The sequence below is a fragment of the Psittacula echo genome, assembly GCF_963264785.1.
Source record: "Psittacula echo genome assembly, chromosome: 6".
In the NCBI taxonomy this organism is placed as follows: domain Eukaryota; kingdom Metazoa; phylum Chordata; class Aves; order Psittaciformes; family Psittacidae; genus Psittacula; species Psittacula echo.
This window is the reverse complement of record NC_137743.1, coordinates 25,155,912-25,300,090: the sequence shown is the minus strand read 5'-3', so window position 1 is coordinate 25,300,090 and position 144,179 is coordinate 25,155,912. Positions and strand designations below refer to the sequence as shown.

General features: G+C 45.8%; 1 protein-coding gene across 1 annotated transcript; it reads right to left on the bottom strand.

Annotated features, from left to right (window-relative positions):
• Positions 1-25,601: 25,601 nt before the first annotated feature.
• MARCHF4 (membrane associated ring-CH-type finger 4) lies at positions 25,602-130,458 on the bottom strand (the record flags this gene model as incomplete). The annotated part of the gene is made up of 4 exons (XM_080622174.1): positions 25,602-26,451; positions 45,828-46,020; positions 54,581-54,736; positions 129,985-130,458. The coding sequence occupies 4 exons, from the start codon at positions 130,456-130,458 to the stop codon at positions 26,090-26,092; spliced, it is 1,185 nt and encodes a 394-aa protein (XP_080478300.1). The 3' UTR covers positions 25,602-26,089.
• Between the last annotated feature and the right edge of the window lie 13,721 nt (positions 130,459-144,179).

Here is a 144,179-nt window from a genome sequence, read left to right as displayed (position 1 = left end):
ATGCTTTTAACAATGATTGCCCAGGCTTGCATTGCTGACTAAGGACATTTAAAAAAAAAAAAAAGTCATAACACAGAGCTACACAATTTCTCTCATACATCAGACTTTTCATAAGCAGTTGTGCTTTCTGAACCTAACAGCTCCATTCTCTTGCATTTGTTCAGTTGGCTAATTGAGGGCAAGTTTGTCACTTCCATCAGCATTGCTGTATAAGCCTTAACAGTTGCATCTGGCCTGTCTATATCAGAAGTGCAGATATGAGGATCCAGGGTGGGGTATCAGGGCTGAGGAGTCCTGTAGCTTTGTGTCATGGTGCTGATGGCCTGCTACCACTGGCATGATTGTCCTTCCTGGCTGCTTGTTCCTGCCTGCTTGTGCAGCCATCCTTGAGAAGCTGCACCTACAGCAAAATAAGACTAACATACAGAAAAAAGTTTATCAGAATGATAATGTAAACAGCCTTCACACCCTGTGCAGTTTTTTTTTTCTGAGTTCAATAGGGTGGGAACTTTCTGGCAAACCTAAGTCAGGTTCTCAGTTTCCTGTCTGTTTCTTTTAGGAAAGGTTGCCCCTATGGTGCTGATGTCTGTACACATGTGAATGCACATGCACACATGGCAGATATTCCCATACGAGCCCACAGCTTCATAGCAGCATGGAACAGAAACACTGATGTCCCCAAAATTAATTTACACCTTTCCCCTGCATGCTGTTGTAATTTGGGGTAAGAAGCAATGAATTCTTTATAAGGTGCCATAGGCTGAGTTTATGATTTATGGTTTTTTTACTGATGCCCTGAGATCATTAACAGGCTGATTTGCTGACCAGCTGACTGTTAACATCCTGCGAGGAAATGCATGTTTTATATTTACTAACAGACCTTGGAGATACAGTCTCATGTCAAGCTCAGCAGACTTCTGGGCACAAAATGTGCTCATGTACTTTGCCTCTTATGCATGGAACAATACAACAAAGTGACCCCTTCAAGGAGGTGATATTTCTCTGTGAGATTTTAAAGGAAAGGCAATGTGTTGGGTGACAGTGGCTTTGCTACTTGGTGTTTGAACAGCTCCAGACTTTAATCATAGAATCATAGAATAGTTAGGGTTGGAAAGGACCTTAAGATCATCTAGTTCCAACCCCCTGCCATGGGCAGGGACACCTCACACTAAACCGTGCCACCCAAGGATTCATCCAACCTGGCCTTGAACACCGCCAGGGATGGAGCATTCGCAACCTCCCTGGGCAACTCATTCCAGTGCCTCACCACCCTCTCAGTAAAGAATTTCTTCCTTATATCCAATCTAAACTTCCCCTGTTTAAGTTTGAACCCGTTACCCCTTGTCCTGTCACTACAGTCCCTGATGAATAGTCCATCCCCAGCATCCCTATAGCCCCCCTTCAGCTATTGGAAGGCTAATTAATGCTTTGATGTGAAAAGATAGGGAAATGCCATCACTCCAAACCAGCAGAGGTGAGTTGGGAATGAGCTGGCCTGGCTCTGTGCACCAAGTCTCTAATGTCTGCTTTTTCCTTTCTTACCATTGCCATGGGTCTGACGTGTATCTGTTACATGTCTAGGCACCTTGTGCAACTGCTTTCACACTGCTTTTGCAAATGAGTTTCAGAATTAACAGATCCACTAACTGTAATTTGGGACAAGAAGCAATTTGTGGTTTACGAACTGCCGTAGGCTGAGGGTATGGAGGCTCACGCTATAGACATCGCCACCTTGCTGGTTAGCAGGAAGAAGACTAAGTGGCTTCTGGGGAGGGGGCTTCACATGGAAGTACTGTAAATTTTCTATCTCTTTCCTGCACAGCACCTTCTCAGTGTGTTTCTCTGCCTCCTTCACATGCCATATGCACTGTGTACAAAGCACTTTTGTACTTGGAGACAAGTTTTTGGGTGTCCATACAGCTTTGCTCACTTTCGCCTTTTTGGCAGTTTCCAGTTCCAGCCATATGACTGCACCCTCCAGCCTGTTTTACTGCTTTGCTTCATTCTCAGCTCTTACCTTCAGCTGAAATCAGCACTGTCTGGTGCACTTCCAGGTTTGGGAGGCAAAACCACTGGTTGCAGGGAATTGCCACCTGATTCTGACTCCCAGGGGCTGGAATGAGACCCCTCAAATTCTTCTGACTTAATGGCTTTTCAGAATTCACATCTCCAGAAGGGTACCAAGGAGGCTTCAAACCACCATTCTTTGGAGACATTCCTACTTCTCCAGTGCTGCATGGTAGACCTCTTGTCAATTGTCTTTAGTTCTGGGATGCTCCATTAAAGTTTTTCATCTTGTTTCTGTTGCAAGTAACTAATCTCTGCTTTCTGGGACCAGTGTCAGCCTGGTGACCTGTAGTTATCACTCTCTGAATTTTCTTATGATCACTAGTTCCTGAAAAACCATTCAGGCTGATAAGGAAAGAACAACTTGCATTATGGTGCTGCTATAAGAGCATGTCTGGTGTTAAGCATATGTAATTCCTGTCTGGAAACTTCTATGAAGGATGAACCGAGGATTCAGGTTTTCCCATATTGCTGGATTTTTAGCAGGTATAGGTGGCATGTTTGTTTTTTTTTTTTCAGTGAGAATCTGCTAGAAAGATTTCAGGACTTTGTGTGTTTATTTATAACTTAGTGGCACAGAGAGTGCTGTAATAGCTTACTTTCATCCTGATGTTTTCAAGCAAGCATTAAGCATTGCTCCTATTTTTCAGCTGAGTGTTTTTTAGTGTAGAGTGGCAGTATCCACACAGATGGGTCAGTATTGGTAGACATACAGAATACACTGGCAGAGCAAGGTAATTTCTGTGGAGAAAAGATGTCCCTTTTGGACTGGGACACGGTGGCAGAGGTTGTGCTTTGTCGGCATGTTTTGTGTGCACGCTCCAGTGTCCCAAGGCTGCATTGCTTTCCTTGCAGAATTAACAAAGACTGTTCTTCACCATAGGCCTGAGGGTAGGTGTCCTTAGGTGGTACCTGCGAAAATGGGTTATATCTGAAAAAAATCTAGTGGACACAGGCTGGTTGTGCTGTTCCATTACCCAGTTATTGTCTGGCCTAGTCAAGGAGCTGATGCATTTTCTACCAATATTGGAGTCTCAAATTAAAATTTTTACCTGTTTCCTCTGAGCTGTTAATCATGAATCTTAGTCTTTACTGCTAAAGGTGTGTTCTTTTGCGGAAGTGTGATATTCACCATGTAACCAGCTGGAAGCTACATCAAGCTATTTAAGTACCAACCTAAAGCTGCATTTGCTGGGACATTCTTGGCCTCCTTTGCAGATAACATCCCCTCTAGGGCACCAGCCACTTAGAAAAGAGCCCCTTTGCTCTGAGTACAGTGTCTGTCTGACCACACTATAAATAAGCAAAGCCTGCATTTTGCATTTCAGGGGGGATATGAAAGGTGGAGGAGTTAAAAAAAAGGACATTATTTTACAGGACAGGAGAGCTAGACTCCATTCTGGGTTCCGCCACAGATACTTTGCACCCTGCATTCAATGTACTCTTCATTTCCTCCATGTATCCAATTGCAGAGTGTCCATCTATCTATGTAGTGGATAGCTCCTGTTGGGCAGAGATGGGTGTCTCCTGGATTCAGCTGGAGTGGTGAAGACTACTGCTGTTGCTGCTTTGTTATGGGACTGCTGCTTTGCTGGAGGCTTGTCCTTCCCACCAGCAGCTCTGTGATAAAAAGGGAGTGGGAGCCGCAGCCTGACTCACTGCTTTGCAAAGCCAGCCAAGCTAGTCAGTCACCTCTGCTGGCTTTGAAGGATGCTTGCATTCCTGTCTCACCAGTCTGAGCATAAGGCAGGAATAAGTGTCTTAAGTGCTTAAATAGTGCCAAGATACTGGCTGATCTGGGGCCTTAAGTAGAAGGCTAACTGGGGTTTGGAATGTGATGCCTGCATCTGAATCATGGTGGAAGTGCTGCTTTTACGTGGTGACAGCTCCTCTTCCAGCTGCAATTTGGAGCTGAACTCTGCTTCCTGATCTAAAATGAGTCATCCAGCTTTGCACTTTTCACCATAAGGTTTGTATGACAAAGAAGTGATTTTTACAGCTCAAATAAGATCAAGCATAGATGATCTTCTAATGAAGTGATCTTTGTGCCTGATTATATTAACATCATAGGGAGACAAATGTACTTGAACTGTGAAGAGCCCCTGCAGCTATAATCAGATGAATAAAGAGGTTCATATTGATCTGTAGATCAGCATGAGGAAGGAAAGAGCATCACCCATGTAAGCTTTCAAGATTGAAAGCTAGTGTAGGCTGCAGAGAAGTCATCTTGGTATCTTGATCCTAAAGCACAAGCACCTACTCTGCAAGAGATACTGATCTGAGCCCATGCCATTAGGGCTTTTGGGGTCACTGTGTTGCCTGGGAGTTTTATCTGAAATTTGTGTAGTGTGACTAAGAGAGCACCTGCACTTGATCAGTCAAGCAGTGAGTGAGGTGGTGGTCTAACTTTATGTAGCACTCTCCTTGTGCACAACTTGGTGTTACAAACAACAACCGGGGATCTGTAAAATTACCATTTCAGCACTGTCATCCTGTGCAGCTCTTACTCTAGCTGTGCCTATTAGAGGAAGGAAGATGCAGTCCTCAGGTAGTCCAGGCTGGCAAAGACAAGTCATGTCCTTGCCACAGACCTTTATGGACTGGTTTGCACACTTGAGCTAGGCAAGTCAAAGCCAGTGGGGAAGTGACATTGGTGACATGGTCTTCCTGTGCCACTGGTGAAGTCAAGCCAACATCAAATGTGGTGACAAAAGCCCCAAGCGGCTTTTCAGGGCCCATTTGGATTGTAAAAGACAAGTAACTGGTTCATCTCTGGAACCCTTTCTCTGAGATCATGGTGTTCAGCAGTGGGCTTTGCTCTAACAGCAAATGCTTTTCAGTGCTGGTTTCTCAGTGAGAAGCAGCAGAAAGGGACAACTGTAAAACCATGTGCCCTCAGGGGTGCAAATGATGCAAAAATGCAGACGTTACCTGCACTGCAGGGTTGGAGAAAGCGTGGGAGGCTGAAGAGGAGTGTGACAAGACATGCTACAAGGCAGATTCTGAATGATTCCAAAAATACCCTTCCTGTTCCTCATAGCAGAATGTGTCTCTGTGGGTTCAAAATGTGCCTGTGTTGAGACTAGCATTGTCCTGTCATCTCCTGTCAAAATGCAGACTTCATAACTCTCCAATCTAATCTTACTGAGTCTAATATATGCCAAACTTTTCTACCAGCTCATCTTGTTGCTGCTGTCTAAGCACTATAGTGGAGATGGCATAGCAAATTCTCATGAAATGCACTTTGAAAAAGTAAGCATGGCTTGCTTGTCTCCCTTGTTAAATATAGGCTATAACTGTGACAGACAGTTGACATAGGCAGAGAAATTTTGATTTTTAGCACACGCATTTGTCTGTAGTAACACCTTTAAGTTTTGATTCACTTTGCAGACAGTGCTTGAACTCTAGACAATCTGTTTTTAATCAGCACCATATTTCTTTCAACAGTCTCACTGCACTTTTGTGAACTGGTATTATCCTTTTTGCCCTGTTCTTGATGTTTGTAATGTGTAGTTAAGTGAAAAGCAGCAACAGCAGCAGACGTGGAGAGCCTGATTCCCTGTGCTGACAGTTTAGATCAAATTATTGAGGAAATTGGTGGATTTTCCCATGTCCTGAAGCCTTCAAATCAGTGCTCTGGATTGCTTTCTACAAAATTCATGATTAGCCATTGTCCTGGGTTCAGCAGCAGCAGTCACTTTTTCTCCTTCTTAGTAGCTGGTGCAGCGCTGTGTTTTTGACTTTCGGCCTGGGAATAATACTGATAAAGCCGATGTTTTCAGTTGCTGGTCAGAATGTTTACCCTGACCAAGGACTTTGTGAGTCTCATGCTCTGCCAGGGAGGAGGAGAAGCCGGGAGGAAGCGGGGACAGGACACCTGACCCAAACTAGCCAAAGAGGTATTCCATACCACAGCACATCATGCCCGGAGATGTAACTGGGAGTTACCCAAAAGGGCATGTTCTCTGCTCAGTCGGGCTTGTTTCTGGCTGGTGGTATCATATTCTCTTCCCTTGTTATTTCCCTTATCATTATTATTATTGGTGGTAGCAGTAGTGATTTGTGTTATACCTTAGTTACTGGACTGTTTTTATCTCAACCTGTGAGAGTTACATTCTTTCAATTCTTCTCCCCATCCCTCAGGGGTTGGGGGGGGGAGTAGAAACTGCATGGCTGACTTGCCGACTGGCTTAAACCATGACAGCCATCATTTCCCTTAGCCAGAGGAGCTAAGGGATATGGGAGAAGTCAGAACAAATGAGCCAACTGTTGCTTCTGAGGTGAGAAATCCATGACTGCAGAAACTTTTGCTTGCACACTAGAGTATGAAAAAAGGAGGAAGTGAGGTGTTAAATGGTTTCTTTTGCCTCAGATCTCTCAAGTAAGATAGAGCAATACTTTCACACCCTTCACTAGCATGGATTGGCTGAGACTAATGCAAAAACTCTTGAACATGGGGGAAAACCAACTTTTTCCCCATGATTTTTCAGGGGAGAAAAAGTGTCTTCTGTTCAAGGTAGGTTCACTGACCCTTTTTTAAGCATCTTATGCAGATTGCTGGGTTAGCAGAAGCCAATATGTGTGTGGCCCTTTTCTCTGAGGAAACATGCAGCAGTTAAAAAGCAAGAGGTACAGAAAGCCCATACTCCTTTCTGCTCAGGACATTTCATGATGTGGTTGTTCCCTGATGACTGCTATAGGCCAGTGTGTAGGGGTTTGCTGTCTCAGGCAGCTGCCTGTGATCCTCGCTCCAAAGGAACAAACATACTCCCTTTCAACTAGGCCTGTGCTCCTGTGATTGCTTTTTAAAATGTCTAAAAGAACATTTCCAGAACTGTCAAAGGAATCTAATTGTTTATGCTTAATTCTGTGGGAGCTTGCAAGAGGGCTCCAGACACAAGTACTTCAGTGCAAAAGGGGTTTTGTGCACTCTTTGCTGTCTGCTGCAGCTTGGCTATCAGAGAAGACAATGCAGGAATGTGTCATCAGAGTTGGTGTTGCTCTCTGCCTGGAGAATCAAAGCATATGAAAGCAGATGGAAGATCTTATGTGTTAGTAGCCATATTTTATGTGTTGGTAGTTCACTGTAGTATTTGTGATGAGGGCTTCTGGGTTCTACTTTTAGTTTTGCTGTGAGTTCTACCCCCTGGAGCACGTGGTTCAGGTCATTTGGCTGAGCAGAGCTTGGAGCAGGGCTTTAACTGCAGTTTCCACTGCTGCTCAGCGTATCAGCTGTGCTGTGTATCAGCAATGACCTGATATACCTTTCTCTTTGTTCAGTTTTTGTGTAAGAGGGATGTTGACTCTAGTCCTCGATTTTTCCTTCTTTTATTGCTCCCTTGTTTGAGAGCAACTTACTGGTCAGTTCTTGAGCTCTTTGATAGATGGAGTCATCTTTGGCACTTGCTTGGACAGCCGTCTTCCCCTTTCTCTGCTTCAGAAGGGATATTTGGCTCAAAGACCACCTGTGAAAGAGCTGTGAAAATTACATTTTAATTGAATACATGTTAAGTACATGAGGTGGAGAGGTGTGAGGGAAGTGTAATAGTTTAGTTGAAGAGAAAGATACTAAAAGATGTACCATATACACAGTGAGAGGAAAATCAGTTCAAGTCAGGGTTGAGCCTGAATCAAAAATATTAGTTCCAATTCCTTCAAACCTAGATGGTGTTTTTGTCTCATGAACTGAGTTTTTATCAGCTGAACTGGTCCAACCAAGATCAATATGCTAGAAGTGATGTGTTGCATTTTGATTTTATTTTTGTTGGTTTCCATACCAGTACAGCTTCATTGACTTCAATAGAGAGATACTTGGTTTGTATATTCTTGTGGATAAAATCAGTCCATCTGCACTTCCAGATGCATACATTAGTCTGTGACAAAAATAAGGCAACTACACTGCAGTAGCTGGTTAGCCAATTCAGCTACAATCAGAGAAGAGTTGCTTTTGTTTTCCCTCTTCCTCGTCTCACAGCTTCTAAAGGTACAAACAAGAGACTCCCCTGACATTGAGAACTCAGAATGTAATTAACAAGTGTCTAATGTGCCAGTCTAATTACTGCTTCTCTTGACTGTCCATGACAATAATGCCATGTAAGTGGACGAATTAGCTGATTTATAATATAGGAGTTAGAAACTGGTATGGTTTTGGTTTTGTTTTTTTTTACTATTACACTTCTACTGCAAGCCTGTTTGTGGAGGAACAGAACAAGTGTAGTAGAGAATTGCTAATTCAATATGACACTTGTTTTTCAGTGTGACAAGTACTTCTGTAGCACTCGGTCTGTACAATGGATAAAAATAACATTTGGGCTTACCTTGAACTGATAGTGGTTAAGAGAGAAATACAAAGCTAAAGTTAGACCCTCAGCCCCGTCTTACCTTCCATTGGCCAAATTCTGCAGGGAGCTTGGCACAGTGGTTCTTCTTGCGGAATGCTGTAAGGTTTTAAAGTTGTTTAAAAAAGTTGTTTCTTCTAACCTGGTGGTTTTTTTTTTTTTTGTAGGCAGCTATTTGAAAGGTGCTTTAACATTAAAAGACAATATGTAAAATGGATTCAAACCTGAAACTGGGACAAAAAATCCCTGCCCTTGGAGAGTGGTTTCTTAGTTTCCTTTCTGAATGTACAGTCTTTTGGGGCTGGGCACCAGGGAAAGGACTTTTGGGAGACTAAGATGAGTTAAATATGTGATACTTGGAAGGGATAGAAAGCAAAAATGCGAGCACCCCCCCCCACTCCATCCTTGTTCCTCTGTTTTTTTCGGACTTGTCTTGAGTTGCAGGTGGAGTCAGAAAATCTGATACAAATCTTAGGTTGGATGATGGATTCACTCTACAGTGGATATGCATGTCTGTACATATCTGTCATGTCAACTGATCTGCAGAGACACGATGAGCTATCTGCTTTCCAAAGATGGCTTAAAATGCACTGGCAGAACATTAGCCTCCTCTCGCCCTCTGGGTTCAGGGGAGTGCAGTGCTCTGAAGAGATACTTGCATGACTCTGACCTAGCTGGCTCTTTTGAGATGCCCAGAGCACATCTGCCTACTTCTGTACTGCATGAGATAGACATACCTTGAGGCAGCTGGAGCTCACCTGAGCAATAACAGCTGCTTGAGTGTTTCAGTTACTCTTCAAAAATTTTAATTCTTGAACATCTGGTCTGTTCTAATTTCCCTTCCATTCTTCTCCTGGGAAATCTAGGTACATATGTGGCATCTGTCTCTCACCCTCCTTTGTTTAGATGGAGACAAAGAGTTATTAATGTTTGCAAATGGCCACTTCGTCTGTTGGAAAGTGCCTTCCTACTGTCCCCCTTTCAGGTCCATTTCTTTGCTTGGTTAGTTTCCTTCTCTTCTGTAACTGGAAAAGGGGTCTGTTATTAACTATACTTGCATGTTAAAAGTTCCTTTCCATAGTGAGCCCTTTTGCAACACTTGAATAACCAGTTTTTGTAATTTGAAACAGGAGCCCTGTAAGTAAACCCTTTTTGTTGTCCTCTGCTTACTTACCCCTCTTTTACCCTTTCATACATGTTTCCTTTTCAGTTACTGAACTAAAGACCTAGCAATAAGCAAAAGCCATGCACCCAGGATATAATTACCCTCTCTCTAACATAACTATAGAGCAATGATTCAGTATTGACTTCAACATGTCTAAACTCTGTTTCCTGCCCCATTCCAGCATGCGAAGTTGCAGCCTGCATCACACTCAGCTGAGGCTGCCTCTGTGAAGAGGATTCTCCTCTTGTCCTCAGGAGCAAGGCAGTGTTTAATGAGAGCAGCTGCCATGCTTCAATGTACTGATGCCTGCAAGTGACTGGCAGGGAGTGGGATTGTTGTATTGTGGTCATATTAACTAATCACTGCTGATAATTCTTACTAATCATTGTCTTGGATCTGTAATATGAAGAAGCTTTAGTTCCTTAATTGAAAGTGTTCGAGGTGAATTGCAAGAGCTGCTTAACAATGCACAAGTAGGATAAAGATGGGGAAAAAAAGGCTTTTTTTTAACTCCATCTCTGAAAAAGCAGCATCTTCTTCTGCAAGGTCTCCAGACTACATGTTTGAGCTGCACTGGCTTTGAAGATTGTCTGATGTCCTCTAGCTCTGTTTGCTGAAAAAGTGGTCTTTTGTGGTGTTCCCTCAGAATCCCGTTGTGCCCCAGCTGGCTTTAGTTTGCAAGACTGATATTCAGGGTAGACAGAGGACAAAAAGTGCAAAACCTAATTCCTCCCCTCTGCTGGCTGTGGCCAGTTTATCCTACAGTACATTGACAAAGTTTTTTGCCCCTAAATGGCTGTGCACTAGGGCTTTCCATGTTTGCCTTCCTTGGAAAGCAGTTCTGGAGTCTAGGATTTCTCACAGTAGAAAATGCTTTGATCAGCTTCATCCTCTGTTGCTTATGCTCTGCCTTTGCTCTTGACCCCCATGGTCTCTGGTTTCTCAGAGTCTTTCCTTGACTTCACCATAGTGGGATTTGATTTGACACCACTTGCTGGGCTTGTTGTTGCTTTTTGTCATTCTTTGAACAATGAGCAGGGAAAGCGTTGGAAGAGTTTGGTTCCCCATTGCATCTCCAAAATCCTGTTTTGTCAGGACTGGTTATAACTGCTCCAAGGAGAACAGACAGTTAAGAGCAAAATTTTAACCCATTCAGTATATCTTGGAGAGTCTGGACAAAGGACAAAAAGGGCCAATGTGTCCTTAACAATCTCCTCAGCAGTGCATGTCCTTTACTGAGACTGCCCCTTCCTATGATCATGAGAGGAAAGAAAGGAGAGAGAGAAGGAAATAAAACAAAAGTTAAAATTGCTAGGCCCCAGTTCCCAGTGTTACCTCAAAAGATTAATTCATCATGTTGGGGATGCTTCAAACTCCATAATCTGCTTCGCTGCCTCTGGGGCTGTTTGAAGTGGTCTTTTTTCCAGTTCAGTCAGTGATGCTGTTAGATTTATTGAGGACCTCAGCAATTAATTGCTCTCAGACCTGAGAAGGGCCTCATTGTTGTCAGTCAGAGTTTTAATTAGTCAAAGCAGCAGATGGGTAGTATCAGCCTCAAATGCTGGTGTAATTAACTCATTCATTATCAAGTTCTCTTGCTCTGTGATGGTTTATAAAGGACATCTTTAATCTAGCTGCCATCATGCTGTCCCCATAGCAGGAGTTAAATGATTTTCATCAATCTTTACCATAATTACCCTGTATCCAGGATACCATTAGGGAAAATGCAATTTTTTTCCAATAAATATGTAGAACCTCCTTGGCTTCAGACAGGTGAGTAGGGTTTGACCTGCAAAGATGAGCAGGGATGGTGAGATTAAAGTTCCCTTTGAAAGTCTCTGGAATTTTTGTGACTTACCCAGCGCCTCCAGAAACATCCTGTTCTGAACTGTCTGGTCTGCTGGCTTTTTGTGCTGTGTCAAGACAGAAATGTGATCAACTGTCACACATTTAGCAGACCAAAACAGCCTTCTTACCTTGGGAAAACAGCAAGAACTCACCTCTTAGCCCCTCAAAACTGGATATGCAAATTGCTGCAGAAGGGTTTTGCTCAAAGCTGACCAAGTCCTTTAAGGGAATAATGCCACTTTGAAGGGAGTTTCTTGGGTGTTTCTGCATATGCCCTTCCAGAGTGGTTTGAGACATGTCCTCCATCTGAATGGATGCCCAGGATACACTTCCAGGCACTGAAGTTGTCTTGGTAAGTTTTTAGCTTCGTTTTTGACATGCTTTTAGCCAGGATGTCTCCATGAGAGTACCCAGCATGGTTCAGGAGTTAACACAGGTCAGGATCAATAGGCAGTTTGGATGTGGCCACCATTTGGCCTTTTCTGCCCTGAGGAGTAAGACTCTGGACTTGGCTGAGTCTGTACCAATTGGCATTAGCACCAGAGAAAGGTCCTGAGCGTACTAGGCACATGTTGCCGTGGATACTTATCATGCATGAAATAAGGAGTTTGAAGTAGAACCAGAAGCAAAAGAGCAAAGGACTTAAATCCCTCGTCTCTGAAATATACCCAATACTCCTCCTAAATCTTGACATGGTTCCTGGGAGGACTGATGACTGCCTCATGACAACAGCTGCTTCAGGAACTTTGGAGTGACCTGTACAAATGTTCATATCCAAATGGCTGCATGTGCTTGCAATCTAATATGGGTGCTGGCAAGCTGCCTTTGCTTCCAAATGATATTTCCAGGATTGCCTGAAATGGATGTGAAAGCAGATTTGGCCTTCAGAGGAAACCTTTTGTCCTGGATGCTCTTCCTAAGAAAGGGAGGGAGGGTAACAGTCTTAACTGTAGCCTCTTTATGTGAAGGTGGGGGCAACCTTCCCATGGCACTTTCCATCCAAGCTTCTCCCCAAAACACTGAGGCCATCCTAACTAATGACATCATTTAATATGGTGTCAAAAAGGCAAAGTAAAGAGTTTACATCTCTGAGTGCTGCTTGAAGACTACTGCTGCCTGTGTGCTTGCTTTCAAAACATTTGGTAGGAACACAAAACCCATTAAAGCTTAGACCAAGCTCCTCAGCCAAACCAATACCGTGGCTTTATTAATCAAAGGGTTTGAGAAAAGAACAGCTTGGCTTTTCTTAATTAAGCTTGTCTTTCCCTGGCAGATTAATTACCCAGAATTCATTGCAAATTTCTGGCTCCATGGATGTTATTGATCCAGTCAGGCTGCTAGTTTGTGCTTGCAGGGATCTGTCTGTGATCCTCTTTCTGTGGGAATTTGGGGAGGGAGGGGAGGAGGGAGCTGACTGCCAGTTATTAATAGAATTTGGAACAGCTTTTTTTCCCCTAGCTGATTAAATCAAAATGCTAGACAGTTGCATAATCTCGTGCATCTGAGCAACAGCAGCAAATACCACCATAGCCCAGAGAAAAGTGTTGAAGAAGTGTGGAGACAGATGCCAAAAGGAACAGTGGACTTTTTCTGGAGACATAAAGTAACAGGATTTGTTTTATACATGCTCAAGGACAGTGTGCTTAGAAATATACTGTGAATGTTTCAAATGCCTTCTGGGCTGTAGTTTTAGTTTAACATAAGTTCAAATGAAGCCCAGCACAAAGAACAGGATTGCTGATCCCCTTTGATAATATTCACATGAAGTATAGGATAATATTGCCATAGTTGCCAGTGTTTGTGAGCTCACACCCAGTGGCCCGGTTGCTGGGGATGGAGTGCTGATGGGAAGCCAGTGACATCTGTCCCTGCTCTGTGGAATAGAAAGTCTTGGCTTTCCAGAAAGGGAGACCGAGACAGGCTGCAGATCAAGTGATAGGAGATGAGCACAACTGTTTGGGTAACTGAGAAAGGCAGTCCAAGGAATATCTCCTGGCTGTGGAGCTTTCCCTATAAAACATCAATTGCTTGTTGTGTTCATGAGTGATTCCCTTTCATAGATCTGTTACTTTGGAAAATAGAATGGGCACCAACAACTTTGGCTTGTTGAGCCCCTGATCTCCTTCAACCTTGCAAATAGTGTTTTAAAGCCTAAACGCACCCCTGTATGCTGCTGCTTGTTTGCTTTGAGTGTCATGCAATGCCTTAGTTAAACATTTTCAGGGGTGATTTCTAATCCAGGGGCTGTTCTTTAGCGTGAGGCTAGGTCTTCTATCAGGCCAGCTTGCTGACTACTGTGGCTGTGTTTGTTCCACTCTGCCTGGATACTCAGTGGATACCCAGTGGATACCCAGCTTCCCACCCCCACCCTTCTGCAGTCGTTAAACAAGAAAACAAACAATTCCCCAAAGCTCTGAAAGATGCTTCTGATACAGGAAGATGCACTGTAAAATGATGAGAGATCTCTGCAGTATCACGAGTCACAAATGCTGACAGTCATAGGACTAGCTGCCTTGCTGTTTAGAGAACTGCTTTTTTGCCAGGCTTCATTCACAGCCTTGCAAAGTTTGCTGTTTAAAAGATGTTGGTTATTAATTTAGAATTCAGAAATTCAGGCCTGCATTTTCAGGAGGTAGCAATAATTTAAGAGCCTAAATTTGCCTAAGAAGTGGGGTTTTTACTTTTAGGAAAAGTATTCTTTAAAAAAGTCCCCTGAATTGAACACCCTGAATTACTCCATCCTTTTTGTAAATGCAGAATAAAAGTTGAGAATGAGAGACAGGTTGCAAGCAACAGATGTAACTAGCTGTAGACCATAAGCAAACAACTGCAGGGTTAAGATATTTGGTGGCTGGACTCTCATCCTAATTGTGGGTGGTGGGATAACCTCACAAAACCCTTTTTCAGTAAGATGAGTGAAGAAACCAATGTTTCAGGGACCACATCTTGTATTCAGCCTGGGCAGCCTAACTTCCTTTGATTCATAAAGTCAGGAGAAAGATGACCAATTTGGTTGCTGGCTACCCAATACATGCAAAAGAGGGGTGGGTGGTTTTTTACCTAACTTTAGAGATGGGCGTCAATTTAAAATTGAGACATTGGAGGCTAGTCAAGCATCTCAAATTATATTAGACAACTGTGTAGGCAGTTTGGTGCTGAATACAATTGGGATGAATAATTCCTAGGAGGTACCTATTTTTCTCTGACAATTACTAAGGCAGCTCAGAGTTTGACAAGTGGCCTTTAGATGTATGAAGTTGGGTGAGCTGTAGGTGCCTACGTTAAATACGTATAAAAGCACACTGAAATATATGGCATTAAGTATTGTTCAACTCATAGAAGTAGTTACTGGAGATTGAGAAACCATATGAGGACAGATGTAGCTTCCAGGGTTACTCCCTGTGCTGCAAACAGAGACAACTCCAGATTTGACATCTTTCACCGTCATGAAACCTTATCTGAATGGAAAGGACAAGTACATGGACTGTACATGAAAGTGGGAATCTAGTGAAATGATTTAGTCTTCCTTTACTCTGCTTATAGCATTGAAAATGATCCATTATGCTCTGACCTGAGACTACTTCGAAGTTTCATAAGGCTTTAGTGGTGCAATAAGGTTCATAGAATTCACAAACTAGACAAGGCTGTGAGCATTTAAAAAGTATGTAAAATAAGTGAGTTTATGGATGTCTGTTATTATTTAGTGCATTAAATAACCAGGGCACTCTTTACCTTAAGTAACCAGTGCTTGTTGCTCCTAGCTAAATTCAAAATGAGAGTGAGGGGAATACTGTAATTACTCTTTCTGAGATGTGCAACTCTGTGACTGTGTCTTGCCCCAGTGCATGGGGCTACTGTTGGCTATTTCTGGAGATGTTAGGCCTTGCTTACTCATAGTGATGAATAACTGATCTTGGTAATGAACTCACATTGTTTCATAACTGCCTGTGAACCTGCTCTTTCCCTCTGCAGATGCAAGGTAACTAACTGCATTTCCACTTCAGTTGTTGCCAGTTTATTGGATGGTATGACCATGTACATCAGGGGTCATCACAGCATAGCTAGGGCACATTCCCAGCAGGCCTTGCACTAACTGTGTGTGCCTATAGCAGTTTGAGTGCCATCTCACACAAGCATATGTTTACACTCGTAAGCATGACTGGACATAGGTGTGCAAATTCATGAAAACTTTGTTGCAGAGATGATGCTTTAAGATTAATGACTATTAATTCCCCTGGAAATGAGGTTTTTTTCTGTGATGAATGGTAAAAATAATTACTTTTGCAAATCCTGCAGTAAGACTGACTCATTTGGCCTCGCAGAGGTGATCCACTCACTGCTCTCCTGTGCTTTGTGCTTCTGGATCATAAGACAAGAAGAAGCAACTACTGAGGAGCTGGGAGCATGAAATGCCTCAGGGACACAGTCCTGATCTTATATGCCCACTAAAGCCCGAGGGAAGATCCTGCTGATTTCATATAGGTTTATGTCAGTCCCTGAGTTGATCTTGTTCAAAATTAATCAACTAGTTGTTTGATAGACCTATATTATATTGGGAATTTTATCACTGTAATTGCTCACAGTTTTTAGCCATCTTCTTCAGGGGTTGGCATCCTCTGGCCATTGAGCAGATGGCTGTTGTATCTATTCTGGAAGTGGCCAGTAACTTCTGGATGGGAAACATTCATTCTCTGTTTGAAATTTGCAAACAAGATTATTATTTCTTTAAGATTCAGATAAATATATTCCCCACACAGATGCACCTACATTCATTGTAGGTTAGGTGTTGAATTTTTTCACCCATTTCTAAACCAAAATATTTTCATGTTGCCAGTGGTTAAAACTTTTTCCTGCCACCACCTTGCCTGAAATGCCTTTATTCTCAAGCCTGTAATTTTTGTGATTCTGTTGTGAATTTTGCAGCTTGAGTTCAGATCCCAGTGTTTTGGCAACACTCCTGTCTGTGTGTGAGGGAATCCAGGCTGCAATATCACTCAAACCTCCTTGTTTTACAGACAACCTTCTATGTCTCTAGAGCAACCCAGCCTTTCAGCATCCCCTGAAAGCCTTTCAGTTCACCTGAAATCCACTGAGCTGGCAAAGACCACAGCATTTTATAGCTGCTACAGTTCAGTAGAGCCCTGGCTGGCTGGTGTAGGAAATTACTTTTGGTCTGAGCAGGTGCAGAGCACATTACAGTTTTTAGCAATGTAGCTGTGTGCACAAAATAAAACAAGCCCTGGGAAGCTGCCTTGAATTAGGAATAATATATTTTGGTAGGAATGAGCTGTGGGTAAGATGATGTGTGCAGTAATTCGTGTTTGCCTATCCTGGGCAATCAGGAGATATAATCTAAGAGGAAGGGTGTTTGTCAGACTGTAGTCTGAAAAGACCCATTTTTGGTCCTGGACTCATAGAAAGACTGATTGGAGAGGACCCTGTGAAGTCCAGTTTGCCTGTGTTTCATGGCCTCTTCCTCTCTTCCATGAGGATTGTCTAGAGCCTGTCTTGCCCTCTTTTCTCCAAACCATCAGGCTGCAGTAATCGATAGTTGCCACCAGCTTCTTCTCACCACGTCTCCTTTCTCTTTGCCAGTCCTATCCCTGCTCCCTATCTTCTTTCCCAGCCATATCCCCTCCCTTGTTTTTTGTCCTCCACTTTTGATTAGCACAGCTGCTTCTTTCCAAGAAGCTCCTTGTCCTGCCCGTTTCCTTTTCTCCATTTGTTCCGTTTTCTGTCTCTGTGTATTTCAATAGACTTGCTGGAATAGACATTCAGTGGGCACACAGAAACAAGTGGCAGCCTCAGAAGATGTCCTGGAGTACAGCTTGCTGTCATGCCCAGCATTCAGGAAGGGAGCTGTGGATCTAGTCTAGCTTATCAACCCCTTCCTACTATGGCATTGGTAATGGCTTCCTTCATCTTCACTTCCTCTGTGCATGCTTGCTCTGAGTGTTCCTTCTGTCTTGAAGTTCACACAGCAATTTGTAGAAGCCCTGGAGTAAGGGCTGACTCCAGTACTGCTTAGGCAGGAGATGTTCACTGTCAAGGGCAGTTCTGTGTTGTCCCTTGGAAGGACCTAGCACATCAGGGTGGGTACTCTGAAAATAGCGGCATTTTCCAGTGCTCGCCTGTACTTACCACAGTTACCTCAAGCTTCTCTTACATACAGGGAAGGCACCACACATGAACGCTGTCGTGATGTTTGGTAAATGATTTTTGCTCTTTAATGCCATAAACAAATTATAAATCAAAGTACTAAAACACTGTGCTACGTGTGCTAAGCCATATGGCATTTTGTTCAAATCCCTCATGTGAAGTCTTGACCTCTGATATGTAGGCAGAAGATGAAAGCTTAATGGATAAAGCCCTGTGTAGATTGTGACCAGAAAGAGAGAGATTTTATTGACCAGGAATGGCAGTAAACAAACAAGGAAGGAGTTAAGTTTCACAGTGTGTGTTACAGGTTAACAGAGGAGATGAAAAGATTAACAAGAGTCATTCATTTGCTTTTTTATTATGTATATTTTCATTAGAAAACAACCTTGAACACTCAGGAATAGTCTTCTAATAAATGTAAGCTCATGAAGAGCACTTGGAAGTTTCCATTCTGGGTCCAGGAGAATGACGGGACAGTAACACAGTTGACGTGGTCATTCCTCTTGGTCAACGCCTCCCTTGTGGCTGATTATTTCTCACATTACAGCCTTCCCTTCCCTGTGCTTCCTGCCGTAAACAAAAACTACCCCCCTCGCAACCCCACAGGTATCTCTATAGAATCTCAAAGAGAGTATTTCTGCATGGACACACCACTGACTCATCCCTCAGTGAATGTAGTGATTTCTTCCAGACGTGACTCAGAACCCCAACAGACCTTGGAGATCCATGCAGAGACACTGCTTCCTCTCCCAGGCAGACCCTGTAGTAGTGAAAGATCAGACCATAATCCTTGGGAGTGATTTCAAAAGGGACTCACATGAGGAGATGCAGATTTAGCCTACTTTGGGATTCTGCCTGCTGGGGATGAAGATCCAGAGAAGTGTTCTTGCCATACCCACTAGCTACCTCCCTTCTTACTCTCAGCCTCTTGAGCAAAAGTCCTGAAGGGGTTGATGCATAGCTATGGGCTGGTTGTGCTTCTGGAATGAGGAAGATTTCCTCCCCAGGCCTGGCCTGTGTCGCCTGCAGAGGGCTTGTTTGTAACAGAGAGCTGATGTGTATGAGCTTAAACATGAGGGACAAGGCCTTTTTGCTTTGCTACCATATAAATCTGACAAAGATTCTGGTTTCCCTGCCATCAAGGCAGACCTCAACCAGTTTTACCACCATCTAAAATACAAATGCTTTGTCCTTACTGTGGTTTTGGCTCAGGTACATCATTCACTCTAGTTACCCTGAGGCTAAGAAAAAACAAGTTACCCATGCCATTGTCCCACAGCTCAATAACAGTGAAGGAGATACCTGAAAGTGTTTGCTGTTCTGGATCAAGAAGCTAAACTCCATGAAAAAGGATTCTGCTGGCCACACCAGTCTAGAAGGATAGGAGGAAGGTTTGTGAGCCTGTTAGTAAGGAGTAGAAGGGCTGTTCACACTCCCATCTCAGACGGACGCTCTACCATGAATAACCCCTTTCCAAAGAAAAGCAAAGACTATGGAGCAGTGAGTGGAAGAGGAGGGAGAATGTAATCTCATGAGAACACAGGTACTGAGATGAGCTGTTCAGAAAACACCAATTTTTGCCTCTCTAGTTGGGAAAGACGATCAGGTGGGTTAGGTAGAGATCTGTTCCTCCTTCTAGGAAAAAGAACTAAACTGAACAGATAATATGCAGTGGAAAAACTCCCAGAGAAGTGCAGCAGGCTGGATTTTAAAGGAAAGCTGTCTTGTAATGAAGAGCAAAGAGCACAGTAACTGTCATCAACTTGAACTGTGAAAGGATGAAAGAGCTGCAACTTGCAGGGGCACACTTGGCTTGTGTGAATTCTATGATTTTTGATAACAAAACATTTATAAGCTGATAGATGCTCGAATTGCCCAGAAGTGACTTGCTAACAACCTGCTAACAATAGGGTAGAGGGGCATCTCTCTGCCTGATGCTGGGTGTCCCATCCAGGGGAAAGCTGTGGTCTCCTGTAGAAGGCTAAGCTCTAGGAAGGCTCCTTGATTGTGAGCGGACTCAATCACTCAGACATTATTTGAACAAGCAGGGAACTGAATGTGATGTCCTAATTCTGTTTGGTAAAGCACATCATGATGCATAACATAACATATAAAGGAGCATCTTTGCTTCGTACTTCCGTACTGTTACTTAATTCTTGAAGTCCTGTGTATCAGAATCCTCTTTTTATCTTTTGGTTTTTTTTTTTTAGATGCTTGAGGAAAAAAAGGGGTTAGTAATAGGAAGTAAACAAGCAAGCAAAAATACTGTCAATGTGGCTTGGAAAAAATTCTCTCTGAGTTCTTGCCCCTGTTCAGAAATCCATCTCTTCTCAAACTTGTGATGGCAGGTGTTTGTGCTTTTGCATCATTGTGCTTGCTGAGTATGGCTCAGATAAGTTTAAGGGGTCTTCAGTCTGTTTCCTGCTGCTGGAGCTGAATGTCTGTTTTCCACATACTTCTGCATTTATTAAATGCTATACAATAATGAACATGAACCAGAGATGAGTCAAAGGTCACATGAAAGCACTTTCCTCTTCTGTCTTCCCTTTTCTTGAAGTCAAATTGTATGTCATACTTTCCACACAGCAACGCCTTAGCTCCTGTGAAGACTTTTTCAATACAGTTAAGTATTCTTTCAGGTTTATTTGTTTTTTGGTTTTTTTTTTTCTTTGTGTTTTCAGGATAACATTTCTAAATATATATGTAAATGTACACATATATTTTAGCTTGCAATGCCAGTTCTGTAGGAGAAAGCATCATTCTTTCGTCAAAGGAGAAATTTACCCACTGACCTGGAGCTAATTTGAATAATGAACTAAGATAGTTTCTGATGTTTGTGTAAACAGCACAGAAGTGTCAGATTCTGTTCTCCTTGTATCCAGCATGATAGATGTGAGATCAAAGACTGCCTTCAGTAACTGCAGCATAGCAGACTTGCATTATTGAGGGAAATATTCATAAAGCCATCAGCTCAGTGCTGTCATATGGAAACCAATTGATGTTTTCATTGTATCTCCTTCAATGTGGAAGAGGTGAAGGTCAATGTAATAAACTCCAACACTTGTTCCTCCTCTCAGAATTCAACTATGTCATTGTCTACCAATGAAATGAATTTGCCTGCATGGATACAGGAAGGATGTAGAAGACTTTAAAATGAGTCTGTGAGGAACCCTGTGTCTGTCTGCTCAAGAAATATTCAGGGCTGGAGTTTAGGGTTGGCAGAGGGGATGAAGCATCTGTTGGCTCAGGGACAAGAAGGAGTAGTCACAAGCGAAGTGAGAGTAGAGGGATGGTTAGGATACTGAGGAAGTAGTCACTAAGACAATAGCACTGTTGACCAAGCACTTCCCTCTTTATGCTTGACTGACATATAACAGTAAGAGGAAGGAATAGGTCTTCTGGTCATGTGTTCTTACAAGGAGATGTGCAGGGGTCCTGGTGGATAAACCACAGGTTGGAAGTGATAATGTTGCAGCCTCCTCCGACACTGAAGAGTAGCAGTACTTTGCTTAGTCAGAATAATATTTCTTCGCTTGAGGAAAACAAAGAGAAGGTGCTTGAAGGACTGACCACCACATGTGAGCAGGGGATCATCTTCAGAACTGGAAAATCTTTAGAATTGTCCTCCATTTACAGGCATTGGCTCTGATGGTTTACTGCTGCCAGATACAAGGGCTTTGAGAAAGTTCAGGGACCTGGCAGACAAAAGCAGTGTTTTTCTGTCTCCCTGAGTAAAAACAGTGGACAGCCAATGCCTCTCTTGACTCAAATCTATCTTGCTGACTTGTTCTTTCCTTGAGTTATCCATCATGGTAAGGTAAGACACGGACCTCTTCTGCACCTTGCTTGGGAAGCCACAACAGGGAACATACCTGACTTACTTGAAAAACAAAAAACAGTCCATAACTTCTGACATTTGAAACTGAAAGCCAAGTGTTAGGTGGGTATATGGGTTTTGCTAGCATTATGGGGGTTTTGGGGCAACCAATTAACAGCAGGCACTGAGATTGGCAAAGTGAATATATCAGAGAGGACTGACAGATGGTTACAGAGTCTGACTCTTGATGCAGACTTAATGGTCCCTGTGTTCTCTGATGACCCTTGGGTTAGTGCATGTGCTTGAGTCACTGCAGGCACAAAGAGGGTCTGAACTTGGCAGTGGGTATACCAAGAGACTGCATGGCAAGAACAGAAAAGCTGTGGAAGCTGGAGGCCAGCACTGATGTTTCAATAGGCAAGAATAGCATTGGCAACTGACACAGAGCAAAACACCTCTGAAGAGCATAACCAGAAAAGCATTACCAGAAAGACCTGTCAAAACTGATGGAAAATCAGGGGACTAGCAGAAATCACAAGAATGAGCAGGACCACACACACGATTTCTGATGATGGCTGAACACAGTCCTCCACACTGACCACCCCCAAACTGTGTTGGAGGACCACAAAGCCCAAGAACTGAGGGGTCTCCACAGTGGTAGGACCTGGAATTTTTTCCACTGGGAGAAACAGCTGCCAAACTCTGCAAGCTTTGTTTGTCAGTGGAAGCTGAGATCTGACTGACTTGTAACAAAATACAGAGAACGTCTCTTCAGGAACTCAGCATACAAGACTAGAGGAAAGATGTGGGGGGGAAGAGATGCCTTCTGCAGCATAGCTCTGCCCCATCTCCTCTGTCTGTTAGAATCCCCCAATACACAACGTATTTTGCATGTCTCGGGAACTTACTATCTTCATTTGCACCTTTTAAAGTCCTGCATAGTAGCACAGAGGGGATAGCACAAGGAGGTTGTAGGAGACAAGAGAACTGTGCTGTGGAAGGAAGAGACCCTCATCAGTATTTCTGCTATCAATACTCTGGAGAGGAAAGAAAAAGTGAATCCAAAACCCCAAACCCCACACTACATTTGCACTTGTTCTCTCAGGCTGGCAGCCTAGAAGTTCATAAACTCAGATGTACCTTGTTCTGGAGTTAACTGTTATAAAAACAGTTTCCAGTGGTTTCCCCGAGTTTGCTTTGCTGGTGACAGCCCTTCAGCTCCATCTGGCACATGTATGGAGCTCCTGGAACAAGTTTTGACCTTTCTTTAGCCCCTCTGCCCATCAAGCCAGCTAATGACATGCTTTGTATTGCACAGAACACATACAATTGACAAGTTCATAGTGTTGTTTAAATATTAAACAGTCTAGACAGGCTTTTGAGTCTTATGCCGCTATGAAAAGGCTCAGACCATACCCATCTCTGAAATTGGGCTGCGGGATCATTTGCACAGTAAGACAGACAATAAGACTTGTATACATTGCCATGCAACAGAATAGACCCCAAACCGCCAGCCCTAAGTGGAAAGTTTATTTCTAAGCACAATATATGGAAAAAACAAACCAACAAACCCCACAGATATAGAAAACGTTGTAGCAAATCCCTGGTCAAGTAGGACTTCTTGTCTGTCACTACCCTGCACCTCACAGCCGCTTAAAATGTCATGCAATGGAGGAGAGGGCACTCGGACGAGACTCTCCGCTTCAGATCAAGGAGGATCTCCAAGCAGGAGAGGGCTGATGGGACTCCCGCTGAGTGATTCGGACTGTAACCAGCAAAAGGGCAGCGCTGCTCACCCCCACCACACACTTCGTGACTACCAGTGGTAGACTTAGCACTTCAACAGGCTTTACCAACGTGGATTCTCACAACACCCCTGTGAGGTAGGTACGTATTGTTATTCCCCCTTTGCGTGGAGGGGGGACTGAGCCAAACAGCCCAAGGCTACAGAGTCAGTGGCAGAGCTGGAGTGAGAGTATGCAGAGTCCTGTGTGCTCAGTGTACTAGATCACACCACTCTTTCATGGCAAGTTGTGCTTCTGACCTCATGAACTTTTAAACCATTAGCCAAATTAAAGGAATTTGACTTCTCCATATTAAATGAGCGGATGGCAGGGAGGGAAACAACATCATGTCTGACAGCTGTCCCTTCATCCGTGTATGCTTCCCCCTTCCAAAACCCACCACAATTACTCATTTCTTGGAAGGAGGACAGCTTCCAGGACAGGCATTGGGGTGAGAGGCTGCTGTGATTGCTTGCTTTGGCCAGGTTTCTCTCTACTGTGGATCAGAAGTGGTTCTTCCAGAGACTGCTCATTGCAACACCTTCATTCCGGGAATAGCTGCTTTTAGAGATGACTGGAATTGCCCCTTCCCTCTTCCTCTGCCCACCAACATCCTTTCCCTGTCCTCTGCCAAAAGCACTCTTTGGTAGATAATAGGATTGATCAGATAAAGGTACAGTGGCCTCAGAAACCATGCTGTTTCACATGGGTGCTCAGTAAGTCAGCTTTCTTGGCTGGTGTTTCACCTTCCACATTCTCTGCCAAAGAAGTACCTGTTCTGTTGCATTCTGATATTCAAAGGGACACTGTCAAGTAATCGAGGTGAAAAATATGACCTGCCTTAAGATGCTAACCTCTCTCTTCAACGTTTCAGAATGGCTAGTATGTTCAAATCTGTTGACACCTTCTCTGGTCCAGAAACACCTGAGCCATGAGAGCCTAGCTGCCAAAAGGAGCTGGTGGCCCATGTTCACCCTGGCTCCAACAGATGCTGTGAGAGATGCTGAGAAGGTGACGGAGGGCAGTTGGACACAGCCATGGTGCAATGCTGCTCAGCACTGCTGCTCAATGGATGCAGACTGGCTGAAGTCCTTATCTTAAATCTGGGGGGAGCTGGGTTCAGGCTTGATCACTATAGGTTCATTATTTTGGGATTGCTGAGCTGTTGCTCCTCAATTAGCTAATCTCCATATTTTTAGGTTTCCTGCTCTTATGCTTCCTTTTTTAGCAGTTGCACAAGCAAAACAGCTCAACCCCGTAGAGCTGGGACATACCCTCCATAGAGCGAGGACAGACAGCAGGAAATCAGTAATGTGGATTTCCTCCTGTTGCAGAAGAAAGGTGAGGAGGAGGACAGGTGAAAGGAACGGGGTGAGCAGAGAGAACGATACATGCCCAAATGGAAAAGGACAAAAACAGTAGGGAAAGAAATTTTATTTTCAAGCTTGTAAGAGAATATTACAAACAATGGAGAGTAAAAAAAGCCCAAACCCTAAAAACTATTTAAAAAGTACTTGACAGTGTCCCTTTAATATCCACAAATGATTCGGCCATTGTGCATTGAAAGAGAATGTTCCTGAAGAGCAACCAGTACCTTCAAGGATATATCCCAGAGAAGGAGGCTATTTGAAGTGTTACATATTTGATCAGCAACTGTGCTCCTTCTTCAGACTAACTCTCTTGAATGACTGAATGGAATAGAGTCTATAATCAGCTAACAGACCGGATGTGAAAGGCTCAGCCTACAAGACTGAGTGAGACTGTTTCAAATCGAGCAGCAGGGATACAGACACCAAAACAAAAAAAGGATGTATATGTCTAATCATGACTGTCAGAATCAGCAAGGAAGCAGAAGCCCACCAAGGTGGGTCGGCTTCTTGTGATTGGAGTAAAATGGAAGGAAATTAACCTGGAATGTTTGCATGGAAAATGATGTGTGTGAGTGGCAAGATTTGGACGCTGGATTTGGGGTTATGAAGGCATAAATCACACCAGTACTTGTGCTTGAAACACCTGTGGAGCATTTGTATAAAATTTGCCAAAAATGCCTACATGTCGAATAAAGATCATGGAGCACCCTCCCCTCTCCCAGTTCCACCCTCACAAACCCCTTGTCAGGAACCTTAGGAAAAAAATCAGGATTTTTGGTGAAATTTGGGTATGCCTGGGTTTTGTTAGATTTTCTTAGCGGGATGATTAAATCTCTCTTTCTGCAAATCAGTACTGAAAATTCCCCAGCCATTTCACTTTAGATATCCTGTGGTAAATTGAACAAGGCTCCAGAGTGACCCACGAAACAAAACAACTCATAGCCCTGGTTAATCACAGTCTGGAAAACAAAAATACTCCAAAATATTTCATTCCCTTCCTTGTTTTTATAAATCTCACACTCTGTGTGTGTGTGTGCGCGTGCGTGTGTGTAAGGGGGGTGCGTACAGAGCGTTACCTGTTCCAGGTAACCAGATTTGTAAGACATGCTAAACCGTCTGTTCCTCTGCTTCCCCAGAACTCTGCCTACTCAGTTTGTAGTCTGTATTGCACTTGTTTTGTTGTTTGCTTTTTTTTTGTGATTTGTGTTGTTGAATTTTTTTTTCTTTTTTTTTTTTCTTTTTTTTTTTTTTTTTTCTTTTTTAAACAGGCTGGAAAACATTAACCTCTTTAGCATGAGTGTGCAGCTCTCCCTCCACCTGCTTTTTTCCTCAGCTGGCCAGGTGCCGCCTCTTATATCTTGTGCAGTTTCCAACAAAGAAAAGGAGAGGAGAAGAAAAAACAAACAAACAAACAAAAAAGGAATAAAAAAAAAAAAAACCAGAAGAAAAGGAAAGAGAAAGAAAAAGGCACACCATGCTCCTCTGCTTTATGAGTTCTCTGTCTCCTCCGCTTTGTGTTAAGGCCTCCTGAATTCCTCGGCTCAGACCGTCGTGACTCTCATGACGAGCTCTCTGTTACTACTAGACTGACTCCTCTGTTCGTGAGGCCTCAGGTGGCTGAGTATATGCAGGATGGTATAAGCACAGTGGTGGTCAGAGAGAGTGCCTGTGGCATGGCCGGCAGCCCGTGCCCCGCTGTCGGCTGGAGCGGAGTTAGTGGCTGTACCACCAGTGGAGGACGAGTGGGTGGTTTGGGAGGAGGGGCGCTGATTTGTCCTGGTCCCTGTTTTTTGTTCCTCCATGTCCTTTGTTTTGTCATAGTTCAGCACTTTCCACTGCTGATTGACCGCCTGCCACCGCTTAAAAATCCGGTAAACCGAGGGCCCTTCATGTATTATTAGACCTGGAGGGAAGGGGGAAAGAAATAAACATAAAACAGAAACAAAACTTTAGAAAGAACCATAAACCTACCCCAGCATCCTGCCCCCAGCTAGCTGGTTAGCTCAGCTCTTCTCCAGCCAGTGTTTATTCAATGATAAATCACGTATTTTAATTACCGACTGGCACAGCACCGATGCTCCTGCTCTGCTGGATCCTTTTTCCCCTGAATTAAAAGGATTACAGCTTTATCCCAGCAATCAATAAACAGATCGTAAATGCAGCAGAGTGAGTTATGCCCTTATAGCAAAACAGTATCTGTTTACCAATAAATGCCTGAGGTTTATCTATCACTGGACTAGTTTCGCATGCTGCATAGGCATGATTCACCCAGCTAACAGCGTGTGTTTGGAGGGGGTGTACCTGGCTTTGATGTGCTGGTGACGTCTGCTGCACCAGTGTCATGTGTGTGCACAGCCCGAGTCTCTCCCCATACACACAGCAGCAGAGCAGACATGCACATGGAGGCCAGAGGCCGCAATAGAGCAAAGCAAAAGGTCTGTCAATACCTGTAAATGGTTTGTCATCCTAGGCAAAGTTTTGTGTACAATGAAGTATCTGCAGAACAGGTCCCTCATTGTACATCACTGCTCCCTTCCAAGGGGGCAGAAAACATACTTGAAAGAAAGGGCAGATGAGCGTACACTGTGAGTGCTCCGAGTATGCATGTAATGTGTATGACCTGCTACCCATCCTCATATACCAGAGCTGATGCCCAGGGGATGGCACTGAGCTATGGGACACCTGACTTCTAATGTTCTCTACAGTTAAACAAGACAACAAGCAGTTCCACCAGCAGTTAGCTCACCTCCCAGCAGGCCCTGTCATCCTCCCCACCCTTGCTAGAAGACGGAAGGATTAAATAATGTTAGAAGTTGTTCAAATGATGACAGTACTTGAGCATTAAGATCTTATTATTCAAGCTGCTGGTCTCTGGATAGACCCTTTGAAAGCACTAGGTCCAGCAGTAACTGCAACACTGCATTGCTGTTCTCCGCTGAGGCTGAAGGAAGCTGCAACATCTCATGTAGATTGATGTAGCTGACACACTGTACTGTAACTGACAAGCTTTGCTACAGAGTGGGATCTATGCAGAATTAGGGAGTCTGAATCTCCTTGTTTTGCAGCAATCTGCATGTTGGGAAAGGGCTTTTGTGTCTCATGTAACTGAGGCCAGACCAGCAAGATAGGACTGGGTAAATTAGCACATGGATAGCTTGTTATTAATAACAATGGCTTCACCGTCCTTGCTCAGGATCAAGGTTATCAGAAATGTTTCTAGGAAGAACAGCTCTCTTCCCTGCCCTGTTGCAAGCATATAAATACAACTGCAAAGAACAAAAGACCCAGAAGAAATAAGAAGCAAAATCATGCCTGAATGAGGAGGTTGTCTTAACCAGCAATGTGTGGAGAGATGATGGTCACCACAGAATAAAGTGGTTTATGGCTATCCCTGATGAATCAAATGCTACAGCTTTACTCTTCGCCCACCTTTTCCAGACTGTTCTAGTTTCTGATGGCAAATAACTACTGGACTAAACCTGTGCTATATCAAAAATCAAAATATCTGAAGGTCATCTTACCCTTACAACTAATCTCCCTATTACTACTGATGGGGTGCAGCCCTCTGTTTTCTTAGAGTTTGCACCTGATTTTTCAGAGTTTAAACCCTACTTTAAGTACAGATTGAGCTTCTAGCCTCTCTGGTTTTAAGCATAACTAGAAGCCCTGCTGACTTGATCACAGATTAGCTTCAGGGAGACTCTCACATTTGTTGTATTGGGGTGCTGAGCCTGCTTACTGGCTGTAGAAGTAATTACATTGGATAGTTGAAGTATGCAGATCTGGCTATTCTGGGACAAGGAATGGCAATGGGCACTACAGTATGAGAGAAATCTTCCCTGTGGTTCCCACAGACCACTGAAATTACACAGCTGTAATTCTTTAGTTATGCTGGCATTTCATAACAAAACACCATGATGTATTAATAGAAAAACATGGGTTTTCCTCCCTGCTTTGAGAATTCTGACGTCCTCTGATCAAAGCATCAACCATAAAAAGCAGGACTTAGGGAAAGCCTGCAGTTCCAGCCAAGGAGACAGAGCTTTGAAGCAGGCCTGAAGTGGATCAGCCCATGACAAGGGACATTAGGCATATATTTAAATGAGCTGTCTGATCTGTAATGAATGAAATTCCTCTCTGATCAATGACAGAGCCAAAGTTTCTCTGAGACCACTTTAAGCCTCGGATAAAAGAGCCAAAATCAAATGTTTTCTCCTTGGCTGTAGAACATTCTCCGTAGAATCAAATCCATTCTCCGAAGTATTAAACACTGAGCCAGAATTGTAAATCTATTCTTAATTACCTTATCACAAATATTTAATGCGCAGCCTGATTCAAGAGGGCTGTTTATAAAATTCTTGTTTGTTTGCCTTCTAATTATAAATGTTTATGATCTTATGCAATTAACTGTGTGATGCTGATGGATGGGTTGCTGAGTCAACTGAGCACCTGTTTTCTTAGATTATTGTGGTTTCCCAATATTTATAAAAGTACAAGGTAACTTGTTTCCATCTGTATTTACTGGGCTCTAAATTACTTATCGATTTCCCAGTGTCAAGCTCAGGAAACTGTAAAATTAAAAAGGAACCAAGTGGAGGGGTGGGCAGGGAGGCGGAAGTAACAGTGATTCATTTGCAAGAGTAAATGCCAAGAGTAAGCAAGAGCCCATCAGTTTATATCAAGCTGCAGGATGCTTAATGCTCCCATCGAAACAAATTTTGTCTGCCTGAGATAAATTAGGATTGGAATTCCTATGTTCAGCTCTGTGCATCCCTTTATAGAAACACTCCTCCCTCTAGCATCATTCTTATTTACAGAGGTGAAACTTTCCAATTAAAGGCCAGACTTCAGTGGGAAATCCTTCAGGAAGAACTGTATTTAACTAGGATTGTCCAGCTAGAAGCAATTATTCCATAAGCAAAATCCTGTGTATGTGGGGAAGATAGCAGGTTGGTGTGAGCTACATGTTGTGCAGTTATCTCTCTTCAGTGCCGAAATGTCTGTATGAGAACTTCAGATGGATTCTGGTAGTGGCCTAATCTTTTTCCACTCCTCCCAAGTTTATCTTGCCCTCTCTGCTTCATAAAATCTCTTCTCAGTAGATCCTCTGTGAAAACCATCCTCTTCAGAAGGAAAATCTCTTGGTTTATGCAAAACGTGCTGGTCCAGAAGTCTGTTGTTTGTGGTGCTGGCGAAAGGAGACTCCTATGGAGACATGCTGTTCTCATTACCATTTTCTCATTAAGGGATCTGGCTGGACCAGCATCAGAAGAAATTCCTTGAGCTGAAAATTTGTGGAATGCTGGAAGAAATATTCAGGGGAACTATATCATATACTTGTCTTGTTCTTATTTCACTCTTATCTCACTTTTCAGTCTGTTCATGGCCAATGATGGAAGCAGGGCAGCTGGCTAGATGGAGACTTGGCTGTTATATTCTTAGATATTTCTACTTGCAATGGCTTGTGCCATGAAAAGATCTCCCAGATGGCTCTGCCCATATGATGTGGTGGGATCATTAACCTGACAGCAAAGTCAAAAAAAAATTAATTCTAATGCCTCTGCCTGCATTGCTATGTTGGTGCGGCTGTGCTGTTCCCAGGACAAGACATAGTAACTCTGAGCTAATATGGCAGGGCTAACCCAGTGCAGTGCTCTGAATTAACACATTCTGAACCTGAAACAGTATGTACAGGAAACCATATTGATCTCTTTTCACTGTGTTCATTCTCTCTATATGTTAGACTTTTTTGCTGTTTCTCTTGTGGCTTTTTTTGTTATCGAGTCCATGCAGAGGGACAGATCATGGTCAGCCCTGTGGAACTCTGTAGAGTCCACGCAAGCAGGACTAGTTATGGTGCTGGGTGCAGCAATTACTTCCCAGAGCTGAGAAGTTGCTTTGTGCTTCACAGCACAGGCAAACAGAACAATACCTTGGCAATAGGTCATACCAAACCTGTACACATTGCTTACACTGGTATCTTACTCTTCCTTTCATTTATTACACATGGGAGAGTACCCAGAACCTCACCACAGCTCTTACTCAAAACTCTGGCAGTAAGTGACCCAGCTCCAAAGCGCACAGAGCCTGGTGCCAGATTTGATTTAAAGCAACAGGTAAGCAACATCAGTACAAGTTAGCTACGCAAGGGTTGTGTCAGTGCAGTTGAATGCCAAATCAGTGCATGTCCATAGCATCTGGGAGAACAGGCTGACAACTGTTGATTCTGCGGAAAGACATCTTTTCCACTTACCACCACTCTCCTACCCCTTTTCATCCCAGAGCAAGAATAACTGGACTGTTTCTTTTCCAGATGATCAAGATGCAATCTGCAACAGAGCTAGCACTGGTGAAAGCAGTTTAATTTCTATGTTCTATTGATTGCCATAGCTAATCCTGAGTTAGGCTCTTCAAATACAAGAGTTAGAAAGGGAAGCATGACCAAGGGTGAATATCAAAGCACAGAGGTAAGGCTCATGTCACTGCAGGATTTCTCTAAGCCTTGAAATACCTGCCCACACCACAACATGATTCACGTGGACAGTCTCCGTGCAAGGAAATGTTCTTGGTGCTGAGGGTGGACACATATGAGCTGTGTGCAGGTGGCCCTTTGTTTCTTGGGATTAGTCAGGACAGAGGTGCTTTGCCATCAGGAGGCCTGTGGCAAGACTGGTCAAGAGAGAGGTCCTCAGCTCAATAGCTAGAAGGGCTGTTGGAAGAACATGGGCAAAACCCAGATGTAATAAGAGCAATTCTGTTTGTGCCTCTGGATGGGTGAGGGGGAGTCAGTTGGTGTACCACCATCCTGAGATTAACCTGAGCAGTTGTGAGCCTCCAACTTAAGGCAACTTTAGAGCAGTAGTTTTCCAGAAATGACAAGCAGTCCCCTTCTCGCATTGTCAGACTCTGCCACCAAGTGATCCTGTCACCAGGACTTTCAGCCTCTAATTAACCTTCCTCTTATTCCAACACGTGCCACATATTTTATTGAAAGAGATGGGTAAAATCTTCAGGCAGGAATTGTTTCTCCTATTTACCAGTAAAGAAACCATTAAAAACGTGGCTTCTGCTGACAGTGAGTACATCACCCCTGTGCTGACATTCATATTACCTACAGGAGAAAATATCACAGTTCATTCAGGCCAGTTACTCTGTCCTGCTTCTCATAAAGCCCGTCCTGCCGCCTGAGCCACCTCTTGTTTCCACCTTCAGCAGCACTTTCACCCTTCAGTTTCCTTTCCAAATGCAGTCTCACCTCAGACACAGTTGCCATGCTTCAGCCCATTTCTGCTGCTTTCATTGCTGGGTGTCAAGGGAAGATTATGGCAGTTCTGATCAAAGCATGCAAAGGTTTGCATCCATAGAGGAAGTGACTTAGGCCAAGGTAAACCAGCCCTCCTGGGAGATAACACATTCATTGCTGGCCTTTCTCTTTATTGACATCATTGCCTACACAAACCCTTCTCTCTCTTTCTGGGAATTCTTTAATCTTTTGTGACAATCTCAAATTTCCCCACTTTTATTTACAAAGCTCCTGCAGCTCAGCCCTCACTTATCTCTTTGCCTTAATCTCATCCTATATGCTTCATCCTTGCTGTCTTTTGTCTTAACCTAAGAGTAGAAAAGTGGCTGCATTGGCTCAGACAAGCGGTCTGTTTCTTGTAGCATCCTGTCTCTAGCAGTGGCCAACAGTACAAGGAAGGTGTAAAAACAAAGCCAGGAGAGTGATGTTTACTTGATGGGCTCTGCACACTGCAGGGGCCATACATAGCCACAAGTGGTCTCTTTTGGCTCATTTATGTACCCTAACCATAGGTTTCTAGTGTAGTACAGTAAAGTATATAGACTTTGCTCTGCATTTACTCAAGTTAGGCTGCCCCACCACTTCCCAAATTCTCATACATAGTCCCCATAAGATTACTTCATTCCAAAAAGGGCTTTAGAAATAACCATGAATATCTGCCTCATCCCAGCTTCACAAGTATCTCACAGTATGTGCAATATGAGTCACTGAATTCCCACTGGACCCTTCCAATCATACTGCTTTCCACTGCAATCCTCTCTACTTCATCCCTCATCCATGACGCATGACAGTCCTTGCTGATAAACTGGGAAAAGAGAGCCAGAGGGACCTTTTCCAGGAAATATGAGATGGGAAAGGTGGACCTAGTATGTGGCATCCCCTCATATTGTTGCAGGGTCAGTTCTCTTGAATATGACAAGTTCTTTAAACAATCTAGCTTATTTAAATCCTCCAGTGGCTGAGACTCAGGGCTGCAGAGCTATGCTCTGCAGACAATGAGGAAGATGTACCAAGGCATGGGGAGAGGTAGATTCATAACTGAAAGTAATGTCATAGCACCAGTGTGGCTCTGCACTTGGGCTGATTTGGGAGAGGAGATGTGAACATTGGCACTGATCAGGTGGAGAATCAGGTAATGCCCTCCCTTTCCTCACTCCTGTTCATCATCTCCAGAACCTCTTCATTTTGTCCTTCTTTTTCTGCAACCGAACTCCCCAGGAGGGTGCAGTCCCCTGAGCAGAGAGGTGAAGGATCAGGATTGTACAACTTCCTTTTGATTCCCTGATGAAATAAACTAGCATGTCACAGTTTTTGGCATGTCACTGTCTTTGGCAGTGTGACTGCCTGGCTCAGCTTGTGTTTGGGATTCTGATTTCGTCTTCATAAGGGTAGCTATTTGCAATTCTCCTTATTGAATTCCATCTTGTTGATTTCTCAGATTTGCCAAGATAATTTCAATTGCTGATCTGATCCTCCAAAGTGCTTGCAGCCTTTCCAAGCTTGTTGTCAGCTGTAAATTTTATAACAGCTATTCCTGTTTCATTATCGAAGCCATTAATAAAAATATTGAAGAGAGCAGAGTCCAAAACAGTCCTACTTGAAATGTGTTTCCAGTCTCCAGCACACCACTGACAACTTCTGAGAAAGCAGTTTTTTGATTGGCTGTGCACCTGTGTTATAGTTATTTAATCTAGACCACATTTCTCTGGTTTGCTCAAGAGTATCAACCCAAAGCACCAAAAGCACTGCCCAAATTACAGCATACCTGTCTGCTTCCTCCTCAGCCCCTAGGTCAATTACCCTCTCAGATAAGATACAATTATACTCTCATGCTCCTCACATGGTTAGTTACAAAAATATTCCAATATCTTTCTGTGAATCAGTAAAGCTGATTTGCCCTTCATTTTCTTGATTCTCAGTTCTACCTTCTTTAATGATAGAGATCATATTTAAAGCTAGGTACTCCGCTTGCATTTCCCCAGCTGCCTGGCACCTCCTGTGTCCTCCCCAAGTTCGTGATGATGAAATGTTCATGGGTCAGAGACTGCCACTACAGCTTCCTCTGAAGTTCATTAGGACATGCTGACAAGGACAAAGCTAACTCATTTGAATGTTTTTGAGTCTGTTCTTTCCTGATTCTGCCCTGGGCTTCTTTCTCCTCATTAAAATTATTTTAGTTAAGTTTTGAAGACTGAAACAAAAGCAACATTCAACGCTTTGGCCCTTTTTTGTATCAAATATTGTTTGAGCTCTTGGACTTGCCATGTTCTTTATGTTGCTCATGGACCCATTTCTTACTGCCTCTTGTATCTCTGGATGGTCATCCTGGGGTTCAGCTCTGACAGCTCCCCTTGCCTGTGTGATTTCTAGAGACTTTTCATTAGTTGCAGGCTCTTCCTTCTGCCCTTGTATGATTGCAACTGCCGATTTTGGGTCCTCAAAGAGCTCCTAATGCAGCCTCAGTGCTCTCTTCCCACACTTCTGAGCTTTCCCTTGCTTAGGCACAGTTTGCTGTTGTGCCCTTAGTATCATCCCTTTTGGCAGCCGTGAGCTGTTCGCAGCTCTTTTATCCTTCAGATTCTCTTCACAGGAGACACTCCCTGCTCTGGTCCCCTGAGGCTGCTGCTGCTGCTTTTCTGGAGTCCATTATGCTCACATCATACTTTTCTTCAGCTCAGGAATGCTTTCATCGCACAGTCAGTTCTCATACAAACTATTGCTACATTCAGATTTTCAGGGATCCTTTGCTTTCTGGTGGAATCAAACAGGAAGCATAGACTCCTTCATAACTGTCACCTACACTTCCCAAAATATAAATTCTGTTCCCAGAATGTTTCAAGAGCTTCTTCTGCATACAGGAGAAGTTCAGGTAAAGGGTGAATGGGAACTTCTGGTGCTGTCTTTTAGAGTAGTTGCAGGACACTGGACCAGTGTGCAGGATGTCTCTACTCCAGAAGACATCTAGCAAAGGTCTGCTCTGAATAATGCTGGAACTATACAAGCAGGTTGTGCAAGCTTAGCAATTGCCAGCATTGAATGACGTACAGTATAAACTGAAAATGTGTTCATAATGATTAGCGCTCGAGTGAATTCTTGGCATATGGAAAAAATAATTAGCTGATTATAATCAGACATCTTCTTATCAATCATTCTCCATGGACATTTTTAAATCTCTCAAGAACTGATTAAATATGTACAAATCTGGGCTGTGCTTTGGCTTTGCAGAACCAGGGTGGCTGCACGGCTGGATCCTGTTGAGTACTGTTGATCACTGGATGACATGTACCATCATGGAGCGCTTGGGTCTGGGGAAGATAAAACACTCCTTTTGCTCATTGTCCTTTAAGCACATTTGCTTTAATGGGGCTCCACTGGCAGGCAGCTTTCACAGCGATGTGTATGCCATGCTTAGTTCTCTTCAGGCCACAGGGGCCACAACTCCAGCAAAACTGAAACTGAGCCCCTCAGAGAGTGAGACCTCCATGGCCTGGGCAGAGCCCTCACCAGTGTATATGGGAAAACTACTCCCGTCTGTCTTGGGGAGGTATTTTATGGAGGTGGGAACTCCTGCATTTTGGGTCATTAACAGCACAAGCAGGCTGGATCACAACTAACCAACAAACCTTGTGTTTATTACAGCTTATCTTCTCTCATGCAAGCTGGGGCTCAAGGGTGCTTCTGCCTCAAAGCTTCCTCAGCCCCAGGTGGGCCAGGATCCCCCACAAAGGCAGCAAGAGCCCTTCTCCTTCCTTGCTTCCTCCACTCCATCTGGCAGAGCAACGGAAGCAGCAGGTCCCATCTGGGCAGGTGGTTACACTACACCCCAAGCTCCCTGCAGCCATTAACACCTACCCCCAGACTCATCCAGAGCCCTGCAGGGTGGGAGATGGATCCAGCATGCCGGCATCTCAGAGGGTCCCCATAGTTGCTGTTCCACCAGGCAAGCGATGATAGCAGACCTTACCACCTTCCACACTGGGGCAGAGTGTGGGGGGCCAGAGAAAGGAGGCAGGTGTTCTATTCCTGAGGGCAGCTCTTGGTGTGCCAGTGGGCAGTGTCTCTCCTGCAGGCATCACTGTGATTTTGCAGGATGCTGCTGAGCTATATGGCAAGAGACAATTTCCATGTCGTAACTGCAGCACATCATGAGTTCATGTAATACGTATACGTGGCAGTAATTCCCATGTGCATAAGATGCTATGGATTCCTCTTGGGAGAAGGAGCAATCCATCTCACATACATAGCATTTGTAGCTATGGAAGAAGGAACACTTAATCCACTGGGATGAATTGAGAGGACAGGTAGGGCTGCCTGTCATGGGGCTTGTGGAGCTGGTGGGTGCTAGAGACAGTATGTTGCAGAGCATTTGGGGAGTTTTTATGGCTAGAAGGTAGATACCAGCTTCTCTGCAAGGTGCTGCCTTCGTCGCAGAGCAGCCATCCTTAGCCATGTCCTCTGCTCACTGGCCTACAAGACACAGGCTGAGCCCTGCAGGGATGAGCTGGTAAGGCCCAAAATGAGGAAAGACTGGCAAAATTAAGGAGCTGGTAGCAGTTGTTCAAGGGAGAGGAAATTCCTTTTTGTTCAGAACTCCCACATGGTTTATTTGCAGTGGGAAAACCAGCATCAGCTGTCTGTAGGATGCCATCTGTGACAGAGGAGCTGGGCTGACCCTGGGAACCACACAAAGCACCACCATTGCTTTAGAAATGCTGCAGTATTTTCCACTGCAAGCATATGGGCTACTAAACACTACAACCTTATCCTGCCCTGCCCAGACTAGCACTTTTACACCCTGCCTCAAAACTGGAACAAAAAAAAAAAAAAAAAACAAACCAAGAAATAACAGTGAAAAATAGGTAAAATAAAAACCAGAGAAACCCTTGCTCAGGCAACAGATAAACCATAAACAAAAGCACTCCTGTAAACTCAGCTGGCTGTAGACAGCTACAGCAAAATGGATGTTGTGCCCTTAAGGGCTTTTGTACTCATGTGGTATTTAATTCATAGCGCACAATAAAGCAGAGGATTAAAGGGCAGTCTCTAGCCATGCAGGCAGCAAGAAATGAGACTCTTTTTGGAAAAAGCAAATAAATAAATGAAAATGAGAGCTCCACCAGCACACCAGCCTTGCTTCTGATTCATGCATCTCCAGCAGCATTCCCCACTTGTGAGTCTACCCATAACTGTGCCAGTATAGGAAGGCTTGGAGGCATTACCCATATACCCCCTTGTTCTCTTAAAGTTTCCCCTTCTTGCTGTGGAGCTAGGATTATATAGAACCTCTTGATGCTTTCTTTTCCCAGATTTAAAATGGAGATGACAGCAACACGCCGTATCTTCAAAAGACTTCTGTGCACAAGTTGTGTGCATGGCACATACTCTTAGGTCTTTCAAAGAAGGGAGTAACTAATCATTTCACACTAGATTGAAGGGAGCACTGGACAAATGCACACCTTGGTCTCTGGGTGATTTTATGTATCTTTTCTACCTTCAGGTTTCCAGACGTTCCCTTACAGAAGTCCATGCAGATGAATAGTCATGGTGAGGGGATCAAGAACACATGGTTCCCATTTCACTACGCTTCTACCATGGCAGTCAATCCTCCTAGTCTGCATCCTGAACCTTCCCATCCAATAGCTAATGTTACTTTCACCAAAGTGCTTCCTGTGCAGTGGTGCTAGATCCTCCGCCATTCCTGGGACACTTCTTTAAAGGCAAAGCTAGACAACAGCACTGGTTTGTGTAGGGTTTGGAAATCTGGCTTCACACTTTCTTGGAGTGAGACTTGAAAAAGTCACGCTGCCCCCCAGAATAGAAGAATAAATACGTATTTTCAGACAGGTGAGAATGTTTCATTTGGTCTTGAATTTTTTAAAATGTTGTATTCCAGTTCTGACACTGAATTTAAAATACTCAGCATGAGCAGTCATCTCTAAATGCTAAATCTAAATGCTTTGTTCAATGATGATCAAAACATGACATTTGCTTATTGAAGGTAGAACTAATGCCTCCCTCTTTGCTTTTATTAGCAAATGAAATTCTGTAAGAAAAAATTGGAATAGTTTCAGAGTTTTTCATTTTCTAAGGGATGCAGGTCCTGTCTGAGCCCAGTCCCTCCAGCCACCCAAGTGCTCTTCCACTAAGAGGAATAGGGGCCAGTTAGGATAGACATAAAGGTGAGTAAAAATTACCCTTAACAGAGGTTCCCTCAGGGTTGTGTAGGCACATAGACAAAATTAATGGACCTGGGAGTGCCTCTGAAGTTGCAAGTCAGTTGCAAATCATTGCGATTGCTTCTACTCTCCTGTTAGAGTGAGATTCCCCTCTGCCATGTAGGAAGGCGTCCCAAGGACATGAAGTAGAAGTTGCTCATGGTGCTTTTTGGCTAGCCTGTTGTCAGGACAATGGGACACACTATGGTGCAGCCTTTCTTTGGCTGCTTTGTCCTCCAGAGCCATGACAAAATCTTTCACTGCAGATCCCAGAATTCCTGTGAGATTTCCAGGACCCTTACACCTTGGGTGCTTTGGCCTCTCTGGTTTGCTCCCCTCAGTGTCCCCATAGGTCTCATCCCACCTTCTCCCCTGTAAAAGTCTTCACCTCTCACACAGAGGCACTACACAAAATTAAGGAAGGCAGTAGGAGCCAAGAGGACAGGGGTCTATCGTTTCTGAATCTGTTACTAGCTAGGATCTCTGGGGAGGCAAAACTTTTGCCTTCCTGCTCTGGGTATACAGATTTCTTCCAGCAGATCTGAAGACCTTTTTAGGGGCTGCGATACCGCCAGCTGAGTGCATGCTGGTGCAGGCTGAAAGGGGCAGGTAAGAGTTCATATGCACCTATGGGATCAGTCAGTACTGAGCTGACAAAAATGAAAACAGTGAAAGGAACTGAGAGTGGCTAAGCCAGCAACAAAGTCTAGAGAAGAGCCTTGTAGGACACAGGGAGGTCCATGATACAGCCATGGCTGAGCAGAGTGAATTGTCCCACCTGGCATAGTAAATGCCTGGACCTTCGGCTCTTCACACTTCTCTGCATTCAGCAGGTAGTGATGACTGCCTGCCCCACACTGGCCCTGCCTGAATGTTACTGTCGTGGGTTTGTTTGCTGGCTGTACCTCTTCTGAGAAGGTAAAGTGATGGCTGCACTACTGGGCACAGGTTCCCTGGCATTATTTAATCTTATTGAACAACTTCTGCTGAACACTGCATGGTCATATGGGTATTGTGGATCCAGCTCTGCCATGGGGCAGAAGGACTCAGGCTGGCTCAGGAAGAAAAGTGCTGCTTTAGGGAGTAACTTCCAGGCAGAAGAGGTTTAGCAATTTAGTCCATGGGCCCGTTTGCAGTATTCTTGCTTACAGACTGTTCTGTCTAGGTCTGACAGATGTCTCTGTTGTTAGGTAGCCGTCTCTCCAGGAAAAGAACCAATCAGTCACTACTTTAAGAAGCTACCCCAGAGCTGGAATAATGTGGCTTCATGTTAATCTCTTCTTACCTCTGCTTCTGGCTCCCTACAGAGCTGGTGACACACAAAAAACAGCCTCATCCCCTATGCATGCGGAATGACACCCTGTAGCCTCATCTTTGACTACAGAGTTGACTTCTCTTGCTATCACCACAATGACATGCCATGGACCGTAGCCTCCCACCTCCAGGAGTAATGTGTCTGCAGGGATAGAAGCTGTAGTAGAAGGAGTAATGGGACAGAAGGCAGTTGTAAAAACACAGCCTGGCATAGAGCTGAGGACTTTTCCCATCCTTTACTAGACAGCACAATTTATGCAGCTGATGCAGGAGATCCTACCAGCTGACAATGAGGAAATCTCCTGCCATAGTCTAGGAGCTATGACAGGCAGGCGAGTGCTTCCGCCTCTGCCCATAGGTGGGAACTTAACCCAGGGACATCAGACACTTGATTCCAGCATGGGATTTAGTGATAGGGAAGCATCATTCTGATTATAACATATCACCCTCAAAAGCACAAGATGCAGTTCATAAGGCAAAAGGATTTATTTTCTCCCTCAAAAACGTTAATTATGTTGCCCTCATTAAATGCTAAACACACTGATCCACTGAAGCAGAGAGTACCATATGGTTATTCATGACAAAATATATCTCTGGAGCCCTGTTGCAACAGTGAGAAACTGCATGGGGATGGATGTAGTGAAGGAGTGCGGAGTTGAAAGGACATGTGTGAAAGGTGCTGCTCTGACTGTGCTGGAAGCCAAGCTCCTTCCCTGCAAGAAGGGAGGGGGCTCAGAGGCAGGTCCAAACCCCATGGCTCTTTGCTCAGCAGTGACATGATTGTTCTGCGGAGAGCTGCCGGAGCTGCACTGGAGTTCAGTAGGTGCATTGAGCCCTGCAGGAATGCCTGCTGGTGAAAGCAGCACACATGCACACATGCCAGCTGTCCCACTCTGCTCTCTTATTGAATAATCAATGCAGCATTAGCTAAAAATAGGTGCCATCTTTCAGGAACGGAGGGGTGGCATGTCTTGACTTTTCTGAGCATCCACTCTCCCTGTATAGCAGCCAAGAAGTCAGCAGATCAGTTGTGCAGCATCGCTTCTGCTGCTGCTGGCCCAGGTACAGGGCCCTCCGTGACTGCTCTCAGGGGTAGTCCCTGCCCTGCCCCATGACGTGCCCTCTGGGGACTGTTCCGGTCTCTATTTCCCCATTACAGCTGATAAATCAATGATTTGCTCAGTGATTTTTCAAGCATGCACCCCATGGCTGAATGTATGCAGTGAAAAAATCCCTGAATAGGCTGCCTGACTTTATCCCAGATGCCTACTTTGATGATAGGCCCTGGATCTGGTCACTCCAGTTAGCTCCAGTTAGCTCCGGTTTACAGGCACACTGGGAAAGAAGTGCATGCACAGCATGGCAAGCAGTGTGTTAAGCTGAAGGGCATGGAAGGCTTCTGCATACTTTCATGGGTCTCTTGCAGGTATGTCGAAGCCATATACATTTGCTGCCTGTTGGCTTCAGGTTTCTCCTTCAGAGACATTTGCTGAACTTCTCTGCCTTTAGGGTGCCATCAAACCAGTGTTAGGGCTTGGTGCTTCCCAAAACTGATTCCCTGCTACTGTAGCAAATCTTCCTGCTTTGTACCTTGGGGCCTATGGAGACCTGAACTGAAAACAGCAGCTTTCCTTTTGAGAATCAGATCAATATAGATGAAGACCAAGACCTTGAAGACACCTAATTTATCAGTTTCTCTTTATTTTGCTTGGACTCCTAAATCCTTTGAATGCTGAGGGCCCAAGTGACCTTGCTAGAAAACACCCTAAGGCTACCTCAGCCTGGCATTTCCTTTAGGAAAAAATCTCATTTAAAATGATCCCACATTAGTCTTGGCAGGAAGCTTGAATTGCGACTGTCTCAAGGAAGCTCCATTAATTACTGTTCCCATTGCACTATGAAAGATCAAACACTGTGGATCAGTTTTAATTGGCTATTGATTTCTTATGTTATTACCTACAGTTGTGCTGAGATGCCGTCAGACGTACTGGATGCTTTTGATTATTCTTGCTGGCAGCTGGGATTAAAAACAGTGGGCACACACTTCCTGATCTGTAACGGACTGCCATGGTGTGCCAACAAAAATCGTTGGCAGGATGAATGGTCCTGGTTTGCCTGTCTCTTGTGCTATTGAGCTGCAGCGCAGTTACTGTTGTGAAGGCATCTACCCTGAGGGACTAGCTGCCAATGAAAGAGGGAAAAGCTTCAAAGAGCATGAGGATTTACTGCCTGCAAAAGTACACTGCTGTCAGCACCAAGGCAAGGTGAGTCAAGAGAGCAAGGACTGGGTGGGCATGGACAAAGAAACAGGCCCCACCAGACAGTGAATCCACCAAGGGGAGGCAGATCGGACTGCTTTTGCATCACTGGGAGTGAGCCACACAGCATATCAATCACAGGGATACCCCTGTGTGAGCACGAGCAGGTTGGCACAATGATGGCCCTGTGCACACAGCCTGCTAATGGCCTTCCTGAGATGTGCTTCCCCCTTGGAGCCAATCTGGTAATGCCTGAGCCTACACTGTGACATGCTCTCATTATCTGGCAGAGTTCCTCCTTGTTAAAGGGAGATAGTTTCCTGTCCTCCTGACCCCACATGACACCTTAATTTACAAACTATGACTTTCTCTAATTGCACTTTGACAGAGAGAGAGGCAAACTCCTCCTATCCTCTGCAAGGACTGTCATTTAATTAACAGGCAGGTATCTCTCAGGATTACAGCCCAGCTCTAAGCAGACACTCTCACTACTCAGTAACTCAGTCCTATGAAGGCTCGCTCCATTTATCTCTGTATTTTGATAACTGCATTTCTGCTAATCCCTCTCTATACCAGCTTTCTGGATTTACCTCTCATGGACCCATGGAGAGAGCAGTTAATCAAATGAACAGTCCCCATCTCACTTTTCATTCACTTCCTGGTTGCTGATCTCAAATGTCCATGTTATAGATGGTTTCATAGTAGAGCAATACCTATGCTGGCACTATTACCAGTTTCTAGTTCAATGCAGCTCTTGTATCTCCTACAGACATGACCAGAGACAGCAGACACAAGAGATCAAAATCAAGGAAGTTGGGGCTGGCTGGATATCAGGAAGCATTTAGTCTTGTTCCTCCTTCACAAACCCGGATCATCTCTCTGCAACCTGTTCTTGACATCTGTTTTCTAAAAGGTTCTTAACAGAAATTCCAGTATTGGAGACTCCCACAAATCCCAAGCAACCCTTTCGAGTGCTTCTTGCCCTCCTGTTAGATGTCTGAGAGCAAGGGGGAGAACAATGTTGAAAGGACATCTTGCACATTTTGCCCAGATGGACGTAGCTTCTAGTACCTGGGGACATACCATCTGTCCTGCTGGTCATGAGGAGTAGACTCATCTTACTTTGATTGTGGTTTTGTTTTCATAGTGGCAGAAAAGGTAGCAAAGTCCCTTATAACTGTTTTCACAGAGCATGCTAGGATCCAGCAAAGTTCAAAGAAAACTAGTGTATTACTGAATGTGAGTGGTTGAGGATCAAACCCAAGACCCCTGGATTTTGATGCATGGATCAATAGTCTGAGTTAACAGCCATATTTTGAGAACTCAGCTTGGAGATAATGTGACCATTTCAGATCAAGTATAGCTCAAGTGAAGATAACAACCACCAAATGATCTGTGCTTAGGGAGCTATAAATGCAAGTGAGCATCCATGTCCTCACCTTTGCCTCCACAATGGAAAGCATAGTGCTGCAACGTGATTGCCTATGCAAATTGCCACAGATATCTCTGTCTTGGCAAATTACTACCTAATTCCCTTAACAACTTGGTAGAAAGGAGATCACACAAAACAGCTGGGCAGTTTTTGACTAGGTGTGTACTCCCTGCCTGATGGTAGTCAGGATCTTTGTAGATTTGGTGTCATCTACAACTGTGAGACTCTACAGTGCCAGAAGAAGTGTCCTACCAAACACCTCCAGTGCAAAGCTTTGTAAACTGGCCTCCTGGACAAATACTGCTGGCAACTCATTGGACATGAGACATCCAAGGCCAACCAAAGTGTGAACTGGACGGAACTACAGAGGAACTCTGCTTCAGTGCATCTGCTCTTTAGTAAATACCTTGTCTTTCAAACCTCTGCTCCTCTGCCAGTGAAAGCAAAGCTTGGGGTCAAACTGGGGAAAGGAACAATAGGAATTCATACAATTAGTCTAGACCTACAGTATAACATTCTGCTAGCTAAGGCTGCACAGCCTGTTACCAAGCAATGCACAATGTGTGTGTTACACTAGCTGAAAAAAACAAGTGTAGTAGAACTGAGTGCACTTAATGTCCTGCTCTTTCCCCATCACTGAGCATTTCTTAGTCCCTTAATCTTTCCTACCCACCCACAGGCTGGAAAACAAAAGGGGAAAAGGGATGGACTGCAAAGGAGGAGTCACCAAAATGGTAGTTCAAGAACTGTTGTCACTGCAATTATCTGTGAGAGGTTGTATCCTGAACTTGCAGAAGTGGGACTAAAGCCCATGGAGGAGTAATAAGAGGCTTCAGGCCATGCTGGCAGTCTGGAGAAGAACTCTGAATCTCTGCTGCTGGCTTTGCCTGGCTGTGATCAAAAACCCTATGTGAGGCTGCAAGGTTGGGGAGAAGGAGGAAGATGGGGGAGAATAGCTGTTCCACAGTGAGGAACATACTGCGAGTCTTCTAGGGAGCTGGCATTGCTGCATCCATTACAGTTGAGCATAGCTAAAATGAACAAGGAATTAAACCCAGTTCCAGAGTTCCCTTTGATCAGCCCCTTCTGCTGGTCTAGTCCAGCCTGGCCTCTCCACAGGACAGCCCAACCTTTGGGTAGCACAAGTGTAGCCCCCTGAAATCAGCGGGGCAGGAGAGAAGTCACTCAGAGGAAAAGACCTGACTGCATTAATCAGGGAGTCACAGCTCCTCAGGGAGACCTCATTTGTCGTTTGGTTCAACCTGAGCAGACAGAAAAGAGGAGGAGAACACCAGATTTCAGCTAGCATGGCTCAGAGCTCCTTTCCCCTCCATTGCAGACCCCAGAGCAGCAGCAGCTGGGACTGCAAAGAGTACTAATGGACAATACAAGCAAGTTTTACACTAGGGCTGGCTGCATGCACATGGGAGCTTTCCTAGGGAAATGTATATGAAGGCTCACATGGTCCAGAACATCATCTCTCCTGATCAAGCATGGCAGGGCTGCCTGGCAGCAGAGGCAGGCATGCTGCACACAGCACTAGTGGAGTCACCTCTGGGTAGTCTCTGAGGTGCTGAGCAACAGAAGCCACATACAGACATGGTAACTCATAGCATCTGTAATGCTTCCCACTTGCTTTTGAGTTTGTGAAAAAGCCAGCAACCCAGCAAGCCTGGCCCACCAGGACTGCCAGCTGTGTAGGGACGACTATGATACAAGTGGCTGTCCCAGCCATGGCTCTGTAGTGTTCCTGGCAACAGAATGGCTGCGATATAGCCCTGCTCCTCCTGAGGGCTAACTGGGGGCTGTGCTCCTTCCCTCTGGAATGGCACACAAACATATATACACCAAATCAAGAGGACTGCTTTGTCCCACCGAGTTTCTGAGAGGCTCCTTCTCCCTTTATATGAATGATGGAAGAACCCAGACACGAAGAGGTCTCTGAGATCCTCTTTGCTTCCTGGCAGGGCCACTTGAACTGACATTATCTGGTGGCCTGTGCTTGGGTGGACACTGCTCAGGAGCATGTTTGGAGGTAGCTGGTGTTCACCGAACTGTTATGGTAACCATCAGTCTTTCAACAGCCTGGCTGGTGAGTGCCTCTGCCCATAGGTATTGTCAGCTATGATCCCTCATTCTGCAGACCTGCATTGGGAATACAGCTCAAGCTCGCATGGAGACCCTGCTGGGGACCTGTGCCAGCATCTCCTTTGCTGTCTGGGCTTGCTCACTGTGGGCAGCTTTGCCCTCAGAGCTGCTCTGTACCAGCAACCCGACGATGACCCCAGGCTGGGCCATGACCTGGGCTGGTTGGGTCTTGCAGCTCCAGGGTGGGTCAAAGAAGGGGCAGCCACCCTTTTCCAGCAGAGAGCCAAGGAGCTGCATGTGGAGAGCCCCTGCCATACCCAACCATGGGGCAGTCTCTGACTAGCTATTCCAGGAAAGGAGTTTCTCAAAAGCCTTACACTCCCCAGTCTCCTCCAGACCTCCCCACCCTCTTCTTGCTCTGAAGAGAGACTTGTGTCTCTCTGGGGTTGCTGCAGATCCCTCTGCCTGCCCAGCCAAGGAGACACTCCGGGACACCCCACAAGAGCAGAGTGGACTGTAAAAAAGGTGCCACAAAAGCAAATGGGAGGAAAAGCTGGGGAGGCTCAATATGAGCTGAGTTGCACAGGCTGACTTTACACCATCTCCTGCTCCTCTCCACGGGTGAGCGGGTGGGCAACCTCGGACGTGCCATGAGATACGATCACCCACCTATACAGACAATGTCCATGAAGCCGTACATTCCATAACAGATCTGGAAGAGCAGGTCCTGGCGCTGCCATTTGGCCGAAGGACTGAAGGTCGACCAGATGAGCCACGAGATACTGGCGATGAGGAAGAGGGAACCCAGGATGGCTGCTGCAATCTGAACCTTCTCAATGACTGTCAGAGAGATGGCCTGCCACTGCAAGGGGAGGGAACAGGGAGAGGAGAGGGGACAAGGGGAAGGAGGAATGAAAAAGAGAAGAGATTAGTTACTTGGGACATGTCGCTGTTTTACATCATAGGTGGTGGTTTTGGACATGTCAAAGAGCATCTACGAGCGTATGTGCTTTTACCTGGTCCAAAGGTCCCCCATGCTCTGGGGTGGAGCATGGCAGTTGTTCAACAGTGCATGGCCCCATGTTTCCTGATAGCACTGCTGAAGGAGGCAATGGGGAGAAATCCTGCATTTCACCAGGAAAGCACAGAGACCTGAGGGAGGCAGAATGGATTGGGAGCAAGACACCAAATATAACATCCCCATGACAGTAGCTCTGTGGTGGCCATCACAAGCCAGGACATTCAGTTGCTACCTCAAATAGATGCCAGGCAGCATCCTCAGCCAGGGCATCCTACTACCAAGAGAACTGTCTCAGAGAGCCAGGCTTTCATTTGGAAGCCTCCCATGAGCTGGCTCTGTGCCACTTTGTGAGATCTGATGAGATCACAGTACTAGGTAGGCACATCCCACAAAACATGCTACAAAGCACACAAGCTGCTGTGGTCAGGACACCCTGTCTTTAGGTGATGACACATTAAGGCTGTGTTCCAAGGTAAACGTCAATGCTTCTTTCCCAGAAGAAATAAAAGTAGAAATAACTTCCCCAAATCCATTCACTATGTCAAACAGCTTTGTATAAACTACAGTATAAATATCCTAAGCCTCTCTGTCATCCAGCATAAAACCTCCCCACTCAGATTTACACTGCTGAGAGAACTGCCCTATAAAAACCAAGAGCAGAAATTACTTTCTTTAACAAGACCTGGGGACAGGGTCTGTAGCCCCTCCTGCAGATCAGAAATCGAATGAATAAACAGGCTGGGGAGAGACAGTCTCTCCTGGCATTGAAGCATATAGGCCACCTTTAGCTGTGAGATACATGCCCTTGAAATCTCAGTGGGACTGGCAGAAGGATAAATGCAGACTTCAACCTCCTGCAGGTATAAAGGATTCAGAGGAATTGAAAATGTTCAGCCTGGATTCAGCCCAAACTCAGTGTCCCTGTGAAGCTGCATCTCTGCCAAGCTCTCAGCACCCTGCATGTTTGTCAAACATACCCTGCGACAGCAGGGTCACCTGTCAAGCCTTGGCCCATCCTTTTGCAGGGCAAGAAGTGAGTTCAGTTGCTGGGTCTCTCTTTAATACGCAGGCCAACCAGGAGCTACCGGTGGTTTTGGCAGGTAAGGAGGACTTTGAAACCTGGCTGAAGTACCACAGGCAACTTGTGGTGGTTCAGGCAGCCATTGCTACCAGTCCAGTGACCGACCTCTGAACTGAATGCACTCCCCTGCAAAGGGCTGCCTTTGGAAAGGCACAGATGAGAGCTTCTGCCTGGGGCTGAGGTCTGTGGCTTGCAACTGGAAGGAGATTGCCTGGCTTGGCTCAGAGGTGAGCTGAAGTGTCTGCCTTTGCCAGCCTTGCTCCTTGGCTTACATCCTGCAGGGGCAGTCAGCTCTCAAATCATATGTCAGGGATGTGCATCATCAGTGAGGTGGGTGGTAACAGCTTATTTTGTAGTTGGCCACAGAGTAAATGGCCATAAAGCTGCAGAGCAGAGAGCGAGTTTGCTCCCTGCTGAAGCAGGACTGGGCCACATCCCCATCCCAGGCTCAGCTTACTCCAGTCCTCTTCCTGCCATATGCTCCAGGAGCTGGCCCTGCCAAGGCAAACACCAAGCACTGGGAATGCCCAATGAGTGATCCCTTCAACAGCTCGTTCCCACTCTGCCATAGCACGATTTATTGCACAGCTCCACCAAATCCAGCCACACAACCAGCCCCTTTGTGCCATGAAGAAGTTGAGATGGTGAACAGCCCTCCCCTTAGGGTTGGAAGCTTGGTGGTGCCAGTTGAAACAGGCCAAAGCTAGATGCAGGGGTGCTGGAGTCCACAGAAGATGCACAGCTCTGCAACTCTTCTGATATAAGACAGAACAAAGGCCACCAGCACCCATTGCCTCCAAATCTGAATTCTGATGGTGCGATCAGAAGCTATGCTGTCCTCCTGTCCGCTCTTCACCTTCGTTCTCAACAACACCATAAGCCAATGCAGGACAAATCCACAACTGCTGCCATCAGCTCAGAGCTCCAGGACTAGAGGCATGTGGCAGGGAGGGGGTTTGGCTATGTGCATGGGGTTGCACTTTCACCCTGCCACTTTTCCCAGACCTCATCTTCCCTTCCATTAACTGTCAAACACCGAGGGGATGAGAGTGAAGGGAGCCTGGAGCCTGGTGCTGCATGTGAAGGTTTTACTGCAGGTCCCTCACACTGATCCCTGTGTGCCTGTGCCAGCCAAATCATTCTGCATCATTTCTCTCTCAAGAGGAGGCAATGGACTGGCTCCTCACCATCTGTCTGGCACACTGCAAGGCCTGTGTTGGCAAGGGGTCTTTCCAAGTTAGCAATTAAGACAGAAAAAGAAGGAGCTGTTTTCTACAACTAGCAGCCATGAACAACGAGCACCACTGCTTTGCAGAGATAGAGGCTTAGGTGTTGTACTAAATATACTGTCAAAGGGATGGAGCTCAGAGCACAAAGAAGTTACATCTGAGCGCAAAGAAGTCCTGCTCCCTTTGGTTGGGAACAGAGAGGCTGAAACACAGGCAGGGATGCTGCCTGACGCTGCCTAGCTGGCAGCAGCTCCGGGAAGTTCACTGTGGTGATAATGAAGAGGCTGGAATCCGTCAGCTGTGCCAGGGGGTAGGAGATTCTCCCCCCGCATCTGGCACTGACAGTGACACACGCAGCAGCAGTCCCGACTATGTTCAGGAGGTGGCACTGGGGTGTGATTACCCTCTGGCAAGGAGGTAAATGGGTCTGAACTGAACACTGAGGAAAATAACCAGCTTGCAGGAGAATTTAATATTTTTCAGAAAAAAAAAAAATAAAAAGAAGTAAGTAATAAATGTTGTATTTCCTCTCTGACAACCCTAAGAGCTGCAATTTAGCATCCCACATCTAGCCAGAGCCACCAATAACCGGAGTCATTATTTTTAATCTTTTAATTCCATTTTGGTACACGTCTTATGGTATGAGGCTTGCACAGAGAGAAGAAAAAGGGTGAGACAGAGGATAAAGCATGTTAGCCAGTGAGAGCACACACAGAAGGGTCCAAGAGCTGTTCAGAGATGGAACATACTGGTAAATTTCAGCTGCAGAAGCTGGCCCTGATGCATCCCTGCACTGGTGGCCTTGGGAGCTCTCCCCAGTCACAGTGCTGTGCCTTTCAGATTTCTTAACAGCCCTTGTAAAACCACACATTTTCCTAACCCCCTTCTACCATCACTATGGCCAGCAGACCAGGGATTTGGTGGGTAACCCTACGGTCCCTTGGTCACCACTGGAGCTGCAAAGAAAGGTCTCAGCTACGCTGCAGAGTCCCTTTACCAGCAGGTCTGAAACGCCCAATGCTCTTTGTGTGAATGCCTGGCTGCAGACACCTCCCGCCCTCCAGATCTCCAGCTCAGACGTTCAAACTCCAGCAAGGTCACAGTGTCAAGCAATCCCACCTTGCAGGGAGACAGCAAACCTAAACGGGAGCCCTTCTTTCCTCAGCTGATAATGACTGTTGAGTCCCAGGTAACAGCTGAGCTGTACTGAAGTGCACTTTTAACAACCAGCAGCTTACCCAGGTTGTCAATCAGGAATGTGATTGTTAGGCAGGCAGAAAGCTCTACAGATGCTCTGCCAGTGCTGAACAGGGCAGAACTAAGGACTCGGTGAAAACAGAAAGCTTTAAAAGCTCCTGCAGGATAACAGGGGCAGCTTTGTGAGTGCCAGGCTAACAATGGCTTCAGAGCATGCCCAGCTCTCTGCAGTGGCTTGCCAGTTGCACTGGAAAAAAGGCTTCATCCCTCCAGACCATCCTGGAGAAATGTCCTCATTCACTCAGGAGCTGTCTGTCTGTCCTCTGCTCCGCTCCCCTTGGCCGAGCGCATTGGCACACCACCCAGATGTGCACGTGCAAAACACAATGCTCTCTTGGACTGACTTTCCCCAGGTTTCTCCATTGCCTCAGAAAAGGTTTCTTTGGAGCCCAGGTCTAACATTTGGAATGACCTTAGTCAGGGACCAAGCCAGGACTGGTGCCTGCCAGTCACGTCACTCCTGTTCTCTTGCACTGTTTCATAACTTACATTTTGAACCCACCTGGCAACTAAGTACCATGCAGCCACTTGCTCTTCCCTGCCACCTCCCCACCCCAGGTGGGATGGAGAAGAGAATCAGAAGAAGGTTAAGAACAGTTTAATAATTGAAATTAAGTAAAATATAATGATAATAGAAATAATACCAACAATACTGATGGTAATAATACGGAACAAACAAACAAACAGACAAAAAAACCTCAACAAAAACAACAAAAAAAAAAAGAGAAATGAAAATTCAGAAAACACAAGTGATGCACAATACAATTGCTCACCACTCGCTGACTGATACCCAGCCTGACCCAAGCAGCGATCAGTCCCTTCTGGCCAACTCCCCCCAGTTTATATACTGAGCATGAAGCCCTGTGCTATGGAATACCCATATCCTTTTGGCCAGTTTGGGTCAGGTGTCCTGTCTGCTCCCTCTCAGCTTCTTGTGCCCTTCCTCACTGGCAAAGCATGAGACTGAAAAGTCCTTGAGCCAGGTAAATGCTACTGAGCAATAGCTAAAACATCGGTGTGTTATCAGCATTGTTCTCAGACTAAAGCCAAAACACAGCACTGCACCAGATACTAAGAATCAAAAATAACTTTATTCCAGCTGAAACCAGGACAGGAACAAACCTGTTTGCCTGTTTGCTTCAGAGCTTCTGCTCAGAGGTTTGTAAAAGAAAACTCCCACTGCTAATGTAACACAGATTAAGAATGTCATTACTATAGTATTTAAGTCCTGATACATATTTCTCTTTCTTTGGCACCAGCGGTCTCCAAATGTTCCCAAGCACCAGCATGAGCAGATCCAAGGCAGATATTTGCCTGCAGAAGATAGCTGTGTCTCACTGCAGCAGCTTGCAAAGAGAACTTGCTTGCTGGAAAAGCCTCCCTGCACTCCTCTGAGAGCTCCCCCATGCCTGCCTCAGGCAGTTCAGTTTATTTTTATTGCTGTATCTGGCACGTCCCCTTAGTACGTATCATTAACATCCTGAGCCGTGCCAGTCAGCAATTTAATCTTCAGACCCACGATCACAAGCAGGCAGAGGTTTTTCCTAGAAGGTTGGAGTGGACCATTCCCAGCATTGCTTAGGTCTGGCTCTCCACTCACTGCTGTCACGAGGCCCTGGCCATGTTCCTCAGTTATCTCTGGAGGATGGCTTTTCTTTTTATGAATTCATCAAGCAAAGTTATGCTACCACTGTGATAGCTTCCCTGCTGTACACTTACAGATGCTCTGGCTTATTCAGATACTAGAAAGGCAGCAGGGAGGAAGGAGGGCCAAAAAGTCTCTTACTGCACCCACTGCTGCTTTAAGACCTTTGCTTTTAAAGGCCTGCAATACAGGGATGGGACAAGAGGCTTTAATTTATAGAGATTCATTCTGCCAAAATACCAGACTAAAAGCCTCTCTCTGGTATGAAACATCATAACAGCCTGGAGGCTGGAGGGAGTCTGTGTTAATTATGCATGAACCATGTTCCCCCTGCTGTAACTTCTCTGCCTGTGCCATGAGTCTCCCTCCACACATCTGGCCCATGCCGTGCTTCTAGGAATTCCAAAAATGGGGCAGCAGATGTGAACATGGGCAGAGGAACACACAGGTCCTGGGGAACATGTGGGTGTCGGGTGTGCTTGGATCAACTGGACATGCCTCAGGGAGCCCAGGGCCTGCCAGCTACCTGGGTTTGGCTTTCCAGCGGTCTGTCACAGGAGAGGACACGGGATAGGTAGGCCACGTTGCTGGTTAAAATCTAGCCAGGCTAAGAGCATCACCCAAACAGGTTTAAGTTGACAAGGAGGCGAGGTTTGTGTGGTCTTTGCCTCCATGATGGCTGGTCTGGAATTAACGGAAAACTGTGAATGTCTACAGCATTTGCCCTCTAAAACCTGTGCTTGAGAAATTTGGAGCTTTCTAGTAAGAATAAAGCTGGGCAGAAGTTCCAGCAGACCCTGAGAAGGAAGGTCAGGGACTACTGTTTTACTTAGGGAAATGCTTCTATGTCCAGGTGGCCCCTGTTATCCACATGTGGGCTGAAGACTGAGCAGAAAAGATGCTCTTCCCACCTGCACATGCTGTGACATATTGTTATGGCACATAGTGTCAAAACATTGCAGTCACCTGGGTGCTCTCTGCCTCCCTTTCCCAGTGTCAGACCATGGTGAGAGCCATGGAGGAACAAGACATATGTGGCAATGGGTTACGGGGGGCCCAAGCCCTTAGTCCTCATGGGAAGCTGAGGCCTGGTATATCAGCCGCTTCCCACAGGATTTCACATACTATTGCTAGAGTAGCATCTGCTTCCCAGAAGTGCCTTTGTGCTGGCACCAGACAGGGCACCCGGGCACACAGATGAAACTCCACACATGCTGCATTTGTTCCAGATCGTGTGGCTTTTCACTGCAGTTGCTTCTTCCCACCCCTGAAACCTCCCAGTGCTCCTGCAAGAAGTGCTGTGAAGTCTGAGTCAGCAGCGTGAAGCTTTCGAGACCAGGGTTTGCATGGTCCTCTGAGACCCTCACTCCTGGAGCTGGGCTCTCTCTCAGTTGCTCCTGCCACTTACTCCTTGTATTCGTGGCAAAGGCCATCAGATCAGGCCCCTTTCTAACAGGGGAGCCCAGAAAGACCAATGCTTTGCTCAGGCTTTGCAAATGCGTGTATAGCTCCAACAAATGTTAACTGAATGAGGAACAGGAGGAAAGTCACTGATCCATTGCCCTGAGCCACCTGAAGGTGTAGAGCATTTGGAGATCATTCAGTGACAGGCTACACACATGCTTACAAATCTGCACCCACAAACCTTCAATACTGCTCAGCATTGCACCCCCAATCTAAGGCACAGGAAGCATTAGGGCACTCATAGACCAGCTTTCCAGAAATAAACAAATGCTTCTTTGTCCACATCTCTCCTCCTGTGTTTCAATCTGCTCCGAGTTACTAGAGCGAAGAAATTAAAACACCTTGGGTCTGTGCCTTGGGATGAAACTACTGATCTCTCCCATCGCAGGGCACATGGAAAATCAAATCAGAAGCTGCAGAGACTTGCAGAGAGCAGGCAGTCTTTTTTCTTCCTCCCAGCAAAAGTTCCCCATGACATCTCACTAATTTCACTACTTCATTTAAATCTGAAGTCCTAAAGGGCTCCTATTTCCTCACTGCAGCTAGTGACCTCAGGCCTGGAAAAAGAGACTGCAGTTTGGAGAAGAGAGCAGAGTTTGCATTCCATCCTACTCCTCCACAACTGGGACAAAGTCCCTGCCTCCTGTTAGAGAGCAGGGTGATCAGCAGAGAGCCAAAAAGCTTCACCAAGTACTGGACAGACTATTACTGACATTACCCCCATCTCTAAGCACAGCATGCTGCTGTAATATCTCTCCAGTCCAGATGATGCTAATTAAGCAGTACTACCTAGATGTAATATGCTTCCTACGTCCAAGGCACTAATGGTGCTCATCAAAGCCATGCAGCAATTAATCCATCTTCAGGTGTAGCCCCCACAATAAATCAATAGCTATTAAGGATAATTGATCTCATTTTTAACAGTCGCACAGGTTTCCCCATTCTGAATCTTGATTTTAAATTACCAGCCTGCAGTGGGGATTGTTAAAACACAAGTCTTTTGAACTCGGAAGAGAAAGAAGGTGGGTCCTCCGATACCTTTCACAGCCACTCACATTAAGATGTTGTGTGCACATCTGCAAACACCCACTGAGAATCAGGCTGGGAGAGGCCAGAGCATCACACACCCCTTGTGCCATGCCAGGATTTATTTGATCATGGGGGAGCAGTAAAGTGAAAGGAGTGGTGGGAACACAGAGGAGAGCTGTAAAAGCCCTCCACTCGCTTACTCCATCCCTCATGCCAACACAGAGGAGGCTCAGCAGGAGATCAGTGTTAATGGCACAAGTATAGACAAGTGGAGTCTCAACATACTGCTCTGTCACAGACTGTGTGCTCTGTTGTAGCAAATCCCGTAACAGCTCTGTCCCTGCCTGCCCCTGGAGACAGCAGCATACCTGTGGTCTCCAGGGGATGAGCACATTTGAAGGGCTGTGAGGTGTAACAGCACTATCGTGTTCACACTGGCAGTTTCAACAGGAGGCAAGTGAATGTGGGAATTGTCAAAGGACAGAAAGAGCAGGAGCAAACTCCCAAGGGATGCCCCCAATGAGCAGAACATGAGGCAGCTTTGGACCAGCCCCTGACAACCTTTTCTAAGTGTCTCAGACATACGGATCACTGTGTGCAGGGAAGGAAGACCCACACAGGTAAAATCCAGTTGCTCCCAGAAACAAAAATAGAAACAAGAATAAATAGACTTTGAAATTTCTCTAGTACCTTTACCTGCAGAGGGTTCTTTGTGCTTATGGCAATGACGTGATACTTGTAGTAACACAGCTCACAGCTCCAGCAGCCTCTCTCGCTAATCCATTTGATCAGACATGGCTGGTGCGTGCACTTCACCGATCCATCACATCGACATGGGCTCAGCAACTCCCCCTGGAAAAAACAGAGAGCATCAGTGAGGCACCCCTCCTCCCACAGGCATGGCATGGCTTGGCATAACAGAACCTCCATCATCCCATTTGCTTTTTGTTCATTTTTACCTGGTTTGACTTTGGTAATTGTGCTGCCTCCACCTGCTTTCCCTCAAATACTTCTTGTCTGATGTGAACAAAGTTTGACAGGGATGTAACAGTCCCAAATACTTGGGTCCTACTTTTTTTTTTTTTTTTTAAGAAAGAAGCAGCTGTGTAGATAAGAGATGCCTAATACCACTGATGAAGGAAAAGCTAGATAAGCACAACTCTTACTAGACACCAGAGGACCCACACTAGACCACAATCAGTGGACACAGCTCTGTTGGAGACCAGATGCCACTGTTTCACTGCTCAGGTTTGTCTCTCTGCTCCCTATTTCAGAAAGCATGTTTGGTGTGGGGATAGCTGTGGGGCAGATTGCTGTCCTGCTCAGCCCAGGGTGGCTTCCTCGAGCCCAGCCAGGCACAGACACAGCAGTTCTTGGCCTCTCCATGCAGGTTAGCTCATGCCAGCCATGGAGGTGCACTCCTCTCCAGGAGCTGGACTGAGCCCAGTGCTATGCACTACCTCCCAAGACTTGCAGGCAGTGGGCATTTGCAGCGTGAGACACAGGAGTCTCCTTTCTAATGTTCCTGGACTGGGAGGGATGAACCTGGCTGTGAGTGGCAGGTGTGTGCTTTGGGTCCAGGTCTTTGTGTACTCATAGCCCAGCAGGAAAAAGGTCCTCAAATTTCACACATCCCCTACTTCCCCCAGACAGTCTGTCCCGAAGGTGAGTCATAGTGATGCATAGCCAATAAGGCTGCCTATTTCCACCCTAGAAGCGAACGAGATGAACAAACGGAGTCCTGGCTTGTGAGAGACAGATATTTATGAATGGTGGCCAAAACACTGAACCTCCTGACTCGCTCCCTTGTTTCTGGTGTAGCTTTAAACAGGGGATCCACAAAACCCCAGTATTATTCTGATTCATCTGCTATCATTCTGTTCACCATGGGACTAAATTCCTCTCTGCACACGCAAGCTCAGGAGCTCATTTTACAGTCATTTGCCATCACTTATTTACGGAAGAACAGAGCCACTATATTTTTCTCCCCACCTCTTAGTATTTAAGAACTGCAGTATAGATTCCAGTGGTGTGCTCCATGATTTAAAAACTTTAAAAGGTAGAATAGGAATATCTACGGGATGGGAAGGCTGGCATCATACTTTCAGTGTTGGGAAGAGGATATTTCCTCTAACACCCCTAGATCAGCCCCATCATTACCACTGATGGAGCCCCAGGATAACAGACCCCAGTGTCTGAGGCTGCTGGACACAGTCAGCTGTCCATCCAACTGCCTTGGCTTAGAAAACCAGATCCTGCTCTTGCTAACCTTGGTGGGAAACTGCCTTAGCTTTCAGAGTACCACATCAGGTCTGAGAACCTGAGGAACTGAGAACCACACTGGGAACGAGTGCTGGGTTTTTTAGGAAACCTAATGCAAACAGTTTAATCAGTTCATTTGCTTCAGCTGGGTGACCTAAAAATGTCACCTTCCATGAAATTTTAGCAAAACTGTAAATAACTGTTTACATTACAGAACCAGGCTCAGCTCTACCTGTCACTGCTTTTCATTACACACTGGAGGGGATGAAAAGGGAGAGGGGGAGCAAGGAGGGTTGTAGAATCTGTGAACTTTTTTCACCTGGAAAGGTGTGACAGGACAAGCCAAAAGAAGGGAAGCAGGGAAGGATGAGAGGGGAGGAGGGTGCATGTGGAAGGAGCATTGACACTTGGAACTCAAACTCCCAATGTGAGGTGAAATGTGATGCATCCCTGCCTTTCTCTTCCCTCAAAATGGTGAGTGAGAGACCTGAGTTTTGTCTAATGAGCAGCTGGAGGCACCAGTGATGAGGGATTAGGAACGGGGCAGAACTGAGCAGGAACTAGGAGGAACAACCTCGAGGCAAAGGCAGAGGAGGAAAGCTGCAGCTGCAGCCTGGACTCACATTGGCTTCTTGGGCTCCGTAATAAATGAGTCTGTGAAATCTAAGCTTGTCTCTTCTGAGCCAAAAGATGTCCGTAGATGCCCTACACTGCCGAGGGGACTCAGTCCCCTTTCAATCTAGGCAGTCCTGCCAGCTCCTGCAAGAGCTCAGGACTCAACTGTGGAGATGAATCCCACAGTTTCTTGATCTTTTGCAAATCCAGCAAAACTCTGATTTACCACGTTTTCTCCAGCCATGTGAAATATTTTATCCTTCAGTGTGGCATATAGCTATTTTTGCATTCTGTGAAGCCCTATTCTGTCCACAGCAGGCATTTGTAAAACACTGCCACATGCACACACACAAGCACACACTCCTATACCAGCAGAAAAATAAACACCAGCAGCATATTAAGGGAATAAATCCCTTGTACAGTAAAAGAGAACAAGCCTCCTTGCTGGCTCTACAGTGACCTCAGGAACAGTCCATTGGCTGTGGTACACATGAAGGATTTGTTGCGCAGAGACCTCTGCTAAAAGCTACAAGCACACAAAAGTAAGCCCCAAATGAGGTGCAGATCACAGCAATTAGAGACGGAAATTAAATCCCCATGGCGATTTCTGTAGGTTTGCAAAAGAAAGCTCTGCACAGCATATTCTCCAGTGCTTCAAATAACAATGTTCCCACCAGTTCCCTTTGGGGACTGCTCTCCAAAGACCCTTTGAAGGCTCTACTTCCCAACACTTATTTTGGCAGTTTTCCCTTTAGAGTTACACCCCACTACTTTAATCAGCATTTCTGCTTTGTCAGAGAAATGTCCTCCAGCTGCAAGCTTCATCCTCAGCTTGCTCAGTACCATCTTGTTCCCCCGAAACAATCAAGCGGGCTTTGGAATCAAGGCACCTGCCTTTTTTTTTTTTTTTGTTACTACCCAAGTCTAACTTTGGGCTCGTTTCAAAGGTGAAAAACCAGAGTTAACAAAAGGGAAGGGTGCTCTGGCTTTGGCCACAGCCATCTCAACATACAGATGAAATACTCTTCCCTATATATTAGTCTACTTCTGAGAAAATATTACGCAATTATATAGAATATTATTCCTTCTTTCTGTCTGTGGTGGGAGCTGGTCTCTAGGAGCAGCAAGGGCAAAGCCAGGATGAACTGGCTTTACCCTGAGATGGATGATACTGCCGGAGATGAACGGGGAGTGTAGGTCTGTTCCAGCTCTGTCCTCTCCTTATGAATTCCCAATCTGTGCCCATTGCAATGTGTCAAAGTGGTTAACGATTATCTGGGCCCTGCTACTTTAAGTCTACTGGGAGGAGTTCTGAGAAAGGATGGAAAAAAATTATTGCCAGTGTGTGCTTCTGATGCTTGGTACATCCAGGGAGAAAATGATGTCAGGAGCAGCGTCACCCCTGTTGAGTGCTGATGTCAGTGTTTCGCCTGAATGTTTTGTGTGTCAGTGCTGGAAGCCCATCCACACATTGCTACTGAAGCTGCAGCAGCTCACCAACCAGCAAGCACTCATGGGATGTGTTCCCAGGCCTATTCTTTCAACTATAAATGAAGTATAGGAAATTTGCCCACCTGCTCTCTCTTGAACATGGGGATGATGGTGTCACTGGGACAGTATGTCATCTTCTGGCATATCCCAGCTCCAGCTCGCTGACCTACACCTGCTGCCTGGGCTGCTCCTAAGCACCAGCTCAGCTGGAAAGAGCAACATCTTGCTACCACAACTATTAAAGCAAAAAATCTGAAAACCAGTGCAAGCTGTACAGGTAACTGGGGTGGCTGATGGTGAGTTTAACACCTGCAGTTTTTCCTCAACTGTGTGTTTTCCATGCTCAGATGTACAAAGGAGCATCAGTCATCAGCATCGCCCAGTGCCCTGGACCAGAGCAAGGCAGTGAGAAGATGCTGAAAGAGTTGTTCACATCACAAGGGCTACCATCTCTGTCTGGATATGCTCATGCAGCTGCCACTGCTCATGGGAGTAGCTGTATGCATGGATCTGATTGCTAGAATTTATCTGAGTTTGTCTTGTTTGGAAAAAGAAACCGGGAATATTTAATTTCAGGTCTTCAACTGAGTCTCCTAAATACACTTAAATCTTCACATTGAATTTAAATGTAATGGGAAGTTTTATTATGGCAAATAAATGCCAAATTATTTCTATATTAGGAACATAATTACAGAGGAATGAAGTCCAATGGCAAAGAAAACCCCATTGTTACACAGCTGGTAAACTTCAATAAACATGTACTAATGATCACTCTGTCTTCACACACACTTTCAAGAACTGCCCTTCCATCATTTTAAACTAAACACAGACATTACTATCAGCATCTTAAATGCTTCCCTGGAGTACCCTCCCGCGTGCAAGCACAGTGCCAACCAGCAGCAGACAACAAGGGGCTTGAAATAAGTATCTATAAATATATATATATTGCATTAAATTCTCCAGCATTGTGGGAAATTGATGCAGAGTGTGGACTGAGAGAGGAGTGGGCTTACCTCTCCTGTGGTGTTAGAACAGCAAAGGACACAGTTATGTACCTCTGTGGTGAGATGGCATCTCCCAGTAACCTGGGCAGAGCTGGGTGCTGACCCCAATCTCTGTCTTGGCAGCAATTTGCTGAGAGACTTTTCTTGGCAGGGGATCCACCAACTGAGCAGCTCCCTAAAACCTGGGGAACCCATAGGAAAATCTATGCTAGTGATTACAAAAAGACACCACTCAGAATCCTTGGAGCTCCTTTCCCATCCCCAGGTGCCACCACTGCTGCCATGCCACCTCCATGACCAGGACTGGCTCATCCCACAGCTCCCCCACAAGACCATGCACTCCTGCTCCTCATCCCCATGGCAGTAGGAACTGCCACAGCCTGGCATGGCAGCATGGGGGCTCTGAGATGGGTGTATTTGATGCAGCTCTACCTTTTTGTGGTTTTCTGCAGTTTTCAATGGGTATTGGGTTCATATATAGGGTTCTGGCAGCCCTGCGGATGGGGCACTTCTCCCTAACAGGGTGATGACTAATCTAGCAACAAAACACAGGCATCTCTCTGCCTATAGGCTGGGTGTGAGCAGAAAGGCAGCTCGGCTGTAATGCACCCAGTGAAACCACCAGGCACCTCTCTGGGACCGTAAGGTGTATTCTGGTGATGTCTGGAAACACGGATGCTGGTCAGGAGAGGGACATGTCTCACATGGGCCTGAGCTGAGACAAATGTTTGTTCCAGAGCAAGTCCTGTCTGGAAAGCCACCATGTCTGCAGAGCTCCTGATCCTCTGAAAACAGCTCTAATTGTCTTTCCACCCACAGAGGCTGCGAGGAGCACCGAGGCTGACATGCTGCTCAGGCTTTTTCTGCACCTCTCTGATGAAAATACAAGAGGCTGCCGCCACAGCTGTGGGAGGGAAGGGTGGGACCTGGTCCGCAGCCCCCTTCTGCAGGAAAACTCATCCCACCGCTACTGCAAGCAACACGACTTTCCGACGGAGCAGCTGCTGCCCACAGCCTTTGGCTTTACCATGGCCAAGGGGAATTTTAAGTGATCTCTGCTACTTCCCACCTCCAGTGTCTTGTGCCTGTCACTGCTGCTGGGACAGATGGATGGATGGACAGAGCCAGAGGTGGCAGCTCAGAATTTGGGAGTGGGATGGAGGAGGGAGACTTTCTTTATCTGAGCCTTACGAATCACCACGGGGACTTTTTGTTGCTGCAGAGCTAGAGGACCATCACCCCATCTGGGCTGCTCACTAAGGCATCAGCAAGTTTTAAGCCAAAAGATGGGTTTTTTTTTGTTCAAGTGGATGACTCAGGATGCTCAGCTATGTTGGAGGAAGACATCAGGGAAAACCCCTGTGCCTCCATGCCCAACAACAGTTCAGGGATTCAGGGGAGAGGCATCTGGCCAAACCCCATCCCAGGGCTGTGCCTTGGTCAGCAGAGCACAGCAAAGCCCCACAGGGACCCTGAGCTGCACCATGGCACTGGTTGTCCTCTTTACCAAATTGCCTGGCTCCTCCTCTGCTACCTCTGAATGGGATGTTCAAAAGCAAGACCCCCACAGCACTGCCTGTGTTCCCCCGTGGCATCCCCACCACTTATTAACAAGGATTTGTGCCACATTCAAAAAGCCTGAGGGCAACCTCCATACTCCACCTTTCCCACAGGGTAAGCAATGGTGCAAGAGGGTTGGGCAGGGCCAGTCTCCTCTGCATGCAGATCAGCCCTCCAGCCTGCCAGGGAGCACAAAAAAGGATGGCTTTTTTCCCCCTTTAATTGCTAAAACCATAAAGAACTCTGCAGGACAGGAGAAAATGAAGACAAGAAATTTAAGGCAATTTCAAGAGAAATGAAGATGAGGAATAAAAACTCAGGAAGAAAAGAAAGAAGGAGGAAGAGGCTTGAGAAGATCATGGCGCAGGAAGCCCATCGCATTAGAGAGTGACGAGCCTTTGGCGCTGTGACTCATTCTGGGAGCAGTCGGGAGCGGTGGCTCTGCCGCATGGCTCTGCCCTCACTCCTTCACTGACTTCCAAGGGAAGGTGATTGAACGCAGCTCCACAGACTTAATGTGAGCTGTCAGGGAGCTGAGGCACATTTGCGCAATGCCTCAGAAATAGAAAAAGCAGGAATGTTGCAGAGTTTAATATGAAATATTTGGACATAGCCCTACCCTTTCCCATTCGAAAAAGGAGGGAGGGAATGGGATTTAATCTAGGCTAGGGCTCCTTCAATATTTACCTGATAGTAACTTGCTCATGTGTTTGCCCACCCATAGGCAGGCACAAACCACCAGCTCTAGGCACATCCCATCCAAAGGGAGCTGGTACAGGTAGAACAAGATATCTCATGGTTTAACATCAATTTCCTTTAAGGGAAAGTACTTTAAAGGAGCAGAAAGCACACATTTTTTGTGAGAAACAGAGGATCACAGGGTGTTTTTTGTGCAATGAGCTATGGAGGATTTTAACACCTGGTTTCAAGCCAGTGAAAGATGATGGGCAGAAAGCCCTAAGATGTAAGTATCATCCGACTATGAAAGGGGGACAGCATGGAAAAGGATGCTGGGGGCTGGTTCTCACCTAGGACAGCCACTGAGAGGGAAGGATACCCTAAAGGTGTCTTTAACTGAGAGGGAAGATGCTGAGCTCCACCTCTGTGTGCAGGTCCTGCGAAAACACTGGCCTTCCAGGAAGACATTCCTCTAAACAGGAATCCTGATCCATCAGTCCTCAGAGCAAGAAAAAAAAGCAAACACAGGGACCTGCAAGCAGTCCTGTCACGCTGTTGCTGCCACCACTGAATCCAAGAAGAAGCTGGGACTGATCCAGCCCTGTGCCTAGCAGATGGGGCCAGCAGAAGGGTTCTACCAACTTCAGAGAGGAGAAAACATGGGCCATGACTTTCTGCAAGTGTTTTTCTCCAGCAGTCTGACAGCAGTGTCCCTGGCTTTGTTCATCAGCAAACTGGAAGCCATCATTTTGCAGTCTGTGCAGTCTGGCAGTGTGTCCCCAGTGTACCTGGCCAGTCCCTCACGCCTCTGTGGCATGAAACATTGCGGTCCCCTCCACATGGACAGAGCAAGTGACCAGAAGCTGGAGGTGAATTGCCCCCTGCTCTGCTCACTGAACCAAGCTTCACGCTTTGCACCTTTACAGCTCCACTACCTTGTCCTTTCAGAATCAGCCCTTGTGGGCAGCCAAACTCCAGGCAAATTAATTTCCTAAAGCTGGAGAACACCCTTCCTAGGGGATGAAAACTTACTCAACAGAAAAGACATCTAGTGGACCAATGCTGCAAAGGACCATACCACAGCCTATATGTACCACTGTCAATATCACACCTGCAAAGAGGCCCACCATCCTGTCTCCCTGCCACAAGGAGGCAGACACCAGGTTGTCCCAGTTACGCACAGGTGTGTTTGCAGAGCCCAGCCATACTCCGTGCCCTTGCTCTGGCAGCTATCACAAGCTTTCGGCCAGTCTCAGCTGTGCCACCAAAATATGAGTAGAAAAGGTTTTGAAAAACCTGTTCCATCAGAATAAAGTCAAACCTTGCCCAAAATATGGAATAACAAAGGATTTTCAGGAATTATCAATAGCCCAAGGAACAGAGAGCTTACAAAATATAGATCACATTGGGATTTATTTGCTTTTCTCTCTACAGAAGGATTTCCACAAGAAAAATATCTTTACTTAGGTGTTCTAGAGCCCACTTCATTCTAATATCATGGAACATATTTTTGATTAGCTGATTTAAGTAATTCTTACTAAATGTTGCTCAGTGGCAAGGAATCAAAAGGCAAGCATCTCAAATATCACCTGCTGTGCCTCATCAGGTCTGATAATAGCATCGATGAAGTGAAGAGCCTTCAGTGCACAGAAATCACAGCCCTGTGCATGTGAAATTGAGATACCTGAACACCAGACCACTTGGGTGTTCGAGGAAGTTCAGCTTCAGACTTATCCTGAACACACAGAGGAGCTGGCTCAGCATCCCAGAGAAGTGTTCTAGCCTGTAGCTCCTGGACTTTCACCCAAAGTATTGAAGCTTTAAACTTCTGTAGATTTAGTAAAGACCACATCCATTTTGTGAGCTAGAACAATCTAGTCTCTTCTGAAAGGGAAATCTGCTGTTGTTTTGCTCTGGTTATTCTTAATTAAAAAAAAATAAATATATTATTTCAGGCAACACTTAGATTTATTCTGTGTGAGAAAAAGAGTGAGCACAATTTTACTCCCTAGTATGGTGGGGTAAATCTGATGTGACTCCATGAAGCCAAACAGCTCTTCAGCACAAATCAAGTGCCCTTAAGTTATGGCTTGTGGTAAATTTTCAACCAATTAAAGAGGTCTTCTATTTATTTTTTTTTATGTGCAAATTGCTTTTTCAGTGAAAAAGCCTCAGCTAAATAGAATTCTTCTAAATATACCACTTCTTTTCATGGGGAAAAATAAGGCAGTAATTATTCCTTGTTATCTCTAATCCTTGGGGACCTTCACCTTTCTGCTTCTTCAGTCCTCATCAGATCCATCAATGCGTATTTTGAAAGTTCTAAGTATAAGGTTAATGCTTTCAGCATGCAAGTACCGTATAATGCAATTCTTATCAGAGATGTGCTTATAATTCAGCAAATTGAACTTTGCAGCTACTTCCCTGGGAAGCTGTTCATAAAGATACTCAGCTAATGGCCGTTTCGGAAAACATTATGCTGTCAGCGGAGCAGCAGCCATGGCAAATCCACAGAAATGGATGCTGGTTTGACTCTCCAGATGATAGATCCCACTTTTAAAGAGAGTGAAACAAAGAGAGCAATACACTTCTTCTTTTTCTTTTTTTTTTTTTCCTGAGACAGCTGAAAAACTTTTCAACATAAGAGCTAAGAAAAACTTTACTCTGTATTTGCCTCATCTTTCCACTTTCTTCACAAATGGGAAAATGGTCAGGTGCTGTGGCAGCCTTACAGCAGTGAGATCCTCCTCCTGAAAGTGCAGCAACTGCTGAACAGCTGCTTCATGCCGGTACCATCAGTTCGTCAATGGATGGGAGTGGAAAATGAAGGTACCACAGGATCTAGGGGTTCCTGTTTGCCATAGTACCCTCAAGTGATCCCCAGCCAGGACTAAGGGCAGTGGGGTGGGAACTGGGGGAGCTGTGTGCACATTCAATAAGTAGAAGCCAAAAATAAAGTGCAGACAGAAGAGCAGAGCATGTCTCAAGTATTTGAAGACAGCGTTTCCCAGCTGGGAGTGGAGATGGGGATTTGGCAGGAGAGGCCACCCCAACAGGTCTGGATGGGGAGAGTTATGCAGGAGCTTTTCCTGCTCTGCCCCAGCTGGTCAGGACCAGCAACTCAGAGATGAAACCTTCCAAAGCCATTCATGTCTCCAAAGCCATTTGTGTCTGCTGCTCTGTTGAGTAGTGCTGGGACAGGGGCAGCCACTCAGGCTGAAGGATGAGGGCAGCATGGCGTGGGGTTCAAAGCAGAAGTGGTAAAGGGGCAGTGAAGTGGGAGACAGCACATCACACACAGGGCTGCCACAGCAGCCAGGGAGCTGGGATATAAAATAATGAGCATGGTTTGTTTACTTTTAGCTTCGGTAGCGCTGCAGGACTAAGCCGTTTCATTAAGACATGGCCTGATCCGCTTCTCCTTTCTGCCTCCTGGTCTTGAGGAGAAGAATACGCAATTACAAAGTTCACTCATGTAGAGCCCTTCAATTACTGGGTAACTCTGCTATGGCTTTTCCAAATGTTACAAGACTCGTGCAGTAGGACATGATATCTGAAGTAATTCATTTTTCATCTGCGATTAGCAGAAATTAAAATGGTCTCAGAACATCCCAATTTATGTGAGATCAAGTTCCTCATTACTACAGACTGTCTTAGTGGAGAAGGCATTTATTTTCAATGTCTCAGGCAACCCTGAAAGCAGAGATGCTGAACAAAAATATATGAAGGAGGCAGCAGAGGAGAGAATAGAGGCCCTCAGGGATCACAGATGGTAGAGCTCCAGAGCCTTGCCTTCCAATCCCTCCATAAGGTCACTTAAATGTTTGGCAGAAAGTCAAAATGCTTGTTGGCACAAATGTGCACAGGAGGTAAAGGCACCTCCTTTGGAAAACGATGCAGTTACAGAGTGAAGCTGAAATGCCTTTACTGGCAATGAGATAAAAATTTTAAATATAAAACGTTTCTTCAGTAGGTATATGCCGAGCTGGCGGGTGAAGCGGCAGCAGAGCAACTGCCAGCAGGATGCATTCATGAAGGAGTGACGGATGCTGCTCACAAACCCCAACAGGCCAAACCAACCACCGCTGGTAATACATCTTCAATGGGATCTGGGGAAGGACCCATGGGGCTGGGGTGGGAGGTGTCTGCAGGGCTGGCAGCTCAGGGTCATGCCTGGGGGAGTCACAGGGCTGCAAATTCAATGGGATAACCAATGGCAACATTGGAGCAGCTGGAAAAAGTGGTGGGATGAGGGAGGGGTTGCCCCTTCAATTTCTTCCTACTTTAAGGCATCCTTGGTACTAGAAAAGTAGGTGAAATCCCATGGGGAAATGCTGGGATTAGGAGGTGGGTGAGCAGGCTCTTGCTGACTCTCAGCACCCTCCTCTCCACTCCACCACAGAAGTATGGTCCAGAGCTCATAAACCCATAGGCTCATTTAGTTGAAGTGCAGTAAAAATAGACCATGGGAAAGGAGAAGAGGCAGCTTAATCCCCAAATCCCTTTGCCTTGCATGACAACTTTCCAGCTGAGAGAAGCTCTAGAGGATAGAGCTGAAGGTAGCAGTGGTGCTGGCTGCACTATCGCCGGCGGAAGCTGCACAACATTTATTCTGAGTTTTCAATGCTGCCCTGGCCAAAGGCCTTCTGTATAGAAGCTGCATGAATCCATGTGTTTCACTCTTTGCCTGCATATACCTCCTGTTGAAAAGCCTTGTCATGTTTTCCTGCTCCAGCTGGGGAATACAGTTTTCGCTTTTGCAGGTAGAGTATAAAACAGATAGAAGTAAAAAGTAGACATCAATGTAAGCGTAGCCGTAACACCAGTAAAGTGGGCTACAGAGGCCATTTTTGATTTCTTCTTTCAGTCTTCCTTTTGCACAAGAACAATATAAGGTTTATACGCCAGCATTTCTGGTGTAGCTTGGAAGACAGTTGGCCTTGATGGTCTTAAAGGTCTTTCCCAACCTAAAAAATTCTATGATTCTATGACTGTGTGTGTAAGAGTGAAATACACACACAGGGACATGAATATATAAAGCCAGGGCTTTGAGGTTTCAGCACTGTCAGTGTAAAGATACTAAGCATTACATAGGGCTAATATATTATCTAACCCTGCAATAAACTTTTGAAGATACACTGATTAGTAATTTGCATATTAACAAACACATCAACACTGAGGCAATGTCAGATGTTATGCACGGCTATGTTCCACTCCAGAGGTGGCTGAATTTCAAACAGTGGCCAAATGAGTTTTATCCCTCAGCATGAAAGATGCCCTATTGAAATACGTATTATTACCCCCTCTGTTGGTGGTCTTTATTGTGCTTTGTCAAATTGCTTCTCCTGCTCCCTCCCCATGGGATTTGCTGAAACCCGTACATGGGATTTACAGAACCTGTTTTTCCCACGAGGTTCCTCCTACCACACCTGGATTAGGTTATTTAACTCAGGGAGCTATGTCCAGTCAGACTGGGCTGTGATAGGTCTTCCAACATCCTCCTTTATCTAGAGGGTAGCTGCCTTCCTCTGAAGGAAGGAACAATCTCTGCAACAACTTACAGTTCCCTTAGCAAGTCGTGTCTCTGCACATGAAGTGTCAAGTACCTGTTCCTGGCCAGGCTTTCCTTTTGCCTTGGTAATGAAGCCAAAGGCATAAGCAATGAAACTGCTGCTCAGCCTGCTCTTGGGCAGCGTTGGGGGAAAAGTTTGTGTGCAGTGACCACGGGTTACAGCCACTCAAGCTGCACAGAGACACCACTCCATCACACTCTCCAGGGTAGAGATTTTATTGTCCTTCTAACCTGCAGTCAGCTTTTAGGATGGGATTGTCATTTACCTCCACCCAGCTGCTCTACTTCACTTCCTGGTGCACCAAGCTAAGAGCAACACAGAGATGAGATGCTTGGCCAGCCCGCTTCCCTGACAATGACCTGCTGTCTTCTGGCAGGATTAGTTACTCCTTCACTACCATTAATGCTGCAAGCAGCTGGGAAGCAAGACGGTCACCAGCTGGGCCATCAGAGAAGGAGGAGGAAAGAGGGATGCTGGTCTCATTGCTTTGCTCTGGGTGTTATGGATGCAAAGTGTCCAGAGGTGCAAGTCCCAAGAGCTGAGACCTTTTAGCGAGGTGCTCCTAGGCTTCAATATGCCAAGAAGATTTTAAGAGGTTTTTGAAAGTTCGTGGGTTTTTTTCTTGCCTTTGCAGAACTGGGGCTGGTAGAGAGATAAGCACAGAATGATCACTATTCACAGATGTGTATTACCTGGAAGAAGTCTCACTAATTGTTCAGATTTGTGTTGAGGGCAGGGTAGTGTGTAATCAGCTACTCATCTGCTCTTTGGTGCTGAACGCTGAGAAGTTGTTTGCAGAGCCAAAAGCATTCAGGCAAGACTAAAGAAACTCATTACTCAGCCATCACCCTTCACTGCGATGCTCCAGGAATGAGAAATATCTGCAGCAGCCAGGCATGCTCCTTGTGGGCTACAGCACACTGGGAAGCACAGCCGTCTGAGGTCAGCATGGGAAAAGCAGGTCCTGGCTTTGGCTCTTTCTCCTGCAGTTCTGCTGATGACATGCTCTTGCGTTTGAGGCAATCTCCACGTTGGGATCCTTGCTCTGTGTGTCAGGGTAATGACTCTTATCCGCTGCAGATGGCCAACCAAACACTTCATTTATCTGCATTATTCAAGGACTTTAAGATCTTGAATAAATAAGGCTGTTGAAGAGCAAATGATTAAATGTGGCTGGCCACCCATCTGCATGGACATTGATCTTCACTCGTGCGCCTTTGCTGCTCTGGCAATCAGAGTGTGTCCCAGCCTTGAGCACTGAGGCAGCCCATGTCCACTCTGGAGGAAGGTCCCATCCCTTGCAATGGCCCTGTCCACCTGCAGGACTGTTTACATGAAACATGTCCTTCAGAGTCATCTGGAAGCATTATGTTAAAGCAATTTGAGCCTTTGAGGGAAAAGAAGTTATCCTGCTAGTGAGGGGGCTTCTCTCATTGAGTATGCTTACACTAAATCCTCAGTCTGATTTCTGTGTCCTTGCTGAAAAGAACAGGCAGTGGGAGATGAACTTTTTATACTTAATTTCCAAAACTAGTACCTCCAGCTACCATGCAAGCCTCTGGGAAGTGCTAGTGTTCAGTGAGGTTCCTGGCTCTGGGAATGGTAGAAAGGGGTCGAGGTGCCTTGGCAGAGACATGGCTGCATCCATGCCTCCTGCCAAGCCGTATCTGCCTTCATCTCTCACATCCTCGCGTTTCCACAGGCAGTAAATTCACTCAGAGATTGTCTTTGAAGGGCAGTGAGTAGGAAATGAAAGCAGTGGTGCCTGCTGGCAAGGGTACCTGCAATCATCCTGAGAAGTTGGAGGATTTCTGACAGTCCCAGGGCCTGGCGGGAGGAAATGCTGCTTCTGCGTTCTCCAGATCCTCTCCTTGTGCTGGGCCACCATCCCTCAGCTCTGCCAACAGCCAGGGAAGCTGAGCGGGATCTCCAGGTGGGACCTGCATCCTGGTTTTCTCTGTCCAGGATCTACAGCAATTTTTCCCTCCTGCTGCTGGGAGGAGAGCAACAGTTTTTTAATGTTTAATTTTATTTATTTTCTTTAATTTCTTTGGAGATGTCGGAGATGAAGGTCTGCCTGGTAACAGCACTGATGAACACAGGGGGCAGGTCTTGAAACATGCTGTGCTACGCTGCCACGTGTTTCAGGCTGGCTATATTGTAGAGAGCAGGGTGCCCAGGTTGCTCCTGACAGCTTGTTTTCTGGTTAAATTCATTGCTTAATAGGAAAAGAATAATAAAAGTCCAAGCCTGTGACTATTAGCTCTGCCCATTGCTACAGAGGGGAACTCACCTCCCCCTTACCTGATTAGATTGCAAGGAAACAGGGACATAAGCTAAGCGAGATTTTCCCCAGTGTGAGCCAGAAATACAGGCACGTTTGTCACCGAGGGAACGATTTTATTTGCACAGCCTGCAGGTAACTAGGGCGTGTGAAGGCCACGCTCAGCGCTTGGGAGGCAGCGCACGGGAGGCAGCGCACAAAAAGGAATGCAGAGAGGAAGCGGTCACCTCGGTGTAATGTGATGAAAGGGAGCGAGGTGTGAAACTGCAAAGGAAACAGACGCGGAGAGCTGCGGTGTGAGGAGTAAACACAGGCTGGCAGCAGGCGCCGAGCCTTGCCCGGTGCTACTGCACGCTGGCCACAGTCGATCGCAGTGCTGGCTGTGCAGGAACAGCAAGGCGGCCACCCGGGGAGATCTGTGGTTTGGTTTTCCCCATGAGGCAGGGATAAACTGCAGCTAAGACTGAACGTGTTTAAGTCACACCACCTCGAGACTGCCGGCAGGTCCAATCCTGCCTTCACCCGGCTGATGCTTTGACTATTTGTTTCAGGCCTTGGGATTTTTGGCAGGGGGATCTCAGGGCTGGTTGGTTACCTGCTCATTGTCCTGGGACACAAGCCCTTCGAAGCAGGGCTTTGCACTGTCCCAGCTTTGTACAGACCTTTGCGCATTGTTTTCAAGAGCCAAACCCAATATTTTCCCTGCATCAACTACAAAACAAGCTCAGATATGCAAAGCCAGTCACTCAAAACTGCCTGAATGACTCTGCCATAACCTTTCCTTTCCTCCCTGTCTGCTCTTTACATGACCTCTCTACATACACCAGTTTCTCGTTTCATCCCAGACTATTGGGAGGACATAGCAATAGACAGCTGCTTACACTACGTCATGCCCTCTTCTCTTGGGAGAAGCATCATATGGTACAGCCATGAAAGATGATGGGGGCAGTGTCTGGGGACAAACAGAGGAAGCAGAGGGCTATGAGGGAAATGCCATTATCTATCATCAGTTTGTGTGTACCCAGGCTTTTTGCACACTGATACTCAGTTATATGGAGGTTGTCACACATAGAAAAGCTCCCCTGTTTCCACCAAGCAGTGGGATCCTAAAGTGCCCTGGAATATGAGAAGAGTCTTATTACAGCCTTTGTTTTTAAGTATTAATATTGAATTAAAACTAAAAGCATCCTGGCTAAAGCAGAAAAAGTTTTCAGAGACTGAACTTCATAAAATACCACTTGAGGAGAATGTGGGATTTCTCCAGCTCAGACATCCTCAGCATCACAGCCTATCAGCAGCTGCAATGCTATACCTTGCCAAAAAGCATCCCAGAACTTCTCCTGTCCAAGCCTTCCCTTTAACTTGGTTATTAAAGGCACCTGTGGAAAGCCATGTGTCTCATTTCCACAGCCCTGTCCCTTGTTATCAGACACACCTGAGCATCCTATGTACACCCTTTAAGAGTGGAAAGTAAGGCTGATTTAGGGTTTGGATGTGGTAGTAGGATTCTTTCTTGGGGGAGTCTCAGGCTACCCACTTAGGAACAGTACCAGTATCCTCAGGAGCAGAGCCTCTGTAGCTGAATTGCATCCCAGAGCAGCTCTGAGGAGGTACTTTCAGAAGCCACTACTAAGGCAGAGAGGTTGCTGGGTGTGGGTTTACTGTGGGACATGTAAGAATGTAGACATGTGGGAATTTTTTGCTGGCTCATTAGTGCTGCTGCTGGCACTTGGGTGGCTGTATGCTTGTCCAGTTCTGCTGGTCTGGCTGAAAACCAACCTGGGAAAAACTGAAGGCTTTGGTGGGCCAGAGAAGGGCTAGATACACAGAAGGGAACCTGTTCTTGGAAGCAGGGTGGAAGGGGGTTGAAGTACGTGAAGCCACTGTATAGGGAAGAAAAAGTCACCTGGTGCCTGCAATGACTAGAAAAAAATCGAAGACCACTCTCTCATCATGGAATTTGTTTTCTTCCCCCAAACTGGCTGGGCAGCCCCTAGAGTCACTTTGGAGCTCCTGGGGACCTAGTCCACAATGCAGCCAATGGAAACATAAGCTCTGCAATGATCTGACTGTGATTCCTCCTGCGTGCACATTTACTCTGTATGTTTCTCAGGTACAAAATCTCTCAAGAGCAGATAAATGGCTGAACGTGAGTAGAGTTGGCAAGAGCTTTCTAACCTGGTGCTAATCACATTTTATCTTCAAGCTTCTGTGATTCAGAAGCCCCTCACAGTTCTCCAGTCCCTAGAGGAGACTTTCTGTTCTGCACAGTGCAAGACTAGAACATGGAACTCCCATAGATACGAAGAATGGTAGGTTATGTCTAACCTGCCTCACCCTTGTTGTGTTTTAGGTTCCAAAGTTGTCTCCTCTCCTGTGAACTTGAATAGAGACAGTCAATGGTAATATTTTTCACCAGAGAGCTCATCCAGGTCTGATTTCTTTTGTTGTTGTTCCTCTCTGATCCTCAAGACTTTGAGATAATCTTATGGCTAAAAATCAGGTTTTTTCTCCATGAACCACTGTTTCTCTCAGGTTTAAGCAATGAGGCTGCTTACCCTGTTTTGGCTGGTGCTCAGCATCCTTCTCTCTCCATTTGGGACTTGCGGACTTTCCCTCCTCATTCTAACATCCAGCTACCTCCTGGGGCTGCCCACCATGAACTCTTCCTGTGCAACCAGATTAATCCAAGTATCTGGTCTTTACTTGACACAGGTTTTCCTGTGGGTCAGGCTGGTTTTTTTCACCACTATCAGCTCAGCTGATGAAAGCCATTTACCATTTTCTACAAACCTTGCTGTGGACTACAGGACTCCATGGAGAACTGAATCTCCCTGCCCTACCCCCACCGTCATAAAAACGTGTTGTCACAGCCCTGCAGCCTTTCAGGTAGGTGTTCACTTTTCTTCTGTGTAATTCTGCTGTAATTATGTGCTTTTGAGTTGTGAAGTGGTTGTTGGCAGTGCTAACGCTGCTACCTGCGCTTCACGAACCTGCGATGAGCCACCACTCAGCTGACCTGTGTTTGGCTCTCTGCAACCACCACAATCCATATTTATCTATCTTTTTTTTGCAAGTGTGACAGGCTAAGATATTGTGAAACTGAATACTGAGACTCTTGGGAGCAATTATGAAATCTGTACCCCAAAGACTTCCTCCACCTAATTCTGTATTTTCCTTTACACTTTAAGCAAACTAATGTTGCCGGTATTGCCTGTGAGACAAGCCCTGCCAGGAGCAGGCCAGAGGTGCTGTTGAGTTCTTTGGGATGCTTTTCCTCGGGGCAAGGACCTTTTTTCTCTATTTTCCTGAATGGCTTGTTAGGTCCTGTTCAGGTGGAAACAGTACATATTTCACTTGGGAGTTACTCAGAGCTATCTGCCAGCCAAGTACTATCTACCTGGAACTATCTTGGAGGATGCTCCTCTGCAATTCAACAGTAATTGCAACAAGATCACACAGGTGTGTTAGCAATCTGGGAGCTTTGAGGGATAATATTAAATGAGCAATAAGCTGTTTACCAGTTTGAGGTTTACTTGTGCCTTCACATGTATGCGGGTTTGGAGCTGGCTGCTTTCAGTGATTGTGACTGATCTGAGGATTGCTTATCCTGTTTCCAATTGACAAAACCCAGAGGGGGTTTATCATAGGGGAATACTGTGGTAGAAGCCAGCAAAAAGCCTGGAGAGGAACAGGTAGTCCCACTGTGCACACAACCTGCTGAAAGCTGCGAGATCAGGGAAGGAGAGACTAGCAAAGTTCAAGGAGAAGTAATGGGAGAAATTGAACAAAAATCCCCACATGACAAGGGTCCACCTTAGGCTGGATGATGCTCTCCTGGGCTGGGAAGGGTCTTCCCCTCACACAGACTCTGGTTCAGCCTTCATGTGTCATGAACCATGATGCTTCCGCTGTTTCTGTGGGTGCCTTTTCTGGATTGCTTCTGTGTAAGGAATAACACACCTTCATCGTGGTAGCCAGCGGTTAAAAAAAATCCTAAAAGGGTTCAAGGAAGGCTCTTCCAGAAAGAGAATACAGTTGGGTTTGGCTTTAGAGGAAGGGGTTTATTTGGTGCTGTGGTTTCTGTTGCCTTGAACAGTAGCTTAACAGTATCTCCTTAGACCAAATATTGGGAGCCTCCAGCCCAACCACAGAGAGGGCAGACCATGGGAAGCAGATCTGGGCTGTGGGAAGGGGTCCTTGTGCTGGTGGCCAGCCATGCATCTTCCCGTCCTAACTAAGGTAAATGCCTTTACATTAAGAAATTGGAGCCTGCTTTGAACAGGCAGATACAAGATTGAAGAGATCACTTCAGTGGCCAACTCCAGCCTCCTGTTACTGCATGTCATATAAATTTGCTTGCAAATGTGCTCTTCTCCATTACAAAATCAGTTCAATTTAATGCCCCAGCTCCTTCTGCAAATATCCAAAACCTCAGTACTTGGTCATTTAGAAACTTACTTATGATTTTCACCTGAAATTAATTCCAGTTCTATACGTATTTAGTATTCCTGTTGCAAAATAATGTGGAGGGCTTGATCAGGTCTCTTCCCACTTATCCAATCCCCAGAGTTCTCCCTCTTGTGTGTTTTGACAGGCTGAGAAAGTTGGGGCTGTTCAGCCTGGAGACGACTGTGTGGAGACCTCATAGCAGCCTTCCAGTATCTGAAGGGGGCCTTTAAGGATGCTGGAAATGGACTATTCATTAGGGACTGTAGTGACAGGACAAGGGGTAGTGGGTTAAAACTTAAACAGGGGAAGTTTAGATTGGATATAAGGAAGAAATTCTTTACTGAGAGGGTGGTGAGGCACTGGAATGGGTTGCCCAAGGAAGTTGTGAATGTTCCATCCCTGGCAGTGTTCAAGGCCAGGTCGGACAGAGCCTTGGGTGGCATGGTTTAGTGTGTGGTGTCCCTGCCCATGGCAGGGGGGTTGGAACTGGATGATCTTAAGGTCCTTTCCAACCCTAACTATTCTATGATTCTATTCTATGATTTACAGGGAGAATCAGGTCCCCTGGCAGCTGTTTCTTTTTCCTCGACTTCCAAACTCCTGCTCATGAGATCACCTTGCTGTAGTTATATGCATAGCCTGTTTCCGCACTGCTGCTTGGTTGAAGGCCTCCCCTCATTCAAAATCACCATATGTTCAGTGACAACACCAAGTCTTTGTGTTAGACACAGATACCAGACTTCCTCAAGGAGCTCAGTTACCTTCTCTCTTTTCTAGGGGAAGAAAGAAACACACATCTTTATGCTTCTGATGCATGCAGGGCTTTACAGCAGCAAGCGCAGGAATATTATTTGTACCAGAAGGCGCATTTTGGAGCCTTGTGAGACCAGCATGTTTGAGGTGGAAGCCTCAGAGTTTATAAAATTTACACAAACTGCACAAGTTTATAAAATGTCTAATATTTGTACATTAGGGACTAAGAGATTTTTATAACAGGATTTTTATAACCTTTGGCTCTGTTCCACAATAGATCAGCTCCAGACTTGCCCAAGTCTCATCTGGTACTAAACCCCACACTACCCCCTCACATCCTGTACGCTTTAGTGGCAGGGTAAGGATCTAATCTTCTCCTGAAGCCAAAGGATCTTTAAATAACAGAAAGCCCTGGCTACAAAAGCCAGAAAATATGGAGAAAAAGCATGGAGGGGCACGGCAGCAAAAGCCCGGATGAGCTGAAGATTTCCTTCAGCAAAGCAGAAGTCCTGAATATCCCTCTTGTCTGTGTTTCCCTCCAAGACCCAAGGTGCAGTGATGCTTTCAGCCATGGAGCTGGGAGTGGGAGGATTGCTCCATCAGCAGCAGTGCTGGGAGGACTTTTGCTTCTCTTTAATAGCAGAATTCCTTTGTTTTCTACCCATTAGTTCAAATGTTGTGTTGTCCAAACAGTTACCTACAAAAGGGAATTAAACAGTTCCTTTCACTTCCCAAGAATAAAACAATTATTCTGGAAAATCTTTTCTGCTGCTCCGTAATTTAACAGTTATAAACCAAGTATACCAATTAACTGACTTTGTAAATTTACTCACTTGGTGCAACAAAAGGGAGCTTAACCTTGCTATGATGGGATTTGAATGACAGGTACTTTTGAGAGGCAGGTCAGGATATGAGGCCAAATAAGAACCTGTCATGGGAAAGCCTGCTGCCCTGTTCATTTATGCCTCTCCAGATGTTTCTGCATGTGGGGCAGAGCACTGAACTGGAGGCAGAGGTTCAGACCTCTAAAATACACTCTGTGCAATTCAGTACAAGCAGTCCTTCTCCCAGGGGTGCTCAGGCTGGCTATGGCAACAGCAGTGTTGTACCACGACCTCAAGTTCACAGGATGCATAAGAGGAACGTCTTGTGAGTGTTATTTTCTGCTGTGATTTTTCTGAAGGCTATGGCTATTTTCAGACCTCTTTCTGTAAAGCCAGGTTGTAGGCACAGACCTGAGATTGTTGTCTGGACCCTTTTGATTCTGGACATGCCCTGAGCACATCAGCAACAGTGCTCAGCTAATGGTGCTGGAAAAACACCAAGGTGGCAAATCAGTTTCCTAGTGTTTTTCTTCCTCTGCTTTTTCAGGAAGGGCATGATCCCCAGGGTGATGTTTAAAGTCCTCTGTGATTTGGGTGAATTTGGCCTTTGGGTTTCAGCGCCGCACACGTTGTAGCCCATGAATGTGGCTGGTGGACAGTTTGACGGCTGGCTAAAGGAGATCGTGCTTATTCTGCAGTGAAACATTTTTCATGTCACAGCAAGAGAAAACCCTGAGTCACAGTGATGCCTGATTCAGCTGTGGTGCCTGGATTGAATGAATCACCTGGTCAGCTTTATATACTCAAAGACTGGGGTAAAATCCAAGGAGCTGCCACTAAAACCAGTTCTTTCAGGCCTATAGCAAACATTTCACCTTTCTAAGTCTTCTGGGACATGCGGCAGTAAGAAAAAAACACCCAGATCTTTACCACTTAATTCACAGAAATTTTTATGCTTTTTCTTATCCATGCTCCCTTGGCTTGTGAGAGTATGAGGGCACTCAAGGGATGCAGGCAAAGATTTAAGATGCAATCCCTTCAATTTCAGACATTTAAAAAATATATATGCACCACAAGAGTGAATGCCTCTCCCAGGTCTAAGAGATGTTGGTAGTATGTGAAACGGAAGGTTAGAAAGGACAAAAAGAAACCTCAATCCTGCTCTCCAGCAAATTCAACAGCAAAACTCTTACTGACTCTGCTGAAACTGGGACCTTGAAGAAAGTATCTCCTGCTGAAACACTCTGAGGCTATTTTAAAACCAGATTAATAAATAATTGGACCATCTGCATCAGAGTCTGTAAGTGGAGTGACACATAGAGGGTGTCTGTAAATGGAACAGCTTCAAATATACAGAATAAAATACAGAGTGGATTGGATTTTTTTTTTTTTCTATAATAGACATAATTATTGCCAATTTGGGTCTCTACTGCAAGCACAGTGAGAGGCACTGCCTGAGAGATCGACTCATTTCTCCTAAGAACTGAACAGACAAATAGTAAAAGATTGCTCCTGCCCTACAGGGGTGACCATCGTGTTAGGAAGACAGACCAGGGTCAGAGGCAATACCAAGGAAATGGTTTGCCTGAGGCTATGCAGATCAGCTTCCTATTTTTAGAGTCCATCTGGGCTCCTCTGCTTTGTTGACAGGAGATGATACTGCCTCTAAGTCACCAATATCTGCTGAATCTCCTCCCATTGCTACTGGGGACTGTCTGCCCTGGACCAGGCAACTATGTTTTAATTAGTATTCCTCTTGGGGTTGCAAGAGTCATTGGGGTTAATATTTCACAGTGACAGTCTTCATAAGAATGGGGTCAGACCAAAAGTTCATTGAAAGAGGTCACTTCTGGACCACTGAGTTTAATAACTGCTAATCCCTTTTTCATTTGTTTTAGTCTCTTTCCTCCCATGTCATCCCAAGGAAATAAGCTTCTGGCTGATGTATTGTGCCTTTTTTCCTGCCTTTTGACCAATTATCTGGTAACTGGGCACCTTGGAAGAAGCAATGAATCACAGAATCATAGAATAGTTAGGGTCGGAAAGGACCATAAGGTCATGTAGTTCCAACCCCTTGTTCCTTGTTCTTGCACTCCACTCCATTCTGGATGTTACGGATTTCTGCCCTGTAATTCCCACTATCGTTCCTTCACGAAGCAGATGTGAGCCAGTTACTCAGCTTCTTGTTTTGTAGAAACACAGCAAAGGTGTATTCCACAGATGGTGGTGTATTTTGGATGAAAAAAAAAATATATTTGCATAACCTATAGATAGCGGCAACAGCAGCCTTTTTAAAATCTGGAATGAAGAGAGACATTGAGAAAAGCACTGACAGCAAGAGAAACACTTTGAGAGAAATGCGGGTGGGATTTATCACATCTAATGTGCAGTGCTCCTGTGCAGACATCTCCATCTGAGGTTGCCTCTCTAGGCTCCTGGTTTAGGGGTGAGTCAAGGCAGGTGAGAGAGGGCAGAGGTTTTTTGGCTTATTTTGGGTGAGATGATGCCTGTCCTACAGTCTACTGTCTCTAATGGAAGCTGAGACAGATGTGGACACCTGCTTTTTGATGTGATGACAGCAATGCTAGGGAAGAGTCTCAGGCTGGGAGCTGTAGCAGTAACCATTAACTAGATATGGCCAATGAGCTGGTCTTGACACTTCCTCCCTGTGCCATATCCATTATTAATCCATGGTGACAGTGCTTAGCTTCTGGACATTTCTGGAGGTGTATGGGGTGCAGTATGCTTACCTTCCCTGTGCACCTGGAAATTTCCCTTCTCTGATCTCAATGGCAGAAATTATATATCAAGAAATCTGAGATGTGATATTTTTAGGCTTTTTCCTGCACAATCAGGCTGGCTAGAATTTAAATATTTTAGAAATGCAAAAATATTTTTGATCAGTCGATGTCTCATTTACTCTAATTGTCTTTGAATATAATTAGCTTTTATAGGGATAACTTTCCTCATTTTTAAATTTTAGTTGAAATTGCACTATGTGTATATAGAGGGGAAGACAGACTTTCAGTTGATTTAAATATATCTGTACTGTGAATAATGCCTTTTATATTTTTTGGAGAAGAAAATCTGTATCTCACTTCAGTTCTTGTTTTGGTGCTCTCAGGAGCAAAAGAAAACATCAGTATTAGCATGAAACAGACGCTAAATATATTAAATACATGACAAAGGTCCAGAATAAGTTCTTTACAGCAGCAATGAAGTCTATCTTTAGTGATAAAGCTATAAAGGAGCAGAGCATCCCCTTGGTCCACCTGGATGGTAGAACAGATACTGCTACCAGCAACAGCCAGGCTCTAAATTTAGACCCCTGCCAATGTGCAACCCAGTGAGTGGGACAATGCCAAGACTGTACCTGTAAGTGGACAACTGCAGGGGTGCCAGGAGAGATGAACTACACAAAACCTGAAGCACCGCTCTCCAGGCACTGCCCTGTAACCAAGGCAAGGCCATGACTGAGGACCTCACCTAAGCAAGCAGTTATAGATGATGTGAGCTAAAAATGTGGGAGAGGATGGAGAAGCAAAAATAGCGGGTGTTGCCATGTGGATCCTGTCCTTTCACTTTCTTCTGCTTTCCCTAATGTGGTTATGAGTGTCCAAGAAAATCCACTAAAACTCATGAACCAAAAGGGTCATTTTGACCAGGATGGACCTAACATACATCCACACTGCACCCTCAGGATAACACATGTTCCCTGCTCTCATCTGAGGCAGTCTAGGGCAGTCTCTTCTGGTATCAGTGGGTATTTGGCCACATCACTACACTCAGCCCCACCAGCCTTCACCACGTAAGAGCTTCCAGTGGAGACTCCAGTCATAACCTGTTCCTGCATCCTTTGCCTGCTGGATGGCAAGGCAACATTTGTGAAACATTTGTGAGCCTTTTATGCTCCATGGTCTTACTGCCTTAACCCTGTAGAAATTGGTTTTCATAAATGACTTTCACCCCAAACTGCCTGACCATCCCCTACTGAAATTCCTGACTGCAGCAAGGTGGCCATCACAGCCTCTGTGGGGGATCTGGGACAAGAAGCATGAATGGCAACTCTCACTTGCCACTGTTGGCAATTTTGATAATGGTTTAATCCCTGTGCAATGCCTCCTCTCCGCATCCAGGCATTCAATGAATGTAAAGCAGAAATTAAAGAATTGCCTCATTCAAATCTGGTCACAGAGCTGAAGATAATACCCCTGTCTTTGCCAGATACAAAGTCACGAGAGCCCTGGCAAGGAGGGGAAACGATACATGGAGTAAAATGTACCTCCTGTCCCTCAGACACCTCCCGCACCTTTGCCGTCCCACCAGCAGCTGCTATCAGCACGTAGCATCTCCGGCAGTAATGAATGACTGACAGCACGGCATGAATCCCTGCTGGAGAGCTGTCAGTCAGGGCCTACTGGGAGGAAAAGCAAGAGGAACCTGACTGAAGAAATAACCCTGATGCAAATCTCCAGTGACTCCCTCCCCACCCTCATCAGCAGATCCAGATGCCCCCCGGAGGGCTGGTCTCTCAGTCATGCAAAGGCAGCTGCTGGCTCCTTCTTCCCCTGCTCTGCACAAACACTTCCACTCTTTTTGGGTTTAGCATTCTTAACTCCTGGCTGAAGAGATGTTTCCTTGCTCTTGGCTTCTCCTTGACCACAGCCCATGCTAGAGAGCCACCTACCACTTGCTCCCCTTTCACCAAAGCTCCTGACTCCCCCAAAAGCTCCCTGACTCCATCTCAGCCCTGCTAATGCCTAGCTATGAGCATGTCTTGGCATCTCACTCCTTCGAAACTGCCCTGTCCAAGGTTCATCTCTTCTCCTGACAGGATCACCCCGCATGGGCATTTGCTGATCAGTGAGCTAGAAAGGGAAAAACACTTCTTTTCCCTGATTCCAGTCCCCTGAGCTCATGGATGCTGTGAATGCTCTGGGTTTTCAAAAGGAAGCAACAGCTCACCATGCTGGGGATAACTTCCTGGAGAAGTCAGGCAGTACTTAATTTTCAGTCTGAAGAAAGGGAAGGGATGCAATAGAAATCTAGATCTTGGGAAAACCTGTTCAAAGAGCTTGTGAAAAGGCCTTGTCCCCCACGATTTAGCACAAAACCCCCCACAAGTTTTGAAGGCACTGAACTCTATAGAGACATGCCCTGGGCAATGTAATTGGCAAAAGTGTAAGATTGGAGCCAATCTGAACTAAAGTGGCCCAAAAGCTGCTGAGTCCAGGTCTGAAATCCTCCCCAGAGGGCTGCCCACATTAAATCCATCTGACTTTTAGGCTTCAGCCTCTTGTACGCATGGGAGTTGAAAGCCACAGCAAATGCCTCCCCAGTGGTAGGTGTGGGGCTTTGATTTAACAGGGGGTTGCAGCCAGGTGCAGACATCCCCAGCCTGGTGTCTGACCTTATGGAGGTTGGCCCAGCACTGCCGTTGGTATGCCTCCTCCTGTACTGGTATGTGTGCAGGGTGTGAGGACACCTTCCCCATGTTGTGGCTGGGGACAGGGATGGAGTAGTGATGCCCTCACTGCTGAATAAGGCTGCCTTTTGGGGGTACAACCTGGTTGTCTACAAGCTGTGCACAGACACCATCTCATGTTTCCACAACAAGCGGTTGCTTTCAAACCACCCCTGTAGCAGTGCTGCTTCAGCGCTGAGGAGCCCTGAGCACCCAATACCTGGGTACTGAGGGTGAGCACCTCTCTGCATTGCCCCCTAGGGGGGCAAGAAGGAGGGCTCAGGAGAGCAGGTGAGCCAAATTGTTCTATTTTTCCCAAAGTCTGCACACTAGTGATGGTTTTAGGTTGGCTTAGAGTGATTCACCAAGATCCCACGGGAGATCTGTGGCAAAGTTTAGTTCCTACCGCCATTTCCTTTTTAAATGAGAACCCTAAATGACCACTTATTTCTCCTGAGCAACGCACAGATTTTGGCACAGGCCAAACAATAGATTTTCAGACAATTCCAGAGAAGAATAAATGTTAACATAGGACAATCACCTCTAAAACTGAGCATTGCAGAGCTAGGAGCAAGGAAAGTAATTTAAAGTAATTTCTTTGTAAGTCATAAATTGGATTCAGTCTATGACAATGGGACCAGCATGCAGATCATACAAAGGAGACAACTGGTCTTCACATGAAGCATGGGTTGTATGATGCTCTGGATGCTGGAGCTGAAATGTTGCAGACCTCTGGTTGGGGGTTGGCTTTTCATCTTGGCAGGATTTCACCAGCCCAAATGTCAGCTGGACAACTTAATAAGTCACCGATAGCAGCATCCCCCAGTCACAAAATGGCTCACAAAAGTGCCCAGTACAAGTGCCTTAGACTGCAGCATCTATCTGGTTGACTGGTGAAGAGAACATGCATTTAGTGGAAAATATGGTGTACTGTGACTGTAAATACTATGTGAATTATTAATTTGCTGTTTGCTAACTTCAGTGTTTTTCTATTCAATTATTCTCTATAGACAGAGCAAAGGATTACTCTGGTTTTTAAATAATACACAAATTATTTTTTGTACATATTTACAGGAAGAATTTTTGTACATCTTTTTCCTTGAATAGATATTGAATTATTTGTTGCATGTTTTATTAAAGCATCTGTTCAATAATTAAGGAGGGTATATAATTATACGTAAGGCTACCAAATAATTCCTATCGCAGTATTTATTAACACCATGTTGAAACTACATGAGTTGTTTTTCAGGATTACTTCATAGCACTTTATAAGGAGGGAGAGTCACTATCTCAAATTTACTGCTGGGGAAACTGAGGCATGGTAAGAGCAAATGCCCCAGCGGACTAAATGTGGACTTAAGAGTCAAACTCAGGACTCAAGAGCCAGTACAGACTTCTGTGAACAAAGCAATCATCTCCCTGGCGAAAGGAGTGTGGGTAACTAAAATCCTTATTGCTCTTGCTGGTGTTCGGTAGGCAGTTATTGACCTCAGCATTCGAAGAGACAGGTTCCAGATCCTCTGTACAGATGATATTTAAACAAATGGCCTTAAAAGTTATCCAGGAAAACTCGCTGACTCAAGAAAAGAAAAGGAGTGTTCATGTTTAGGCTGAACCCAATTGCACATGCTGTGATATAATTTATTGTTCATAATACACAACTCATTTAAGGCCCTGCAAGCTGTGAAATATTTAAATCAGCAAGAGGGTGACTTTGAATGCTGTTACTGAAAAATGACAGAAAAGCATTCAGCTAAAGGGACAGGGAGTTCTGAGTTGTTCTGTTCCTTGCCAGCCATCAGAAAACTAGCTCAAGAGGGAGTGTGCTTCTGCTTAAATGCAGGAATCTCAGCACAGCATTTCACTTATCTATTAATTATTTGCAGCAGTGACCCCTGGCCACAGAGGAGGGCTGAACAGGGATATAAATCTGAAAGAAATGTAAACCTGTAACAACTGATCTCATCCAAGGCAACATTTGCTTCTAACTCTTGCTTTTCATTCAACACAGCCCCAGCTCCTCATCTGAGAGTTATGAATCAGGTTTCCATCAGCACCTTGTAAACATGACATAAGAGGTTTGTGATGAAATGGTGCAGAAGCAACAATTGCACAGAGCTAGGAGGAGTCTCCGCTGGGGGCAGAGGTTTTGCAGACCAGCCTGGCAGGAAGGTGGGCACATCACAAGCTTGAGGTTTGCTTTCCAGCTTTCCTTGACAATAGGGGATTAACTGCCCATGCTGAGCTGCTCACTTGTTTGGTGTTTTTTCCTGTTAGGCTTTGGTGCTGCATGAGCGTTGTTCTGTCCTTGCTGTGAATTTCAGAGACAACACATAAAGAAATCTCTCCTAAATTGGATTTGAATAAATCTAGTCCACCCTCTGCCCTTCGCATCTCCCAAATATTGTAGTGTCGTTGTGCAGATCTTCACACAAAAGAACCTGGTAACTGCTTACTAGTGTCAGGAGAAGGACACATATTTTGCTCCTGTCTACAGTGGGTGTTTCCCATGGAAACTAAAGGAAACAGATTTTGTGCCACCTCTCCTGCCAGTGGGACCTGTTCCCCCTCAGTGACAATCTCAGCTTTCTTTGTGGTGGCAGTTTCTAGCCCTGTTGGATCCAGACTTTCTCATGGATGATCTACTTCCTACAGCACTGCTGGGTTCATTACATTTCTAGGGATGTATTTCCCAGGGGTTTGTGACACCACTGGCTAAGAGGACTCCTAATTTGGGAACTATTTGATTCAGAGGTCACAGCCCTGGTGTACTAGACAATGTAGCGACTGACTTGACTATTTTCAGCTGGAGACCTGAGGATGACAAGGCTGATCTTCATAGGGAACTTAATCCTGGCTTCTTTCCTGGAAAAGTGAGATGTTTTTGGACTATACCTTTGTGTAGTGAGGGAACAATTTATGGGAAGCTCCATGGCTCTCTGGCAGACAAAGAAAAGTGGCAGATCCTGATGGAATGTGCTTGCGCCCACAACACTGACATTGTAGCTGGTCTAAATCACTGTGATGCTGTGGAGCACAGGGGGTTGCGTCAGTCAGCCCAGTTGAATCTGAACCTGCCGCTACAAGACAGCACCACAAAACCAGCTCCAGGACTGCAAAATAACAGGTAAAATTCATCTTCTGTTGTTAATGGTGTGAGATGAAGCTTGTAGAAACAGTACTCAGATCACTTCTCTCAAGCTTCTTAGTTTATTTACCAGGCGGTGTTTCCCACATCAGCCAGGCTAGGGACAACATACCATTGCTCAGGATGCGCCATTTACCCAGGTAATGCACAAAGCCTGGGTCTCCTCCTACCTGCTGGCAAGTAGCTAAGCCCACGGCCATTGGGAGTACATTAGAACCAGGTCTGGATGTCAGCCATATGCAGGGGCCCAAGAGGAGTTCATGTTACAGCCAACCTCAGAGATATCACCAACACAGAAACTGTCCAAAAATCCAGCTCTGTTTGGCACTGATCCCCCTGGGAGATCGCCACATTTACATGCTGCAGATAAAATGAAGCGGTAAAGTCAAATTAATGACACCTCTTGGCTAAGGATTGTGATGTTACTAATTGACCACCCTGAGCATGCCCCAAAGACCCTCCCTTTGAGACATGGACCATGGAGCCACCATGTCTTGCAGACAGGGCAGCGACAGAGGCAGCAGATGTCTGGGCACTAGAACACTTTCGATTCACCACACTGATGCTCACTGCTATGTAGAGCTCCTTGTTCATTCAAAATTATTCCACCAGATACACAAACCTAAGGTCATTGCTGTAGCAAAACTGGCAGATCACGTATCTCTGTGAGTCACAGTAATCAAAGTGTGGTTTCTCATTTCTCTGATCTCCTCCTTCCCTCTCCTCAGCAAGAAGCTCAACAAAGCCATGGTTATCACCATTTGAGAACAATACTGATCTGGTTACCAGGACATAACTTGGAGCTCTGCAGTGATAATGATGTCTGGTTTGGATGTGGTTTCCATTCCCCACCTGGGCCCACTCAGGCTTCCTTTACAAGCCTATATACTAACTCCTGCCCCCAGGTGATGCCATTCCCAAGCACTGCTGCTCATTTCTTCCCCATCCCAAAAAGATGCTCTGGTGTGCTGGATAAGGCACTCCAACTCGCAAAGCTGCGCCTTCCTCGTCAGTTGGGAGAACTTTTACAATTCCCATTATTGTAAGTTGTGTACACAGTCCTGTAAAACATGACACTTTAATCCTATTAATTGCTGTGTTTCCAATGCTTGCCAATGATTTACCCTCTCCCACCCCCAAACACCCAACACCCAAAGAAAGGAATTATTCAGTCAAATCTATAACGCAACATCACAGCCACAAGAGAACCCAGGCTGCTGCCCCTGGGTTTGGGTGTCTTTAAGAGCTGTGGTCCTTAAAAGGCATGGTTCACACACAGGGTTGTAGGGTCCTTCTTCCAGCTGCCAGTAAGGTCTGCTCTTCCCATGGGATTACTGCCACCAAGTCCCTGACAAAACCCAGTCCCATGGATACCAGCTGCTTCTCCCGCTCCCCAGCCCTCTCAGCCTCATCCTTTCCCAGGAGGTGTTTGAGCTTACTTAGTTCAACTCCTGGGCTTAGACCCCTTTCTGGTCCCCAGTGCTCAGCACTGTATCATAATTGACTCTCACTCCAGACCCCAGAGGCTGCCAGGAAGAAATGTGCTAGCTTCCCAGGAAAATGGGGGTTCAGCATCCCCCAAAATCACCTAAAACCTCTCTGTGTGCACTTTGCAGGCATAGGTGGTTGGTCCCTATCTCCTGCCACAATTTCAACTTTCTTCCTAGGAAGAAGTCCCTGTCCTTCAGCTCACCCATTTGCCGAGCACTTCCAATGGCTGGGCCCATTTGAACTGTTGCGTCTTTGGTGACAGTGACCTTCTTCCCTGCCACCACAAGTTCCAGCAGCAGCAGGAACCAGAGTCTTGTCCCTGAAAATCACTTTGGAGCCCTTTAAGTGGAAAATAATGTAGCAGATGCAAAAGATCTATATGTAGCAAAGACTACATATGGAGTGGATTTTAAACACTAATAATTTTTCTGTCTAGAGCATACATGAGGACCCCAAGGGGATTTGCAAAAGATGATGAGGCTCTAATCATGTCATGATGTGGGAAGACAAAGAAACCATGTCCAATCAGAAATGGAAGCAAAGGGAAATGGTAAGGAGCCAGGAAGGGGACAGGGTCCTGCTCGCCTTCGTCTTCTCTTGTACATGGGACATCTCACTGGGTTCAGAGGGGAGGAAAGGGAACACCAGGACATCAGCCTGCCCTTAAGTGGGTTGTTCTAACTTGAACAGGCAAGAGCAGAGTGGAGCACACAAAAGCATAACGTGGAGATCTTCCCCGGAGCCCAGCACTAGCACAAGAGCCCCAAGAGCTGCATCTGACTCTTCTAATCCCTCACCAAGTGGACTTTCATCATACTTGCAATTAGGGATAATAATTTAAAGAGATAGTTGAATACCCAAATCTGCTAATCCTTTAGTGGAGCCTATTTCCTTTAATCTGTCTCTGGTTCACTAATACACAGAAATGTAGCCGGGCACCCACTGCCCTCATTAGAGGGAAACTTCACCCCCCTCCTCTTGGCCTCAGAGACATGCCAGGGATGAACAGAGGGCACAAAGGCAGCCCTCTGACTGCTTGAGGCATGGGGGAACTTTGAAAACCGTCAGCCTGGGCTTGTTTCAAGACCGATGTCACAGCAGAGGCCAGTTGTCATGGTAACAGGTTATCAGCTATCAAAAACCATCCACAAAAAAAATATCACAAGGAGAGATGGCAACTGGGGCAGGGGGAGGGTGGACACACAGCAGGGAAGGAGATGCCAAAGGGTAGCTTTGCCCCTGGATGAGGGGAAAGATGGGAGAGAGCTGTCCTGCACACACAAGAGGCTGCAAAAAATTCACCACTTTCCTTTGGTTACTGTGGCAGCAAATCAAGATGGCTTTTGAGCACAAGAGAGGAGATGCAGCCATGCAGGCTCCTGATTTCCCCTGCCATGGAGGTCAGGGAGAGGAGGCTCTCCTATTGCCTTTTCCCTGACAAAGCTGGAGAACTATACAGGGGAGAAAAAACAGTTAATGCCAAATAAGGAGGACATGTAAGGCAATGAAGAGCCTCAAACCCGCCTGTCCAAATAGTGCTGAGACCTCCATTTGGAGAGGGATCAAAGCCTACAGTCTGCTGGTTGAGAGGCAGTGCTGTGAGGAAGATGAAGGCCCTCCATAGGGGCAACTCTGACTTCTCCAAGCCTCCTGCTCCGTCTGACCAGATGAACATCCTCCCATTTGTTATCCTTCCTGCTGGCAGAATGGGCCACCCCACACCTCCTGTGATAAAGCTCAGTTTGCCGCCAACATGGTGCTTTTTGCACTTCTCCTCCAGTCCTTTTGTTAGTGCCCTGGCCACCATGCTCTCACTCAGGCAGCCACACTGTCAGCACCCGCAATACCAGTGCCAGCATCTGCCAGGCGAGAGCTGATGCACTTGCTGGTCTAGGAGTAGTCACAAGTGAGAAGCCATTGTTAATTAATCAGATATCCCGCGTAATAGGATTAATCACAATCAATATATTAGATAGGGATGATGAAGATGCTGTGCAATCTCCGTCAGACAGCAAATACACCCACAAGTCCCAGCATAGCCACACACAGTCCTTGGAACACCCGTGCTCTTCGCCTGATCCTCCTGGGTTGATGACAGCATCAAGCTCTCTTTTTGCCTCTGATTCTGGCATTTTGCTGTTCTCCTCTCCCTTGCCTGCTTCTGGGCTCACCCTCCCAGTTTACCTCCCTCCCCCTTCCCTGCACTGTGCCTGTATTCCTCGTTTATTTCCAGTGACGTAACTCTGAGAGCTGCTCAGAGAAGCACCAGTCTCATCCACACACGCCCCCATATACAGGGCTGGCTAAGGCTTCAGGAAAGGCTGGGATTGAGACCTTGATGTGCTGTTGTGTAGGTGGGCACTGAGGGCTGTGCTGCTCCTCTTGGAGGCCCTCTGCTCCACCAGAAAAGCATGTTAGCCTTCGCCAGAGCCAAGTAACAGTAGAGACTGCCTAAAAATGCAACATGCTCACACCATTCATCTCAATTGCTCTTCCCATGTTTTCCCGAGGAGCAGACTCCATCTTTGCTTCTCCTGGTGTCCCTCATCCCAGGAGCAAGTATTTTGTGCTGGAAAGGCATCTGCACTTGGGTAAAGGGTCCTTCCAGTAAAAACACGCCTCTTCCCACATACGCAGGGACAACCCCCCCTGTACAAGCTTGAAGCGTAATGCATTTCCTCTGGCAGCTGCCACTGCAGAAGTAAGAGGCATCTTTGAGATAACAAGACTTCATTTCAAACAGGAACCGCTTTCACGGTAGGCACAGTGAATAAATGTTAGATATCTATTCTTGCTTCGAGTCCTGCTCTCCCTAATGCACATGGTAAAGGAACCCCAGACATACTAAAAACTTTGACAGAGATAATGACCAGCCCAGGTTTAAAAAGAGAAAATCATGCCTTAATCCTGGGTAAAAAAAAAAAAAAAAAGTAAACTGAGTGCATTCCATTAAAAGCAGATGAGAGGATACGAAAAATGCTTTTGGAGGCTAAATAATAATAATAAAGAGAAAAAAACCCCAACAAATTGGCAGAAAAGCCTAGTGAGTCTTTTAATGGTCTCTGCTCAGCCAGCAAGAGCTGGGTAACTTATGCCTCTCTACAGCACAGTCTTAGGGTAGGTCACTCAAAGGGTATGTTCAAACCCCTTTCCAGGCCCACTGAGGCTGGAGGGGAGGTTTTCTGTTTGCACAGAGGCCATGATGAAGCAGGTTGGGAACAGGGTTTTCGATGGTAAACAAACCAGCCTGTGTATCAGGTCTGCCATGTCCTGGAAAGCAGTTCCAGCAGGGCTGGAGATGCCCAACAAAAGCCAGAAGTCTTATGTGTAGGGCATAGACAGGACCAGGAGAAAGCATGTTACAAGGGAACACTAAGTGAGGGGCATTTGAAGAGTTTATATGACGTCCTACCATCTGTGAAGGCTGAAGGAATAACTGCATACAGAGTTTACCTTGGGGCTGATGGAGGTCAGCAACCTCCTCTGAGTGAAGGAGAAATGCAAGGCATCACTCTGGGATTGACCAGCAAGCATGGCCAGACTCCCCCTTGCTCAGCTACCCTCCTGCCACCTTTTTAGGACCCTGATTTGTGGGGCTGTGAAGTGCCTAGAGATACTTCTAGATGGAGCAGTCTGCAGGGGTCTGCCACATGGTGTAGGGCAACAGGAGACTGCTTTCCACGGAGACCAGCTACCCCAAAGACTGTCTGCCTGTACTTTCCACCTTTTCATGAGATCTCAGGAAAGATGAAGCTACCCATTTTCTACCTTGCATTTTCTCAGTGGAAAAATACAGTCTCTGTAAGTCCTTTGATGTCAGATGGAAAGTCTGCTGCCCCTTGGTCAAGCCCAGGAAGGGAGCTCGAGAACCAGCTGCACTAAACACTAGGAGTGTTTAAGTTTTTGCCTAGTATGTTCGTAACTTCAGGTGCTGGAGAGATTGCACTGCCTTCCACAGACGGCTGAGGTGCAATGGGACTTTTGCTACCTCCAAAGAGCTTGCACTAGCTGCACGAAATCAGCTACAGGTAATGCCAAACCCAGTTGCCTGCTGATCAGTTGGGTTATCCTCAGATAGCCGTGTTTTGACAGATCACCAGCTGGACAGTGAGTGGAAGTTTAAACACTGATCTGAATGATTTGCATCTTATCTGTCTTGTCTCTGCAAAGCCATGAGAGCTGAGACAAGGCCAAGACAAGGTCTTAGTGTCTGTGCTTGCTGTGTCCTTGCTTATGAGAGCAGGAGCTGGACCAGGGAAAATCTCTTCTCTATGCCTCCTGACAGCAGACCTGGCTGTTTACATGGGATGAAGAATGTGTGTGCAGATCTAGACCTTTCCCAAATTGAATATTCTGTGCCCAAAGGAGGCTTTACTCTGATTAAGACCCAGGATAGCAGTTCTTTAACTAGATGTAGATTATAAAGATGAACTGTAGCTCTAGGTTTTGGTAAGGGAAAAGAAACCACAGATGATGAAACAGTCGTAAGTTTGAAGTTTTTATTTTTACTACTGGATGAGTCTCAAATGACTAAAACAAACAAATCCAGTCGGGATTTACAAGCTGTACATATACAATTGTATACCTAATGTTGGAATCTCAAATCCTCCTCTCCAGCCAAACATGTCATCTTCTTCTTACCTGTTCCATGCTACCTTATTTATTATTGTTAGCAAATGGGAGCTGGATGTGTGAAGAACAGTAGGGGTACAGACTCTGGGACATAAAATGGTGGGTGATTTATGCAAGACTTTTCTGAACTGACTGTTCCTATAGGGGAAACTTTGAACTTGGGTAGATCAAGTTGCATGACTCCAAGGCAAGCCTCAATCCCAAATAAAGGACTCGGGCTCCTCTTACAAGCAGTTTTCCTCTTCTTGTTATTCCTATTGAGAGGCTGTTTCTGAATTTGTCTCCTTTGAGAATCAGTGTTGACCACTGGTGTACATTCCTGTAGTCTTCTACATCCATCAGAGCTAGAATAGCCCAGCATTTCTCCTGCAGACTTTGTTTTGTTAGGCTAAAAACATGGCTGGTGTCTTCCTGACATCCGATGGGGCTTCCACGCCTGTGGCTTTCCCAGAAACCCTCCATTGCACAGGCCTCCCGAGGAGAGCTTGCCAATGCCATGCTCATGATTTTCCTGCCTCTGCAGGAAACACCTGGCCTACTACGTCCATCACTGCCCTTTCCAGCTGCAACACTGCAAGTTCGGGCTGTTATTCCCTGTAGCCCTGCTCCATTTCATGTCATTTCTATTACCCTGAGTAATCCAAAGCTGAGACTCTCATTCTCCTCTCCACAGCCAATGCCTCTGAACCTCGTATCATCAGCAAATTTCATTAGCACATTCCTGTAATAGCCCACCAAGCCACTGTCCTTCAATCAGGCTTTCCCTGCCCCTTGGGAAACCTGATAAGCAAAAACCACCATGCCAGCAGCAATGGCCAAGGCTGTGCTAGCAGTGCAGAGACTGCAGTTCTGGTGCTTATTCTGGCAGTGTTCAGAGACGGAGAAAGCTGAAGAGATTGCAGCACTCTCTGTGTTACGCATAATTTTGATTTCTTTTCCTTTTTTCTTATATTTTATTTTTATATCTGTGTTTTCCCAACTTTCTCATTTTCTCTGTTTTTAATGTACAAAAAGGAACGTGAATCCATACATGTATATACTGTGAACACCCATGACTACTACATGGAAAAGGACCTTTGAGTGGGAGATTTCTTCAGTGCTGAACAGTCCCTTCCGTAGTCTTAGTGGGTTTAGTGTTCTCAGGTCCCCTGAGGCTTGACCTGAAGTTTGTATGATTAAACATCGTACCCTGTGTGTTTTGCAGAAGCCCACGGGGACACAGAGGGGACATTTTAACCATCACAGGGCACTGCCTTGTAAGGATCAGAACTGTGATCCATTCTTCCTGCCCAGACAGCTAATAATCTCCTTGCTTACAGAGAAATATAGTCAGTGTTAAATTACATGTTTGACTGTGGTAAACACATTTAGTTGAGATTTAAAACCAAACAGGCAGGTGACTCCTTGAATTTTTAGTTAGCATGCATAAGGATTAAGTATTTTTAGTCTTAACATTGAAACTGAGAGTGTTTCCTATCTAAGACCTTTCACTTCTGCTACTAACAGGACAGAAAGGGAACTGGGTCCCATTATGCACATAGTATTTGCACAACTCAACAATTAACATGTACCCTTGTATCCCTAAGTTTCATGCACTAGGCATGAAATCCCACAACCACTTTTTCATCATATGGTGTGACACACCAGAGGCATTTCCTGGGCTGCCACCCAACCATTACTATCTCATGTCCTGAAAAGCAGATTCTCCCTCTGGAAAAGTCAAGTTGCTCTGGAAAGTCCAGTGCCATGTGAAGCCATCAAATTTATTGCTTAATGTACAACTCACCTACCTGACACACGGAGAGGAGGTGTATGTACGTCAATAGGTAACTGGAAATGTGGCAGATTAGGGCCCAAAGCAGGGAGGCAGTAGACTGCTACTAAAAGTAGTAATTTACTCTCAATGCCACTAGTGTTGGCAGGTTTACCACAAATTAATAACTAAGGAGAGATCTAGGCAACTGCAGGCACAGTGATTTCCCCGGCTTGGTAAGTGTCCCAGACACTTGTTTGAATGCCCTTTTGCCAGGACACTTTTGTTTGGATGCCCTTTCCAAAAGCATTATGAGAACTTTCACAGCCTCCAGTGGGAAGAGACACTGCTATTCTGACTCAAAGCAAGCTTCTTGAGATAAACACAAACCCTAACATCACACCGGAGACTGGAGGCAGGAGGGAGATATCTCCTTAACTCAGTAGCACTTCTTTAGGCAGTCTGCTGGGCACGGACTGGAAAGGTCTCCAATCAGCAGGCAGGCCCATTGTGGTTGACAGTGGGATCACTTCCAACAATTACTCTTCTTCCTACCCCTCCTGATGCTTGGAGCTGTTTTCTGCTTGGTCTTCTCCCTCACTAAAGCTTTCTGTGTTGTCTTGAGAACTTCTGAGTTTCAAGGACTCTTCAGTTTTTGGCACAGTTTGGTCAGCCAGACATCCCTTTCCAGACTCTTCACAAACCAGAGAGGACAGGAGAGGCTTTTCTTGACACAAAACAATCTGAGTACATTAAACCAAATCAACTACTAAGGTATCCATGTTTAACAGACAACATCACAAACAGCATGCAGACGGGTTGGACATCTTTCAGTCCCCAGCTCATATGCCTATCCCACCCACTGCTCCTGGGTGGCAGCAATGACAGCATCTTCTCAGACTGCCAGGATGAGAAACGGAACATTTACACTGAGGGAGGAACATCCCATCAAGGAGTGTGGCTTGGCCAGAAATCCTGAGACAGAGATCCTCTTCCAGACTTGGCATGTCTGGTCAGGCAGGGCACATCCTGGCTTTAGAGCAGTTCTGTTATTCAGGGTCCTGGTCTCAGTGTTAGTAAGGTGGGAGCTCATGAAAGTAGCAATGGGAACATGAAGTTGCTCAAACTTACAAACCTCCAGTAAGTTTCAGGCTGAGCTTTGAATCAATTCTTATTCCTTCCGGATTGCTTCCCTCATTCCCCCTAGGTACTCTTGATCAAATCACAAACATGCTGAGCAGATTCTTACACCTTCTAAGAAGCCCTTTAGGAAAGCAGAGTTGACAGCATCTTACAGGTTTTTTTTCTTTATTCTTTTTTTAAAGCTAGCTCCACAGCCTCTGCCAAATGCAAGGACACCAAGTATGATCATGCTGTGGATTGCACCATTCATTTGTGTCAATCCTCTTCGTACTAGGTGAGCAGACAGGACATATGGGCCTATCCTTAACAAAGCATACACAAGAAATAAGCAGGAGATTTCTGCAAATCATGTAACCTTCCAAGTGCAAGATTAACCCAAGGATTGCCAGATGCGGAGAGGATGTCCTCCCATGTACCTCCCATTCCTGTAAATACATCCTGGAAAGGGATATGGTAGAGAGGTGAGGTGTCCAAGACAATATTGCCCTGTCCACTCCACGGACCAAGGTCTAGCAAATCAGCATCTCAAAGTGTGTTTAGCCTCTCAAAAGCAGCCTGCACCTTATCCTCGTGTCTTGAGGTTAGTCTGGTGATCTGGACCATCTGGAGTATACCCTGGCTTTCCACAACCTTCCTACAATTTTCGAAAGCAGAACTGTGAGTCCACGTTTAGGATAACCTGCCTATCTGGTGAGTGGAGAGAGAAGCTTAATCTGCTTAGCTTAATGAAGAGAATATGAAGACGTGACATGGCTGCAATCTCTTAAGTACTACCACTGGGAGAAGGCTTTTAACAGTGGAGGGCTTTTTAATCCAGTAGACAGGCAGAATGAGACCCAGTGGATGGAAGATGAAGGCGAGCAGACACAGTCTAGAAATAGAGTGCTTTTTTTTTTTGAAACATTGAAAGCAATTAGCCATTAAAGAACCTATGTAGAGATGCACTAGGTCCTCCAGCTCCTGAAGTCTTAAGCAAAAGCTGGTTATGTTTAAAATGATACATGTCACTGGGTATGAAATACAGGGAACCTGCTAGAATTTCACACAACAGACAAAACAGTATAGCTGGTTTATAGAAGACCCACTTCAAAAAATCCATGAATTTATCTTTGCTTCCTAAAGGCTTCTGAGTATCTGTTTCATAGCTGTTGCCTTCCAGACATTAGTTGTGTATAATGCAGTTACACACATTCTCCAAGAGAGAATGTTATTCAGACTCTTAATCACTTGCACATACTGCTCCTCTCCTCCAGTTTTCAAGGGTCCTACAGTAACTATGACCTCTGCTCCTCGCCTATACGTGACCGGAACAACCTGCCTCCTCAAGCCCATCCCCATGCTCTCTTCTCACATTGTTTTATCCCCACATCTTTTGGGCGCAGACGTTCCCTGCCTCTCCCCTGGATCCACTCAGAGGCTGCAAAGGCATCTCAATCCAGCCAGAACATCTGGCTCCCAGTCTGGAACGTGTTTCTCCCGGGTTTCATGCTTGCTGGGGTGTGAGGAAGATCTCTGTGCTGCTCAGGCTCACGCTAAGTTCCAGATGCCTCTCCAGCCCCCACCTGGAAGCAGTTGTTCTTAAAAAAACAAAAACAAAAAAACCCAAGAAAAAGTTCCAACAAGCAAAATGGTCTTGCTGGCCTTCATCTGGTGACCAAAGGGCCAAGAGAATCAAGAACCTTCTCACCTAGTTGCCACAGGAATGGCAATATGTCCTTGGGCTTTTCCATTCTCACACTGAGCACTTGTCACAGACCTTCTTGTCCAAACCATTTTAAACACTTTGGCAGTCCAGCCCTGAAGCCCCTCCTGAGGACACAACATGCTTGTGCACTAACATGGGCAGAAATGAACTAGTTCCTGTCCTGCTAAAATTTTCCCAGTGTTCTCTAGCTCAAACCCCAGGAAACCCACAAGATCTTAGAACGCAGGCGTTTGAACCAATGCTCTGTCACACCTGAAATGTCAGTCTTTGGCAGGAGCTGTAGTCTTCTGGATTATCCTAGCACACACTTTAGCCAGCATATGTCAGATACACCTCATCATTTCAGCAGCACTGCTGAATTTAAGTCTTCCTTCTCTCCTGCAGTCAGAGCCACCCCACCTCTGCTCTGTCTTCATTGCCACCTCTATAGCATTTCATCTCCCCTCTTCATGACTTTCCTCATCTCATCAGATATCACAGATGATATCTGATCTTCCCCTTTTTTGTATGGTTTTTAATGGAAATGAAGCTTACAGGACTACATTGTTGGTAACATGTGGGTCTGTGTATACCACCCAAAACCTCATTTTTAAGTCACTGGCCACTTTCAGCCAAATTTTGCAAGGATTGGAGGGCTCCAAAATAATAAATTTTCTTATGTTTCTTAAAAATATGGGAACGCACAGAAGAGAAAAACCTTATTAAACCCTACCAAAGTATGAAAATCAATGGACTGAGCTGAATTCCTTATTAGACTCTGGAGTACTCACAAAGATGGAGAGGACACAAAGGCAAGCGTCAGAAATGCTCTAGTATCCTGGAAATTGCTTTAGTTCACACGGTTAAGCATCAGAGAATTTGACTGCAAAGCACAGAGGCACAGACGAAAGCAGACTTGATCAGCCTTGGTCCACCCTTTTTGTCAAGACCTCCACTGAAGACCCAGGGTCTTTTCCTCCTCATGAAACCATGGAGCTAGGACAAGGGTGCCAGCACGGGAGACGAAGTTTGCTGAGGCTGTTGATGGAAGATCTTCCCACCTTGAAGGTATCTAACAAGCAGGAAGAACCCATTTTCCAGGCCCCTCTGGAGCTGCCTCTCTGCCTGCAAATCAGCTGTGTCACCCCAGGCAACTGGGTGGTGTTCTGAAGAGCAGGAAAGGCAGAGACTTCATCAGAAAAGAGCCTTCCATCCACTTGGATCCTGTAGGTGTTTGGAGGTTTTACTGCATGAGGAAAGCCTGTCTGCCAAGAACAGAGACTATGGATTCCTGCCTTGTGCAAAGCTGCCCCAGTGAGACAGAACTTGCAGGGTACAGCTAATACAGCCACTAGGATTTACAAGTCATCCCAATAGGTCACTGCTCTGACACTAACTACATCAGGTGTGACTGTATCATGTGCCCCCAGCACGACAGCATGTCCCCAGACTCCAAAAGCAACACTCCTGTCGTGTGCTCAAGCAGCCCCAGCCTGGTATTGCAATGCCCTCATGTTCCTGTCCTTCAATACAAGCTCTCCCTAGGGGCAGTCAAAGCTGCTTGTGCTGACGTTGACACCTATTAACAGCGTGACTCTGCACTACTGGGATATAAATACAGTGGGTACCACACTGGCAGCCAAAGCTGCTGTGCAGGAGGCTGCATCGATGTGCATTTTGCTGGCACACGCAAGCTCATCCTGCCCATGCAGAGAGCAGATGAGCGCCAGGCCTGCTGTGTGAACCACAAACCACCCAGCTGCCTTTAGCTCTGCTGAAAACATACGTTCCCTCCTACTGAAAAGGGCCACTATCTCCAGATAGTGCCACAGCCTTTGTCTCAGCCTGCAGAGACAGTAGCTATACCTGGGAGAGGCGCTGGTGTACAACCCTGATTGTGGAGCCAGAGGAAAAAGAGACTCAGAGTCGCTGTAGCGTGAGAAAGTGGCACTGCTTGATCCCCAGGGCCTTTGAACTCCATTGTCAATCTCCATTTTGCACCCCTCTGCTCGTAAAGAGCATCAAAAGGTGGCAATTGCTAAGTAGGCAAAGAAGGAGGAATGGCTGAAAGCAGAGTGCTGAGGCTCCCAGTAGCAGCAGTAGGAAAGGGAGAGGGGTGTGCTGGGGCCATAAACAGGAATGACTTTCAAAGGGAAACTGGCAGGATATTGTGCATAATTTTCCAGTTCTTCCTACCTACCCAGGCTCCCTGTTCACTCAAGTGACACAGCAGCCTCCTGGAAACACTTCTGCACTGAGTGCTGCTGCCTTTCATGTTTTCTGGGGTCACTGCACCTGAATTGGGAATAACAGGGAAGGAAAAGCAAAACCACATCATGTTGCTGGGGCTATGCTTAGTGCCCCAGGCAGGAGTAGTGTTCACAGGGGAGAAGGAGCTCACTTTTAACTCTCCTGATGAAACTCCAGCTGGCTTTATTTCCCATTACACTGTTGCTCTGAAATGCCAGGCTGACGCACATGGATTTACTGCTGTGGGGTTACTCCTGCAGAAGACGTTGCTACATAAATGCATTTATTTTAATGAGAATACAAGAAGTATAGAAGAATTTGTACTAAAACCCAGGGAGATACAGAAGCTTATCTAAGAGGGAGAAGGCATGAGGATGACACGAATGTTTGCCTCTGAGTTTGGGACTCACAGGCTAGGCTATGCTTGCTTTTTCAGACCAGTATCAGGGTCTTCAGGATGGGATGGTCCACCTGAGCCTCGGCTTAGTGTAACCATCTGCAAAAGATCCAGGTGCTACCAAAACCAGGCATGAATGCACCTATGGGAATCCACACTTATTTGATGATAATAGTTTGAATAAAGCTCCAGGACACAATGAAAAGTCACTTAATGCTGTCACTTAATGCCAAGGAGATTATGATCTATTGGACAATAAGGCTCATTAAAGCAAAGGGCTGGCAGCCTATAGAGAGTACTGCATCTGCTGAAGCTGACCTTCCTAAAAAGAACCGTATCTAGAGGCAGCACATCCTCTTTTGACAGCCCTTATAAACTGAGATGTGAAGTAGAGAGTGGGGGTGAGTCATTATAACTCTTTTTCCCCTCAGCAGATAAGGAAACTGAGGCACAAACAACCAATTAAATGGACATAATCAGTGCATTTCCGAGCACTAATGTGGAGACACCAAACTTCTCTTCCAGGCCATAAGCAGCTGTAGTTAATGACAAAGTGTTAATTACTGGCAATCAGCTAATGAGGGTAAAAGCTGAACTAATTTTTCTGCTGCCTGAAATGCTAGACCATGCTTTGCCCATCAGCTGAACTACTATTTGAAAAGAGGATGAAAAGGAAAAGAAAAAGATAAAAAAAAGGCATTCTGGCACCTCAATCTGCCTCCCCTGCCAGACCAGATTAGTGCAGGGGGACATTCTCTGGTGCAGACAAGCCCTAGTTCATTTTCCCTTGTCGGGCAGTGAATCAGTTATGAGCTGAATTCTGGGCTCAGGGGCACTGCTGTCCAGTTGTGCCTCCCATTGAGATCAGCTCAACTGACTTTATGCAAGAATGGAAATCCTGGTTCTTCCTTATGCTCAGTAGAATCTGGGCAACTCTGCTCTCCATAGAGGGACAGGGACCATTTGCTGCCCCTCTTTTTGCCCACCTAGTGGTTTGGCCCCACTCAGCTATGGCATGGAGCAGGTCTAAATCACCCTCTTCTTGCATTTTGAAGTGGCAGCTGAAGCTGACAGTCCTGGAGCAGTAAGCCAGCACGTACTGCTGCTGTGCATGAGTAACCAGCAGCCATTCTGGAGGAGGCTGTGCGCTACCGCCGGGCAAAATGATTCATCTGTATGTCACAGGCATGGTGGCAATAGCCCTGTAACAAAAGGCAGACCTATGGGGTAATTTGTCATTATAGACACTATCAGCCTTGGACTGATCAGCCTGGGTGGTCACATCTCCAATGCATGCAGTAAAACCTCTCCATGGCACCAAGGACGGAAAGACACTAAGTTGGAGTCACTGATGATCTAGCCCTAGTGGGGACCCTGAATCAACACATTGTACAGAGTGGTTTTGGGGTTACGGAGATGTTTAATAAAGTCTTCCACAGGAAGCTAGGATTGGAGATTAGCCATCAGTGCTGCCCACCGCACAGTAAAAACAACTTTGACTAGAACTGTGCTTTACCCTGCCCTGGCACAGCAGGTTCATGCTCCATGCTCTGGGACCAGAAATGCCAGGTTGAATGGATCTCACTCAAGATGAGCAGTTAAATGTCCTTTATCCTCCAACTCAGCTGCCTGGGGCAGCAACTTCTGAAAATTGCTACCTTCAAAATTCACTTTTAAATCTGGTATTTGAGATCAGTCCCAAGCCCTCACTGACAGTCCCCATCCCAGGGACTTGTCTGTGGCCAATTTATTACGGTCACATCAAACCAAATTTTTCATGATTTTTTCTGTCCAGCTACCGGCTACTGCCCTGATTAAGCCAACTCCCAGCATTTTGATAAAGCTCACTCCTTTGCAGACTCACCTCCCCACTGCCTCGATGCTGTCAATCAACTTCTACTGCTGGGTGCAATTAATTCCAATCTCCCTTTGCAGCTCCAGTTCACTGCATGCGGGGAGAACTATCACATTTCATGCTCTAAAGGGCTTAACACCCTTCTACACACACATATATCCACACACTAGCATGGTGGCCAGCAGGGTGATCTGAAACAGACTGAAGGAATGGGAATTAAACAGGATTCCTCATAGACAAGGGCACTCTAAATCAGATTTAGAGGGTGAGAGGACAAAGCAAACATGAGCTGCTCCTCATGTTACGGCAGCATGACATATGCTTGCCGTAACACACATAAGCCTCTTACTCAGGCCAGGGCTGTGTCCATCCCACAGCCCCTGTGGGTGAGGGATACCCAAGCTCAGCATTTTCTCACTTGTGCTGTTTGTAACTTGTTTTCCATGCCAGCAGCTGCTGCAGCATCTTGGTAGTCCTTTCCCCAATTAAAAGCTACCTGCCTTGTGAGGCAGAGAGGTGGCTGGGAGACCACAAAGCAGAGGACAGCAAATACATTTAGTGTTTAGCTCTGTGGAGAGCATCCTCTGCCTGGGGGTCCGGGTGTGCACACTGACCTGGGGCAGGAGAAATACATCCCACCACACAGCATGTTCAGGGATGGCTGTGCCAGCCCTGAGCCCAGGGAGCTACAGTGAGCCCAGGAGTAGCTCTGCCGCCAGCAAGTCCCTGCGGCTGGCTTGGCTGCTCGGTACAAGATTTCTGCCTCATCTGCAAGGGACTTGGTGGCTTTGGAGAGGAAGCACAGAATGAATGGTAAAAAATGTATTTAATAAAAATATGGAGCCATTTTCCATGTGCTTTCATCTGAGGCTATCCAGGTGCTGTGTGATCTTTGATGTGTTCCTGCTCTGGCAGGGGGATTGGACTAGGTGATCTTTTGAGGTCCCTTCCAATCTCTAACATACTGTGATACTGTGATACTGTGATATTAAGCATCCTAGTACCAAACAGAGCTGACTACTCCCATTTGGACTTCATATACGGGGAAAACAAGGCACAACTGGGGCAAAGGAAGCAGCTGGAAACTGCAGGGAATTGGGATGTGCCAGGGACACTGGCTTTCCAGCAACCAAACCTGCCCTATTGAGCAACTCCAGAAGCTGGGAAATGCCCTTCACAAGGGGATCTCCATTTGGCTAATCAGCATTTTGCATATCAAGCCAGTGAGGACACACAGGAGGCAGAGCAAAGAGGCAGGACTGGGGTGGGGCAGCCCCTGCTTGGTATATCCATAGGATGAAGAGCACGGAAAGCAGGTGACGGAGCTGTCTGTCAAGGTGTCCTGCTCCTGGCTGCTTCAAGTCCCCACTCAAAGCCAGGCTAACCTACCAGCCAGGGTGCCTGGAGATGTGATGCTCAGATACCACCCACACACTGCAAAGGGTGAGCCCTGGCCAGGGCCAGGCAAGCATCAGGCAGCTAGGGAAGATCAGGGAAAGTAATCTTTGATAGGAAAAAAAAAAAATCACTTTGAGGCACAGCAGAGATGGCCACAGCACAATGAAAATCACACGTTTTCTTCCACCTCTTGAATCTGTGCAGACCTCATCAGGAAGGTGGGTGATGCGTTTTTTTGCACCCATCTTGCTGGGGGCTTACAGCAGGAGACCAGTTTGTTACAGAGCCTCGGACTGGGAGCCAGCAGTGCCCTGACACCAAAACTCAATTCCTCTCCACGTTCTGCAAGACTCTCCCAGCCAGCTCCAAAGCTCTACAAATTCAGCACATTTCCCAGCAATGCCACCACCCTCTGGGCTGGTGGCACAGAAAAGTATTTCTGATACTGCTGCAAACAGCTCCCAGGTGGGAGGTGTAGTAGGAAAATCCTACAGGTCACTTTAGCTTATTCATTTTACAAACGTGCTCTCTCCGGTTCAGCTCAGCGAGAGCAAACACGCTGTGTGACTGGCGTGCAGGGCTTGCTGCACCTGTCACCTCTCCTGCATTAGCACAACATGGCTGGTGCGCATGATGCTGCAAGATCAAGTCAATAACTACTACTGTTATCATCTTTATTAATCAATAATAATATCCTTATTTCCTCTTGTGGGGCTTCCCAGCATATCTTTCCTTATTTATTCCCTGTCTTATTTACGTCCCGAGTTTGCAATTAGATCCAGGTGAGCGGCTGCCAGCACCGACCCAGCCACACTCTCACAGACAAGTCCCTTTCAGGGCAGGGATGATTTGACCGACTTCAATCAGCCTGCCCATGAGGAGGGAGCCTCGTGGAGCTGGGGCCAAAGCTGTCAGCTCCTCTAGGCAGCTCTGTCTGAGCCGAAAGGGTTCTAAGTACCTAATGTCCCTCCAGGGAGACACAGGTATCTGCTGCAGCTGTAAAAATATATAAAATGAGGCAAGGTTAATAGCGGCTATCTTGGGCATGTGTGCATGTCTCCTTTGTTCATACTGTCTGAGGGCTGTGTAATTGTCAGTGCCTTTACCTCGATAGTCTCCCTAGGAAAGAGGAGCAGCCTAGTGTCCCCAGCACTCAGGCGGGAGCTGGTTTGTGGGCAGAGACTCACTGGAGGACGCATGGAAGGTCTCCAGCAGAGCAGGGATTTATATCACAGGCTTCCAAGTGCCAGGCAAGAGGTTTCATCTTGGCACTATCCTTCCTTCCTTTAACCAGCCCGTACGCCCCTCCCCAGCTTCACATTTATCCTCTTTATAATGCAACCTGTTGGTCCTACCCTGCCTGGCAACACCCCTTCAAAAACCACAGCAAATTCATGAGCTAAGCCACATTCTAGCAGTGAGAAGCAACCTCTCCACAAAAGAACTCTTGCTCTCTGAGAGAACAAAACTCGTATTGCCTAATTGCTCCTGGCAGTGCACTCTGCCATAATGAAGGTGGGAGCACGGTGGCTACTCCTTTGCAGCGAGCCTCAAAATCCATCCTTTTGTGCAAAAAGCACAATGCAAGGCTGCTGGCTGCTTCAAGTTGCTCATGCTGTGGAGAGCAGCGCCTGCTTTGAGCTGAAATCTGCCTTGTACACATACCCAGCTCTGAGCGCTGGGAGCAGGCTTGTCTTGCTTTATCTTTAATTCTATGAAAAGCCTAAAATACATTAAGTGAGAATTTACACCTTGGAAAGGCTTTTTCATAGACCCGTTAGACTCTTTGTTTCATGTGCCCAGTGGGCTTTGCAATAGTTAATTTTTCCTCCCAGCTCCTGGGAGAGAGGGAGGAATGGAGGGATGAAGGGAGGTGTTACTATTTGCGGTTTGCTGAATAGGGTGGTGAGGTGGATGGCTGAGAAACAGAGTCTGTGGTCTGACAGTGCTTCTAAAAAGCATTAACGCACTTTCTTCCTTCTCACCCACCGGCACAGTGACATTTCACACTTCTGCTTGGGTCTGGCTCTCTGGGGACCTCATAGCCATTCCCCTATAACTCTGCTTTCATAGCAGCTTGAGAAAGAGTCAAAACCCATCCCACAGTCAGGAAAATGGCTCCTCCACAGATCAGTGGTCTGGTACTAAACCCTATGTGGAGGCTGGGAAAGCTGCCGCTGTCCAGGAACAGAGAGGCTGGTTGTGGCACCTTATCCAAACTCAGATAGTGCAGGAGAATGGGAGGGAGACTTTAAAAGAGGAAATTAATAGCAATTTAAAGGAGTATGAATCATCTATTTCACACTTCTGGATGCTTAAGGCCTGACTTTGGTTAAATAAAGGACTTTGTGGACACAAAATGAAATGTGTCTCAAGTAGCCTGGGCTCGTGGGCAGGCTAGCAACCAGATGAGATTTCCTGGCCATTCCCAGCACAGGTATGCTTTTGGTCTGACCCCAGCAAAAGCAGGTGGGGAAGAAATCCCCTTTCTGTTGATGCTGGGTATGCTCAGGAGATAGAGGGGTTGCCTGTGATGGCCAGACCTGGAGAGGTGATGCTGCCTTTCCAGAGCTGTCCTCTCCTCCTGGCTCCTCTGCTGGGGCAGACAGGCTGCATTTTGGCACCACTTTCTCCCTTGGCAGACCAGGATCAGATTTAAAACCTTTTCACCTGCTTCCTTGAGGGAGAAAATAAGCAGCATTTCAAAGTACGCTTCAAGTGACCGCACTAAAGCCTTTTGTTAGCTGAACATCACAGACAGAAAACAGCATCCACAGGCAAACAGGGAAGGTACTTTCCCTTGACAGAAGGTGCTGCAGTGAGGCAGGGATATGTATCTTTTTTTTTTTCTTTTTCTTTTTCTCTTTTACTTTGAACATCAGAAATGGACTCCATTAAGCAGTGACTGAGCAGGCGGCACTGAAAACAAACACCAAATTAAGCACACCCACTCTATGGGAGCGGTTTTGCCTGCTTTCTCCTCCTACACCCCAGCCAGGGAAAAAGGTGAAGAGGAAAGGAGGGCACCTGGAAGGACCACTGCTGGAGGCTGGGCTGGGCAAGCCACTGGGAGAGCAGGGCATGGGGGATATGCAGGTGATGGGGATGTACCAGAGGGAAAAGAGCCCTGTGTGAGAACAGTCACAAGTGTGTTGGCAGTACTGAGCTTGGAAATGGGGGTGTAAGAGAAGTGCTGCTAAGTGTGGCTCTGAGGTGACAGTGACTGGGGATGATGGGGTTCTGGGATGCATGAGCAAGATGGACTGGAAATAATACTGAAAACAAAGGGTTTGATGATCAGGAGAGCAGGGGTCTGGTGTTAGAATCATAGAATAGTTAGGGTTGAAAAGGACCATAAGGTCATCCAGTTCCAACCCCTTTACCATGGGCAGGGGCACCTTCCACTAGACCAGGTTGCTCAAAGCCCCATCCAACGTGGCCTTGAACGCTGCCAGGAATGGAGCAGCCACAACTTCCTTGTCAACCTGTGCCAGTGCCTCACCACCCTCACAGTAAAGAACTTCTTCCTTATATCTAACCTAAATCTCCCCTGTTTAAGTTTGGAAAATGTTGAAATGTTACACTGGAGGGACCTGGGGTAACCTGCAGTAAATCAGGTTGGCCATATAAGTGCTTTTGCCTTTCTGGCTGCTTTCCCCTGAGTGGGGAACTGAATGGGCACCTATCTCTGCATGCATAAAAATCTTCTTCTCTGCCAAATGCTTTCTCCAGAACAAGAAGTGTTCAAATCCTACGAGTGCAACCACTTGTCAGTCCCGCGCTCTGTAGCAGATTTCCCCTTTCATCTTCTTGTTGCGAGACTGAACAAGCCCAACTCCCTACACACCTCCTCACACATTATGTGCTTCTGCCTCTTTACCTTTTAGCAGCCCCCACTGGACTAGCCTGGATGATCAACCTCTCTTGTGTCATGGGGGGGTCTTTAGGCACTAAGAAGAAAACCTCTGAAACTGCAGACTGGAACTGCCTCATCTAGCCCTAGTACAGCCTTTCCTCCCAGGTTGTCGGAAGACGCTGCATCTGTAACATGGGAATGAGCAGTGTCATTTGGGAAAAACTGCAAAGCATATGAAAACAAAAATGGCATGGCTCCATGCCTAAAAGTGCCACTAGTTTTCTTTTTCCTTTTACAAAGGTGAAATGGACTCCCTGCTGGGACAGATATTCAGATGTCAGGCAGGGAGATTCTTTTTCTTGAAGAGCTGAACCCAAAGTTTGCTTTACCTCACAGGGCTGGATTTAGAATAATCCGCTTGAAATTGCTGAGGTATATCTTCAAATGCCTTATACTTAATTGTTGCTAGATAGGAGTTGCTAAATTTGTAGTATCAGGATGCAATTCCACACACAGCTTATGCCTAAATCTGTGCTGCCATCTCCCGCTCCCCCTTGCCCTCATACGTGTGCTGCCCTGCCGCCTCACCGGTGCTGTGCTGGTGACTGGGTGGTCAAACTGGGGTACTGATGCAACTGAAAGCCAATAAAGATGTAAAAGTTGGTTCTTGTTGGATCCAGTCCCTGGCTGCATGGTCACTGGTGCTACAGCTTGGAAAGGGTGGAAATGCAGAGCTGTGTGAGCTTAGATTCGCTCAGCTTGCTCATGAACACACACCACCAAGAGACTGGAAAGTCATTCTTATGCTGAGGGAAGGTTGCAGAATAGGCTTTTGCCTTCCTTCCTTCCTCACCTGCAACTTCAGTGACACCTATTTTTTCCCCTTGGGAACGTCCCTGCTGCTCCTGGCTCAGCTGCTGAGCAGGAAGACACCATACTGGGAGGACAGACTTTCTGAACTGACTTTAGCCTGACTTTGCTCACCGTGCATGTTTTGCCTTCCAGCATTGCATGTCTTCTTCCACTTAGCCTTTCCTTGTTGGTGCCAGCCCAGCCATCCCCACTCCTCACCCAGCACAGCCCTGTCAACCCTCCAAAGCCCCCAGCAAGGTGTCAGTCTTCATCAGCAGAGGAGGACAGGGGTTTTGCTGATTTCCCAAGTAGTCTGTGTGAATACACAGTCCTATGGAGTAAAGGTACTCCAGGACTTCCCTCAGTGTTGCAAGCTGGGGGTGTCATGCTGGCATCCCCAGTATCAGCTGGGGTAAGGGCTCCCTGAGGTCTGTCCTCCTGAGCGTTTTCTCTCTGGACAGATGCACAGAAATATGTATCTCCATCTCCATCCTATGGTCTGGCCCAGCTCCCTCTCTAGAGGGGATCTCTGACCTAGAAGTTTCAAGATCTAACTCTTCTTAATTATAAATACCCAGACATGTTAGCGTCAGAGGGAGATGCATCCCTCTTAATCCTTCCAGACAGTATTAACTAGGCAATTCAGGAATAAATTAATTAAGCAAAAGAAAAAAACAGGCTGAATACCTGGGAAAATATCTTGACACTGAATTGCCTTATGATAATCTCTTAGGGACTTGGGGAAGGCTCTTGTACTCCTGGCATTTGAAAAGAAGTGTGGAAAAGCAACAGATAAAGCAATGGGAGAGGTGTGTTGGTGCTGGAAGGTATGAATTAGAAAGGAAACAAGCAGCCTTCTGTATCTGTGATACTGCTGAAAGAAGGATAGATTCAGCCAGCTCAGATTTTGAAAAATCCCAATAATGTAAATTCCTTAAGTACAAGCCAAGCCTATGAATGAGATAAATCTCTTAGTCATTTTGCCAGTGATATCCTTCTAATCTCATCCTTCCTCAATGATGCTGCTCAGAAACACTGCATAAATGTGCTTGCTGCTTAGAGCACTCACTCATGCCTCCCACTCTGACCCCAGGATTAGAGAAGTCCCCTGAATTAAGGCTGTTACTATTTTGAGTCCAGGGTGAACCACCCAAGCAAAGGCTCACGGGAACATTCAAGCAATTCCAAGAGAGAGAGAAAAGGAGAAGGGGAGGCAAACAGGAGGCCACTACCACTAGGGAAGATTGTGCCCCACACTGGTGTTGAACTGTACTTAAAGTGTTTTACAACCAGAAATGACCCAATAATAAGGAATTATCAACATATGCATGGGAAGGTAACAGTAATGCAAAGGCCAACTAAGCTAACTTCTTAAAAAACAAAAATTACATCAAACTGATGGTGCCATGTGCCTTGCTCCTCAGCAGACACCTCCTTCTGCTGAGTGGGCCCAGAAGCTTGAAATTCAGACCCAAGGTCTGCTGAACACTTTGCTCAAGGTTAAAATGTTTGGGAACCAGAGACAGATCCCCTGAGCTCTGATGCCCAAGATGCGTAATGGAGCCATTTACCCCCAAAACATCAGCTCAGTTTTCAGACAGACTTTGGGTTGCTTTATGGAGGTGAAAAGATCATTCTGGGTGCCAGAAAAAGGAAAGCCATGCCTGTTCATCCAAATTACACCTGAGACCACCAATCACCATTTGCCTTTTGCTTACTGTTCCCTTGTAGCCCAGAGACATACACACAAGAACTGTTCTCAGTACTACTTGGGTAGCATATACTGTAATAAACTATGTAATCCCTTAAAATACAAGAGCTTTCCTCATAATCCGTGCTTGTGTAAACCCTGGAAAATATTTCATACATTCTTATCACACCAACAGGAAATAGTTTTAAAGTCTCTGACAGACACACGAATTTTCAGAACTGCCTGTCACATTTACCACATCAGTGCCCAAGAATTGCTCCCTCTCACTATTTCTCTGTGGAAACCCTTCCTGATGATGCTCTCCCCTTCCCACAGAGGAGTTTCCAGCAGCAATTTCAGATACTGGAAAAGGAAAACCAGTGACCCCTTCAAAAGCCAGAGGAATTTTGCTGTTAGCAGCATCAGACTGGACTTCCAGTGTCTTGCCAGGAGAATGGTGTCCTCATGCAGTGTCTGCCCAGGTCTACAGAACAGCCTCTCTGGGCTTTGATTAATTAAAATACAGTACATCTTGCACAACTTTTGCACTCTTTCTGTAAGAGATACGTGAGGCTGCAGGCTGTCCATCACATTCTGCATGTCCCCTGTGCCAAGACTGTAGTTTTCTATTTGACTGTAAATCATCCACTTTAATTACACGTAAGACAATTTTTATTGGGTTTTAGTGAGTCATTTTTCTCTCAGTAATTAGTAGTTGTCAGTTCAACTCAGCCCAGTGCTGGTGTAACCCAGTGACTTCAAGGCTGTGTTTAAAATCTCTTTTCTCCCACACAGAAGCTCATCACAAACAATATCACTCTTCCTGCTTTGTCCACTGGAGCTGTGATTATCTTGAAAACCCCCAGCTAGGCCAGCAACGAGGAACACTTGCTGTCTGAGCATAGAAGGGACTGCCCAACAGGAGAAGAACTTGGCCAAGAAAAGGCAGCTCACCTCCTTGACCTCATTTCATTGCTATATGCTTCAAATCCTGGCTGCGTCTGTATTGCTATAAAAATGTCATACAGTCTCTAACACTTATTTTTGCTCCCCGCTTCAGCATGGCCTTACTTGGTAACTTTTCCCATCTGTTTACTACTCTTCAATGTTGTGTGTGCATTTCCAAGTTGCTGTTTACTTACAATAATGCGAACACTCAGCATTTGCAGAGCATGTAGCTTTGAAGTTGTTTAGGTGTTTTATAGCTGAGCAAGGATCCCTTACAGCTTTCCTAGGAGGACGTGAAGCTTTCTAGTCCTGCTTTACAGTGGCATGAAAGGGCCACCACCACATATCACTGCAGGTGAATCCAGGTCCAGACTATATCTAGATGCAGCAGCACTATGTGCACCGGGTATCTGTGTTCCCATATAATCAATGGAGGTCTAGTCAATGTTGACAGTGAAGCCCCAGGAATGAGTCAGCTGAGCAAATGTAGGTGTCTAGCCCTCCAGCTCCACTGACTGTATTGACTAGGGGCACAATTACCTACCTCGAGATGTTTTCCTCTAAGAAATCATTGTGTGGGCATGAGTCAAGCTCCTTATCTCCTGATTTTTCACTGCCTAGACCCCAGTCCACATGCAGACACCTATGTTGCGACACTCGCATTGAGGTGTCTGAAATCCAGAGCTGTGGTCCCCCTCAATGATATGCCCAGGATTATGGCGTGTTTACAAAGCTCAGAGGAGAAGCAGAGATCCTTGGGTCGCTGCTCATCTGCTTGAACTGGAAGAGGAACCTTCTCCACTCAAGTTGTCACCATGGGGGAGCTACTCTAAGTGTGTCCTTTTAGAGCCAGTGAGCAGCCCTTCAGCTGGATTGGGACCTATTTATTATCCAGCAAGGGCCCACTACTGTTTCACAGTCACAGTCCTGACATCCCAGGGTCAGAAAGCGCTCAAGGCTAAACCAAGCCTAAGTTCTGAAACATGCTCATATCTTGGATCTTTCCAGGTCATCCTGCTTTCATGAGCTGGTAAACCTCATAGCTGACCAACCAGGTCAGCTTTTTCAGTGGGTGGACACTGAGCACTGGTATGGAGACTGAAAAAACAAGACAAACCTTCCTGATTCAGCCCAGTCATGATACCCTGCAAATCACCATGCTGTACTGGACATGCCATGCACAAGCTACTGGGAAAAACAGCCAGTGTTAATTTGTGAGTACAAATGCACCAGTTACAGCAAAGAGTAGTCACCTTTCAAAGGACCACTTTCTATGCAGAAAGTCTGTGGCTGCAGAAGCTCTTGGTTGGTGTGTTGTGTCTCTAACCCTGCACTGAACTCAGCAAAGACTTTCAGGAAAATGCCTTGCAGCAGCCTGAAATTCTGCTGCATCTGCCCAACAGTCCAGATGTGCACCATGACACCAAGTTGCCCTCTGTAGGAACAGCTGACCCACAAGTGACCACTTAATCTGCTTCTCTATCCAATTTGGCTCAGCCAGGTGGCATCTGCCTTCCACCATGCTGCCACAAACATGTGCACAGCCAATCCCTGCCTAATAGTGAGTGCTGGAATTAGCACATGCTGAGGCCGTGGATGATGGCCGGCCGTTGCCTGGAAATCCTGCTGAACTTTCAAAGACAGAGGGGTCAGAAGATGTGTCAGTGGAAGCCAAGGTCCCCAACCTCCATGGTCCTCCAACCATCTCATGAAAATGCTGGAGGGTGTTCAGTCTAGGAGTGGAACACTGAAGACACCTACCTCCAAGGCTCCTGTGCACATTTTCAGGAGGGAAAAAAACCAGCTCAAGGCAATACAGACACGGTGATTTAAAAGGAAACAGACTAAAGACAGTCACATAAGTGCAGCCATGTCCCAGCAGTTATACCATATGCATTTATAGATATCTGTCAAAAATTCCTCCCTACTCCTTGACAGGGTCTAAATCATGGGAAGAGCTATTATTCATGCTGCAGCCTTCATTATACCTAAAGCTGTGTCAGAGGGTTACCAAACAGTGTCCACCAGGAGGACTCATGAGTTTTATCTGAGAGACCAAGTACCACGGTGCAGTCTGAGAAAGGTGAGTCAGCAGGTGCATATTTGTTCCAGATGTGATTAAGGCAGGATAAATGGCAGGGAACTGGACGGTTTCCCAATCTCCATGTGTTTGTACAGCCTCTTTTTGACTCATCAGTATCTCCAGCATACAAAAAGCTAAGTGCTTTAGGGGCATTTACCTAGGGGTAAAGATCTTGGCCAGTACTGATGGCTGGTAAGTGTATGAAAGTGCAAAACAGCTGTCAGTGGAAGTGGGTTTTGAACTCTAGGTTGTTTCATTTCCAGCTGAGCAAATTTTCTCCTTATTTTACAGTATACAGAGAGAACAGACTCTCTTGTGCCTAACCACCACTCCTTGTCTCTGCAATACAACCGAACAAATAGCCTAATCAGGCCAAAATGCAGAGCATGCTAAAAAACTGGGAACATTCAAGGTGCAGTTAGAGAAGGTGGAAATCACCCATGTAGCCTAGGGAGGGCTGGTATTGCTGCTCCAATCACAGCACTCAGGGGTAGAAGATTATCTAAGATGTTCATCGTATTTGAAAAATCATGGCAGTCAGGTGAAGTTCCCAACGACTGGAAGAAGGGAAATATAACCCCCATTTTCAAGAAGGGGAAAATGGATGACCCGGGGAATTACAGACCAGTCAGTCTCACCTCTGTGCCTGGCAAAATCTTGGAGCAGATTCTCCTGGAAGGCATGCTGAGGCACATAAAAAACAACAAGGTGCTTGGTGACAGCCAGCATGGCTTCACTGAGGGGAAATCCTGCCTGACCAATTTGGTGGCCTTTTATGATGGGGCTACGGAACTGATGGACAGGGGCAGAGCAGTTGATGTCATCCACCTGGACTTGTGCAAAGCATTTGACACTGTCCCACATGACATCCTTGTCTCTAAATTGGAGAGACATCAATTTGATGGGTGGACCACTTGGTGGATAAAGAACTGGCTGGATGGCCGCATGCAAAGAGTTGTGGTCAATGGCTCGATGTCCAACTGAAGACCGGTAACGAGTGGTGTCCCTCAGGAATCGGTGTTGGGACCGGTCTTGTTCAACATCTTTGTCGGTGACATGGACAGTGGGATTGAGTGCGCCCTCAGCAAGTTTGCCGATGACACCAAGCTGTGTGGTTTGGTTGATACGCTGGAGGGAAGGGATGCCATCCAGAGGGACCTTGATACCCTTGTGAGGTGGGCTGATGCCAGCCTTATGAAGTTTAACCATGCCAAGTGCAAGGTCCTACACCTGGGTCAGAGCAATCCCAGGCACAGCTACAGGTTGGGCAGAGAAGAGATTCAGAGCAGCCCTGTAGAGAAGGACTTGGGGGTGTTGGTCGATGAGAAAACGAACATGAGCCGGCTGCAGTGTGTGCTTGCAGCCCAGAAAGCAACCGTATCCTGGGCTGCATCAAGAGGAGCGTGACCAGCAGGTCAAGGGAGCTGATCCTGCCCCTCTACTCTGCTCTCGTGAGACCTCACTTGCAGTATTGTGTGCAGTTCTGGTGTCCTCAACATAAAAAGGACATGGAACTGTTGGAACAAGTCCAGAGGAGGGCCACGAGGATGATCAGGGGACTGGAGCACCTCCCATATGAAGATAGGCTGAGAAAATTGTGGCTGTTCAGCCTGGAGAAGAGAAGGCTGCGTGGAGACCTCATAGCAGCCTTCCAGTATCTGAAGGGGGCCTATAAGGATGCTGGGGAGGGACTATTCATTAGGGACTGTAGTGACAGGACAAGGGGTAACGGGTTAACACTTAAACAGAGGAAGTTTAGATTGGATATAAGGAGGAAGTTCTTTACTGTGAGGGTGGTGAGGCACTGGAATGGGTTGCCCAAGGAAGTTGTGAATGCTCCATCCCTGGTGGTGTTCAAAGCCACGTTGGACAGAGCCTTGGGTGACATGGTTTAGTGTGTGGTGCCCCTGCCCATGGCAGGGGGGTTGGAACTAGATGATCTTAAGGTCCTCTCCAACCCTAACTATTCTATGATTCTATGATTATCTGTTGGGAAAAGACAAAGTTACATTCCTGCATTGGAAAGACATCATCTGGAAAGGGATGAAGTTATAAATCCGGTGGAAAGAGACACACAAGTGGTGAAAAGCAGAAATGTGAGTGATGCAAAGAAGCAAGCAGCAGATGAACATCACTGGGCTCTTTCGGTGGCAGGCAGGGATTGTCTGCAGGAATGAATGAGTGATGCTCCATCACGTCCAACAGAACTATGTGCTGATCAAAGAAGCAGAACACATGTTTTCTAGCTGCTTCTCTCCCAAGATCATCCCCCTGAACCTTCTGTTTCATCGGAGAAACACAATTTCAGTGGTCTCCTCACATCCATTACAGGGAAAAATAACTGGATTGAACCCAAACAGAAAACAGAGCCATGCTATGGTAGCAAACCTCCTGCCAGCTTCAGAGGACATTGCAACATTTGCCCCATATGTTTCTCATCCTCCCAAACACACACAGAGCTCTCAGTTACACACACATTTTATGCGTTGTGTTCGCAAACAATCTCTCGTAAGGAGCCTCTCAAACTGCTCTGTGGCAATCCATAAGCCTGTAGCCATTTCTGCACCTTTCTTGGCTTACCATGACAATAACAACTGCTGAAGAGTCCCATTTTGCTTTCCCACTGACAGACACACTTTGGTTGCCTCTGATCAAAGCTCCTCCCCTCGTTAAGTTGCAGAGAATTACTTCTGATATTCTCCCCACAATTCATGCTCGTTTCACTGGTCTACAGTCATTCCTCTGATCACCTCTCCACTCCAGCTGAGTTTGCTATAGCAATTGAGTGATGCATGGGGTTCTGCAGGCTTGGGGAAGAGGTTCTGCCATCAACAAACTACCAAAGATGCTGCTTCAGGCTTTCAGGCCATTGTAAGTAGGTCTACACCAACCTCCTCCATGGCCTGCGCTGCCTGAAGGGCAGACACCATCATTTGGCTAAGGGTAACTGCCCTGTTGTGAAGCACTCTTGAGAGAGAGCAACTGAAATAACAGATCCAGGACTGTGACCAGTGGAGAAGACTCTAAAACTTTTACTACATGGTTCCTTGGTTTTTCTAAATGCATGTTTTTCTGAAATACCCTAGTTCTGCATTCAAACTTGCTGGGCTCAAGAGTGGAGAACAAACACAACAGCAAAAACAGACATTCTCAGAGCAATGGAGCCAAAGTCGAGGTGCCCCCTGAATTGTACCTTCTTTTCATGTCTAGTACTGGTGGACCTCTTATGACAGTTCCCCTCCATGACATCACAAACCCAAAGTGAGGGTATGCCCCACTTGGCTACATATTTTCATACAACTCATAAGAGCTTAGGAATTCTGCAGCCTTTCTTTATCAAAGTTCGCTGAATTTGGCCAACAAGTTTAAATGTCAGAGTGTATCTTGTGGACTTGTAAATAGGATTTACATGGATAAGTACTGATGCTTAGGGAAGCAAGCTAGAAAGAGAGAAAAGAGAGAAAAGAACATTCTTCATTTTTATTAAAAAACCTGGGACCGGTTTTGAACAGCTTTCCAAACAAATTAATTGAAGACAGAAAGCAAAAATAACCCATAACAGGGAGAATGACTGTGAGCTTCCAGAAAGCAGCAGTTGTAACAGAATGCTTTTGTTTGTAATAAAGAGACTAATGGCTGATTTGTTAGTCATAAGACAACGTAAAATAAATTTCTGCTATATTCCAAATTTTTTTAGATTCCTAATTTTTCAAAATCTGCTTTTGCAAAGTTGATAACCTTAGTTACAGATCTCTTTCTGCTTCTCCTTCTGTTCCATTTAAACAGAAACAGTTCTTGTTCAATCAAGCTCTTCTACAACCAGTATTTCTGTAAGACTCTGATTTGAAATAGTATCACCTCTTGGAGGTTTAGTGATTATTGGAACAAGAAGTGTCTTAGCTATGACAAACAGAAATATCTGAGCTTGTGCTATTATTAGCGATGCTTGTTCTTTCTTCAGTCTATGGCTTGGCAGCTATTTTCTCTTGGTATTTATCTGACTACCATAACAAAAATCTCAGCCCCTGTCTAAATCCACCCTAGGGAGCCAGAGCAGACGTTTAATCCTATCTTTTGCACAGCTCCTCCTAAAATCACTGTAAAAGCTAAGCAGAGATCTTACTACTGTCTTTAGCCACTTCGTGGAAAAGTACAGCAAAGAACACCAGACTATTCTCAAAGGTGCATGGTTATAAGACAAGAAGCAACAGACACAATTTGGAATACAAGAAATTCTGACTAGAAATCAGAAAAAAAAAATAAATCACCACGAAGGGGATAAAATATTTGACTAGATTTGGAAGGGACCTCTGGATATCATCTAATCTAACCCCTTTGCCAAGGCAGGGCCACCTAGAGCAGATTACACAGGAATGCATCCAGGTGGGTTTTGAATGTCTCCAGAGAGGGAGAATCCACAACCCCCCTGGGCAATCTGTCCCAGTGCTCTGCCACCCTCAATGTAAGGAAGTTCTTCCTCATGTTGAGGTGAAACTTCTTGTGTTTTAGTTTCTGGCCACTGCTCCTTGTTCTGTTGCTGGGCACCACTGAAAACAGTGTAGCACCAACCTCGTGGCACCTGCCTTTGAGATACTTATATTCATTAATGAGATCCCCTCTCAGTCTTCTCTTTCCTACAGTAAACAGACCCAGCTCCCACAATCTCTCCTCATAAGAGAAATGCTCCAGACCCTGATCATCCCTGTAGGTCTCTAGTGAACCTTCTCCAGTAGCTCCTTGTTTTTCTTGTACTGAGAAGCCCAGAAGTGGACACAGTACTCCAGATGGACAAGGCCCAGAGCAACCTGATCTGACTAGATCTGCTTGAGTAGGGGGGTTGGACAAGATGAACTCCAGAGGTCCCTGCATCCTAAATTATTCTGGGGTTGTGTGATTTTGTTTGACCTGAGCTATAACACTCAGAATAGTCACCTTCACCAGACATTTGCATCACATGCCTGAGCACATCTGCAAAGAGATGAAGATCTTGTTTGGCAACACTAAGAAAAAAAAAAAAAGGAGAAGAAATCTCCTGAATAACTGCAGGATGGGAAGGCCAGGGGATCCCCTGCAGATTTTCACAGGACAAGAAGGGCAAGAAATAAATCCATAAGTACTGGGAAAAAGAATAACAATGGCAGTTGGCAGCTTAGCAGAAGCTGGATTTAAGTAGAACTCCTCACTGCAGGCTATGGGGCTGTGGAAATGTTTTTCTTAGAAATGATGTAGCCATCCTGTCTATGAAGAAAATTTTCCAAATGTGGGTTAAATGTAGGTGACAGCATTTCTGCTGTCATATGTCAGAGGAGGCCATGAACTGGTTTTTCCTAACTAACTGAATTCCATGCGTGTTTTCCCAGGTTGCACGTTTCTTGCTTTTAATTTGATGTGGAATAAAACTGTCTTCAAACTCATAACTTTTTCTATGAAGTAAATCTTCTCTGCCAGCCAGCCCAAGAGTTTCTGAAGCTGGTTACTAAGGATGAATAGAGTACACAGCCCTTTCCGTGACAGAAAACACAAAAGTTCATATCCAAAGACAGTTTCAGTTCTATGTTTCCCCAGATTTTTCTCCTTGGGCATTGCAACAATTTCCATTGTTTTAAAATCAAGATGGGGTATTTCTTCTCCAGTCCTTGCACAGCTATTACCCTTCAAGCAGCAATTTGATTGAGGGAATTTATTTCACCACTATTACAGCAAGGTTCAGACTAGACTAGCCCAATAACCCCCTCTGGCCCTAAATGTTGTAAAAATTCACCTCTCTGCAGTGTTAAGGTAATGTTGGGGGTTTATGTCCTAAAATGTGAACTCTTTAGGGCAAGAAAAGCCTTTGTTTCACTTTGTGGTGCAATGCTTGACATAGCGACATCCTCTAAAGGTTACCACAGTATTAAAATAAGGAATGGTCTAGAGGCCAGAAGCATCCATAACTTTACTTCTGCCTCTTGTGCAAACCCTCTCTTTAATTACTTAACTGCTATTTCTCTCTGATATAGTATTTTATTATTACCTACTTTTCTTGAATGTTCATCTGATCCGTCTTAATGTTCTTTTAATATCACTTGGAACGGGATAATAATCGGCTTGTACTTCTCCAGCACCTTTAATCCTGACAGGTCCTAGTGTGCTTAACAAGTAGAAAAGGAAAGGAAAAGTGCTTCATTCATCAATCAAGGCAAGGTCATGCAAGATACCAGACAGGCTGAGAAGACGACCTGACACAACTGAAAGTGCTGGGGTGCTTGGAGGGGCAGCTTTAGTTCATGGCCCTATACTTGCAGAAAGTACAAGCCATCCTTTGAGATTTAGTTCAGCACTTGCATGAAATTGCAAAGGCAGGTGCTGATGTGATGTGGGTGAAGTGTCCACAGGATTCCTGTGTGCCAGTGCTGTATGTTATGTCTTCATCAGATCCATCCACTGAGCCTTCTTCTTTTTCTCTCCCAGAGACTGGGAATTGGAGTAAAAAGCACCACAGGACCTACCTGGGTAAGGACAGGGAACACTGATGGGAGCAGCGGTGCACATGGAAGTTCTCAGAAAAAACACTTCTTCCACCAAAATACCAGTAAAAGAAGTGATCTCTGTACCTTGGTTTTGACTCATCTGAAGCAGCACAATGTCTCTGCTGGTAAGGTGTAGAAGAAGGGATCACAGACATGAAGACAAGAAATGAGCATCCAAGCAAATATCTGTGCAACCCAAAAGAAAGAAAACAAAGATCTGGGCACAACACGAATACACAGATGGAAAGTGAGAGCAAACAAGCTCAAGCTGAGGGTAGGGTTAATGCCCCGTGTGACAGTGCTAGCACAAGAAAGAGGCAGAAAAAGGATGGACATGGAAGAAAATGCTGGATAAAAGAAATCTGAGCTAATGCCAGAGCATCCAATAACAGATGTCTGGGAGACAGAAGGAGACCTGTGGTTGGACTGAAGCAAATCAAGACTGCAGAGCCAGCCATAAGGGATGACATTATGGAGGATGTGGATGAGCTGAAGAAAGACAGGAAGGAAAAGGAGAAAGGAGCTTTGTCGGACACTGTTAGGGGATTGTGGAGGAAATGTGAGCCACTCCATCAATGATAAAGTGATTAGAGAAGCAGGAGAGAAATGGGTGGTGGGAGCAACTTTCCTGTTGCTGGCTGGAGGTCTGCATCTGTCAGGAAAGGTCATATTCCATCTTGATGAGAGTAGCTTTAATTGGGGGCAGAGAACAGACACATGAACTGAAGTAATGAGGATCCATTCTCTCCTCCTGCACGTGGTTATAACAGAGCAGTGACAAGACCAGCCCCAGTCCTAAGTCTCATCTCTGGCAGCCAAGGGATCCTTAAAGAAAAGCACAGCTGCTCTTCCAGCCTTTTCCTCCCAACTCTCCTCAGGATTCAAGGCAGACAAGCTCAAGTCATTAATGACATGGAAGGTTCAATAGAGTTAATGCCTACTGCATCTGCAGGCCCACGTGGAAGGGGTAGCTATTGTGGAGGAGAGGACTGGATAAAAAAGGATGCAGTTCAGCAGGGCCAAGTATAGGTCTTCCACCAAGGCAGTAATGCCAAATGCATACTGCCAGGGTGGAGAACTGGCCCAGAAGCAGAACTGAAGGACATAAAGATTATACAGGATCATGAGTTGAGTAACAATCAATAATCTGCTGAACCATAAATAGATAAATAAATAAATAAATACATTAATAAATTAATAAATAAATAGGGCAAACATAGCCTTGAAATGGATGACATCTGTTATCTATTAAACAGGATTCAAAACCTTTCTGTACTGCTCAGCACTGAGAAAGACATAGCTTGAGAACAGTTTCCAACTTTAGACAATGCATTTAAAGCAAAATATGGACTGTTTGGTGAGAGTCCAGAGGATAATACCAAGGATTATTAAAGGTCTAGAATCATGTCATAAGAGCAAAGGTAGAATTTGGATTGTTTGGTGTAGAGAATAACAAGCAGTGTTACGGCTTCAGTTGTCACTTGAATTTGTGAAGTCCTCAAAGGACGAATTTTCACTGTATTCATATGTAACTACTGGATAATACCTTATAAATTACTGCTTGGAAAAAAAGAAAACAGTAAAAATAATCTGCTTTCTTCCTGATGGGCAGGGCAAGAAGACATGGGTTGCAGCAGGAAAGATGTAGTCTCCAACCATGATCACCCTTGAGAACTGGTTAGATCAGCCTCTGTCAGGATTCTGGATGGGTGAACTAATTGATCTTTAGAGATCTGGGCATCGCCTAGTGCTTGGGCATGATCAGTGCATGGATTAAGTAACAGAAGCTAAACCCACATAGTACCGGAGGTTATGATGGTAGTATCAGGGAACAACTTCACAGAGGCTACAGCTACGGAACTGTCTGCATCCAGTGAGGACAAACCCCTCCAAATGCTCAATGCACTACAAACTTTAAAGATGCTTCTTACTTGGACCTCTTAGCTAATGACACAACCTTTTTGCACGGAAAAGGTGACCTCATGGCCTTACCTAAAACATAAATGCTGTGAATCAAGCAACCCTTGGTAAACTTCTGCTTAGAGCAACATGGCACAATGGGACACCACAAAGACAGGACCAGTCTTTGGTGTCCTAAACTGGTGGAATATCAAGTTAATTTTCTCTCTCATGTTCTGCAAAGTTGTCTTGTACATAGAGCTGGCTATCTAAAAGATCTGTAAGTCCATGGTAAAACGGATGGCTGACAGTCCTATTCTCCAACCACAATGGAAGTTCCCTACAAAGTTCTTCTACAGAGGAGACAAAACTTTCTCAGGAATCATTCAAGACTGAACTAACCTTTTCATTCATGGAGTTTACACAGTTGTCCCCAAGCACATCCTGGTTTCTCCATCACACGTAGAAAGAATAAAACAACATGTAAACCATATTTTTGCTTACCATTCCCCCATCTGTATTATCCCTTCCCTCACTCTCACCCAGGGAAGCAGGTTAAACCTTTGTAACTGTTGTGAGTGATGCCAACATTGTTCATGCTCCAAACAGAGGATGCTTGGACAAGAAGGTACATAGACCATAGGACAACCTGTGCAGAATAGAGTCAGATAGGATGAGTGGAACCACAGCTGATGTGTCAATTGACTTTGGCCAAGAAGAAGAAAGAAAAGAGAAAACCACCAAAGGATGCAAAGAAAATTATATGACAGAAGAAAAGATGTGTGAGGATTTCAAGATCCGGGCCCTGCCATTAGAACCAATCTGCCCACCAACATTTTGTCTTATCACTTTTCACAAAGGGGCATAGGGACAGCCTATTTATTATCTATATAGGTTTCCAGGTCTTGCTGTTATTTTCCTCACCAGAAGAAAGCCATCACTCATCATTCTCCACATCCAACAATGAAATCTGTTCTACTGTAACTAGTGATGAATCAGAAAAGGATAACAGGTCAGTTGTGGAAAGATGGCTTCCAAAGCTAAGGATGTCTTCAGCAACAAGCAATACATTTTAGGCAAGTAACCCTAATTAACAAAGGAAAAGGAGAAAGATAAAAAGGTAACAAGCTATTCTGTGAGTATTATTTGAGTCTGGTTTCCCATGGAAACCACATCATGTTGGGTTTCTTTTTTTGTCTAATGGGATACACATTCCTGTTAGAGCTGTTGCTCTTGCTGAAGGTCTGTCCTGCATAGACTTTACCTAGTGTGTTTTATGGCCAATGCTATAATCTCTCCCGCAATATGATGTTTTTAGCTTTCCTCTTTTTCATCCAGCCAGTTTTCATGGAACTTTCAGGAATTTAATTCCTTTCAGATCTGCATTCTCTGCCAAATCTAGCTGAAATGGGCCAGTAGGTTTAGAGAAGGGCTGATGAACATTAACATCTAACACCATCACCTGGCTTTATTCCTTTACCAATCAGCTAATAAAAGGGATGTGGTGGCCACAGGCATGGATCAATAACAACTATAGTCTATTTTGCTATCTTACTCCAGGCATAGGAGTGATGTGCAGACACACAGCATCACAGATTTTTGGAACAACCACGTTCCTAACTTCTGGACTAGTCTAACCTTGAATGGAAAAGTACCAATGTGAGCAAAAGGCTGACACAGAGGAGGCCCTCGCTGAGAACAAATTTTACTTGAAAGACAACCTGAATGCAATGCAGTTTTGTACGAACAGAGCCCTTCCAGGAGCAAGTGTTGCCTTTGTGGAAAAAACAGTGACTCTACAGATGCAAACAATGGAGCTACATGCTTTTGCATTGCTTGTTCTGTCACTAACTGACATCAGCTACTGTTAATCATAGCCTGAAATGTATATTTAGGAAACAGTGACACAAACACAGACAAGTTCCTTCATGAAGCCTTTTATATGGGGAAAAGTGAAAGAAAAGAAAAACTGCTCCTCAGGCTATCTAGTGGCACTGAAATAAATGGGTCAGGCATCAGAGTTTCAGCAGGCACAAAAGGTAAAAGCCCTGTCTCCTGGAGCAATTAAAAGTCAACGGGATTAGTGGCCCTCACTATTATTCATAGAAATCCCACTGTGTGCACAACATTACTGAAATACAGGGGTCAAGTCCCTGCTACTGGATGCCTACCCTTTTGCTGTTGAAGTTAATGGGAGCTTTGCCAATCAACTCTGTGGCAACAGAGTCTAAATCTAAAATAGATTACATCCTGGGCTCCATTCAGTTGATGGCTCAAGCAAAGGTTTTGCCAAAGCCAAAAATGTTCTTCCTGCACAGTACAGATTTGATCCTGGGACAGGTGAAATGGGACAGTTAGCTGTAGAGGTGTTAAAATTCAAAGACGGGAAAGCAGAGGGGTGGACTGAATGTCACACAAAGTATCTTCCTTTTCGACATAAATTACGACCTACTGACTGAAATCTAAGGGGCTGCATCCTGGCATCTCTCGTGTTCAGTTTTAGCAGGACTGGCTGCTTTCCAATGAATGATTCTTCTTTCAACACTAAGTAAATGAATCCTGTGGAAACATACCTATGAAAAGGACATGGATGAGAAGCCTGCAGCATCCTTATGTGATTCAACACATTTGAAAACAGTGTCCTGATGGTCTAGGCAGTTTGGACAGACCCCAGCAAACACCAGCATCCCCCTTCTTGAGTATCCCTGGCTTTGAACATGCTTGTGATGCTGGTTGCACAGTTGTTTCTTCTTCCGCTCAATCATTATCATGCTCAGGCCCTGAATTCCGTCACAGACTACCTCTTTTCCTCTTTGCCTCACTCCAGTAAAGAGATACCTGATTCTCCTCAATCTTACAATGTTGTAAATCAGAAATCAAGAATCCCAGAGACTTTATCCACTCCTCTGTGCTGCTGAGAGATCAGTCTGTAGAGTGGCAGTATTTCCTGGTTTAGTTCATGCCTTCTCTGCAGACACCACCAGGCAGGAAGCTAATGATGGCTTTTGCCTGTGTCTGTATTTGTAACAGCAACAGGGCTGAGATTCTCACTAGTTATTTCAAGCAACACATGCTAATGACCAACCATCTGATGGTACTAACCATTCAGTAATCCTACACAGGGACCCCAAGAACTATGTGTTAATCCAGACGGAGTAATTCAGCGTCACCTTAGCTCTAGAGAAGTCCTGAGCATAGCAGGTGTCTACATGCTGAGGACATTACATTTGCACAGGCATGAAGTCCAAACAGGTATTTTGAGAGTTGGGTCCTACTGGCCACGCACAAGGGCCTGGTGAGATCGGGCAATAGACGATAGTCCCAGGGCTCTCCTCTTCAGTGTTACCATCATCTCTAGATTGGCTTCAGACCTAAAGCATAAATTTTACTTTCAGAAGTGTTATCATTAATTGCAATTACTCTAGATACTCTTAGTAACCACATGGCTTTGCAATCCTTCATTAGACTTAAGTTTAGTTCTTTGTCATGCTAATGTCCATAGCCTCATTACATATCACATGGAAATGTATGTCCCAGTATCCAACATAAGTTGTCTTCCCTTCCAATTTTCTTGAAGGTTTTCATGTTTTTGTATTAATGAGCTGGTGTTCTTAAAGTCTGGAGGGGACTTTGATGGGAAGAATAGTCTATTTGCAAACATTTCCATTGAATGCCAAGCCAGGTCCAAACTAGCAGCCTGCAGACAAAACACTTCACAGTCTCACAGTCTCACAGTATCACAGTATGTTAGAGATTGGAAGGGACCTCAAAAGATCATCTAGTCCAATCCCCCTGCCAGAGCAGGAACACCTAGATAAGGTTACACAGGAATGTGTCCAGGCGGGTTTTGAATGTCTCCAGAGAAGGAGACTCCACAACCTCCCTGGGCAGCCTGTTCCAGTGTTCCGTCACCCTCACTGAGAAGAAGTTTCTTCTCAAGTTTAAGTGGAACCTCTTGTGTTCCAGTTTGTACCCATTACCCCTTGTCTTATCATTGTTAGCCATTGAGAAGAGCCTGGCTCCATCCTCATGACACTCCCCCTTTATATATTTATATACACTAATAAGGTCACCCCGCAGTCTCCTCTTCTCCAAACTATAGAGACCCAGCTCCCTCAGCCTTTCCTCATAAGGGAGATGCTCCACTCCCTTCATCATCTTAGTTGCCCTGCGCTGGACTCTCTCCAGCAGGTCCCTGTCCTTCTTGAACTGAGGGGCCCAGAACTGGACACAATATTCCAGATGCGGTCTCACCAGGGCAGAGCAGAGGGGAAGGAGGACCTCTCTCGACCTACTGACCACCCCCCTTCTAATACACCCCAGGATGCCATTGGCCTTCTTGGCCACAAGGGCACAGTGTTGGCTCATGGTCATCCTGCCATCCACTAGGACCCCCAGGTCCCTCTCCCCTACACTACTCTCTAACAGGTCGTTCCCCAACCTATATTGGAACCTGGGGTTGTTCCTGCCCAGATGCAGGACTCTACACTTTCCCTTGTTATATTTCATCAAGTTTCTCCCTGCCCAACTCTCCAGCCTGTCCAGGTCTCGCTGGATGGCAGCACAGCCTTCTGGCGTGTCAGCCACTCCTCTCAGCTTAGTGTCATCAGCAAACTTGCTGACAGTACACTCAATTCCCTCATCTAAATCGTTGATGAATATATTAAATAATACTGGTCCCAATACTGACCCTTGAGGCACTCCACTAGATACAGGCCTCCAACTGGACTCCGCCCCATAGACTACAACTCTCTGGCTTCTGTCCTTCAGCCAGTTCGCAGTCCACCTCACTACCTGATCATCCAGGCCACACTTCCTCAATTTAGCTATGAGGATGCTGTGGGAGACTGTGTCAAATGCTTTGCTGAAGTCAAGGTAGACCACATCCACCGCTCTGCCATCATCCATCCACCGTGGTATTTCCTCATAAAAGGCTAGGAGGTTGGTCAAGCATGACTTCCCCTTGGTAAAGCCATGTTGTCTGCCCCTCATAACCCTCTTATCCTTGACATGCCTTAAGATGGCATCAAGGATAAGGTGTTCCATCACTTTCCCAGGGATGGAGGTGAGGCTGACCGGTCTATAGTTACCCGGGTCCTCCTTCTTGCCCTTTTTGAAGACTGGAGTGACATTTGCTTTCCTCCAGTCCTCAGGCACCTCTCCTGTTTCCCAAGACTTGGTAAAGATGATGGAGAGTGGTCTAGCAATGACTTCCGCCAGTTCCCTCAGCACCCGCGGGTGCATCCCATCTGGACCCATGGATTTATGGATGTCCAGATTGCTCAACTGGTCCCTAACCCATTCCTCATGGACTAAGGCAAACCGCTCCAGTGACCTGACTTCATCTGAGGTCTCAGGGGTACAGGGCTCTTCAGGACTGCCTCCGGCAGAGTAGACAGAGACAAAGAAGGCATTCAATAACTCTGCCATCTCAGTATCTTCTGTCACCAGGGCACCCATCCCGTTCACCAGTGGGCCAACCTTGCCTCTGGTGTTAGTTTTATCAGCTATGTATTTGAAAAAGCTCTTTCTGTTGTCCTTGACCCCTCTGGCCAGATTTAATTCTAAGGAGGCCTTAGCCATCCTAGCTGCCTTCCTACATCCTCTAGCAGCAGCCTTATATTCCTCCCGAGTGGCCAGCCCCTCCTTCCATGACCTATAAACTCTCCTCTTCCACTTGAGCATACCCAGCAGTTCCTTATTTAGCCACGCAGGTCTCCTGGCCCTCTTCCTTGACTTCCTACGTGTCGGGATGCTCTGCTCTTGAGCTTGGAATAAGCAATTCTTGAATGTCAACCAACTATCTTGGGCCCCTTTACCTTCAAGCAGCCTTGCCCATGGGACTTCCCCTAGCAATTGTTTGAAAAGGCCAAAGTTTGCCCTGCTAAAGTCCAGGGTTGCAATTCTACTTGCTATTGTACTGGTCCTACCACACAAGATCCTGAATTCCACCATCTCGTGGTCGCTGCAACCAAGGCAGCCCTCAACCTTTACTGCTTCGACCAGACCCTCCTTGTTAGTGAGGATGAGATCCAGCAGCGCTCCTCTCCTGGTTGGCTGATCCACCATTTGGATGAGGAAGTTATCATCCATACACTGGAGGAACCTCCTGGACTGTGGCTGGGTTGCTGAGTAGTCCTTCCAGCAAACACCAGGGAAATTAAAATCCCCCACGACGACCACGTCCTGTGACTGTGAGGCCGCTCTCAGCTGCCTGTAGAAGGCCTCGTCAACTTCCTCACCCTGATCTGGTGGCCTGTAACAGACACCCACAACAGTATCGCCCCTGCCAGCCTGCCCCTTAATTCTCACCCACAGACTCTCAACTCGCTCATCCCCTGTTCCTGGACATAACTCAGTACATTGCAGCTGCTCTCGCACATAAAGAGCAACCCCACCACCCCGCCTGGCTGGCCTGTCTTTCCTGAAAAGGACATAGCCCTCCATGAGTATATTCCAGTCATGCGAGCTGTCCCACCACGTCTCTGTAATTGCCGCCAGATCATAATCTCCTGACTTAACACAGGTCTCCAACTCCTCCTGCTTATTTCCCATGCTGCACGCATTGGTGTACAGGCATTTCAAGGAGCGAGCTGAGCTCACCGATTTCACCCTAGGATTATAGGAGGCCTCCCATTCTTCATCAGTTCTAGAGTGCTGCCCCACTGGGGCAAGCCCAGTTACAACCCCATCCCCCTTCGAATCTAGTTTAAAGCTCTCCAAATGAGCCCCGCTAATTCATGCCCCAGCATCCTTTTGCCTCTGTGAGTTAAACCTTTCCCACGTGCCATTGTCCGGTCTGGAGCCTTATAAAACCAGCTGTTATCAAAGAACCCAAAGCCCTGCCTAAAGCACCAGTCTTGTAGCCAATTGTTTACGGACTGAATGTTCCCATTCAGTCCCACATCATCACCGGAAGATGGAAGAAGTGAGGAGAAGATCACTTGAGCCCCCGACTCTTTCACCATCCGCCCCAAGGCCCTGTAGTCTTTCTTCATCCCCCTCAGACTGCGGGAAGCAGCTTCCCCCCCACCTCTCTGGAAGACCAGCAGCGGGTAGTAGTCTGTCGGGTGCACCAGGCTGGGGAGCGCCCTGGTGATATCCCTGATCCGGGCTCCAGGCAGACTACACACTTCCCTATGATGAGGGTCAACTCTCTGTTGAACCCTCTGTTCCTCTCAGAAGAGAATCGCCTACAACAATGATTTTTCTTTCTTTCTTATCAGAGGCAGTCTTGAGGTGCGAAGTCGACCGCCTTTTCCTATGTGACCTTGTAGTCTGACCTTGCACCACATCCTCACTTACCTCTCCATCAAGATCCAGGGCCTCAAACCTATTACTGAGGGGCACCTGGGGAAGCAGGGCAGGAAGGGAGGAAGGTTACCCACGGTTCCGAACTGGAACTCACTTCCAGCCCTCATCGTCTTTTTGGTCCCTTACCTCTGCGCGACAGCTACAGAGCAGGGGCTGTCTCGGATCATCCCCCTCTGTCTGAGAGGGCAGGGGGTCCATCCCCTTTTGGGAGGTATCTCCCTGGAACCGTTCCTGCTGACATGCTAGGGAGTTACTCCACCAGTCCATCTCCCTGTCACACTCCCTGATGGTCCTCAGCGTCTCGACCTCCTCCTTAAGTTCTGCCACCAATCTAAGCAGATCTTCTACCTGCTCACACCTCACACAGGTGGAATGTTGGCCTCCCTCCCTCGGCAGCAGCAGGCTCTGGCACTCCCTGCAGCCAGAGACCTGAACAGCCATGGTTTGGGGCAGGGTCTCTGTCTGAGTTGCTACAGTCTCCTTACTGCAAGCTCTCCTTCTGGAGGCGACCATATTGGTCTGTTCTCTCTGAACCTCCTTAGCCAATCAGTCCTACCTGCACTGACTTTTCAAATCTCCATCTTTACAGCATTTTTTCCCAGAACAGAGAAATAGAGGAACACAGACAGAAACTGACAGGTAAGAAAAGATGTGCACACCCTCTAACTGACAACCTAACAAGCAGTCCTTGAGACACACTGATTTCCAAATGAACTCAGTTTCATTTAAGAATGCTTTTCTATTTAATTTCTGCACAGCTAGTACCATCTTTAAGATCCTAAACTCCATAGTACTGCTAACGCCCTGTGACACAGGCAAACAGTTTATCCACTGATGTGAAGAGGCTTTTCACCCATGTCTTTTCCTGCTACTCTCCATGACTTGCTTTCAACCTGGAACCATACCAAATACCGTGAAACACTTGTGAGAGCAGAGCTCGCCTGAGTTTCTTTCTCCTGCAGAACACTGTCAGAGATCCAGGAATGCAGACAAAATTCTGCAAACACTGAGCATTTACTAAAACAGAAGCAAATACTCCAGCATCTATCTTTCTCATTTCCTCTTCAGAGCTTTGCCATTCAATCCAGGATCTCAGAATTAGCTGACACAATGGTGCAGGATGTTCAAGCAAAACCTTTGAAAATGCCAAAAAAGCCCCTGAAAGGCAATGCCATTACCAACAGCAGAGTTCAGCCCATCAGCTTTCTTGATGTTAAACTCTCATTTTCAATAAAAGCAGCTGCCTTTTTTAACTGCCAGACCTGAGCAAGGCTTGCTTTTCATGCCCTCAAACCAGGAGCCCAAATGCTGTGATCACCTGGTCATCAGACCCATTCTTTCTCATCTGGATCCCTGGCTTCTCTTGAGTAACATGCAAGTATCAGAAGAGTTTCACAATAATGAGCTTTACTCCTTCCTACAGTCCTCAGCACATTTTTATATGAATCAGCTTACCCAGAAGAGCCACAAACAAACATGAGGAGCTTAAGATATAAGCAATTCAGTAGCCTGAAGTATCATGCATGTTGGGCAATCATAAATTTAAAGTGAAAATCCCTGCCGATTTTGTTTTGCATTAGATATTAAATAAAACCTGCTTGCAAAGCCAGATTAGTAAGAAACCTCTTTGGCTGTTGTATTTTTATTATTTTCTTTTTAAATCAAAACAGGATTAAAACATCTTTTGGAAGCTCACTGTCATTTTATCTGGGTAAATAAGCTTAAAGTGCCTAACAGTCAATTCATAATGAAGGCTTTTGTTCTTCATACTGTGATGCAGCCTCACAAATTTGCCCACAGCTGCATCAGTTTCAGATGTTTTTGACAGGTAAATAAAACACTGTTTATATCTGTCATTGTTATTAATCTGCAGAGTAAAGAACTAGCAATTATATTTTCTTTCCAAGTGGATAAATTCTTATGATGATCTTGGCAGGGGTGGAATATGTGCATCTATGACTTTTATAGTTGTGAGGGTCCAAACCATGAAGAGTCTTTGCTCAGCTGTTGAGTTGGAAAATGAACGGGAAATAAAGGCTAAACCAGTAATAACCATCATAGTAAAAGGGAGCAAGGAATTTGGGATTTAGCCCTGTTGGAGTTTTATTGATGTAAGGGCCAAAGAAACCAAACTGCAGGTTTTGACATCAGCTGAACTGATGCAGCTCTCAGTTACTCTGAGCCATACTTCTAGGAAGCTGTGTCAGGACCTAGATATGCTTTAAAATCCCACAATTTGGGCCTCCATGAGGAGTTGTGCCTCCATAACGACTTGAACTTCCCAGCTGCTGCAGGGAAAAGGGTTTCAGATTCTCCTCAAGCCATGCTGGTGAAGAAAAAATTATTTATGGAACAAGGTGCTGCTCAAGGACAAGTGGCAGAATCCAGCTGTCAATGTCTTATTATACTGGTCAGAAACTGTGAGAAGCAAAAAAGAGAAATCCTGGTGAAACGCAATTAGATGCCAGTCACGTCTGCTCAGCTTCTCACTCAGGTAGGCTGGCAGATGGTCAGCAAATAGTCTCACTTTTACAATGCAACCTACACAGGTTTTCAGTGTGAGAATTAGCATCCAATTATTTTCAAGCACTAATGTTCTCCAAGGAAGCAAGTTACCTCTATTTTAATTCTGCTTAGACACTATTTGCTCAGACATGTAAGCCAATCTTGAAGGCACTATGTCTCGTGTACACAGGCAGAATGGCAAGCCAACAAAGAGTACTAGAAATGTGGAATAATGCAAATTCCTATGGAGTAAGTCGCATGGCTTCCAACTTTTAGAAGAGATGGGAAGGAGACACTCAAGTGAGGAAGGCATACAGCATCTTCAAAAAAGAACTCTTTCCCCTCCCCATCTGAAAGCCTATGGTGAAAACCACGTCTCACAGCTATCAGTCAGCTGCATAAACCATTAGAGAAGGCTACAGTTCATTGAACACTGAGCTATGATCTATGGAATCCTTGGTATGACATATCCAGCAGGGCTGTGGATATTCTGATGAGCTGGTGGCAGGCCCCACTTCTCCCAAAGAAGAATGGAAGCCCATTCCCCACCTCCCAGCCCCGATCACCAGCATCCTCAGATCAACACAAGGGAAGGCACAACCACTGCATTATAGATGTGACCAGCCTTGGGACAGGCAGGATGTGTGCTAGAGCGTGGCCACTCTCAGATTAGCACTGGCTTTCTTTCATAGACCACACAGGTCTATGAAGGGGAAAGAAGACATGGGGCAAAACCTGTTTTGCTCAAGATTTCAATGTATTGCCTTACATGCCAGGATCTGTGCCTAAAATGGAAATGGGTATCAGTCAAGTCAAACCTCTCAACACCTTCTCATGCAAGGATCCCTTATCACAGGTAACAAGGCTATCCTGAGAAATAAAGCTTATCGCATATTCGGCCTTGATCTCACAAGCAGAGGTCTGCAGCCTTCCTTGCCACCTGCAGCTATGTCACGTTGGGTACAAATATTGCTGTGTATACCACTGTAAGGAAGTTGCCAGACTGAAAATACATGAACTGTTTTGAATTGTCATAAGCAGGGAGAATGACACCCCAGGGTAGCACCTTAGTTCTAGTGAGGTTGCATTTGGTTCATTCTCCTGTGTGGTGGAGGGAAACTTCACTAACCTAACCTCAGTTTGTACCAAAAAGCATCTCAAGGCTGCAGCTTCAGCAGATCCAAATGCAACCAGCAGCCTTCTTTCTCCAGCTAGTGCAACTGGGAGCACAGGAGCAGAGGTAAACCTGCAGAGCTTCTACTAGCCATCCCCTGGGAACCACTGATGAAGTGGGGCTGCCTCCTGCCACGTGTTTATACCGACTGAAGTTGTATTTTTAAAAGCGAACAGCACATTAAATACATCTTTTGCATCACTTCTGCATTCATTGCAACTGGGTACCCCGGAGCTGACAAAAAGCCCCCTAGACAACATACACATGCCCCATAAAGGAGTCCACGAGTCCTGTCCATGCCAGGGCTGCAGGGCTCTGAGGCCAGGCATGGGTGCCTGGGGCAAGGCTGCCGGGCAGCAGAGAGGGATGGAGCCAGCCTCCACCCCACATTTCCCTGGGAAACACTACCAAGGCACAAAATCCTGCAGCCCAGGCCCTGGGCAGAGGCCAAGATGCCCTCTGGGTTTTGAGGTCCTGTTCCCTGCGAGCAGCAGGCCCCGGTTCCCGCAGGCCAGAGCATCGCTGCTCCTCCGTTATCCCCCGCCCCCAGCGGGCTCACCTGCTCGGGCCCCTGGAAGCAGATCCTGCAGAGCGGGGTGCGGATGCCGCTGTCGACGCTGCTGCCCAGCGAGTAGCGGTCCTCGGCCTTGCTCTTGCCGAAGTCATCCGAGGAGGTGCTGCTGGGCAAGGAGGCGGGCGGCTCCCCGGCGGGGCTGCCCCACTCCTCGGCGGCCGGGCTGCCCGCTCCGCCGCCGCCGCCGCCCGCCGCCCGCCAGCCGAGCCCGCGCCCCACGAGCGGTGCGGCCCCCGCCGGGCCGCCCGCCGCCGCCTCTGCGCCGCCGAGCATGGGGAGCGGCGGCGGCGGGGAGGGCGGCGGCGGCGCGGGGGGTCTCCGCAGCAGGAAGACCTTCAGGTCATTGAAGAGCATGCGGCAGCGGCACTTGAGGAGGCCTTGGTTTCGCAACATCTGTCTCGGACGGAGGAGCCCGCAGCAGCAGTAACAGAAAATGACCGCGCCGGGTGGTATTAACATGTGCCTTTCCTTGGCAGGCGGGGACGGGGCGGGAAAGAACAAGGCAGGAGCCGGGCGCCCCGCGGCCGGGGGGGCTCCGCTGCGGCCTCAGTGCCGGCGGGGGGAGCGCTGGCCAGCGGGGAAACGACACAAGCAGGGGCCGAGGACGAGGGGTGAATGCCCCGGCAGCCCGCGGTAGTCCGGCGAGGATGACAATTACAAAAATCCCCCAAAATAAACAAAATATTCCAAACCACCAGCCCCCCCCCTCCCCGGCTCTGCGTTCCGGAGGGATCCTTTCCCCCTTCCACAAGTTTGTTTAGAAATCAGTAGGAGGAGGAAATGAATCTCCCACGCCCGCGGGTCCGCGGCGCGGGCGGCGGGCTCGGGAGAAAGCCCCCGATCAGCTCTTCCCAACTCCTAAGCCTGTAAAAAAGAAGGGTCCACGTCTTCTCCGGTGGGTGTGGGGAGGAGGAAGAATATGGTTCTCTAGACAGTATTTGGCATCTCAAGTAATTTTTCCTTTTCTTCTATTTTATATATATATCTTTTTCTTTTTTTCTTTTCAATTAAAAAATAAAACCCGATCACACGAGACCCGGTGTGCACCCAGACAAAATAGCAGCCGGTCTGGCTATCAAAATGCAAAATTGGTAGCTGTTGTTATTATCAAAATTGCCTCTTAGAGAAAAAAAAAAAAAAAAAAGACCTTCACATTGTTTATGGGAAAACACCCTACGTTTCCAACACTGTACTCCCAGGTGGCTTCAGATTTTACCGTTGCCTTTAAAAGATCTCATTGCAAATATTAAAAGTCCTGAAAGAAATAATTAGCATTCAATGAGCTTAATCCCAGACGTACTGAGATAAATATATTTATATATATAATATATATAATATATCATATATATTTTATATATATTTATATATTCTGACCTTCTCTATTCCAGCAGCTGTACGGACCACACAAAAAAAAAAAAAAAAAATCAGAGCAAAATTGGTGAGGGAAGGCGGCTGTATTATTCCCTAAGGTGTTACCATCCTGGACCAAAAAAAAAATCCCGTCGAAATCGGATCTATTCTTCGCATGTAATTGACCGGGGAAACGTGGATCTTACATGGTCACGTTTCCTTTCCTCCCTTCACAAAACAGGAACGTCATCAAACGCATTGGCAGCTTGTACAGACCATTGTGGATGGCAAGGCGGCCAGGGCTCTATCAGCAACTGCAGGGACCTCCTTTTGATGCATTGGACGAGGCTCCTTCTTTCTCTCCACCACCGTCCCCACCTTCATTTTCCTCCCCTTCTGTCCTCCTCCTCCTCTGACTGTTGTTCTCTCTCACAGGCATTGACATTCAACCATTTCAAGTCTGTCGCACTCTCGTTGTCGGGGGGGAAAAATCAGAGCAGATAATTCTCTTCTTCCTCCTAAAAGGCTCGGATGGAGCACAATGCGCCAGACACACAGGGCAGCATGGCTTATTTTTCGTGCGGCTCCCACCGCTTTGGCAACACCGAGCTGGTGTGTGCGTGTGTGCCTTTCTCCCTCAGCAGCAGCCTCCTCTCCGCTCTCCCATCCGGCTTGCCGTGATGATGTTGCTGTTGCTATCTCACTCGGATGCAATGGGGAAGGCAGATTGTTTGCAGTGCAAGCGGGGATTTGCAGGAAGGGAGGGGTGTAACGTGGCTGCGCTCTCCTCCCTCCCCCGGCCTTAAGGAAAAAAATACAAAAAGGGGGAGAGGGGGAAGCAGCAAAAAGGCGGAGTGAAAGGGGGAGAATCAAAGGGAGAAATGGGTCCCTTCCCAACCTTTGATGCTCCGGGCTGCCGGCAAGAGCCCACGCCGGCGAGGAAGGGAGGAGGGGCGAGGAAGGGGCTGGGCGGCCGTTGCGGCTTCAGCACCACGGACCGCGGACAGCTCCACCGGGCGGGGCGCGGCGCCTCCGCGCTGCGCAGCCCCGGCCCCGCTGCCCCCCGCCGCCGGGGAGCCCCGCAGCCGGCCCTACCGAGTGCGGCTGCTGCAGGAGCGGCCCCGCCGCCTCAGAGGATACGGAAGGCAACGAAACCTCTGCGCTCTGGCGCGTTTTCAGACTGTTTTTCACCTCCCACCGGCTGTTGCAGGGACCTACGAGACAAGGAAACTTTCAGGGGCAGGTGGCAGCGACCGACTATTCGGCGATTTCTCGGGTAGTGGTGGCTGCTTTAGATTCTCAACAGGAAGCCTAAATCCCACTAACAAACTTTCCCCTAGCAGATTAATTAGTTGCAGAGGATTCCATGGTTTAATAGCCATGATAATTTTTTTTTTCATTTCACTCCAGCAGCGTTAGCTTGCTGATGGACTTGTTTTGTCTCAGAAGCATATATTTCAGTAGAAATACGGGTTCCTTGTAGCCCAGTGAAGGCCAGATATGCCTGAACACTATCTCTTAATTAGAGATTTGCAGAAAGAAACCAGTGGCTGCTAAAGGGGACAGGTTTTACTCTCTTCAGCCTATTTGATTAATCTTAAGTAGCAGCTGCTACTTAAGCCCATTAGCTTCTCTCTGCAAACATCAGCAAAGGTGGGTTTCTCCACATTGTCCTGCTCTGTGTGGCCATGCAGCCCCATCCAGCCTCCGAATGCATGGGGAAAGTCAGCTCTCCACTGGGGCTTTGCCTTTGCCATCCCAGCTGGAAGAGCTAACAAAGGTGCTGGTTTGATGTGGACCAAAATTATCAATGATACAGGTGATCCAAAGACTCCTAGCCTATGCAATCTGGCCAATGTCAGTGCAATGTTTCGACTCAGGTACAAGAGAACACCCACCAGATTTAATGACATAGAGCTGGGCCTGGGTCTGACATCATGTCAACACCATTGAAATTTCAGGGTCCTCAATTTGGTTTCACCATAGGGTTTCCTCATACTCCTGTTGCAGCAGGATAGAACATGTACCAATGCCCAGGCTGAGTTCTTTCTCTAGTTAGTCCTGTGTATGAGGTCTTCATTGGCAGTGATCAAGGAGCTACAACTTATAGACAATCTGATGTCACTCAAAAATTGTGCTGGGGCCTAGAAAACCATTTGAAATTGTCTTTGAATAAGACGTGACATGCATAAACCACTGTGCCATGATCAGCAGAGGAATCTATGTTGTTACCTAATTAAAAAGGGAGCAAAACTGATTATTTGCTACAGGAAAATTAAACCAGCACATGCAATTAATTTCCAGCAAATAAATTACACATTGTGATGCACTAAAGCTAAACTATTCATCGCTGCAGCCTGCCATTTCTTAGAAGAGCTGGGCATATTTGCCAATGTGGCTCTCTACAACATATCTAAGGCTTCTCAGAATTTCACATGTTTCTAATGGGGTCATTAGAGAAATAATACTGTAAAGAGCATTCTAGGGACTTCCTGAACATGAGACAGGCTGGCTAGAGGCTGAGATTCTGTAGCCATGCTTCAGGAGGGCTTTACATCCCCCATGCTTTTTATTGCCCACATCTTCTTGTCTTGATGTCGCCAACACTTTTAGAATGGTTCCATCAATAACGGAATTGGAGAAAAATATATATTGTTGTCATTCTTTGCTTCTGTAAAGCATCTTTTACCCTTCCCTCTTGCCCATGACTGGTTTTACGGAAAGGATATTCTCAGGGTAGAGATGTTTGTAGTATACTCTGGTTTTTAATGTATGGGCTGTATGCCCAGAGTTGAATGGCTGATAAATGTGACAAAATAAATAAAACAAATAATAAATCAGAGGTGTTCCATATGCTTCCCAGAGGTGAGTGGGTACTATTATTCCTTTCAGGTAAATGGGACAGCAGCCAATGTTTTCACACTTAGATGCTGCATTCAAGTATTTTGGTAAGGATCAAGGTGCCTTGCTTGAAATGCTCGCACTGGAAAGAGCTGGTGCAAGACACTTTTGTGAGATCCCAGTGGGAGCAGGGGGCTGTCAGGAGGCCAATGCAGCCTTCCTAACTTTGCTCCATGGAAAGCAAGCAAACAATGCTCAACACCTTGTCCTTCTGCAGAAAGGCCTATCTCTAGGAGTTTTGTATGCTGTGTCTCTTGAGCCCACTAATAGTCATGAGGTTAACACAGGGAGGAAACATATTGGGGGCATCAGCTCTGGCGCACACTACCCCTGCTCTCCTCAAGTACAAAAAGAGAGAAAAAAAAGCACGGATACATCAGCTGAGAGTGCAGAACTGTTCCTCTTGATTGGCTACATCTGATCTACCAACTAGTAAATCAGAAGGGGAGATGCCCAGGTATCTCAGCACAGACCTACATGCCTGACTGTTACAGATCCTGCATTGGGATGGATTCAGCTGCCAGGTCAGTTTCACAGCAGATATTCTAACTCTAGTCTTCCAGAGCTCTAGAATTATTGTTTATGTATGTCCCTTTCCCTCACCTATCTCTACAAGCCATCGCTCAGTGCAGAGGAGGTGGAAAAAGGAAGAAAGGGCGGCTATTGCTGCAGTGATTCTTGATCTTTCTATGTGGTGGTCTGACAAAAAATCATGTCAGATTTTATTTTTTTTTTAATATTGTTAGGTCAGAGATTTTAAAAATGGTAGAGATAGTGAGAAGGCAAATGTAAGCAGGAAAGCTCTGTATGGACTGCAGCTGAACAGCTTGACCAGAGCATATCAGCCATTGTGCACAACTATGTGAAAGACAGACAATATAAATGCTGATACAGACATCCAGGATCATAGAGCCAGAAAGCTGCAAAGAAACATATCTTTTTGTTTTCCACCTTTAAGGAAGTAAACAGTTACCTAAACCCATTTTTAAGCCCACCTACTCAGTCAATAGCTGCATTGCGCCTCCTGCTCCACTTACAGGTCCTTAATGGTGCAGAGAAGCTTTGATTGCTGTGGCATGGGCCCCATCCCTCTGACAAACCATTATTTTAAATCTAATCCATCGCAGGTTCCTACTGCTCTCTTAGTGATTGGGAGCTGCTCATCAGCTGAGTACCCTCTGATTGCTTGTCACAGCCAGACTTCCTGGTTCTTTTTCCCGGATGGAGATATTAAATTAATCTCAAGTGATGTAATTACCATAACTCAGTTGACAAAGCTTGTGGGCACACACAACCAGGGGTGGAAGGAGCTCTGTCACATTTTCTTTGGTCTTTCTTTCTGGGCAGCTGCAAATATGCTGATGCAAAGCATGCTGCTGCTGGGAAGCCTGTGGGGTTTATGCATCCTCCAAGCATCCAGAAATAATCCATATATTGATTGGAATGATCATCTCAAAGGAGATCAGAAATAACTTCTGGAGTGCTGTGCCTTAGTATATCTGCTGCCTTGGGCTGGAACAAAAAGCATAATACTCTTCACACAGGGAGTCCCTGTGCTATTGCTTTCTCCTCAAGCAGGGACTGAACTTCCACTCACTGCTGTCCTGTAAGGATCATGGGCTGCCTCTTATGTGATACAGAGGAAATGTTTTATTTTTTCTCCATGGCAGCTTGCTTTCTGCTAAGAGAAAAGAAGAAATTATTCTTTCTTGAAAAATCAGGCATGTCCTACAACAGACACCCAAGCAGGGAAATACAACTGCATTGCCTTTGGTATAGTAAGAAATCCAGGTCTTTGTTTTATTGAGCTTTCTCTGCAAGCAGTCTTGAGGCCAGTCAATGTGCAGAAGTATGTGAGACAGCTGATGCAATTGCTGATGAGGACAGCCCCCACCTTTCCTCCTTTAGGATCTGGATTTCAAATTCAAACTTGAAAAGCCACAGCACTTCTCTTCAGGACTAGACAACCCTAAACATAGAGCTTTCCTGGTAACAAGTCCTACACTAACTCCTACAAAAGGAATTCCTTGTCCCCTTGGGTGACTAGTCAGAATTCTGACTTGAATAGAGCAGGTGCAATAGATGGTGCATTTCAGGATATCTTCAGAAGGCACTGAGCCAAATGTTGAGTGGTTTTAACTATCCAGGAATGCAGTAATCATCATGAAATTCCAAACCTAAAAGGACCTGGAATTTAGACATTAAAAAAAGAGAACGTATATAATCACAGGTTCCTTTGATATTTCTACTACTCTCCTGAGTCAAGTCAAATTTGCTCCAAGTCTCTAATTGCATTCTCAGATGCATGTTATTTTAGCGACATGCAACAGTCCTAGAACTAGCTCTCACTTGTCTGACGTGGGATTTAAAGAGAAACAATGTTGTTGAACAAGCCTGTTAGAGGCTGATCCTGAGAGATATGCCATGCTCCTCAAATCAAGGTGAACTGAGAGGATCTAGCACATCACCAGGCATTTGCTTAGTGACTAACATTCATAATAATACATAGGAACACTGAGGATATTCCTCTTAGGACCATCATGATTATACTGTGGCACAACGCTGCCATACTCAGCTTAAGAAAACAGAAGCAACTGTGTATGTCTGTCCTCAGGATGATCCATTCATGGCACAAAGGGGTCATGTGTGGTGACACCATGCCAGGATGTCCAGGAGATGAACCTTGTGTATTCTGTGCTTAAGATACAACTCTGCTTCAGTATACTGAAAATCTTGAATATCTGAGACTTGTTTTCCCAAATTCTTATAAATCTGTATCTTAGGATTTAACATCTTAGGCTGCCCACATATCTTTCTCAGCTACGGGAGTTTTTTTCTGGATCAGCAGGAAAATATACAAATACTGCATGAATACAATGCAGGCACTGAGGTCACTTATGAGCTCGATAATCTTATTTAGTTTCATCAGTAGTAGATGAGTTTCCACGTTGGCAGAGGCCAAGGTGAGGAGATATGAGGAGAATATGAGGAGATATGAGAAATATGAGGAGAAGGCCATTTTAGGTGTCTCTGAAGTGACCCTCATTGAATATAGTGGGTCTTGAGAAGGGAGGGGACACTGGAGATCAGAGAAGGGCACATAGTAAAGAATTACTCTGCTCTCTGAGACCCCACCTGGAGTATTGCATTCAGCTCTGAGGCTCCCAACACAAGAAGGATGTGGACCTGTTAGAGCAAGTCCAAAGGAGGGCCACAAAGAGTGTCAGGGGGCTAGAGCACCTCTCCTACAAAGACAGTCTGAGAAGTTGGGCTTGTTCAGGCTGGAGAAGAGAAGGCTCCAGAGAGACATTATAGCAGCCTTCCAGTGCCTAGAGAGGGCTTACAAGAAATCTGGAGAGGGACTTCTACAAGGGTATGTAGTGATAGGACAAGGGGGAATGGCTTTAAGCTGTAAGATGGTAGATTTAGATAAGATGTTAGGAAGAAATTCTTTACTGTGAGGGTAGTGAGGCCCTGGCACAGGTTGCCCAGAGAAGTTGAGGCTGCTCCCTCCCTGGCAGTGTTTAAGACCAGGTTGGATGAAGCTTTGAGCAACCTGGTCTAGTAGAAGGTGTCCCTGCCTGTGGCAGGGAGTTGGAACTAGATGATCTTTAAGGTCCCTTCCAACCTAAAACATTCTTATGTTTCTATGATCCACTCTATGAACATTGTAGGAGGACATTCTAGTTTCTCCCTTGATGAAGAAGCAAGCACCCTCCACGTGCACCAGCTCCACATCATTTTCACATCAGGAACAATCAGTTTTCAGATGTGCCTGGAAACGTCAGGTACAAGACACAGGGCTTACCCTCAGCCCATTAAGATGCTGTGTTGCCCCTCTCTCTCTTGCCCTGAATATGCTCCAATGCACATCAGAAATACAGGAAAGCTCACGACTGTTGCTAGTAAGTGCATGAAGATTTCACTGGCAGGTAACACTCTTCTTGGTGACTTCCCCCTGTGCCTCTGCACAAAGAACAAGTGCAGTGTCTGCCAATGAAAGAACAGAGGGCTTCATCAGGCAGAGACAAGACAGAGATAAGAGGATAAGTATGGATTTAAAGGCAAGGCTGTCAGAGATGGAGTGCTGCTGGCAATGAAAGCAGCAAGAAATGGAAGTGCAGTGAGTGGGAAAAGTTAATGGATTTACACCAGTGGAAACAGGAGTTGATTTTTGATATCTGGACTTCTAAGGAGGGTCCTCCAATAGTACCTCAGAATGGAATCCTTGTTCTGAAAGGGCGGTCTTGGCCTTGCATGCGGTCCAGACACAGCATTTGAAAAGGAGATTGACCATTGCATTGACACACTCTCCCAGGGACTCAGGAGCATGTGAACTGAGACTGTTAAGTCCAAGTGATGGCCTAGATCTACTGCTTGCTAACACATGTTATGTTAATTAAAGGGAGATTTCAAAACCATATGTTTTCTTGCCAGGAAAGTTGATTTAGAAATTTATGTAGTTAAAGTGTTTTGTAATTACATTTTATGCATTTTAGGGATGGGTGCTGTCAGGTGACGAGCACCTCCATGAAGGTGCTGGGTTTCTCAGTAGCCTGAACCCTCACAGCTGATGAGCTGAAATCTCCTCTGGTCCTTGGGGTCATGCAGCTCTTAACGAGCAAGTCCCACTAGACTGAAGTATTCAGTCTCACGGCCCCCAAAAGGAAACCTGCAAAAGCACTTGCTTCTGAGCCATTGTCTGCACATAGGCAGCAATTCCCTGCTGTTGAAGGGGCTTTTCCTTCCTAAAAAGCTTCATCCTCCTCTGGTGATGTTTTTTTAATCCACAGGTCAGATGAAGATGGCTGTGGTGATAGGCTGACTCTAATACCAGTCCATTCCATCTTAAGACTAATATATTTTTCCGGACCTTCCTCCCAGAAAAATGCCTGCTCTCATTCAAGAAGAGGGGGAAAACACAATACATTAACCCCCAGAAACACTTCCCTCCCTTGTATTAACCCCAAACTCACATCTCTGCCTTTCTGAACTTCCCTCTAAGGGCATGAATAAACTCCTGGCTCTGAAAGCACTTAAGCTAGATGGCAAGAGCTACAAGCCCTTCAATTTGCAAAGGGAAACCGAGGCACAGGCAGGAGAATTTCCTCATTCTAGTCAGCAGTGAAGCACTACATGGGGACCTATTTTACCTCATAGCAAGGCTCTCTTCTGAAAGTAATTTGCACATCCCTGGGTGATGTGCAAATAAGCACACACAATATATATCTGTTTTTCTTCCCTCTCTTTACGACTGAATAATCACACAATCTTTGTTCCATGGAAGTTTGACTGCTGCTGTTTATTGCCCTCTGGAAACTGGATGACAACAGCCCACAGCTCCTCCACAGCAACTCACTAAGTTCTCCCGAGCAGAGAATTACGCCTGCTGAAGGCAATAAACAGCAGGAATGGTAGACTGACTAAGCACCAAAGTTTCTGCATTTCTGTAGAAACTATCAATGAGAAGGAGGAAAGGATGCCCTGGAGGATAAATAGTGCCTTAGGAAAAAGTTTCCAGCATGTTCTAAAAAGGGAGGGTTCCATGCATAAGACACAGGCTAAATTTGAGTCTCATTCCACCACTGAAGCTGTCTGTGGTCCTGAGTAAGGCTTCCATGCTAGACATGGAGGTCAGGAGAGCCAGCAACGTGGTGTCCCAGATCCTTCTCACCTACCCCGTAAGGAGCAGTGATGGGCATTCAGGCTTGCCATGGTCCCGCCAGAGAAGCTGGTGGCTGTTGTTTCTCCTGCTTCCAACCATCACCCAACCCCATCATGGTGGCAATGTCATGGGTCTCCGCCGAGGCCCCCTGCACCCAGGAGGGTGCATAGGTCAAGTGAGCTTAGCCCAGTGTAGGTCCAGCTTTTTTCACCTGCAGGTCATGGTGTTGTGGTACCATGGTAACTCTGGGAATGGGCCTGGGTCTGATGAGACCCACAGCAAGATCATAAGCTGACACGACTGCAGCAGTATACATTATGTACAATATATACATTATGATGATGAGGAACTGCTGCTGACATGTGCTAAACAAAGCCCATAGCTGGAGATATCATCATCCAAGCAAAAGGCAGTGCAGGCAGGCAGACAATCTCTTCCTTGGGGTGCTGCTTGTCCAATGAGATGGTGGCACCACACCAAGGGAAATGCTTCCTCCGGGCACACCAGCTTACTGGAAAATTGGAATCTCACAGGAAAATTGGCTCAGAGTACCCTGAGATACATCCTCCTCCTGCCCTGACCAATGTGGTTTGGGTGTGCGATATAAGGAGAGCTTGCATTTGGAGAGAGCATTTCTTCTATCTGAAGCCATCGTGTTGGGATTCTGCTGCTGAGCTCACCTCTGTCCATTTTTGCTGCCCTGTGGGAAGCCTTCATTTAGGCACATAAGGATCAAAACCATGAGGGATTTCAGGACAGGAAACTGCACACCACGCCTCTTTTTTTTATTGAGGCAGAGCTGCTCCGGCAGTGGCACTGGCAATATGTGTTCCCACAAAATTGCTGTCCTAATGTAATCCTGAAATACGCAGGAAAAGAAAAGTAATTAATCTCCTTTTGTTCTCTTCCCTGACCACCCCCTTCCTCCATTTTTCTTTTTGATTAATTTTTATGTTCAGTGGTATAAATTTGCAGGTCAGTGCCAAGTCCCTTGGTTGTGTGATCTTTACATGCCAGCAGACATATGCAGAGAGATGAGAGGAAATCAAGTGCAAACCGATTCATCCTAATGACACTTTTATTTATCTATTTTCTTTCCCCATCTGCCACCGCTCAGCTCTCTGTGTGCCTGTGAAAGAAGGATGGGGAAAACGGATGGGATACTGGTAGAGCCACTGAAGATCTCCCTGTAGCTGTAGCTCTCTCCTTTCCTTCCTACTCACCTACTATCCATCCCTCCTCTGGTCATCTCACATTGCCTCCAATCCTTTGCTCATGTTCTGCTTTGAGGCAAAAAAGAGACTGATGTATCAAATAAAAATAACACAGGAGGTTTTAGTGCTGATGCAAGATGCCAGCATGACAGTCAGGAAGCTGGAGCCATCTGCCAAGCCCAGACTCGACACCAGTGGCAAAGCTGCCCTGCTGCCAGGTGGATTAAGGGCTCCCAAGCAAAAAGCACCAGTGTCCACAGCTTGAGCTAAACTCCATGGCTGAAAGCAGAGACAGATGCACATAGTCTGTGTATCAGGCAGAGGGAGGGACTCTTAACACACACTAACTATTAATATTTCATGTCCCTGACGTCCAGCAACCACACTGAGAGACAAGAGTTTGTCCTTCTAGGTTCACATTTAACCATGCCCTTCCCACTGAATGTGCAAGCCAAAGCTAATCATAGCACACAGTGGAGTTCTTTGCCCACTAGGCCTGAGCCAAGACCCTAATTTTTTTCATACAGTGTGTATCAGTTATAACAACTACTACTCTATTCTTACCCAAGATGGTTCTGGACCATCAACTACAGACAAAGCAAGGTCCAGTGGCTGCTAAATCTCTCCTCTATATAATAATTATCATTTGGATAATCTCCATCCAGAGTATTTAACTTCTACAGCAATCCTGTTTTCTCAGCCTTAAGAACTCATGACCCACTAGGTATTTGCAAAGTGGCATGCATTCAAAATGCACTTCTTTTATAGCAGCAATGTTATCACATAGTGAGCTTGTTCTTGGAATGAGCATTGCTTAGGAGTTGTCAATACTTTAATCTGATTTATACAAGCTGTGTTCTCTCTCTCTCCCTCTTCCCTCAATTAAACACTAATAAGTCCTCAACCTGGACAAATCCCAGGTAGTGGGATCAGGAACTGGCAATATAACAGCTTTGTTGTTGAAATTGGGGATTTCAACAGAGGCAGAGACAACTGAAAATGTTTCTATTGGGTTTTTTTAATTCTGCTTTCAGGAAGCTTGTTGCGTGTTTGAAGTATGACTGCCCTATAGGAATACGCTTCATTTCTTGTATTATTGTGTGTCAATTAAGTAATTAATAAAAGTCTGGAAAATCTGTTTAAAAAGTTGGTTGAATCCACAGGGAAAATTAATACCGCATGGTGTCATGACCATGAATAAAACTTGGCAGCATGTGCAAATTCAGAAGGAACTACCTGTTCTGCTGTTAACAGATCAAGTTCAGGCACTGCATCAAATGATTTTAAAGACCTGGTCTTTGTCTGTGGACTGGAAAATATTTGCAGGGCATAGGGGAGTTAGTCTTTGTCCTCCAAGACTCAGTTGTCACTTTACAACCACATGATGTATTAGACATCGCTAGACATGAATGTCAGTGCTTTTAGCCTCAAATTCTGTCAGCATGATACTGTGCTGTGATGCAGTCACAGTCAGCGTCTTGATTTGTGTATTGCTTCACAATTCGCTCCAAGAGGGCTTAAGACCCAATTCTGCAAAGAGAAAATTCATACGCACAACTGCTTACAGACCTGAGCCCCTGACAACCAGCAAGCAGTGTTCCCACAGCACGAGAGAGCACCACCCACCCTAGCAAAACTGTATGGAAATAGTGGCCATTTCCAAACTTTACTTGATCTCAGAGGCAATGCTTGACTTCTTGGTGTTAAAGTGAATCCAGATGGACAACAGGGAAAGAACAAAGGGATTTGCTGAAAACCCAGCTGCTGCTTCTGAGCCTGGATTTTCCAGGTCAATACATTTCAAAAACTTTTCCACCAACAGAGAGAAGGGAAAACCTCACACTTCTACACTCAGCCTTAAATCTAGCTCCTGCAAGATAATTTTAAAAGGAATTTGTTGCTTGTTAAAAGAGAAGACCCACTCCCAACCTGTACGGCTACACTGTCTTTTGATTCAAGGCCGCCCCATAGCAATGAGCAGACCTTCATTACTATCCCTGTACATGGTGTTATTGAGGGTCTCAGTAGTAAAGGTGGGGTTTGCAGCACAGACATCTGTTTTCTAGGATCTGAATCAAGAATCATAAACTCATTTCACTTACACCAGTGAACAGCTGTCAGAGCAACAGCTTCCAGCCCTCATCAACCTAAACTAAATGCAGTCCAAGAAGTTACTGGCAGAAGACTCCAAATTCATCAAAAACTTCTGAAGCATTTTTGTCCTTAGCAGCAGCAGCATAATCTCAGATTAATACACTAAAACACGAATCCAGAAAATTACTATATCATCAAGTATATATATTTGTATACATGCAAATATGTATACATGTATAAACTCAATGTGTGTGCTGTCTGTGTATGTGTACACCCTTGCATGACATGAGATCCAATCAGCCAACTCTTACACTTTTCTCCTTTCCTAATACAAAAGCTATGGAGCAACCACTGAATCTGAAAGATGGAAAATATCAGAGACCACCAGGATTAACTGTTGTTACATTTTATGAGCAGCAAGTGAAATATATTGCCTCAAGATACCACCCAGGATCAAAATGTGCATTTTATCAGGGCCAGCCATGTGACAATCCCATGATCTATCACCTAAACCATGGATCTAATCCGTGGTACAGACAAAAGAAAGGATTCAGTGGACAATCATGCTGAATGTGATGAATAGTTCCTTTATTCTTGTATAATTAAGCTAAATCACATCATCTTTTACTGTGGTAACTTTTGTGTTTTGTAATGCTTTTTACTGGACAGAAATATTCGAAACAATGCTAGTTTCTTGAGTCCCAGAAGTTACAACTGATCTTAGATAAACTTTTACAGCTGCCAAACCATTACGTGAGCAAACTTTCTGTGGATCCTCCATCAGCCTTTCTCAGGGTGAGGCATGGCCTCTCCTCACGATGTTACACAAAACTCTTTTCTCTTTTTTCTTTTCAAATGCGAGCTTGTAATTGAATTTTGGCATACTCGACTACATGACAAACACTAAACCCACTGCTTGTTGTACAATGTATGATGTCTATGTTTAGGTATAGTCC